The following is a 144,179-nucleotide window of genomic DNA, read 5'->3' as shown; positions in this document are numbered from 1 at the left end:
TATACATGATCTAAAGCATCAAAATGGTGCAAGCTGAGCAAGCCTTATCTCAAAGGCCCTGAAACCCTATTTTCTCAGTCAGCACCTTACGATGAGCGATGAGTCCTGTTAGATCACAAATGTTTCTGCATAAGCAAAAACACTTATGTGTGTTTTATGTGACAGATTCTGTATTTGTGGTTGTGCCTCAGAATCTCTAAGTGAGGGGAAACATCTAGGGGAGAAAAAAGTGGCCACATATTTCTGTACACAAGTACAATTGTATCACCATTTGAATCATCACAATCAGCTGGAATTTAGGCTGAAACTGCTAATATTTATAAGTATGACAAATTTAATGTTTAATAAACCTCTTTTACCTTTAAGAAGGGGCTGTTCCTAATAAGCTAATAAACATTTAGTTTGAGAGAGAGCTATTTAAAAATTCAGACTCAGATTTCAGGGCTTGTAATATCTGATTTACTCACCTTACATATTTTAGCCTGCAGAGAAAATAACTCAAGGTTTCTCTAATCTGGACAAGGCCACTCTTAATTCAAACCACTTAACCAGTCTCTTTAAAATGAGCAGGATAAGGGGGGCTATTATTCTGTTTTTCTGCTCACATTCAACTGACAGAAGTCCCAGGGATAGGGCAACACCTTCTGGGGTTGTGCTACAATGACTGTGAATGCCCAAGGATCCCCCAGGAAAAGTTAGAGGAAGTACCTGAAGAGACAAACAGGGTTTTCTCTATAACCCCATTCAAGATTATTTGAATAGAATTCATGCTGATACAGACCCTCCACAGTTCACAGATGGAGAGGGAGTATTAAACTGGAAATATGAGCAACACTGGTTGCACAAGGAATGAGCTTTGTGTATGAAAAGAAAAGTAGGCAGCTTTTTGATGATTTATTGGAAAAGTTTAGCCTGATTTCTCATACTGTAAAAAAAAAAATTTTGAGTTGTGTGTAACATGCTATGTAAATGGTCCAGTGTGAACAGTACTCCTAAGAAATGTCTGTTCTGTTCATCAGTATGATTAATGCTGTGTTCAATTTACCTCGGAAGTTGGATGTCCGTTTAAGGTTTACTGATGATAAGTTAAATGCCACCATCTTGGATTGTTAAGTTAGGGTTGATGGGGCTACTCTGATATTCCGAGTTGGAAATCTGCCCTGAGGGGCCATTCTTCTTGAACATTCTCATTGAGAACGTCCAACTTCAGCTGGAACACAGTATTAGGTAGAGAATGAAACTAGTTCTTGTGAGATTTAACTCTTCTTAGTTTTTCAATTTTACAGTTTCTCCATGAAATAGAAGTCTGCATAGACAAGTGAAAGATGTTTGTCAATAGGACGCAGCACAGAATCTCTCTGTGTGACTTGTATTTTATTTTGAATCACATTAACTGTTCCCACGAAATCTTTTCATTTTCAAGTGTTGACAGACTGGGAGAGAGCACAAGTTTGGCTGACACTGCATGTCAGCATTTTCAAAATATTCTCTCCAAAAAGCATTTTTAAGATGCTTCCTTGCAGTGCACTTATAATTTAGTGAAAAAACATTCAGTAAAAGAAGTTTGGCTCTGTATTTCTGCCTTTACAGAAAGTGTGAACGCAAGGTTGTGGCTTGAAAACACATAGACAGTGCTACAGCATGGACATGCTGTTCTCCACTTTGGATGTCCCCTGTGACCTGAAACCCTAATGGACAAGTGAACTTTGGGAAGTATATGTGAGCATGTGTCTGTGTATGTGGGGTGAGGGTTAAGGGGCGTGCTGAGTTACACTGTCAGGGTCACCTCTGCAGCCCCTGGTGAACACCCTCCACAATAGGCCACCTTGAGGTAACAATGACTCCATTGTTTGTCCAGACAATGCTGTCTGAAGGACAGGGTTAAAGGGGTGGATGGGAGAGGAGGGCTGACTGGGCCAAGGGGACAGTACGGGGGCTCAGCACCTGGTAAAGCTGTGTGGATGGGAGTTGGAATTGAAGGGGGGAGGCAGGGTGGTCACACTCCGTCAGTCGGCAATGGCGGTTGGTGTTCAGGAGCCTTGGGGGGAAATGTGGCACTGACAAGATTGCTGGATAGGAAATCATGAGGATAAACTCTCTCAGAGCTTCTGTAGGCTTAATATATAATATATATATAATATTCTGTAACTCTGTAACTTCTGTCGGTGCTGTGCTTTTTTGGAAATCGAATTTCCCAGAGGAACCCACCCGAGGGATTAATAAAGTTCTATCTAATCTAATCTAATCTAATCTAATACTGTGGGTCAGCTGTGGTTGGTTGTGAAGAAGATGCTACATTGATATTTTGAACAGCAAATTTTGCTTTCAAGAGTAAATGAAATTAGCTACAAGTATTAGAAACTTGAAAGGGTTTGTGCCAAAAGTATATTGAATTAACTTACCAACTTTTAAAGGGCATTTTACAGCATGGTCTCACAGGTAAACTCAGAAAATGGGAAAAGGAAAATTCTAGCTTTCTTTTACAACAGGTGTTTTGCAACAGCTAAAAACATGTTGCATTTACAAATGAGTCTGAGTTAACCACATTCTGTCTTCATCCTTACAGTTGTTCCATGCTTTCATGGCTCTGAACAAGTGTGTCATGGCTACTGAACGGACCCACGCGCAGACAGTTCTTTCAAGGAAACAAAAGGGGATTTATTTACAATAGGGATCACCTTAGTGCAAAATATATGTACAGTGAGTTGGGAGGGGGTCCAGGGCTCCAGGGAGAGAAGGGGGGGGGGAATCCACACACACGCTTCCTCTTCCACTCAGTCACCGCCACCGCTCCTCCGCACACACGCACTCCTCTTCAGCCGCACTCGCTCCAACACTCCACACACTGCCCCACTTGGACAGGTCCGGTGATTCGGTCCAGAATCTACAGACAGAAGGTCAAAGGTTAGTTCCACAACATAAAACACGTGTAAGCGATTCTTCTTTGAATATGCCACGAGCACGAACTCAGGTGGTTCGACGTTCCAGCGGTGAGCTGCTCTGTGCCACTGCCTTAAATAGCAGCTGGGGAAATCAGCCAGATCAGCCGCAGGTGGACACCATCCACAGGGGTGCGTGGGCCAAGAGTGAGAGCCTGTAATGAGCTCCACCCAGGCAGAGAGGAGGAGGAGAGACAAAAAACTAAAACTAACAACAACAAAACCTGTAGCCAGCGTGGGCCAACCAGAGAGACACGGGGACCGTGACAAAGTGAGTCTCTGATGCAATGTGGGGATCTTGCTAGGGATCTTAATAATATACCAGGAGACCGTTTTGTATTTAGAGTTAAATTACATTTATGTAAGATTCTGTAATCATTCCATCTATCCATCCATTTTCTTAAGCACTTATCAGTTGGGCAGTGGTGCCGGAGCCTGTCCCAGCTGACAATGGGCAAGACATTGGGCAGGTCCCCAATCTGTCACATAGCTAAAGCAGATAGCAGTGACTTTTACAGAAAGGCAAGCATGAACAATGATTGAAGCTTAGCTCAGTTTAAATACTTTAGATTCAGTTAAATTTCCCATAATAGTTTATATTTTGTAAAATGATGTTTGCCTTTGATGTCCTATGAGAATATAGCTTAAAAAATACATTTTTAATTACCTCAGAAAAACAGGCTTACACCTTGATTTTAAAAAATGTATTGAATATATAAATAACAAAAAGAAAATTTAGCTGAATTAAAGGGCCTAACCACTGTGTGATATGGTTAAGTGTCAACGTTGATGACAGGATTAAAATTATTATATTTATTTATTTATTTTACTACCCCATGCAAACACTTTTCAGTGTATAATTAAGCCCAGGTGAGGGTTCAAACACACATTCAGCATAGCCTTCAGCTGACTGCATGATTTATAGGAAGGTCTGAGGATGTTATGTACTGTATGTGACTCACACATACACATGTATACAAACTCACTAAAATCCTACACTCAGGGCTGGAAAACAAATATATCCCATTATTGTTTGGAAATAATAGGCCTATTTTTCTCCCACACAGTGGTCTTTATGAATAGTGTATAAACCTGGCCACGCGTTGGATCCTTGGGGGGGGGTTGACATTGCCACGGGAGGAGGAAAAAGAATTTCTGCTTTTTATCCCCACCCACCCCCTGATGAAGAACTCCCACTTATACAAACATACAGTAAGACACACAGGCGCAATCAACAAATACACTCAAACACACACATGCTGTTTGATTTCTCTTTTTTTCTTCTTCTTTTTGTAGTCAACACAAGACATCCGAGTGCTTAAAAGCTCTGTCTAAACATAGACCCAAGGCCAACAGTGAGTGCTGTGATCCTGAATGGGGCTCCACCATTGGAGCACTCTGCTGCCTGCATGGCAGTAGAATTAGCCACAATAGCTTTCCCGTGTGCTGGGAGAAAAAGCACTTTCTTCCATTTCCTTTGAAATAACACTAATGGCTGAATATGCCTTGAAAGCAGACTCTTAGTTTTATGATATAAAAAAAAATGCCGAAATTCCATCACGTTTTATTGCTCCACTCCTGTTGGCAGTGGCATAGGAAGAGCATGTGGTGGTGAGTGTAAGGATTACTGAAGGTCTCGGTGTCTCTTGCTTTCTCTCTCCTCATCTTGTCCACTGTGTTGTAAAAGAAAAAAGAAGAAAAAAAGCCCCTTGTTGTGCTCTGCACTATAAATCATTTACAGGCTTTGCATAAATTTGTGTAATCTCCTTCGTGGGGGCTGGGTAGCCTATCTGATTCACTTAAAACAAGGGAGGAAGAGTTCATGTTGTGTGCATCACAAATATGCTTTTGGTGTGGAAACTGAAACCTGAGTACAGTTAGTTACAGTTACACCATCATCCTGTTTCTGCGCAACATGTGTGAAGAGATGGTCAAAAACCATTCCAGCAAATTAAAATACAATCATGAAATACATAAAGCATGTGAAGTGTTTGCTTCAGTGTTATATACCACACTAAATATACCATATATCACAATGGTTTTTATAGATCATAGGCTGTATATGAATGTGAGTACATGCTGTGAAAAGTAAAGCCAGCGTGGCTTAAAATTACATACTTTCCAATAGCCAGTAGGGGGAGATTCATGTGTTCACATTGCGTAGAAGTTCATGGGCAAAAATACCTCCTACAGCTTGCTTGATCTATGACCTCAATAAATTATTTCCTGACATCATTATTGTCTCAGTCACTTGTTTCAAGTCATACTCAATGAAACCTAATGTTTGTATTGTAAATTATGGTTCTGTCATGTGAAGGCTGTGTGCAGGCAGGAAAAGGACCCAAAATGCAGACTCACAGAAACCAAAGGTGAACTTAAATACAGCTTTAATGCTGAACTCAAAAAGTAGCAAACATCCAAATAAACGTACGCAGACAGACAGAACACACAACATGAATGAGAGCAGATTGTGACATGGACACAGAGAAACACAGGGCCTAAATACACAGAGGGAAACATAGCTGGGACAAATCAGGGCTGATGAGACAAAGGAAGCAAAACCAGACACATTAACATGAGACACAGACTTTCAAAGTAAAACAGGAAACACAGACTCACCTTTCACGCCTATAGGCGTGACAAATTGTCACGCCTATAGGCATCACATAGTAATCTATGTGATGCCTATAGGCGTGACAAATTGTCGGTATGTTATGTGTTCAAGACACCAAGGTGGTGATCACTAAAAGGGTCAAGATGAAACTTCATGAAACAATTTGTGGTTAGTGTTTGGTTTAAAACTTGCTAGCCTTTGTCAGTGCAAATGTTACACTCAGTTTTTAAATGTATAAATGACAAATTCATAAATAAAAAAAGTAAACAGAGATATGCTTTGTTGAAAAGCACATTTAATGGATCAATTTACAAAGTGCTCATCTGTTGAGCAGGATAGAACCCGATAAAAAAAGACAAATGTTTTACATCCAATAGGTCACAGAGCAAAACAGCAAATACTTCAGCTTAAATAAGTATGAGAAAGTCATCTGTCTTCTCTAAAAAGGTTGACTTTTGTTTTATAATTGAAGGAGTTGTGTGTTTCTGAAATTATGCTGCCAGTGTAAGACTTGTGTATAGGCTTCATCCATGAGGTTCATTACCTGTACCTTTCAGTTCTGCAGGCATTTAGAAGGTAGTGGTGTTGTGGACATAAGAGGACAGTAATACCTAATCATCCAGTAGCTGGATCACCGGGAACATTTCAAACATTGTAAATTTAAACTCTCAGTGCATAGGTTGTGAGGTATTTGCGGTCTGTTCACCAACTTGTGTTTCTTTATGCAATTATATTATTGACCGGTTGCCAGTTACATTCATTCATTCATTCATTGTAAAATCCTCCTGCTGTTTATTTTAGTGCCATTCCATCCTTTTGTTGTCCTTGCATTGATTTTTTTTTTTCATTTTACATAGAAAGCAAACACAAAGATTTTATATTTTTAGTGATATTTAAGTAAATAGCTATTTTATATGAAACTGGTAAAAGATGTGCTATGTAAGGTACATTCACATACATAAAAAAGACGTTAAAAGCAAATGCAGACAAAAAGTGGTGGGGCATTTATGTGATTTGTTGTGAAACTTTGGCAGTAGATCATATATCCTTTAATTTTCCATTTGCTTATTTTTAATTATGGATTGTGTGACATATAATTTTATACTGTAGCTTGTTTAAACCTTTTGAGGGGAAAAAAAACTAATACCGGTAATGAACGAATGAATTGAAGAGTGTTTGAGCTGTGAAAAAGTATTACTGTCTCTGGAAAAATTAAAGTGGGCCTTTACTCTCTGAACCCTGGCTGGTTGATACAGCTCTGCCCTTCCCTCTTTTCCCTTAGCCAATTTTATTTTATTTGAATGGAGGGGATATTCCAGTAGAACCACTATGTCTGCAGTCACAGTGTCCTTGTAATTGTTCCATTATTCACTGTCCACAGAGGAGCTCCTGGATTTTTGTCTCTGGGTGACATCATTGCTACAGCCTGTCCCTCCGTCCTTCAGTCTAATTTCAAATCCATTAATTATACAGTAACATACAAGTTGTACTATATTATGGAAATGAGATGAGAATTTTTTGTTGGGGGTTGGGGGGATGCTTTTAATAGCATGAAATCAAATTAAATTCTAGGGCTGTATGAAGACCGATTTACTTAATTTAGCGAAATAATGCTGTCAACAAATAGATAGTTAATATCGGGGAGAGATTTCAATTAAATTACATTTTTGAGACACTTTTTTTATTATGTTCTCACGTATGTGTTCTCGTACCGTCAGTTTCTTTTGGTGCTGGGAAATACACACTCAAAGAAATGCACACACTCCGTCAGTGCAGTGCCAGGGCTGCTGTACGACAGTAAATCACTGAAAGGCGGAGCGCAGCGCTGAAAGCTCAGTGACAGAAGATAAACCACGCACTCTCAGACTCTCCACAGTGAACTGTGAGCACCTCGACCAGCTCCCTCCCTCTCTCCTCCGGGAAACACTGATGATATTTAACCAAGTAAAAACACCGCCATACTGTGTGACAATTTGAGTCACACATTATTTCCATCATATGTTAAAACAGAAAAGTGTTGACAAACGAATGCAGGATTATAAAATGTGTCCAATTAAGAGAGCCCTGTATTCAGATTAACCAACTCTCTTTAATACCATGAAAGTTCAGTGCATCCTCATCACTGTAAGAGAGAAAAAGGGAAGTTTTTCAAGTCGAGACAGAGAGTATAAGCATCAAAGTACTTACACAAATGGCTTAGCCTCCTGCTACTCTTTTTGACTGCTGTTGCTCTTGCTAATTGGCAGCTCATCACCCTGTTGCCAGTTCTGGTGCTCTCTCTATATTTGGGTCATTTGATATTGGGGGTAATTATCCTGTTGGTCTGTTTCAAGCTAGCTCTGTCCTCAGGTCACTTTCAGATGATGTTTGCATTGCTTTGCCCATTTTAATTAATTTATGCAGTTCGGGCAGGTTTTTCCACAAGCCTGTTTTAAGATCTTGCCCAAAAGTATGGAATAAAGACCTCAAGCCCAGATCAAATGAGATCACTACTGCAGGGTGGCTGAGGGAGCTGCCTCTTCATGTAATCCCACAATGTTGAGAACTGGGCTCTGTGTCGCTAATACCAGGATCATTCCTGTTGATGAAGACAGTTCTTGGACACTCTGACTGTTTGCTGGATTTCATTTCATGATTACTTACGAATTCAGGACCAGTCAGTTGCCTCTCTGGTGGTATCATGTGATAAATGGGAATCTGAACAAATAAAATGCCCTGAAGTTTTGCACAATACCTTATAACGCTGATAGAAAAACATGTACATGGAGATAATATAAGCCAATAATATTTAATAAATTGACTTATTAACAAACTAACCACAGTCTAATCTCTCATCACTCACCCAGACTGACACTTAGCACAGGTACTCCTCAGGGCAGCATTCTAAGCCCACTTCGCTACTCCCTGTCTCTACTACCTGTACACCCACCATTCCACAACACCAACACCAGCCAGTGCCCACAGGAATGAAGTATGCAAACTATCACTTTGGTGCTCCATCAAAAACTTGACACTCAGTACCTGCAAAACAAAAGAGCTGATCTCTCTTCATCTGGACGTATCGTTTTCAGTGGGAGAAACGTTTCGTCAACAGCATTCCGAGGGAGACTGGGGACATTGAGTCCGAATGGACCATGTTCAGCGTCTCCATTGCCGAAGCTGCTGCATTGAGCTGCAGCCGCAAGGTGGTTGGTGCCTGCCGTGGTGGTAATCCCCGAACCAAATGGTGGACACCAGAGGTGAAGGGAGCCACCAGGCTGAAGAAGGAGTCCTATCGGGCTTGGTTAGCCTGTGGGACTCCGGAGGCAGCCGACAGGTATCAACAGGCCAAGCGGAATGCGGCTCGGGCAGTGGCTGAAGCAAAAACTCGGGTGTGGGAGGAGTTCGGAGAGGCCATGGAAAAAGACTTTCGGACTGCCTCGAAGAGATTCTGGCAAACCGTCAGACGTCTCAGGAGGGGAAAGCGGTGCTCTACCTGCACTGTGTATAGTGCTGGCGGAGCGCTGCTGACGTCGACTGAGAAAATTGTCAGGCGGTGGAAGGAATACTTCGAGGACCTCCTTAATCCCACTGACACGTCTTCCGAGGAGGAAGCAGAGTCTGGGGAGGAGGGGAATGACCCGCCAATTTCCGGGGCCGAGGTCACTGAGGCAGTTAAACAACTCCTTGGTGGCAGAGCCCCTGGTGTTGATGAGGTCCGCCCCGAGTTCCTGAAGGCTCTGGACGTTGTAGGGCTGTCCTGGTTGACACGCCTCTGCAATGTTGCGTGGAGATCAGGGGCAGTACCTGTGGACTGGCAGACCGGGGTGGTGGTCCCCATCTTTAATAAGAAAGGGGACCGGAGGGTGTGTTCCAACTACAGGGGGATCACACTCCTCAGCCTCCCTGGGAAAGTCTATGCCAGGGTGCTGGAAAGGAGAGTTCGTCCGTTAGTCGAACCTCGGATACAGGAGGAACAATGCGGTTTTCGTCCTGGTCGCAGAACACTGGACCAGCTCTTTATCCTCTCCAGGGTGCATGAGGGTGCATGGGAGTTTGCCCAACCAGTCTACATGTGTTTTGTGGACTTGGAGAAGGCATTCGACCGTGTCCCTCGGTGTGTCCTGTGGGAGGTGTTGCGGGAATATGGGGTGTCTGGCCCATTGCTACGGGCCATTCGATCCCTATACAACCGTTGCAAGAGCTTGGTTCGCATTGCCGGCAATAAGTCGGACTCGTTCCTGGTGGGTGATGGGCTCCGCCAGGGCTGCCCTTTGTCTCCGGTTCTGTTCATAATTTTTATGGACAGGATTTCTAGGCGCAGCCAAGTGGCGGAGGGCTTTCGCTTTGGTGGCCTCAGAATCTCATCTCTGATTTTTGCAGATGATGTGGTTCTGTTGGCTTCATCGGGTGAGGGCCTCCAGCTCGCACTGGAACGGTTCGCAGCCGAGTGTGAAGCAGCGGGAATGAGGATCAGCACCTCCAAATCTGAGGCCATGGTTCTCAGCCGGAAAAGGGTGGAGTGCCCACTCCGGGTCGGGGATGAGTTCCTGCCCCAAGTGGAGGAGTTCAAGTATCTCGGGGTCTTGTTCGCGAGTGATGGGAGAAGGGAGCCGGAGATCGACAGACGGATTGGGGCTGCAGCTGCAGTAATGCGGACGCTGCACCGGTCCGTCGTGTTGAAGAGGGAGCTGAGTGTAAAAGCGAAGCTCTCAATTTACCGGTCGATCTACGTCCCTACCCTCACCTATGGCCACGAGCTGTGGGTAGTGACCAAAAGAACGAGATCGCGGATACAAGCGGCAGAAATGAGCTTCCTCCGAAGGGTGGCTGGCCTCTCCCTTAGAGATAGGGTGAGAAGTTCGGCCATCCGGGAGGGGCTCAGAGTAGAGCAGCTGCTGCTCCACATCGAAAGGAGCCAGCTGAGGTGGTTTGGGCATCTGACAAGGATGCCCCCTGGGTGCCTCCTGGGTGAGGCATGTCCCACCGGGAGGAGGACCCGGGGCAGACCCAGGACACGCTGGAGAGATTATATCTCTCGGCTGGCCTGGGAACGCCTTGGTATTCCCCCGGATAAGCTGGAGGAGGTGGCTGGGGAGAGGGAGGTCTGGGCCTCTTTGCTTAGGCTGCTGCCCCCGCGACCCGGCCCCGGACAAAGCGGATGAAGATGGATGGATGGATGGATGGATGGATGGATGGATGGATGGAATTTGCCCTTTTGCATCTTAGGTTGACGTGGCTGAGCTCTCTCAACCAGCTCACATATCAGGCAGAGGAAGCACGTCTGACCAGACGAAGGAGAGTTCAGAAAATTGACAGCCACTGAAACGAGTCACACAGCAACAATCAAATAGGTTTCCCATCGGTTGTGAGGTAAAATGAGAGCTACAGCATGACACCTCATCGCCTGGGTTTTCAATCAGACTCACTTCCTATCTTACCTGTTCGCACATAATTGTAACACAGGCACGCACACACACACGCAACACACAATGACTATCAGAATACACCATCAACCCTACCTGTCTTTCTCCCTTCCTTTCTCACACACACGCGCACAATCACACAGAAGCATGCGCAAATCACTTGCCAGGATCATTTTGCACGTCCTCAGTGGGAAACCCCATCAACTTTCACAGCAGGGAACAGCACAATGAAACACATCCCAGGCTGCCGTGACTAGCTCTCTCTCACACACACACGCGCGCGCACACACACTGCAGATGTAGTTACTCAGAGAACTACGGGGAGCCCAACACTGTGGCCGCACTCATGCACATGCACACCACGTAGAGATGTAGCATGCTGTGGGAGGCTCTTGTGAGGTCTGAAACAAGGAATGCCAAATGGCTCCCTCAGGTAACACTCATTCAGTCTGCCTCCAACAGAAATTACTGAACGCACATATGGCTTCAGTGTGCTGTAAAATAAAAATCAGACCTTAAAAATGTGCATGCACTGAGGAAACTTCTCATATGTGATGTTGAGTTGACGCTGTTAAATACCGCTTTCTTTATAAGTAAGCATCTACTGATCAGATTATGACAGAGCCTAATCCCCTTCTAGTATCTTCCTAAAGTCTGAAATCATTATGTGGTGTTAACTGGAACTACACTTTTACCATAAAATGCTGCTTCTGTGCGCAGTTTTTCTACACTGTCAGACAAACTGGAAGCATATGTTCCCTTGATTTAGTGTGTAGTTCAGCATCCTCCAGGAACACATGGCTGTATTAAAGAATAAATCAGTCTTGCATCCACTCTGACACAGAAATGGTGCTACCATGTAGCACCATAACAACAACATCTATAACTCTGTACACTTTAAATGATTTCATCATTTATTTTGTTAAAGTTAACACACATCATATGGCCCAAAATGCTCTTAGCAGCTGACACCCTAGTTGGACTCCTGGTCTGCTTGACCTGGATGTTTACGTGTGGCACATCGTTCTAACATAAAGAGCAATGAATGAACCATTCAGAGACACAGCCATTTAAACAAAGTCTGCTTACAAAAATATGTTTACATACTACTAAATTGGTTTATCTTTTATATTTTGGATGAGATGGATTTGCTATAAGGATTGTATTCAATGTAAACAATATTTCTGCTCTGTATTCTTGCGGCACATTAAAGAGATCGGTGCCCAGCTTCAGAGAGAGGTTTGAACAACAGGTGCAACAACATGTTGGTTATTCCTACCCCATAAATTCAAGAGCACCATCTCTGACTTATTGCCTAAAACTGAAGCAGTAAATATAGCACATGCATTTTTCAAAGGTTTGGTTAAAAACTCAGACCCCATCTCTCCTTACATTCTGCTTACAAAGTATAGGGAATGTAACATTTAACCATAACGTGCGTGTGTGTGTGTGTGTGTGTGTGTGTGTGTGTGTGTGTGTGTGTGTGTGTGTGTGTATTGTATAATCTATGGTTAAAACACAGATATATTTAAAATCCAGGTATCAAGTCCCCAAAGACCTCTTAAATACCCCAAAAAGATGCTCAACTTTTTGGGGTATTTAAGAGGTATTTTTACTGACATGTTCAATATTCAAATTTCTGACAACCTCATAAAAGTTAATTAACAACATTTCCTCGTTACATTAGTAGAAATCATGATCCAGGTGGTGTCCTTCAGCATCTATTCACTGCAGCAAATTAGTTCTATATAAACATAATTTTCAGTAAACGAGGCCGACTGTTGTGTCCATCATCCCCACATGCACATGTGTTTTGTGCCAAACTGCACAGAATAAAAGATGCATTTGCATGTGTAGGATAAATAAAAAACAGCCCTTCTTTCAGTACTATGGACCATATTCTCTTAAGGAGATGCAGCTGGAGCTTTCAGGTGTGAGTGTATGACTGTGCAAGAGAGAACCGATTTCTTTAAATATGACTTTCCTGAAAAAAGGTTTGTTGCAGTTGATGAAATCCCTCTTCATTGGCATGATCCACCTTAAATCCAGCTATTTTAGTTGAGTTCTTTGTGTGACACCTGTGACCCCCAGAAAACTCTGTAACATACATATTAGTTATTGCTCAAAATTCCACTAAATACTCCTTAACCCTTGTTAGAGTCATAGATACTGTCAGTGTGAAAATAGTTATGCGGTGCTACATCTGTTATTGATGATTCATAAGTGCCAGAAATCCTATTTTATTTACACACTGTAGAACAAACTGTTTTTAAATAAAAAATGAGTAACTAAGCATTGCTTTCAGACACAATGCACTTTTAATGATGCAGCCACAACAGAAACACAACTTGATGATCTCAAAACTCCATTACATTCTGCTCCATTCAACATGACCTATTATGCTTTTCCTTACTTGCAATGAATGGTGAGTGTTCATAATAAACATGGCCACAGATTCAAATAATTGAGGTATGTACAAGAAAGCCCCGTGAGCCAAACTCTAAGGCTTCTGGCTGCTCTAAACACTCCGTTTCCTCCTCTTGGATGACATCAAAGTCATACGGCTCCAACTGTAAGCACAGAACATGAATAAGGATTATTGTCTTTGAATTGTGAATCATACAAAGCTACACCAGTGGAGTCCAAGAAAAAAAAACATGGAGCTGGAAACAGGCCTACAGGCATACCCTTTAGGACTAGAGTCTCTGGAAAAGAAAGAAAAGTGGCAGCTGTAGACAGAAGTCCTGTCTAATTGTGCTAATGTCAAACTCTGCAGTGGCTCTAGAAAAATCTAATATACAGCCAACTGATTTTGACCAAGAAAACAACAAAGTAGACCGCAAGATATGCAGGGAAGACAAACTATTTGACTTAAAGCCCACTTGGGTGCCATGTGTGCGGAGTGATGAAATTTGTATTCCCTGGTTGTGTGTGGTTTCTGGAGGGTGCTGGCCGTTGATACTGTAGGTGAAAGAGGGAGCTGTGCTGAAAACGTCCCTGTGATTGCTTTGGCCATTAGCAGATTGCCACAGTTGCTGCACTTTGCATGGAAGACGCCAAGTGGTCTGCAAACACTCACTATCTACTCATGAGCGGTAGTAAAACTTGAGGAAGTATGACGCACACCCAAAGCATCACATTCAAAGTAAAACTTATACCTAATTGGTGCAGCCAGCATGTATCAAAATGTGCAGCTTATACAGTCTGTTTCTGTTTTATGTTGCACTTCTCACAGATTCACAGCCTCTTGGAGAGTAGTTGGCAGCTGTTTGCAGACAAGTGGACATCTCCCACAAAACTATGGGCAGCTGCACTGTAAAACCCAACAAGTTAATTTTACTCAAAACTTTTGGTGAAACTGATTACATAAAATATTTTAAGTAACTAAAACTTAAAAATAAAAGTTAAATAAACACACTTTATTTATTAGCTTTAGATAAATATTTTTAAGTACCATTGATAAATGTTTTTATGTTATATCCACATTTTTGGTTTAGTACTCTCTACTTGATATTTTGAGTTTCAAGTACAAATCTAGCTCAAGTAACTTTAAGGAATTAATTTTTAGTTTCAAAATGTTAACCATTTTAAGCTAATACAACTCAAAAATTTTAAATACAAATGCTTGTAATATCCAAATCTACTGTGTTTTGAATTTGATTTAAAAAAAAAAGTGCCCAAAATAATTACACTTGTAAAAACATAAGACAGAAAATATAAATTCAAGTTACAGATTTATTGAGTTACTTTGACACAAAAAGCCCAAGGTGGCACAAGGTTACAATATTAGAAATAAAGAATTTCACAACATGTTTTAAGAGTATTCAAATTTGATTAACACATGAGTATGGCCTTTTTATTAAAAAAACAAACAAAAGGAAAAGAAAATCCTGCATTATTAGGTGGGAAAACCGAATGAAAGTAATAGTATAGTGCAGCTAATACACTGAAATATAATTGGTAACCTTTTTAATATGCCAGTACTGTGGTTATGCAAAATGCACATTTGTAGAGTGCAATCACAGTCTCAACAACAAAGCAATAAAATTTTAAATAGAAAAATACTTCTTTAGAGACATAAACAAAGTGTTATAAACCTCCTTAGCGCCTTATGTCAGTTATGAGTAGTTCAGGAGGAACGTTCCTTAAGTGACATTCAAGATCCCACCTAGAAGCCAGAAATGAGATTGTCCTTCATTTTCTCTATAGATTTACAGTTATCTGACTAAAAACACAATCAAAATCAACTAAAACACAAGTGATGATGGGGGGAAAAAAATAAATAAAAATAATAAAATCACCCCTTTTACTTTGGATGTGGCTTTTAGATAATGAAGTATGAAACAGAGTCTGCAAAGATTTCTTTATTCTATTCTCTCTTTTTATAAAAAACTTATCCAGACTTGGAAACATGATAAACTGAATTACTTGCTTTAACAGGCACTTGAGGGCTGTGTAGGAATCCTGGACATTATTCTGCTGCCAAAAGATCATTTTTAAGACTCAGCACTTTGGGCTTCAACTTCCCACCCTTCAGACCCATCAAAACTTTCTGAATAAAGTCAAAAATGTTGGCCAAACATTTTGGGTAGCTTAGGTGCAGGACGTCAGTCAGTCCAAATATTACTAGAAATGCATCAGCCAGGATGGTGAAAACAATGATCATGTTACCCTCGACCAAAACTGCAGTCTTCTCAGGGCAGAAGAATGTTGCATCGCTGGAATTGGCTCTGATCAGGAGGAGTCCAAGTGGCACTTCACTAATATCTGGTCTATCAGAATGCATCATCTACAGAAAACAAAATTACTACATGTTAGTGCATTCCTATTTCTCTTAGTTTCATCTATGCAAGTCACATTTCTGGATTATTACTAGCTCAGAAATCAATTGTTTGAACAACAAAAAAGCCACAACACACCAAGATTTGAGAAAACAAACTGACAAAAATAGTACTTTTAGTAAAGCAAAGTCATACCTCTTCGTAGCAATAACAACAGAAAGTCAATAGGAGTTATATATTTTTTTCATTTGTACAGTGATGTATGGTTGGGCTAGGAACATTATAGAAGGTCTACGCACATTAAAAACATGTAGTGTTTCCATTATGTGACATGGACACTGTTGTAGACAGATCCAAGCATGGAGATGCTTCTCAAACTCTCAAAGTGTCATAATGTTTTGAGAAATCTAAACAAGGATGCTACTAAGATATTGTTCACAACTTTGTCCAAAACTTACATCCCATGTTTTGATGAAGGTAGAGGTGTCTTCGTACAAATAGGCAGAGAGGGCATGAAGCACACCAGCACTTTGGGCATGGATATCAGCTTGTTCCTACATCACAAGAAAAGTTTTATTTTAAATTATTGGCTAACCTAGTCAAGAATGGTAATTAAAATTGAAAAATTGATCAAATCAAATGAAGCTCAAAAAACAAGACAAAAACTCACTAACCTGGAGATTATAGCTTCTGAAGAGCTGAGACAGGACATCAGACACGTTCCCTGTGCAAACAGCTTTCTTTCTGAATAAGCTCTGGAGCCGGGGAGCATGTTGGTCAAACAGCATAAAAGTGGTTCTTCAGGTGGAGGTTTGTAATCCTGTGGAATTCTGCACAGATCTGAACACACAGGATACATTTGTGTTTACAAGTTTCAATTAGTCTATAAATCTTTGCAAAATACATCAAAATCCTTACACTCCAAAGGCATAATTTGTTCAGACAGGCCAGATAACAGGGGTTGATATAAAATACATCTTGTTAGATACATCTATATACATTCTTACCTGGGACTGGGATTTCAGAGTAGGCCAGCAATCCAGGATCTGACCTACTGGTAGGTCATCATTGATGATCTCTTTGCATTGCAAGGCCAAAGTTGTGAGCATCAGCTTTGTAATCAGGATTCTTTTCACTTTTCTCGACTTCATCTACAATCTGTAGTCTTAGCTGGTCAAGGTAAACAGCATCTTCACCCCTGAAAATTTACTTCTGCCCTGGCATGGACATAACAGTAAAACACAGAAGACAAGACAGACTACACAGAGAACAGAAAAGACACACAACCAAGGAGACACAGATGAAACATAACCAGCCCAGAGCTCAACTAAACCTTAACTAATAATAACAACAATACAAGAACTTCACCTCATTTCAATATAACATAAGAAAGCAAAACTACAAAATAAACTCAAAATGCTGGTTCACAGACCCAGCCCCTGACAGATAAAAAACTAAGTCTTTCACTAATGAACACTGGGCATCAGAATAAAATAAAACGAAAAAATAACTGTTTGGTAAATATATTATTGATGGATTCACCCTTAAGCTAACCTAAAATAGACCAGGAACAACAATTTTACAGTTCAGAAGATTCTACATTTCAACTTGGTATACATAACTATTTGCAATGTAAACCAAGTTCTACCGCGTAATTATGTAATGATTATTCACTGCTTTTGTAAGTATGTCCTGTGCCTACAATTTTGCTGCCCCAGTTTTAATATGTACAACTCCAGAGAACTAAACGTAAGTTTTAAGTTCCACTAGTTAGCAAATGGGCTAGCCAATATCAATATCCACGTATGCGCTAAGTGTGAAGCAGCGCAGCAGTGCATATTGATTCAACAATTTAACCACAAGGCAGTTTATAATCTGCAAATCCAGAAATGCCTTCTAAAGACTTCTTTTAAAATAGTAAGAGATGAGAAAAGTTATTAACACATTATTAGTCCCAGGGACTAATAATGTGTTATACTAAATATGAGCGTATTAGCATAATTCATGCAAACACTTTGGGGCCAAGCCGACATGGATAAAACGACGCATGCATGTAATTCTTAAATGCCTGCTAGAGTTGTACATTTATGACGATAAAAACCCATATTACAACGGAGAACTATAGTTTCAGAAAAAATAAAACTTACCACAAAGCGCTCCTGAAGATGCCGCGAAGGCGGTAAATGCAGCTAGCCAAGTGCAGAGGGTTAGCTGTTCCAGTTCAAAAGTCCGTAACATACCATAGCATGCCCTCCTTTATCCAGCGTCAAAGACAATGCCGCAAAAAACCCGTTGACAAATGTTTTTATTTCTGTTCGGATATTAACGTTCCACAAGTTTCCTTCGGGGTAATGAGCGGGCATTCGCACTCGAAGCGAGGAATCCAAGATGGTTGCCAGCACTTCATAAAGAAACAGGTGGCGCACGTAGGTACGTACGTAGGCACGTAAGTGACGTCAGTGTTAAAACTCAAATTATTTGAGCGCAATGCTAGAAACTAATCAATATATTCAAGTACTGATAACTTGAAAAAACAAAATTGTTCAAACTACTCAAAAAAATAAAGGTGTATGAACTTATAACAGGTTTTTAAGTAGTTGGAACTCATTTCATTTATCAAACTATTACTATTCGGTCTTACAGTGTGTGGCTTGCGGTTTGCATGGAAGATGTCGAAGGAGGTTTTCACAGCAAAACGCAGAAAGGTACTGTCAGATATTAGAATGGTCCAAAAAATTTTCTTGCCTCCTAGCTGCACACCAGCAGTCAATATGAATAAGCATTTCAACTCAACAACATGTACCTCTTTGCCAACAATTTTAACCCAAACCTGTGCATCAGCACTGGTATGGCAATAGAAGAAGCTGAAACTAGAAGCAAAGAAAAGAAATGTGAGCATCTGGGTTTTTTTCTCCAGAAAGTTTAGTTTTTTTAAGTTGATGCATCATTGAAACGAAGGCAGATGGAACACTGGAGTCTGCAACTCAGCCGTGCCCTCTGCATCAAGAGCTTAGCAAAGCTGAGAGGTGCAAAGCCAGCTGAAACAGAGTATGGTATGCTTCCAGGGATAATTTTAACATTGTTTAAGTGTGCATATTTCCTTTAATCTTATGTTCACAGGAATCATCCTCCTCTCTCTGCTTCTCTCTCTCCCTCTCTGCTGTTTTTGAGTTCATTGGCTTTCATCTGCAGTCTCTGCCCTCTTTCTGTCGCTCTGTTTTCTGGGTGAGTCTCTGCATTTGGAAGATCAGCCCTCACTGTCTGACCAGCTGACCTGCTGACATGCTTTTATCCCGTTGTTATTTGCTCCTTTCCCTCTCACTCGCCTGATCCTTAGAAGCAAGTGTAATGGTGAACCTTTGCACCCACAAATACACACAAGCACACAGAGAAGTGCTGTGTTTTCAACCCTTTTACATACAGCAGACAGAACACTGAAAACAGCATTTCAATATTAGCATTTTATTGTACAACAAGAGCAAAAACAAGTTAAAAGTCTAACCCCTTCCTGCCATTTATCTGCCCAACAAGAGGCTTAAAGTGAATTTCAAAAGAAGGAAGGATAAGTGGCTCTCATGCCAAATGACTGCTGAAAGACATCATAAATATTACTGGAATTTTTTTTAAATCAGTTTGTTCAGGCCATTGAATATGTAATGCACTGTCTGGTTTCCACAATACTAAGTGCGCCACATGCATATACCACACACTGGAATACATCATGTGGACTTACAGGCTTTGACTCATAAAACTGTGCATGGAAAATGCAGTCAGAGGACGGAAACAAAGTTATCACCGTGAAAGACTAAATAGTGGATTAATTGTGAATGTGCCTGCTCAGGTCATCACCTGAGGAGAACAGGAGCCACTTCAGCAGAGCAGCTGAGGACTGAGTGCAGCCCAGTGTTGTCCTCCTCTGAACTTCATCCAGTCAATTAACGTAATTTAATACACGCTCACTCCACGTGGATCACAGCGTGCCTCAGAGTTCTCCTAATTTATACGGTATTGACCATTTTCACACACGTGTGGGGAGAGATGGAGAGATGGAGCGGAGGCACACTGATTGTGTTGAATGGTTGCGAGTAAAGCTGGATCTCAGGGGTGGTGGGGCGGGAAATGAAGTGATTGTTTTATTTTTGCAGTTTACCACTGCTAAAGTTGAAAGGGGCTTGGGAAGAAAGAGACGGAGAGGAGGCAAAAAGAGAGAGACTGACTCACAGAGTCCTCTTGAGTGAGCCTCCGTCTAGCCTTTGGCACAGAAAGTGAGCCTGCATATTACTCAGTCTATCACAACACAGCAGGAGAATGGGAGGGGAATTAATACACTTGGCTTTCATGCCAGTATGCTCTCTCTTTGCCTTTCTTCTGTCCTACACTTCTGCTCCTCGCTTTCTCTTCAAGCTCCACTGGACAAAAGCACTTTATGTGCTAATAAAATTAGCTGGTATGTAGATTTCAGTTCCTCTCCCCTACTTTTTTTTTTTTTTATCAGTCCTATAACACCAGGCTGAGGAAAAGTGAGAAAAAGAAAACTTGAATCTTGAGATAGTATTCATTTTTGTGTGTTCATTTCTAAACACAAGGCTGGTGCCAGAAGAGTGCTGCTGCTGCTGCAGTGGCTCAGGGGCAAACATTTTTTTTGTCTGTGTGCATTTCAATGACATAAACAGTATCTAGCCTGCCATACCCTCAGCAACCATCTATCTGCCTCCCATAAATCTGAATGACATTAACATTTGAAAAACCCCAACTCCTGCCTATGTGTGGATGGGCCTCTCAGACAGACAGGCCTTTCGTTTTATTTATCCGCAAGGTGGGCAGTGAAGACAGACAGTGCCACAGACGGGCATAAATCTGTGCAGGTTAGAGCCGGTGAACCGCCGCGGCCGGTAGGTTAAGTGAATATCACCCTGTGCCTCCCGCAAGAAGCTTGCACTCCTATTTCCTTCTCCCATTAAATATGTGTTCCATTTCTTTTTGCCTTATTTGGATGGAAAGTCATTTTACCCTCTTTTATAGAAGGTCATAAAATATATAGTGTGGGGGTTTTTTTAGCACTCTGCATAACATTTACATTTTCTATTGTATAAATGTGATTGGCGCGGCACGGGGCTGAATAAAACATTCACAGCAAAAGCCATTTCTTTCTCTGACATTTGGTCCCGTATCTATCATCAGTTTTCTATATGCAGTCAGGAGAACAAACGCTGGTCAAATGTTTAAATGTGGCCTCTCCACATAAAATTTAAACCCTGCTTTCACATTAACACCCCCCGGCTAGTAGATGGAAATGCTTTTTTTTTTCTTTTTTTGCGCAGATAAGAGAAAAGTCAAATGGAAATGACTTGCAGGGCTGTTGTGGCAGTGGGGGGATGCGCTGATGGTCCTGGGAAATTGAAGCATGTCAGTAAAATTAGAAAAAAGCCAGCCCTGCCTCAACTGGCAGACATGTAAATGTGGTGGAGCCTTTCAGATGGGCCCATTATGGATAGTCCCACGCAGCCTTTTCTCATCAAAAATCCCATCAGTATATTAAAAGGTATAGCCTTGGCACTAACAAATTAATGCTTTATTATTATATTTTTTTTTTTAGTCTTGAATGCTTTAAATTGCTGTTGAACTCAGTGATAGACAGCAATTGCAAAATAATAATTTCCCTTCATTTTGATTTGCTCTACCTTACGTATAATGATTTTCACCTCAAGATCCTCTGTGGTCACTGAGGTGAGGTGGAGACTGATTCAAAGATTCAGAGAAGGCTGCAAACATGGAGGTCAACCATAATATTTCAAAGAAAGGCTTTATGGGATCAAAGAATAAGCTGCAATAAGCAGTGAAGGAAAGAGGTGGCAGCATTTAAATTATCATCAATTATTTAAAGTTTGTCTGTAGGCAGTTTAACTCATGACCCACAACACACACTCTAGTCTAATAAAGACCAAAGAAAAAATATATAGTGATTTATTGTTTCATCTTTTTAATGTTGCCTAAAGCTGAGACTTTTAATAGCCTTCAATTTGCTATGAAAATGTTCACTTTATCCTCAATACTCTCTTCTTTCTTACAGGCTGTGCAGGTAACTTTTCTGAGTAGATTACATAGTTTGCTGCAAGAGGTTTCCCTTCACAGACACATGATAACTCCGCACTAACGTTAGTTTAATGAGACTATAGCTGAATGACTATGAGTAACACTGAAGGTCTACAATAACAGCGAATTAAGTCAAGGTGAACGGCCAGAAAACGAGACGTGAAGAGAACGTGAACATCGCGTGGCAGCAGCACCCTTACAAACAACAGCTTTAACAATATAATTCAGAACTTTTTTGGGGGGGGTCATTCTGTGCATATGTGGTGTACATGTGGTGCCGAGCTGTGAATATCCTGTAGATGTGATGCATCATTAACTATGATGGAAGTAGTTGGGCACCTCCATTTTTCAGAAGTGGACAATAACTTACAGCTGGCATGTTTACATTATTTGAAATGAGATTGATTGCAAGACAGAAAATGATTAATGCAGTTATCAGTTCACACTGAGTTACCAGTCAAAGCTACAGTCAAACTCAACAGCACAAACCCTTCGTCCATAAAGCTCTGTGCTGCTGCGCCCTGGAGACAGGGCCTCACCTGGAGGAGAAACTTGTAGTAAGGATTGCAAATGAACAATGAACACTTAGCAAACAGTGCAAAACACAGCACGCCATTCATTGTGCTTGAGCAGTGGATGTTTGTTGTAAACATGTCAGTATGTGGAAGCTTGGATTCAACACCACAAATTGCAAAAGACTAAAGGTGCTTTAAGACACTGATCGATTACCACTGTAGAGCGTTCACTGTTTTCTGATTGGGGTGGTTTCAATTGGCAAAATCAGTTTTTCAAAGTTAGTATGGATCATTATCTGGGGACAAAAAATACATTACCTTTCAAACCACTAAGGAAAGATTACAGAGTGATTATAAAATGTGGACCTCACATTGATTGATTTATTAAGCACTGTTTTTTTTATTTTGTTTTGTTTTAAAGCAGGATATGACTAAAGGATACCCTGCAGTGTTGAACATTTGTGTCATCATGTGTCATGATTTATAAACTTTACAGAATATTGTATGAAATAAGATTGATAATACAACTAAATAAGAGAAAAGATCAAATTACACAAGAACCCAACAAAAAAATCAAAGCAACAGGTCTTCAGGAGAGATTAATCTAAATCGAGAGTACAATGCGTTTTTACAAAGAGTCATCTGTAACAACACGGTGGTGGCGCTGTCATGGTTTGGGACTACATTTTAGAGAGTGGTGTATGGGATTTTGTTAAATCTGACAGAATTATAAAAATAGAAATGTACCATCAGATTTTAGAATTGTACAAAATCTGTTCTTGCCTTATCTACTGCGCCTCTGTCAGTGCGCCCCAGGGCAGCTGTGGCTACAATGTAGCTTGCCATTGCCAGTATGTGAATGTGTGTGTGAATGGGTGAATGACTGAATGTAGTGTAAAGCGCTTTGGGGTCCTTAGGGACTGAGTAAAGCGCTATACAAATGCAGGCCATTTACCATTTTACCATTACTGTATTTCCAAAAATACAGTAGATAAAAATATAAAAAATGAGAGGTGACTGAAGACTTTTGCACAGTATTATATGTTAGTTATATGATACAAGAGCAGGGGTGGACATAAGTGGTCCGCAGGTGCGCACGCGCTGTCAAAATAAAAAACACGCACCAGATAAGAAGTTGTCCGCTAAAGTGGGATTTTCATGGCACATTCTGCACCACATCTCCGTGCGTTCATCATTTGTTTGAAGCCAGCTCACCTCCTGCAACCACTTTTCCGAGAATACACGCTTGTTTTGCGGTTCGGACTCCTTCTGACATTTCTTTAGAGGTGGAGGAACACCAAAGTAATTGCTTAAAGGAGCTTGCTTCTTCGACATCTTTAAGAGTTCTAAACAAATGTCTGTCTTCCTCCAGAAAATCTTATGTATGCAAACGCGCGTTGCAACTTCTTATCTGGTGCGGGTCTTTTATTTTGACAGCGCATGCGCACCTGCGGACCACTTATGTGCACCCATGTACAAGAGTATAGTTTGAATAATTGTGTTAATTCCCACTGAGCCAAACTTGATTTTTTTAAGATGGCAGATACCCTGCTTTGCTCAGGTGATGACAATAGAGTCTGTACCATGCACTGAAAAAGAGTATAATTCAAAGCTGATGGCACCCAGACCTTGAGATTAGATTATTTCTCTACACGAATGCGATATCTGATGCTTTATACCTTGAATACTGAAAATGTGACATCAGTTTCATGTGGAAATACATTTTAAACAAACAGATCATAGTAAAGGCTGCACACCATGAGAGAGAAACACACAAAAAAAATCAAGATCAATCAAAAAATTGTGTTTGAAGAAAATCAAGACAAGCCTTTTTCCTAGACTTCACTTATACTTCAGAGAAGTGATAGTCGGTGAGTTAAACCCTGGTGATCAGGAAGCTGCTTTTACAACCAGTCAGCCAAGTTTCAGGATTTTCCCAGTTTGGAAACTGTGCTGCCCCATTTCAGGTTGTGTGATGGACTCCCACAGGTACTCATTAGTATTGTTTACTTGTGTACCCAAAGGGGCCATGCTGTCTTCTAATCATTGATTTTACAACACCTTCTACACTCTGGCACCATTTCCCACACATCTGTGATCTTATGAAAAAAATATTCCAGGTCAACATTTCCACTGATCTATGTTTCAGTGTGAGAATGTGCATGCTAGCTGATGCTCAAATACAAGGAAAGAGTGAGGCATACAGGTATCCAGTTTACCCATAAAAGATAAAGTGCATTCCTCTCAGTACTTTCCTGTCTGTCACTGCCAGGACAATCAGTTAGCTTCAGTATATATGCTTGTTACAAACAAGTTCAAGGTACAGCTACCAAAAGTATTGATTACTGCATATTTCAAGGAATAAAATCAACAACCTTCTTATTAGACCATGCCTGATATCCAAAAGCAAACCTTCCAGTCCACAGCTTTCTTCATGGCCAACTGAAGACACAGAGGGAGAACAGTAAATTTCGGAACCTGGATGGATGCTTCTTAGTATTTCAAGGTTTAGGTTTTCATGTTATGAAATATTCCTCAGATGAGTGTTTGTCATGGTGTTACTCTGTAACTAAAGGCTGTTTGGTAATCTGCCAAGTCTATTGTTAATGTTCTCAAAAGACACTGAATGAACTATTATAGATATTTGGATTTGTCCTCTAGATAATAAAAGACAAAGCATGATAATAGCAGAAGCTATATGTTAAGACAAAAACTTTGATCCAGCTTAATAAGCATGCATTCTATGACTTATAAATCATTAATTAAGTCATTAGGTATACTTACAGACTCTTTGTAATGTTCTTTAAAAAACAAAAAAAGTTCTATTTAATAATTTAGAATTTAGCTTTTTTCCAGGTAACAATCTTCTGTGCCACAAAAATGCATTAATTTAGATTTTAAATATTAATACTATCAGCCAATACTTGGAAACTTATATTTATTAAAAGCTAACTCACTTGACAACTCTTTATAAATAACGTATTTGCTACTACTTGTAATCCCTTTTATAAAGATCACATCATTAGTAAGTTGTAGCATTTATACCAGACATACTTGTTTTCTTCCCCACAGACATGTATTCCCAGCATCTTTTGGTCGCCACATAAACGACTGATCAATCTTCAATAAATCAATTGAATATTACAACATATCACATTTTTGCAGTCTAGGCTCTATAAATACTTATATAGTTTGTAAATTAGCTGGCAGTTTAGAAACATGGGCTTAAAATAATAATTATGTAAATATACATTGTGGTTTAATAAAGTATTATTTATTCCAAAGCAACGTTGTTGTTACCACACACAAAAAAATACTCATCCTGTCTAATCATCTTTACTCATTTCATTCATTTGACAAGACTTGCCATTTCCGAAAGTAAGTGAATGCAGCATAGAGCGGGACTGCGCGAGCACCCTCCTCCTTCCCCGCCCTCCCCTCCACTTCTCCTGCCTCTTGCGTGTGCCCGCCGGTAAGGGCACGCGCACGGGAGGTGGCGGGGGGTTGTGCTTGCTCCTGCTCTCTGACCCCAGTGGCAGCTTCGACTCACTGCACTCCGGCTCCCCCTCCGTCAGACCCAAGCTGTTCTCGCGCTCTCTCTATCTCTCTCTCTCTCTCTTGTCTGTCAGTGTCTCTCGTCCTTCTCTCTGGCTTTTACCCCCTCCGCTCTCTTCTTGTCTGGTTTCTTTCCACAGGAGCCAGCAGAGGTCCCGTCGGGTCGAAGGTTCTGCCCTATCTGCCGCAACCCCCGGACGGTCGTGTACGAACCTGCCCGCTCTACTGCTGCTGCTGCCGCATGGACCCACGTCTCTCCGCCGCCGCTGCCGCCGCCTCCTCCGCCGCCGCTGCGTAGAGGGCGACCCCGACCCGACACTATTTTCTCCGGCCACAAAAAACACGCACAAAAAAAACCCACACGACGAAGGTAGAACAACCTTTCCGCTTTTCTTTGAGAACCGAAAAGGGAAGGGAATAAGGGGGGAAAGAGAGGAGACTAGGAGGGGGAAAAAAGCAACCCCTGACACAAAGCTGTCGGTTATAAGGTGGCTTGTCATTTACGAGGAAGAGCCAGAGGTTAGCGCGACGGTGTTGTGACACTGACCACCTTTGGGTGCTTTTAGTATCTCAGAAGCAGAGTTCAGGATTGCACGGACCTTTCTTTTTGTGTACGTTCCTGCAAGCGGCGGTGTTAATAGCGAGCGGCGCATAGAACGCATCGTTGTGTGAGCGTGTGATCAGAAAGGGTCAATTTATTCGCCTTCAACCCCTCCTCTGCTTACCGGAGTGATTTCTACTCCTGAAGTTAGCTATATGCTGGCGTACGAGCGCGCTACATATCCGAGGACTGCACCGACCATGTGTGCGCGCACCGACGTTACAGAAAAGCAGCTCAACGCGAAGCTACAGCGTGCATAATAATAAAAAAATCTATTGCCAGGGCAGGTTTAGCAGGCTAAGCTAGAGTGCTAGTTGCTACTACTGTAGCCATAAGGTAGAGACAGACAGGCGAGTTTCGGCAGCCCAACACACACATAGAAACACACACACACACAAAATCAGAAGACTGTGGAGCATGCTGCACACAGATTTTCGGCCTACATTTGCAGAGAAAAAGCACATTTTCCGAGTAACTGCAGCAGAAGCAGTACTAGGTTCAGATTTTTTAATGATTGCAGAGGAGGTGAAGTGCAGGACATCCGATAGGGCAGTTTTGTACAGAAGTGCATTTTCTTTTCTTTTTTTAAATTTAAGGCCCAGGAAGATCAATACACTTGTTTCATGTGTAACAAGGATTTTAATGTGACTCTTTTTTTCCACACTTTGAAATGTAAAGAGTTGAGTGTGCAGTGGAGCTGCTTAGATTTTGCTCATGCATTTTTAATTTTTATTTATTTATTTTATTTTAAAAGTCTAGTTTAACCAGCTTTTTCTCGGCTGGCATATATCTTTTTGACTTAAATTTATAACGTGCATAATAGGAAGCAGGATGCAGCCGACCCAGAAAACATAAATCAATGCTTTAGTGAAAATAGGACATTTTCTTTAAAAAACAAACAAACAAACAAAACAAAGTTTAAATTGGAGTCTTGTTTATCCAGCAGCCGCTTTCTTTGTTTTTATCTCACTTCTCCATCCAAGGATTTAACCATCATGTGAACTCTCGAGCTTTGTTGATTTCCCTCCAAAAGATATGACAGACTTGTTAAATTGAGGGCATTTTTTCTCCCTCTTTCTTTTCTTTTCTTCTCTTGCTCATGGCTGCATCAGGAGGTCTGGTATAAAACGGCTGTCAAAGCCCACAGTGGCCACTCTACTATCAGTTAGGGAGGTCAGACAGGAGGGAGGCTCAGGGTGCAAGGAGACTCACAGCGGATCTGGTGAGTGAGCTCCAGGGATGCATCATAGCAGCATTTTCTTTTTTAAGTCTTTGTTGTACAGTGGAGCAGAGATGCCATAGCATCTCATTAATTGCTATTGGATCCTTTCAAAATTGGAGCATGGATATGTTTTTGTGCTTGGCTTACAGTCAGTGGGGAAGGAGACCTCTTTGATGCATGCATGCATTGTGAAGAATTTCTCATTTTATAGAAGCAATTGCAGCAATTCCTCACCAGCAGACATTCTGCCTGCAGCCTTTCTTTTTGTTTTTGTTTTTTTGTTGTTGTTTTTTAATTTGCTTGTAGTGATTGAAATTTTTTATGTAAATTTAATTTTTTTTACATTTAAATATGTTTTCATTGAAGCTAATAAAGTGCTTTCCAGAGTAGAAATTGTTGCTTAAAAAGTCAGAGAAGAGTTTTTTGTAAACTTCACTCTTAAAAAATTCCCTTGCTGCTTTTAAAGGTAGAGTACATCTGCTAATTGTGTTTAAATTGCCTCATTGTATTTTTCTATTGAGGCTTTTATGAGGATGTGTTTGATGAGCTGTTTGAGGATTTTTTTTTCTAGCAAATTTCAGGTGGTTTCTGTTCTCTGAAGCTGAATAAGACTGTACATGCCGTCACTGCATGCATGCGTGCTTTATCTTTAGTCTTTGCATTTACATTCACTTTAAAATGTATAAGTCTAACCTGCGATATTTTTTTTATTTTCTTATGTGAAGCCCTTACTCGTGAGTGTATTCAGAAGAAAGTGCACGTCTTTTTAAAACAGCTGGTGTGTGTGTCTCCTGTCGGTGCAGAGAGCAGTGTGTCGTGGTCGAGTCAGTCAGCTGGGTTGCTGCTGCTGCTGCAGGGAGGCTTCCTGGGCTTCTGGAGAGCAGCTCTGAAGGATGACCGCCGCACGGCTCGCTGCTGAATCTCGGTGAACGAACAGCATCTCATGTCCAAACTGTGGAAGGATGGCTCATGGCAAAGTGACCATCACTGTGGACGAGTACAGCTCCAACCCCACACAGGCCTTCACGCACTACAACATCAACCAGAGCCGCTTCCAGCCCCCACACGTCCACATGTAAGTTCACGCTCACACACGCACACAAATACACACACACAGTTGTTATGAGCTGGCAAAGTTAAATCAGAAAGAAATATTTTCTCTCTCTCCAAATGAATTTTATTTGTGATCTTTATTCCAAACTGAGTTGGTCACGAGGAACATTTAAATAGAATAGAATAGAATATATAAATGACACATTGCAGCAGTGTCATTTATAAACCTGCACTTTCTGTGACATTTTAAACTAATTTCAGAATCATGCATACGCTTTAAGAACAATACAGGAAGCCAGCAGGTTTAATGCAGTCTCTGTTGTTCACTGAGTGTATGGTGGTGCGTGATGTAACGCAGTACAAATCATTCTTTGTGAATAAAAGTTTTAGCGGCAGTGAAGCACTGAACAAAAGCGCAGCAGCTGCAGACTAACACTGATTCTGTGCATCACACATACTTGCGCTGGTTTTTCTAACTTGTGGTGTTGTTTTATTTATTTATTTTTGTAATCTTTCTTGCGTGTGCTGTTGGTGCGTACTGCTCACCGGTGTGTGCTGCGGTCTCGCTGTGAGACGGTTATCATTTGTGCCATGTTGTCATTGCGGTATGTGGATGCTTTGTCTGCATTAAGGCGCTCTCCTTAGTTATTTATTAGACCAGTTACTTAGTGTTGCTCTTGTCTGATGTGGTTATGCTGCTCCTCTCATTAGTGGGTCAGAGCGCTGTGACCCATCAACCCTCGACACACACCCTCACACACAAACACACTTTACAACGCTGTGTTTTAGCTGTGACCAGATATTAACAGAGCTGCAGCTCACTTTGTGTCTTCTTCCAATTAGAGCAGTTGTGAGATTTTTCCAAAAGGTTGTTGACTGCTGGTTTTGTGTACACTGCGTGCTCGTGACATTTATTCTCTGTGTATGTTGTGAAGTTAACCTGCAGCAGGGCCAGGAAGAGATTGAAGAGCCTGTTTGTAGTTTCCATCATCGCTGTAATGGAGTTGTTTGTCATTTCTTTCTTTTCTCCTGTTTTCTTTTTCATTTTTTTGCCTTTACGTGTGCATTTATTTATGGGGAAAAGCACAGCCCATCAATTTATTTTCTTTTTTCTACATCGTGAGCGGAACACACAGGGATAAATGCAATTTATGCCCGAAATAAACATTGTAGAGCAGTGTCGATGGTGACGCTGCTTTGAATTTTTGAAAGTCAAAACACCAAAATGTACAATAATGTGAGAAAATCCAGCCCACGCCAAAACATAAGAGCGCTAACCAAAGCATTCTAATCTTTGTTGTAGACAGCTTTCACAGTGAGGTCTGTACAAATGTGCCGTTCCCAAGTCCTCACATATAATTACGTTGTTGGGGGTAAAATCACAGCAAAGCTCATGGCTTTTTTCCCCTCCCAGCTTTCCTTGTTAGCACAGAAAATGGTAATTATAAAATTGTCAGTTTAGGCAATGTTATGGTAAAAAACAAAAACAAAAAAACAACAACATATGATTGACTTGTGAGAATCCATTCAATCCCTTCAAAATCACATCTTAGAGATCGCTGAGACGCTGTTCCAGAGAGCTGCAGAGCCACGATTACAGATTTGTGCACACATGTTCGATCTTGTTGCGCAGTTACAGCGTTCTTAGATCACACTGAAATCAAAGGTGAAGCTGAAAAATCGGCAAATCAACGTATTAAGTGGAGTAACCACGTCACCTTGGTGTGTATGAAGCCAAATAAGAGGCCGGGAGAAGTCTTTGCTTTGGGCTGCAGATGTGGTGGTGGCACCGGGCTGAACCGAGATGGCAGCTGTTGGGATTGTCGTGTAGGACTGGAGTTTTTTTTAAATTAATTAATTAATTTTGTATGTGAAGTGTGAGAGGCTGAGATAATGCAGATATGTAAACAATCATAAAGGAGATGTTTTTAGTCAGTCCAAGATCTTCAACAAACAGCTGCACTGATTCACTTTAGGGAGCAGCAACATCTGGCAGACAAGTTTTTTTTTTTTTTTTGTTTTTTTTTAAATATCATTTGCCTGAAACACTCAGAGTCCCACAATCCTGTGTGTGTGTGTGTGTGTGTGTGTGTGTGTGTGTGTGTGTGTGTGTGTGTGCGCGCATAATAATCACATTCATGTAAGCAGGATTATTTTTGGGAGATGGAGTATTGTAAACAGCTCAGTGGAGTTTTGCCTTCCTCTTGGTGTTGGCAGTGTTCTCACAATTGTGCCACTGTGTTGATTTGGGATTCCTCAGCTGCAAGTGGGGCTGCCAAGTACAGCAAGTGCCCGTGCTTCCGAGTGTGGTGAAAAGGGAGGCGACCTCACCTATCAGCTTGTGTTACATCAGTCCTGTTTTAATGGATCGCAAAGACAACATTAAAAATCAGAACAAATGCGCCGTCGTGAGTCTGGGTTAACACATGTCGAGCAGCACAGGATTCACCAGAACAGAGTCTGGTTTGATGTTTGGTGAGGCTTCCGCAGTCTTTGAAAAGGCAAATAATAGAACATCCACACAATATTTTTTCTGTCTTTATAAAAATTTAAAAAAAACCAAAGAAAAACAAACACATCCTCTCTGAGGTAACATTTTTTCTGAAATACCATGGTTTATTTTTGGATTTATTATTTTTATGCTTCTTGAATTGACAGGGTTTGTTTTTGGTTCCCTGGGAAGTCTTACTATGGTTTCTCCCTGCCTTTTTATTTGCAGTGCTGCAGCAGTTGTGCATAAGTTGAGTTGTGAAAGCCTTACAAAAAACATTTTTGGAAGAAAATGGAAAGAGGAGGAGGGGAAGAAAGCAAAGTAGGAAAAGGATGGATCTTCCTGATGTTTACAGGGAAACTTAAAAACATTTTCTAAAAGTGGATCATCATCTTCATTCGTCACCTGGAGACTGTTTTACTTTTATTCCAGACGATGACAAACGAGAACAGATGCGGCTGTAAGAAAGTCGTTATAAGGTGTATTTTTGGTGTTATTTTGTGAAAGAGGGTCTACGGTAGGAGTTTCAGTTCAGTGCAAGAGGAACAGAGTGGAAAAAATGTAATAATACAGTGGTTGAAAACTTTGAGAATGTAATCTCAGTATTTATTCCTATAATCACTGTAATCAGGTTTTTTTGTTGTTGTTTTTGTTGTATTTTTTGCTCATTGTGGGGTTGTTTTCTTTTGGGGGGGGGGTGTTTTAAGTCCAGTTTTCAGTGTGATTCTTTTTGGAGGTGAGCCCGTGTAGAAGGGGATGTGTTAAAGCCATGGGGCCTCTCAGCAGATATGTGTTTGGATAAATACATTAGGCTGTTTCCTGGCTTCCACAGAGCCTGCAGTGTTTTACCCTGTCATTCTTAAACTCGGTCTGGGAACCCTGAGATTACACGCGCTCACGCACACACACACAATCCTCCGAGCCCATCCCCCCACCCCCTTCCCTGCTATGTTTAAGTGCTTATAGAATACGAGCTCTGTTCGAGGAAAGTAAAGGTTTGTTTAGATTTGGGAGATAATAATCCGACTTGCTCGCCGTTCTCTCACTGCATCTGCAGTATTTGGACATAAATAAAGTTGTTGCTTCTCTGCAAGCAGAGAGAGGGGTGGAGGCTGGGGGTGGGGGGTTGCCCGCCTTTTGAAATATAATCCTCGCTCTAATGTTTTTTTTCCCCTCCCGTCCTAGACAGAATATTTAGATTTCTCAGATGGAGTACAGCAGTGCCTTTTGTGTGGCGTGGAAGGTATCATTCCCTGACCCGCATATGAAAACATGAATGTAGAGCACGTAGAAAGTCACGCACGCACACAGTGGCGCTCATAAGCTGATGCTGTGGAACGGGACCCCGAAGTCAAAGTGGACTTTCTTCGGAGCATGGGACGCCCCTGCCTCTGTGTGAGTGAGCGACAGGCTCAGTCTGGCCCAGTTTGCGTCTGGTTTATTTTTCTGTGCCGACTGTGTTTCTTTTTTTTTCTTTTCTTTTTTTTTTCTCCTTTTAACTCCCTCTCCTCAGCCCCCTCGTCATCGTCTTGTGAAATGAAATGCTCAGCAACTTGGAACATATGCTTCGAGTTGGGACACTAATGACTTCGTATCCAATTTGGGCAGGATCTGGGCAAGACTGTGGGAAGGCCTGACACACAGGCACATACAGACAGACAGGCAGAGCTGAAACTAAAAGGACTCCTGAAAAGCTCTTGAAAAACATTTACATTTCAGGATTTAATAAGACTTTAAATGATGTTACTGGACTTGGGGGGAAGGTTGGTGGCAAGTCATATCTCTTAACATTTTGACATAGACAGCTGAACTGCTTATCCTTCCTTCGGGATAAGCGGAAGCGAATGGATGGATGGATGGATGGACAGCTGAACTGGATTGCTCTTAACCTTTAATTTCTTCAGGTTCAGGTTCAAAGGGGAATTAAATCCTAGTTGTACTGCAAGAAATGATCATTTTTCCAATCAGTTACATGTTGATAGTGTTTTTTTTATTGTTATTATTAATAACATGAAATTGTCAAAAATGTAAAAAGTGCCCAACAAAAAATCCTTACCTTTGCTTACTTTTATTCCTAAACCTAAGATTTCGTAATCACATTTTAAGCAGTGGAGTGTGCAGGTGAGACATGGAAAAAAAACCACCCAGCATAAAACACTGGAGGGAGAAACGCGATCCAGGCCTGCAATAACGAGGAGTTAATCAAGTGCACCGGATTAGATTGGGCAGAGATGATGTTGTTGGTGGTTGATCTTGATCGCAGATGCGTTGGCATTTCTCGCTCGATGATTTAACTGCATTACGCCATTAACGCCTTTGGAGTGTTAATTTATTTAATTCCCACTGGATGTGCGTGCCATGCAAGCCAGCAAAACAGTGTCAGCGGAGAAAGCTTTCTCAATCACCACCAGGGTCGGTGATGGGAGACGTTTTTGTGTCATTAAAGATATAATCGGATTGAACAACATTATTTATCCATTCTTGAGGAATAGCCGATTTAAATCTCGAATTTTATTCCTTGACTTGTTGGGTCTGAAAGAAGATATCACCTGTAAGCCCCGTTAAATCATGTTTGTCATTACGGAACGAGTTTCCCTGCATGGATTCAGCATCACTAACAAGAATCATGCTGGGATTTTTAATGAAGGCCCAATGGCAGTGCCTCAGGGAGAAGAACCTACGCTGCAAAGTTCTTGTCCATTCCTCACTCTGAGTTTTTTAATGGCACCTGAAAAGGGACTCTGCTGAGTTAAGAGCAGTCGGAGCATTTTTAAAACCTCTGTGAATATGGACAATGGTGTTTTTGCCTTTTCCTCTCTTTTTATTTTCACAGTGAGCCCGTTGTACCCCTCAGCTTTTCTTTGTGTTTCAGGTTTAAAGTGTTCAGTTTTAACTTTTGTCACAAGAACAAGTAAAACAAGCAAATCATTTCCCTTGCTATCCCATGGTTATTAAGTGGCAGATATAAACTTGACTTTCCCCATTACAGCTGGATAATTTTTAAAAATGTATTGTTATCAGCTGATGCACCTAAATAAATAATCAAATAGAAGCATTAGGAGCAGCCTGGAATTTATTCTTGCATGTTATAATTTTTAGCATTTATTAGGATTTAAAGTGTGTGTGTGTGTGTGTGTGTGTGTGTGTGAGTGTGTGTGTGTGAGTGAGTGAGTGAGTGAGTGAGTGAGTGAGAGTGAGAGAGATTGGAAAAAACAAATGTTGTTGCCGTCCAGAACATTTAAGCAATGGAGAGAAAAGATTTTTATATTGCTTTGTAATTCCTCGTGTACTTATATTTATTCAATTTCATCTTAATACAAAGCAGTGGAAATTACCTATGTCGATACTACCAGAAAAAATTATACTTTTAATCTGATAAATGAAAAGCTTTTCCTAAATTAAGGAAAATAAGAATTGCATCCATCTATGTGTATGTTGTAAAATGTGGCAGGATTTTGAAGTGTTTTTCAAAATTTTGAGAAAGCCAAAATTAAAAAAAAAGAATATAGCCAACCGGTACAGCTTCACACCCAAAAATCACTGGTGAATACAGAGATGCTCCACCCTCAAACGATGGTGAGGTTGTAGAGAACAGAGAGTCTTAAAATGTTTTCTTTTCCCTTGTGATGCTGGTGCTTTATTACTGTTTACTGTCTGTTAAAATCAGTTACTGGAGACACCTGAGCTCATTACATTGACTGCAATGCACAGAAATGGAATTTCCCCCGACCCCTCTACATGTGAAAAAATCTTCCACATTTAACAAAGTCCTTCTTCTCCACGTGCCTCGTTAATTATTCCTGCCCTGTGAATAATTGAGGAGATTGTAAGTATGAATCATTTACCGGTGCATCAATACACGTGGATATTCTGACACGAGCTGGTGAGGAAACGCCAAGAGAAGCACACGCACGGCTTTGACACTTTCATTTTCAGCACAGTCCTGGTTTTATTAATGAACTCCTGAAGGATTTTTTTATGTGCCATATTTCCTTTTTCTAGTCTGTTAGAGGAGAGCTGTAAAAGCAGCAGAGGAAATGGCTTTTGGAACTGGATTTGTGCACAGTACCCGTTTCTGAGCCAATGCTGTAGTGTTTGCGTTTGGTGAAATTCAGCTTTTTTTTGTCAGTCTGAGTTGGCTCATTGCAAAGAGGGAGGTTGCTCAGTATGTAGAGTCACGTGACAGAAGAATCCTTTCGAGGTGGCAGGATGATAATTCAACAGGACGTTTCCATCTCCGAGTCAGTAATAGTAGCTTTTCCACCCATGTGACTCCACTTTTAACATGAAATGGACTGTGTCTCCATCCAGGAGATCCTGCTTTTCTTCGATCACATTGTGGATAAACAAGTTAAACCTTGTTTACGCGAACCCTTCAGCAGGGGGGTTGCTTTGAAGATGAAAAGGCTCACATAATTGGTGATATAATTGTTGAATAAATGTGTGATTTGTAAATAGAAAAGTTTTAAAGCTCCCTCCTTTTGTCTGATTTGTCAGTGAGCACAGCACAACAAACACCTTCTCCTCAGAGCTTCAGTTGGTCATTGCAGACCAAAAGTAAAAACAGGAGAAAACAGAATGTTTCTGCTTTTGATTCATGTTTGTTTGAGTTCTTGAGACGAACCAGCCATTTAGAACAACAAGGCTCTGTAGTGTCACCACCATACCAGCACATTAACCTAATATTATAGTCAGGCTGCAGCTTGCAAAAATGTTGGAATGGATAACTGTTTACTATATTTGATTATGTACATAAAGATTTGACAGTATATATGTATATAGATATGCAAAACGTATCAAAAATGTATATACAGCACACTTTAGTTCAGCTGTAGGTAGGGATGGGTATTGATAAGATTTTCACGATTCAGATTCCATTTTCGATTCTGTTTAACGATTCGATTCTTTATTGATTCTCTTATCGATTCTTTTTTAAAAAAGGAGAACACTAAGGTCGATTAGCTTAGAACTTTGTTTTATATCTTCTCTTTGAACAAGATAATTTAGGAGTAACATGGCCTTACAAACCCAACAGTGAGATCTTAAGAGATCCTTAAGAGAGCCTACGGCTCTTAAATGGGGTGTCACAGGGTCCCCAGGAAAAAAAATTGTAAATGTAAAATAATAAAATAAATATTCTTCTGTAGCAATAACAAAGTACAACATAAATTATTCTGTAGCAAATACACAAGAATATCCAGTAATGTCCCTGCCTACAATTAAACACATTCACTTACTGAAAATCGGGGGCATCTGCTGTGGGTGCAAGCCTTTTACCACAAACTTAGTCACTCGGTGACATTCGTCTATCCTGGCCTGAAAAGAGACTCTACCGGTAGACTGCAGCGACAACTGCCAGCATCTGAGCCAGCCAGACTCTGTCTGTCTCATCATGGTCACCTAAATGCACAGTAATGGCAGGTTTTGTAATAAGGCAGATCGCGCTAACATAATATGCACTGTTGTTGATTATTTACCTGCCGCATTAACGGGAGAGGACGTGCAAACGTTACCGCTGCTGTTGGGTTGAGATTCACGAGTCCGGAGCGGAATTAAAAACACGACATTCATTTAAGGTCATCGCGTGTTTTGTGAGCAAATGCTTTTGCATATTCGTAGTGTTTCCTCCCTTAAATGAAATATCTACTTTGGAAGTATTGCAAGTTGCCCTGTTGTCATCCGTTCTCGTAAAGTATAATCAAACTTTTGAGTGTTTGAACCGCCATGTTTCCTGCCAGGTAAGCGACGCTCCGCAACATGGTGACGTCATTCGGGGCGACTGGAATCGATAAGGGAATCGTTTGCAAAAATGGCAAACAATTCCAAGGAATTGAAACAGTGGGAACCGGTTCTCAACAAGAACCGGTTTTCGATACCCATCCCTAGCTGTAGGTACGGTGGATGTTTTAAGTGTTGGGTGGCACGGTATAGTTGTTAAGGAGACCTAATATGCTTTTCCATCCTTTGCCGTATGTTGTTGCAGCGGTGAATTTTCACATTAAATGCATTATGCAGTCATCTTATGTACAAATAACCTGCTGCTCAGTTTCAGGGTTTTTTTTTCTACTCTCAACTCTCTATTACGTCACAGAGCATGGATAGTCGTAATCTATTTAGCTAAGCAACACAATAAAGGCTATGAAGACAGATGCCCCACCCCTTAATTTTTTTCCCATACACTGGATAAATAAATTGGTATTAATAAGGCTGCTCTGTTTAGAAATAATTACTCCTAAAATACACTTGCAAGTGTTCTGGTCAATATTCAGGGTTTTGTTTGTTTTAAACACGAATCACAAATACTCATATTCCTTGGATTAAAGGTAGATTCTGTGGTCTTCATATTGATTTGCATTAATTGTATTTTAACTGAAATAATTAAGAAAACAGTGTGAGCTGAACAGGGTTTTAATAGTTTTGCAATTTTCATTAGTTTTTATTTTTTATTTAGTTTTGACTTCAGATTTTCAATTTTATATCAGTTTTAACTCATTCACTGCCAGCCATTTTCAAATCAGGTAACTCCTCACTGCCAGGGTTTTTGAGCATTTTTACTCATTTTTGAAGAGCCACAGAAAACTGTGTGTTATGATCATATAAACGCTGAACCTACCAAAATGAAGAACAGACTCTCTTCTTTCATCCAAAAAGAAAAGCTTGTTTCTACCATTTTCCATTCTTTAGTAATCAGCTGTAGAAGAGAGGTGGGTTCCACCAAAAATGCCTGTTTTGACCAAAAAAAGGGAGAAAACGAGCTTTTTGTGAAAAATACATTTCAAGCAGAAAAGTGCCTTTGACACTAATATTTCTTGCTTTGTGACACCTCTAACATATAAAATAGTTTTTCACTTCTATAAAACAGAAATAACACTGAGAAAGGTTATGTTTTATCAAAACAATTTATTTACAAATATATGAAAAAATAAAATGTACATAGTGAAACATTTATTCACAATGAATAATTCACTTTTGTGTGGTAATCATTATAACACTCTCCGGGATGCAAGGGCACACAACGAGACTTGCACCACATTTTTGTCTCACTGCGCAATCCCTTACGTGCGCAAACCCTGCACCTCCTTGCAGGTCTACTTTTACTGCTGGTGGGCTTCAGTTTTCACTGACAAGCTGCCCGAGGTTGTATTCTAGCCCCTCCCATTGAAAAACGTAATTGACGTCTATAGACGTCAATGGCAGTCAACGTAAGTTTTTCAATTGACGTCTATAGACGTCAATGGCAGTGAATGAGTTAATTAGTTTTTACCAATTGTTTGCTAGTTTAGTTTAGTTTTTATTTTTTTGAAAATCCTTAGTTTCAGTTTAGTTTTGATTAGTTTCAGTTATAGTTTTAGTTGTGTTTGCAATAATTAAGTGCAACAAAATCCCAGTTTCATCATATCAGTCATGCTCTTCTGCTTAACCTTGGGTATGTTGCTATTCCAGCTACCATACCCTGCACCCTGGACAGGTTGCCTGTCTGTCGCAGGGCTAACACGCAGAGACAGACAACTCACATTCCCACCTATGGGTTCTTTAAATAAATAAATGAATAAAGGCAGATGAACAACCACTGATACCAGGCAACTATAAAATTTATATCTTGGCCCCAATGAGACTATTAACTCTTGCAGCATCGGGTGTTCGTAATTTTGGTTCAAGTGAATTGATAAACTTTTTGAGGGCAATTGACTCACACAGTTATGTCGATATCCCAGTCCTGTTGTCTCGTGATGCATCACGCTAGCTTGCCTGGGGTTAGCTTCTGTTTTCTGGGGATGAGGGTTGAGTGTGCTCCCTTCTCAAGGTAAGCTAGGTTAGCCTTCTTGTGTGAACTTTTCAAGTGCACTTTAAGGTTTGTGGGATTTTTTTCCCCTTTAGAAATGTCCCTCATAATTTGTCTCTTTCCACACTTGCTTTATCCAAAACACAGTCATGTTCAAAGTAATCCCAAATTGGACTCTGGCGCTTTCTCCTGACTTTTCCTGACATGATTCTGCGCGTGGACGGAGCGGTAACACAGACGACTCGACTAACGTACTGCCACCTGCTGGCATAATGAGACAGCAAGAAAAAATCTGGAAACTAAACTTCATTTTCACCCTTGACTATTGTATGACACACACACATCTACCAAAAATAAACACATTTTTGCTATAAATTCAGTTAATTTTAGTTAGTTTTGTGAACACTCATTACAGTTTTAGTTAGTTTTCCTTTTTTGTTTTTATTTTTATTTCCGTTAACGGAAAATGTTTTTTCACTTCCAGTTTTCGTTATTTCGTTAGTTTTCGTTAACGATAATAACCTTGGAGCTGAACTAAGGCTGCCAGCTTGGGTAAAAAAAAACTCTTATTGGACCAAATATGTTTAATTGTAGTGTTTCTTAAAGCAGCAGCTACACAGTCTGCTTTTCACTGGTGACTATTTCACTGCTGTTGTTGTAATGCTGTTATTTTTTATTAGTTTGTAGTTCACCTACACCCTGAAGGTAAACCTCTTTCCAGAGTCTGTTCCTGCTTGTGGTTGTCTGGTTTAACCAAAAGTGTCTCCAGATGACAGATGATGATCCACCGTCAGGAACTAAAATATGTTCAAGATTTTGTTTTGTCTGATGTGAGGCGCTTGGTGTGAGGTTTCCCTGCTGCTTCTTCACCTTTGTTTATTTGGGTCACATGGTTGTGATTTAGATCGGTTGTAATGGCAATGCTAGCCCAGATTTAGATCTCTTTAATCTCTACCCACGCCTTCGATTTATTCATTGATTAGAAAAAACAGCAAAGAGAGTCAGATGTTTGGGTGGTGCAGTCATCTTTCTGATGCACTGGTCCCTTTCTACTTTACTCTAACAAGGAATGGTGACAAGTGAAAATGAGATGGACGTAGCTGTACAGGTTGGTGTCCTCCATCTCCCCTATTCAGTCAGTTTGACCTAGCAGTCTCTGTAGACTAGACTAAAAAAAAACTGTTATTGAAATTATACATCAGGCCCTACTGAGAACAAATGGCTAAAATGAATGCATCAGCCTGAATAATAAGAAAGTGAAGAGCAATTCACTCGCATTATGAGACTATTGATTCGCCATAATCAGACTTTCCCAGAATTGAAAACGCCTCAGTAGCCTGTGTTCACAAGTCAGTGGCATATAAAGAGCTCCCAGCCTCATGTTTACCCCTGACCTCTGCATCCCTTCTTCTGTTTTAACCGCAAACAGTTTGTGGAGGAGCAGCAGTCACAGTCACAGCTCTCCTGAGAACAAAGCGCTAGTCGCGTTCGGTTGCCTTTTGTTTCTGTCGGCCTGCCACTGCTTGCCAGCAGGAGTGGAGGGGCTTTTGTAACAGGAGAACCCTCTGATTAAGTTCCCTCTCTACCCCTGACCTGCTGCTGGGGCCTGGCGGGATGGTGGTGGTGAGGGTTAAGTGACAGTTGACATTGGACAGGTCTCCTTTTCTTTCTTTCTTTTTTTTTTTTTTTTCCTTTTTGATGTCTTTGAGATTTTGGTCTATTCTTGCATGCTGGACCTGGCATCGCAGGGCACAATCGCTTGATAATGTCACGTCATCTTTAACATGAAGCACGCTCAGCCTGCAGCTTCTCAATGTGACAAGTCGTCCGTTTATGCAGTTTAAAGAGTGTTTAGCTTGACTTTAGCAATGACTCATTTGTATAGTCGTTTTATGTCTTTTCGTAACACTTTGTGGAAGTTGATTTTTATGGAAGATGTTCCTTTTCTTTTCACAGAGGTTTTTGTGAATCTGTGAGTGCATCCTACTGTTTTTAAGGGAGATAAATAACACATTTCTCTGTGAAAAATGAGGAAGACTGTTGTTTTTAAAAAGTGATGTAGTGTGTGTGTGTGTGTGTGTGTGTGTGTGTGTGTGTGCGCGCGCGTTATGGTATTTTTCAACTGAACGAAGCTGCAAAAATTCTTAAGGAAGGAAATGATATATGGCTCTTAACTGGGTAAGATAACTGGGTAACTGGGTATGAAGCCAATCAGATCTGCATGGCTAGGCTGTGGTTTTTAATAGTTCTGGTTGGTACCACAGTTGTTTCGGAGATCAAACTCTATCCTATAAATCCTAAAAAATTCTTGGCGCTTTAAATACATACATATGTATTCTAAATGAGACCTTAAAACCAGCTCTGCTCTTAGTCTTTGGAATAATCTTGTTATATTAAAAGTCACTTTTTAATACAGACTTGGTCCCATGTTGTCTGTCCAGGTGAACACGCAGCTCCACTACTTTATTCTCCCCGCAGTCTGCTGGTTGGTGTTTGGCCCCGGGGACCACGTCATGACCGTCTCCTCAGCCTTTTCTCCCATCAGCCCTGCAGCCAGGCAGACTGTCAGCAGCACAATTAAGGGCTGTGCCATAATGAAAGGGGCATTAGCAGAAGCAATTTATTTCTCAGCGCAGTGCCGGAAGGTTTCTCCAGCGCTGATATTCCAGTGCAGGCTTTGTGTGCTCTACTCAGCCATTAAGGGAGGGATAAGGAGGACACACACTAGCTGAACAAATGAAGTAGGGGGGGAGCATCAAAGCATAAGGCCACATTTCACCATTCTTGAAAATCAATTCTGATTTGAATATTTTTACTAATATACTTGTGTGTTTTCATTTTTTTTCTTAACTATTTCATAAATGCACGTTCTGTTTGTGCTTTGCCCCCTCTTGGATTTTTCCCGTTTTCTCGTCTCCCACCTTTGCCTCTCTTCTCTGCTCAGTTGTGCACCCCCCACCACCAGTGCCCCTTTCTCCATTATTCCTGTGTTCATTTTGTTCCTCTGAAGTTTATTGAATTAACGCAGACAGCTGAAACGCAGAAGATAAGAGAGGCGCTCAGTGCTCCTCTCAGAGAAATGGTATTGCAGTGTGGATGAGTGAGCGGTGTGTTTGTGTGCGACTCTTACAGCAGGGGGAGGGGAGCTGATGCAGAGGTTATAGACAGAGGAAATGGGGAGCATTGTGTGTTGATGTTTCTCCTGAAAGGGCGATAAAGGGAGTTTGAGAGTGGTGAAAAAGTAGTCTTGTTGTTGTCTCCAGTTTCATTGTTTGCCTGAGCTTTCCATTTCTTTTTGCAAAGTCGACACGTAATCAAATTTCTCTTTATATTCTAAAAAAAATGAAGTGCATTATCATTTGTCAGCTGCTATGATTTTTTTTCTTATGTCGTTCTACCGCACACTGCTCAGTTTACAATCAAAACAACTTTTGTGACCAACGGCATGATACTCACTAATAAACCAGTGTAAACATCACGTTGTTTTCAGTTGGTTCTTCTTCTTGGAAAGCGTTATGGGCTGCAACAGAAAAAAATTATGTAAAAAAAAAAAAAAAAAAAAGGTAAAAATGTTTTCTTGAAATGACAAATTAATGTTTGAGAAACTGAACCCAATCAGAGCTTTAGCCTTTTGCTTGAGTGGTTAATATAAATTGCTGATACCTTTTCAAATTAACAGCTAGTTGATTATTGGAAACATCTTTTTAGTAGTACCAGAATCGGACATAACATTTTCAGACAGTAATTCAATCCTGCAGTTTCCCCTTTAATGTGGTTCTGTACCGCAAACCTCTGCCCTCTTCCTGTTTCCTACAGATTTCCCCAGCACTTGAAGCAAGATATCCTGAAAAGTCTATTTGCTTATTTTAATTTTGATGTCACATGGGAACATTTTAGCACTGAGTATACACGTTTAATCAGTTAAAACAAATATTAAAATAAATATTTTAGAGTCAAGCGGACATGAGATGCGTCTTTCAGCTGGTCAGTGAATCACTGAGTATACAAGTCGTGATCCTCTGTATCATGTATGGATAGGCTGACAAGTTTCGGTTAATTTGCAGACTATTTCCACATTTTCCTTTTGACCCTGGAGGTTTTAGATAACTCCACTCCACTGGTGGTCTCCATTGATTAATGGGACAACTCCATTAACAACTAAGAAACAGGAAGAGGCTAATCCTTTGGTAGCAGGTGGTAGCAGGTATAAAATATATGGGCAGCTGAGACGGAAACAAGGGGACAGCTCAGATGTCATTAGCTTTGCTGGTGTGGAGCAGATCCCAAATCAAAGCCTATTGCACCATATTGATACCTGTGGTTTTCAGATTTCAGGCATGCTCATTCTTTGCTAGACTAACTTGCTAAGTGAAGTTCATCCATTTATTTATCCATCTTCTTAACTGCTTATCCAACTAAGGGTCACAGTGGAGCTGGAGAATGTCATTGTTAACCCTTTAAAGCCGGTCAGAGCAGCATGCTCCGTTTTGTGTAACTATTTTTTTAAATCCCTGTAGAACCTGAACTGTGTAAGCTAGCGCAATAATTTGTTTTGCATATGAAACCAGAGGAGTTGTACTTACATCTTATGCCATCAGCTTGTCCTCGGTCTCGGTTTCCTTGCATAAAAAGCGCTTGCAGGAACAAAAACATAATATTCCAGAAACACGCTTTGCCGATCCGATCAGCTGTTCGTAACACTTCCCACAGTGAAACAGACGTCAGCGCGAACTGTCGCATGTCCGCCATTTCCTGGCCGAAACCGGAAGTGATGTCATTTTCGCGGAAATTGTAGTTTTTTACTTGTAGGCCTTGAAAGCCTATACTGGTCATGTTTGACTTTTCTGAATAGTTTCTGGGATGCTTAGAACTCGAATTGCACTGCTGGAAATAGTTTATTTTGATGCACCTGCTGTTTTCTTTGCAAATTTGCATCATAGGATTGTTTTTTCGTTTTTCCTGCAGTATATAAAAATTGCTGTATCTCCAAAATAAAACTATGAAGACAATCAAAATAAATTTCCTGTTGTTGTAAACTATTTTTTGCAACTTTTTTGTATTTAAAGCTTTGAGGGATAAACCTCTTAAATTTCTCCAAGTAGAAATATATGTAAAAAATACAAAAAACGATTTTCAATTTTTTTGTAGTTTATTGCACTTTTTTGCAATTAATGTAGTTACTATGGACTTAATGCATACATATTATTAAAATATGGGCTATAACAGTTGTATAGCAACTTGAAATGCTCCCACAAATGGCACTACAGCATGTAAAAATATAATATAAGCTCTGGCGGACTTGGTTCTATAGTAGGTCTTAAAGGGTTAAATAAATATCGTCAAATAATCGAGATCTCAATTTCAGTGAAAATAATCATGATTATCATTTTTGCCATAATCGAGCAGCCCTACATAATGTTTATTCTTGTATACAAGTCCAAAATCATAAAATCTCAGTAGATTAAAACTGATTAGTCACAACAGTCACTGATGGTGTTAAAAATACATTAAAAATGTTGAAAAGACTGACAAAATTCCCTGCAGTGCTTCTGTCTACTCGCGTCTTTCTGTAGCTGCGCCTGCGTAGTGGCATCTGGAAGACTGCTGCTAACTTCAGTGGAGCTTGGAGAGCGATTACCGTGACTTATTAGAAGCGTGACAGTCAAACATGGTTTTAATGATGATTAAAATTCGAAACGGTAACGCCTAGCAATTGGGAATTTAACCACGGTAACTATGGTAACTGTGTTAACCGGTAAGTGTGTGACAAAGAAAAACAGAAGCTCAGTTGTTATGATTTTGAATATCTTGCATAGATGTTTTTCTTCTTTCTAGTGAGAAATCAGCTTAATTCTGTGTATTTATGTTTAATCACATTGCATTATCCCTAAAAATGGCATAAAGTTTATTTCAAATGTCGGAGCACTCCTATTGGAAGAGGATAATTACAGATTTTCTAAACTACTAAAACACTCTCTTCTATTCTCCGAAGCCCATTATCAGTGTCCACAGCCAGTTTATTGAATCAGTCACTCTTCTGGCAAAATCTTTAACAGTTTTCACCACGTTAGAAATAATTTGCAGAATTTATTTGGCCTTTTTTTTTTCTTTTTTTAAAACAATAACAGTGAGAAAGAAGTTAAAAACAACTAAAGCACAGATGTCATTTCCAAAGCACACTTTGTTCACTCTTGCTGTTAATGATGTCAGTTGACCATTATACACCAGTGAGGGTGAGCTGAAGGTCAATAGGTGGGAGCAATTTGAGAAGCAGAGGAGGAAGATGAGGAAGAGCCAGATCAAGAACAGTAATAACAGATGAAATTTGAGCACCTGTGATAGACCATGTTTTTGTATATGAATGATGAACCACATGAAAAGAAAGAGGGGAAAAATATATTCTGGGAAACTTGGACGATGAGTGCCTCCTTTCACATTTTTCACCTACAACATAATGTTTACTTGATTCATACTAAAAGTAAGGACGGTAAATAGTCCTACTTCATGTTTCATAAGTCTTGTCGGATATCCAGTATGTATTAAATATAAACATTTACTGTGTGCTTTATTGTGATTGGTCTGTAAATAAAGGAAGTAGAGCAAAATGAACAACCTGGCCTAAACAGGTCATCTGTAGCGTCCATAGTAGTCTTTACTGTATTCTGATGTTTCAATGCAACACTTATAATAAGAATAAAAAGCAAAATTTGAGATGGGGGTGGCAGTGGTGGGTCCTGTTTCTGTTTTTGCATCCCATTTTTGTAGCTTTTGCAGAATTACACAAGAGCCACATGTGGTTGGAAAGATCTGGGTTTTGTGTTCTGAACACTGTACTGTTATTATTTTGACTGGCTCTGTGTGATCTAAAACACTACTGTGTGGTTTTGAGCATGGATAACACTGTTTTCATGCCATTCGTGCGGTTTTTGCCAGAAGGGTCAGGGGTTTTTGTTCAAACCCAAATTGGAAGTTGGACTTTGTGATTAGGAATTTTGAAGAAAGGGGTCTAAGGTTTCAAAAACATGAATGAACATTTGTGACAAACTGTAACTAAATGGCTTATAAAGACGACCGCAAAAACATTTGGACAAGCTTTTAAAACTTAGGCTACAAAAAAACATTTACAAGCAGATCAGTCAGAGCGCAAATGATTGCTCAGACTTTACCCATCTTTGATCTCTGACTTCATATTAATGCCATTCTTACTCAGAACTGCCTTTGTGTCACTTGCTATAGTAGGTGTATCCTATTAGGAACACATTTTGTCATCATTACGAACACGCACAGATTTCCAGAGTAAAACAATACAATCCCTGCTGTCAGAGCTCAGACATTTGAGAAAGAGGCAATAAACTCTCAGACTATGGTGTCTCTAAGAGTCTTGGGATCTTCAGGCTCACCTATCTCTCTTTTGTCTTTGTACTCTAGTTTCTTTGATAAAATAATGACTTTCACGGTGGCAATATTTGGGAGGTTACAGTTCTGCAGTGACTCCTGGTTTTTTTTTGTTTTCTCCTTTAGGTTGTATACATGAAGTCATCTGTTTGTGTTGGACAGCAGGATTTAAATGTAACCGGCTCTTTGTGCTGTGCAGCACACACTAGAGATCTGTGGGGGGTTTTTTTTTCTCCACTAAGAAAAAATGAAAATGGAAGAAATGCAATCAATCATAATGATTATGTGGACTCCTTAAAGAGCTCAGCGAGCCAGGAGAGTGACAGAGATGGCGACCTTCTTATCTCCACCGAGTTAAGAGGAGCGAGCTCAGGCAGCACTTTGACCCCGTTTGCTTGTGTGTTTTTTCAAAAGGCCACGGAGCCAAGTGCGCTCAGTCAAACGAATGTCCTCCTACAGACATCAGAGAGCACTTCTCCTTTCCTCCTTTGCTCTCTCCCACACAGTTGTTTTTCCTCACAGTTGCACTCTTCTGCAATGACACATGTGAGCAAGAACTGTATAAGGTCCACGCTTTAGCTGCGCTTCACATTTACTTTGTTCAGTTTTCCTCTCTGCAAAGCACCTCCAGCTTGTGACTTTAATGCTGCTATTGTGAGCGCGGTATTTATGTGAGGGTTTTATATTACTCCAGACTCTAATGTTAATAATCACATCATGATATTGAAGTGATTAATTTACAAAGTCCTTGTCAAATTTCAATCTGCTGCATTGTGTGACATGAATAAATGACTTTAGAAGAGATACTTAACTTTTTTTTATTTATTTTTTTTAAATAAAGCAGGGAAGAAAGAAAAAACAAGCTGTTGTTTTGTTAGAGAGAAGAGCTTTTCAGTTCCAAAATGTAGATTATTTATAGTCATCTGCAAATTTTGTAATTAAAGACACAATAAGGGCATGACAGTAAGAATAAAAACTGTTGCAGCAGTGTAGTTGGATTTCTTTAAATTGACATTAGTAATGTGTTGCAGCCATAGGTGAACAGAGTTAATGCCCTTCGGTTTCCCAGCTGAAGGATCACAGGCATTTCTTCATTGCCGAGATATTTCTGCAGCCGCAAAGCTCGGTTTTGTGTCAGCTCCAGTGTCATGGCGGATTTCAAAGTGTGCTCCTGCCCTCCCCAAGTGCATTAGCATTTCTCCTCTCCCCCCACCACTCTTTTTTTTTCTTTTTCTTCCCCCCCCCCCCCCCCCCCCCCCCCCCCCTTCCACAGTCTTCCCTCTGATGTCACACCGAAGCTCAGACATGTTAACACAAACCTTCATGCTAACACAGTTCAGTCTGTCACTGGAGAATATTCTTTTACCTGCTTCTGGAGCACAGGAAGACTTTTTCATTTTCGCTGTCTCCGTTTACAATAGATCAGAGGCCTCTGCTGCACCGCTGAACTCCTGAACTCCTGTATACATTACTAATGAACCTCTGGATTGTTATACAGTCATATGTTAACAAGAAAGACAGGGGCGCACTCTCTCTCTCTTTCGGTGTGCGTGTGTATGTGAGACCAATGCATTACTGTCATGAAGGTTTCTTGGCCTGGGCCTGCTCTAATTGATAGGGGCTGCTGGTATTTACTTACATTCTCTGGGCGGATTAAATCTCAAAGGAAAGGGGAGGTTGTTTTTCTTCTGGCTTTGTTTTAATATCAATGCTTTTGAGTGTGTGTGTGTGTGTGTGTGTGTGTGTGTGTATTTTTGTCATCCCATGTGGTTCTGCATTTGTCCTTTCTCCATGACGAGAACTGTCCAATCCTGTAAAGCTGCATGCCGCCCAGGTACCACAGAGCACCAAATCTAATCAGCTGCTACAGTCAAATGTACACGCTACTTTGCTGGTTTTGTTTGTTTTTTGTTTGTGTGTGTGTGTGTGTGTGTGTGTGTGTGTGTGTGTTAGGAGTAGAGAGACTCATTTACTGCACACAGTCAATAGTAAATATCATTAACTCTGTGGCTACTTTTTAATTTGTTCAGTGTGTTTAATATGCAGTCGAGGTCTGCCTGGATAACTGAGGCACTTCATATGCTACAGTGTATCAGAGCAAAGCTGAGGTCTCCCAGCTGAGGCAGTGGAAGAAGGGACAGAAGCAACAAATAGCAAATGCTGACTGAGTGCAAAGGACATGCAAGAAAATGTAAGTCGAAGGCTAGATTCAGATTTCTGGTTGAATACTGCGGACACAAGCAACTGGTCAGACTGTAGTCAGTAGACCAGAATCAGGCACTGGGATAGGACTGATAGGACTCGATATTTTTTTAGCTGGATGGCGATACACAATATATATCTCGATATTTTTTTTAAAGCCATAAAGTAAAAACAAAAAGAGAGTTCTTAGTCAAAGCTGTGTCCCAGATGTCACACAGGCACTTTTATTAACATACGGGATAGATGTACATGAAAACATTACTCAAAAATAAATTATGAGCATTTATTAAATAATAATGCTCCATAAATAAAAGAAAACAATGTTGTTTTTGTGCATAACAAAGAGCTCACAATTGTGCTGTCAAAATGTAAACTAAAAGGTGCTGAGCATGATAACAAAGACAGACAGATTTTACAGCTGCTCTGTTCCCAAGTTCTACTGCGTCATTGACAGCCTGGAGTTTGAAATCCTCTTTGTAACCACGTCGCTGAACAGGCGCCATTTATGGTTCTTATACACACACAGTACGGTAATATTACGTTGAAGCACAGTACGTATTACTCCGCGAGGCTCCTCGGCAGCCGTAATGCTCCGACAATCCATCAAGCGGTGCAGCTCCGTCGTACCAAAACATTTTTTGACAGAGTTCTGAGCGCCGTCTACCACATAAAATCGGTTCGCGGTCATCAAGCACAACCAGAATTCATACATAAGGCGCACTGTCAACTTTTGAGAAAATGAAATGATTTTAGGCCGTGCAGCCAGTGTTGCCAACTTAGTGACTTTGTCGCTATATTTAGCGAGTTTTCAGACCCCGAGTTTTCTAAAAAAAAAAAAGTCGCTAAAAAAAGACGTGAACGTGCGTATCGCTTTTACTCGCAACAAGCAGCGGGTGCTGTAACGCAGTCAGTTCTTCTTTTACTCTTTTACTCTTATGCTGTTTTGTGGATCACAAGGTTTAAAACTACTTATAAACACACACACAAAGTAACTCCACCAGAGTGCCTATTTCGGGTCACTTTTGCCGGTCCAAGCCCGGGTAAAGGAGCAGGGTTGGAATTGTGACATTAAAAAAAACCAATAATTGCTAAAAGAAATTTAATTTGTAGTTCTAAATAAACTCTAAATGCATTTAGGACGTTTTTTACTCACTTTATGTCTCTTCCACGATGTTATTTCTCTCTCCAACAACGCGTAGATTAGATTAGATTTGGTCATGCTAATCTGTTTATGCAAATTAGGCGATGATGTCATTTAGCGACTTCTAGTGACTTTTAGGACAACCAATAGCGATTTTCCTTGCTGAGGAGTTGGCAACACTGCGTACAAACCCTGAAGCACGTAAAAACTCTGAAGCACGCACAAACTCCAAAACACGCACAAACTCCAAAACATGTGAAAACACGTAAAAACTCCAAAACACGTACAAACTCTGAAGCACGTACAAAAGATAACATAAATGCTCCAGGATGTTAGGGGCAGTGTTGAACTTTTGTTACCTAGTGGCTACACAAGCCAGCAAGTACCAACGACCGGATTTGGTGTGTGGTAGTAACAGGTAAATGAACATTTTTTTTTTTATTTGACTATATATGAATGCTTGTGTATAAATACACAAACAATACACATATGCTTTCATGCTTTCAATTGTGTAATTTAAGTGATCTAGGTAGCTCTGTTTTGGAAGTTCAGTTCATGCTAGAAATGTGTTTTGGAGTTTGTACGTGCTTTTTGGAGTTTGTACGTGTTTTGTCTCTAGGGGCCACCGCATATATTTATATATAAACATATATAAATAAAACCACTTTTTTTTTTTTTTACATTAGTAATTCCTTTTGTGCATAATTTTATATTATTGTTAATAATAAATTAATTAAAGCAACAAAACAACCTGAAGAGCCGGTTCAGAGCCGAAAGAGCCGGCTCTTTTTAGTGAGCCGAACAGAAAGAGCCAGTTCTTTAAAAAGAGCCGGAAATCCCATCACTATGGGGAAGGGGGAGGCGAGGCCAAATAACGTTGCGTAGAGACAAAAGTGGATGAAAGACAGGCAAACTTGCGGCTCCACGAGTATAATTACGTAACTTATACTATATCGATATAAACGATATTGTCACATCTCATATCTCGTATAAAAATATATCAATTTTTTTTTTAAACTCGATATATCGCCCAGCCCTACACTGCAATGTACATTAAAGATCTAAAAATTAAAAAGGAACAATATAATAACTGAAGAGGTCTTTTCTCAAAGTTGCTCTTAGATTATTGGTATTGGGTGTGAATGGCATAGCTCTGCCTTTGTATTTAAGAACAAAAGAGAAGGTAAGTGAAGGGAAAGTTTGTTTCAGGTATTGTTAGTTTTGTAAGAGTCACAGATCCATGATTTTAGAGCTTTATCAGATGAAATACTGCACAGTGGTTTACTTGTAAAAGTATTTATTATTCTGCTAAAGTATGCGTGCCTTCATTTATCTAACACGTTCAAACAATGCAGCGCTATGGTTACCAGTGTCGTCTTGGATTTCAGGACCCATTTCATTTTCTGCTTTTTCTGTTAGTTTTGTTTGTTTGTTTGTTTGTTTGTTTGTTTGTTTTTGGGGGGGGGCTGTTGGCTGGGGTCTGCAAACCTCACAACCTGTAAACAGCTGATAAATGGTGGGAATCTGTAAGCTTTCCTGTCTGAAAATCGAGGGGTTTTTTATGTAGTGCACAGTAGGGATGGGTATTGATAAGATTTTCACGATTCCGATTCCATTTTCGATTCTGTTTAACGATTCGATTCTTTATCGATTCTCTTATCGATTCTTTTTAAAAAAGGAGAACACTAAGGTCGAATAGCTTAGAACTTTGTTTTATATCTTCTCTTTGAACAAGATAGAAATTTAGGAGTAACGTGGCCTTACAAACCCAACAGTGAGATCTTAAGAGATCCAGAGCCTACGGCTCTTCAATGGGGTGTCACAGGGTCCCCAGGAAAAAAATTGTAAATGTACAATAATAAAATAAATATTCTTCTGTAACAATAACAAAGTATAACATAAATTATTCTGTAGCAATTACACAAGAATATCCAGTAATGTCCCTGCCTACAATTAAACACATTCACTCAAAATAGGGGCATCTGCTGTGGCAAATGGGTGCAAGCCTTTTACCACAAACTTAGTCACTGCTCGTGACATTCGTCTATCCTGGCCTGAAAGGAGACGCTACCGGTAGACTGCAGCGACAACTGCCAGCATCTGAGCCAGCCAGACTCTGTCTGTCTCTCTCATCATGGTCACCTAAATGCACAGTAATGGCAGGTTTTGTAATAAGGCAGATCGCGCTAACATAATATGCACTGTTGTTGATTATTTACCTGCCGCATTAACGGGAGAGGACGTGCAAACGTTACCGCTGCTGCTGGGTTTCACGAGTCCGGAGCGGAATTAAAAACACGACATTCATTTAAGGTCATCGTGTGTTTTTTGCATATTTGTAGTGTTTCCTCCCTTAAATGAAATATCTACTTTGGAAGTTGCCCCGTTGTCATCCGTTCTCGTAAAGTATAGCCAAACTTTTGAGCCTTTGAGCCGCTTAGGTACCATGTTTCCTGCCAGGTAAATGACGCTCCGCAACGTGGTGACGTCATTCGGGGCGACTGAAATCGATAAGGGAATCGTTTGCAAAAGTGGCAAACAATTCCAAGGAATTGAAACAGATACCCATCCCTAGTGCACAGCGACGTTGGCATGTCAGTCAGTGTTTAAGCATATTTTTTGCAGTACATTGAGTTCATGTAGTTTTGTAGAGTCAACAACAACAAACAGTTGTTCTACATGGAGATGCAGACATGTTGAGATGATAAAAGTTTGTCAGCTGGATTTAACTTTTCTGTTTCTATCAAAGCATTTCTGAATGTGCGAGGCCTTTTATGGTCAGTGCTACAAAGCAATGAATATGACTTTTGAATGATTTTTGCTATTCAGTGAGTTAGTCATTCTTTCATGTATTGATTTTTTTAAATCATATTGGTGAAAATATATTTGCACCTTTTTTCTTTGGCTTTTGATTAAAAAAATTATACTCTAAATCACAACATAGCACTTCTATGTAGGGGTCACTGATGGGTATGATCAAGCCACTAAATGAAGTCGCGTCTTTTTGAAGAGTGGTATTTGTAATGTTTTGGAGGTTGAATGCTGTGCATACGTAAGGTTTTCCTTTGAGGGTGAGAATTGACATTGACGGAGGCTAAGAGAGGGTTTCTGGAATCAGACCGACAGCAGACTGCACACTAGAGATGTTTGTCACAGACAGTGACCAGCTTGTTCACCATTGTCTTACTATTAACACAATCCTGCGACATTTTAACTCAACAAAAAGTGTTTTAAAAAGGGAGCAGCACCAGTATCCAGGCTGTCTGTTGGCTGGCCACGTCTAATATTCTGATCTGTGTGGCACAGAAAAAAAACGTGAAAATGTGAACACACAAGTACAGCCGCACACACACACAGACCAGATAAGATGTTCTTTTGTGCAAAAGTGCCTATTTTCTCCATCTCCTTTAATGGCGTTTCCTCCAGTCTGAAACCTTTTGATTTCATCTGCTTCTCTGGCTGTTTCCACGCCACGTTTGTGCACACATGCAAGTTTAACTCTGTGTGTGTGTTTGTGTGTGTGTGCACATGCATACTTGTCAGGTTGGAGATTGCAGTGTTGATTATGTGTCTGATGTTGTCGACGGAGTGACATCCCTTCTAATGAAATAATGGTCTAGTGCCAGAGTGGTGGAGGATTGCACATTGTAGACCTCAATTATAGACAAGATTTTTTTTCCCTCCTGTCAGGAAAAAAATACAGGTTTTTCTTTCCTTTTAACACAAGTGCTTATAACAAACAAAATGCTAAATAAAGGAGTTACTTTTCAGCCAGACTTGGGTCTAAGTGATTTTTCTTTAGATAATGGATAGAAAGGACACAGAAATGCCTTAATTCACCATCTCTTTAGCCAATCTGATGCCACAAAACAGCTATTGCCCTCACTATGTGCCGAAATCAGCCACAGCAAACTGGTTGTTTTCCAGTCCACACTACACTTTTTTTGTTTTTTTTTTCTTTGTTTTTTTCGGTGCTCTTGTGATGTCCCCTCTTTTCTTTGAGATGGATTTTACTCTGCTACATGCATTATCCTGTGAGCCGTGTAATTTATTTTGCACAACAAATGATCTTTTTAAGCGTCCTATTTTCTGCTGTGTCCCTTCTAAAAGCTGCTGTGAAATTAGTATATATTTTCTTCTTTTAAAAAAATCAAAAGTCTTGTTTTGAGGATACTTTATATTTTATCACAAATGGGGAGAAGATTTTCAGATGGTCATTTTCAAAATTGGAAATTGAATAAATAAAAATCAGGTTTGACTACTTTCAATTTCATTATTTTTAATTTTTTGTTAATGACACGGTAAATAGAAATTTCTTGAGAAAGTCGAAGCTCAGGTCCTACAGACAATTCAATTATTATTATTTTTTTAATAGACGGTAAAGTGTCTTCAAACAATCTCAGTATGTAGCTATTGTCACAAATGGTGGCAAAATGTATCAAATCACCATTTGTGACAACAGCCACACACTGAGATTGTACTGCGATCAATATACTGACTCTAATTAATCACTAAATAGTCTTTGGTAATTAATTCAGTTACTGAAAAAGAGCTAGTCAGGTCCCAGTCAGTCATGTAATGCAGCTTTAGTGACGACAACTTTCTCTCTGTCTTTTTCAGGGTGGACCCTATTCCGTATGACACTCCCAAGCCAGCGGGACACACCAGGTTTGTGTGTGTTTCAGACACACACTCGCGTACAGATGGCATCCAGATGCCCTATGGCGATGTGCTGTTGCACATGGGTGACTTCACTGAGCTGGGCCTGCCCTCTGAAGTTAAGAAGTTCAACGACTGGCTAGGTACTGAACTACTTAACCCACATGCTCAGTACAGCTGTTCTAGATCCATGCATTGTTTTTCTCTCTCACACAAACACGTACAAATGCAAAGTCTCTAAAGAGCAGGAGGCAGGGCCTGAAGCATGTTTAACTGTTAACCAGACAACACAATGAACCCCTCCGCCTCCCCTCTGTTTAGCCCCAACTGCTGTGCTAAAGTGTCCAGTTTAACCCCTTTGACCTAACACCCTGGATCAGTTAACCTTTCACCTCTCCCTCTGGCCCCATGCTGTAGGTAAATCTTTAGCTTTCATGTGTGTATGTGTTTTCCAAGTTGTGTGGTTTCAGAACCGTTAGCCAGTGCTTTGTTTGTGGACCCATGAAACCATTTTTGGCCCCATGTTATAGACATGTTTCACTCAGTAGAAGCACACATGCTCCATGCCTGTGCCTCTCACACTCTAAATCAGTAGGTACCACTAACTAGACTGGGCTATAGTACTTCAGGATTTTGAATTATTTTTTTCTTTAGTTTTAACTGTTTGCATTTGTCTGTTGATCAGCCAGAACAGTGTCCTGAAATTACATTTAACCTTTAAGCTTTATGACTGTGTGGCTTACACGTTCACACACCCCCTGGTCTCCCTGGTTCAAGACCAGGAGGGGGCTCAAGCTGAGCAGCTGAAAGAATCTTTAAACTTTGATTGCAGTCCCTGAGCATGTAGAGTGAAGACTGCTGAAGGAAATTGTTTGACGAATTGGAGTCCCTCACAAGCTCTTATGTTCTGAACTGTCGCACAGAGACAATTCACGATGTTGTCAAGCCCTACATAATATTTCTGGCCGGAGGGGTTTAATAAACATGGCCTGCAAAATCAGTTCATCAGCAAAAAAAAAACAACTCACTTTGTGTTCAATCAGCGCATATCGTTGATTTCAGTAGTTTGATCTGTGTGCTGAAAAGTGGACGGAAAATGGAAAATGTTGAACATGTGGCATTGGTGGTGGTGTTATTTAACTGTAACGAAAACAACGTTTAATTTTAGAGAATAAACATTGATTTTTTTTTTTTAAAGTTGATTTATGAACCTGTCACGACTTATTTTCATATTTTCAGAGTGGAAACCTTTAGCTTGTAAACCTTTTGAAGTAGTACTCCTCGAAATCTGTGTTTTGAGTTTCAAACACTTTGCCCCCCTGTAGAGTTGAAAGGTGGCTGTCAAAGTTGTGCCTCTCCAAAGATGACAGGGGCTGCAGTCAGTCTGCTTTCACTGCATTTACAGTGGATTCTAGCACTGACCCAATTTTCACAGCCAAATAAAAATCTAGTTTACAGAAACTTCTCAGCCCTTTCCTGCAGCATGATCCACTTCTCCAACACTCTGTATCCACTTTTTAATTCATTTTTAATAGAGTTTGGCTGAAAAGGCATTTTCATTTCACTCCTAATACACAGTCTTGTTGAGTTCACAGCCTACTGCTCTTATACTCCATGTAACATGTAACACATGACTGCAGATACATTGCAAATATTTTTATGGACCAGGGTTACTTTCCTGTCACTGTGTCAGTCCACACTAAGATTTTTTTTTTACCTTGGTGTGTATATATATATATATATATATATATATATACATACATACATACATACATAAAATATTGCTAGACATGATGAAGAGTAGAGGAGAGAGGACTTTCTACACTGAGACGCATCTTAAACAGTTCAAACTACAATGTGAAAGGCTGAATGTGAGTGTTGAAAGTTCAAAACCTGCTGCAAACGTTAAAAGTTGGTCAGAGCTGATAGAACACATTTAAACCTTTAAAGTCTGCATTTTCAGCTTTATGAATTCTGAATGTGATTGGTTGTCAGTCACAGTAGTACGCCCACTTTGCCAGCTTGACTCTTTAAAGTACTCTCAGGTGCTTTGCCCATGCGCGCGCGCGCACACACACACACACACACACACACACACACGCGCACACACACATCATACATGCACTCATACCAAAAAAAAGAACACACACACACACACACACACACACACACACACACACACACACACACATCATACATGCACTCATACCAAAAAAAAGAACACACACACACACACACACACACACACACACACACACACATCATACATGCACTCATACCAAAAAAAAGAACAAACACTAATGCTGGCTTTTACACGTCCCTTTTCTTTCCCCCTTAAACAGCACCTGGCCCCACCAGGAGGTTGTCCATCAACGCAGACAGTCAGTGCGTGTGTGTCTGCGTGTGTGTCTGCGTGTGCAGACGTGGTTGTGCGCTTTGTTCATCCAGAGTGAAAACAGAGATATTGGCCATAATGGGGAATCGATGCAGAGCAAAGTGGAAAATGACTTTGTGTAGTTGGGAGCACCCTGCCTGCTAATGCCTCATAGAAGACTGTGTGTCTGCAGACTATACACCTGGTCCTCCAACTCAAATGACTGATGTAGAGTGGAAGAGGTAGAAAATGGCAATGGGGTAGTCTAGCTGCTTGTTGGAAAAAACCTTTAAATAAATGAATTTAGTTTTCGGCATCGTTACACTTTTACATAATTAAATTTAAAATGGAAACTATTTGATTGTGCTGTATTATTTTTTCTTTTTTTAATCATATTTATCATTTGCTCTTCAGATGACACACAGGTCTCTGCAGCCTCCACAATGAGAGAAATGTAGTTTATTTATCTTGTGGCTCTTTCATTTCTGCTGTTAGCTTTACATGGCTAACAGCTTCGAATGAATGTGAACCAAGTACTTGTCAAAGGTTTGATATTGGCTTAAAGGTCACCTTTGGACCTTGTTGATGTAGCAGAGTTTCAGAGAGTGAAAGTGAGACCAGGAGACTAGACCGTCTTTTACATTTGTCAGGCACAGCAGTTCAGTAATTGTTTTCAGTGTTTCTCAGGGTGAACGATCCAGATTAAAATGTATGGAATGTTTGCCAGGTCAACACAGTTGCGTAACACAGTTTAATTATTGGGCAGAAGCGGCGTCCTGCAGGTAGGTATCTTAATGGTACAAAGCATTATTGAAGCTGAAACTGGGGAAAAACAGAGGTCTCATCAGATAAATCTGAACAGATTTTCTGTGATGGAGGAGGAATTTGTTGTAGGTGTGCAGCTTTTTTTTTTTTTTTTTTTTTTTTGGAAAAGTCTGTGCCGCCTCATCTATCTGCTCCTCTCACACTACAGAGGAGACAGCAGTTTGTCCGGGCCATCGACTGCTGTTTGGCCTCTTGGAGGAGATCATTGGAGATCGATGCTGAGAAGCAAGATCTCCCTGACCCGGACTGTCTGATGGCTGAGCATTGACTCTGATCTCCTACTTTAAGCTGCTCCCAAGCTGCTCTGTAGTGTGTGTGTGTGTGTGTGTGTGTGTGTGTGTGTGTGTGTGTGCGCGCGCATTTGTGTGGGTAAAGAATAAATCATTTGGCCCAACTTAAAAACGTACAATCACCTCAATTACCTAATCAAGCTGCAAATAAACAAACAAAAAAACCGAAACCTCTCCAGTTTTTCTCAGTTGTGCTTTTTCCCCCCTGCTAAACAGCATTTGAGGTCATCATCTTAGAGATGTAAAATATCCACATTTTACGCCTCCAGCACACACATAGCATCATTAGCATTCATTAATGTTTTTTTCCCTCCAACGATCACAGGATAAATGCTTTCATTTGTTTGTTTTTTTGTGTTTGGTTTCTTTGCTCTGTTTTGTTCTCTACCAATGGTGGAGATTCAAAGAGAACCCAGTGAAAATCAATAAGGAATCGAATTGATAAGTCATATTGCTGATGCAATTCGAATCGCTAAATTCTTCTTCATTCCCATCCCTACTCATGCACCTCTTTATTTTATTTTATTATTATTATTTTTTTTTTTTAATTTGTAGGAATTTCAAAGACACTTCTTTCACCTTGTCATTATAGGATATTGTGTGTAGGATTTTGTGGTGAAAACTGAATTTAATCCATTTTGGAATAAGGTTGTAACATGACGCTGTGTGGAACGAGTGAACCACAGTGAATTCTTTCCATATAGACTGTATCTACGAGTAGGTCAGCGAGGCTATAGTTAGGACAAGCTCCACTGCAATCAGACACTGGGGTTCAATGATGTCAGTCCATTGTTTGTTTTCTAGTAATTAACAGTTGCTGGGAAGCTTTTGATGCTGGATTGTCATCATCTCTATTCACTATTTTCTCTTCTCCATGTCTTACCTCACTGACTACACACTGCTCTACCCTCCAGCTCACACACACACACACACACACACGGTGACAGTTGAAGAGACAAACTATGAAAGGGACTAGCATGATCAAAAATGACTAAATTCATCTCAAAATATATGGAAGTAAGTAGGTAAATAATGTTAATGAGGTCGGTGGGTTTTATATATCTTTTTCCTTTGGCTTCTTAGTAGGAAGGCAGAACACTGGAGTGTATTCTTGCCGGTCATGTTTACTGACATAGGCCAACTCTGAGCTGAAACCCTGATATTTAAATATCTAGATACTGACTAATGAGTGAATGTTTGTTTTGTTAAATAGGGGTATATTTTTTGTTTCGGCTCTAATTAAAATAGGTTTTTAAATAAAATTGCATAGCTTGATTACTCTGCATGTCTTAAGGGATGAATTTATAGAAACAGACAAAAGGATGATTTATTAAACTCCTATTCAACCCTGGCAAAGTGTGTATTTTTAGTGTTGCACTGTGGAAAACACTTTCTAAATGAAATGTTTTTAATGTGCAGATGTCGTCTTAAATGTCTCGTCTGCCTCTTTGAGAGGTATGACAAAACATTTCAGTGCTTCGTTTTCTTCAGAGTTTTGTTTTGATCTTTGTACTCTCCTTCATACCTCTGGCTGTTGGTGAAGAATGAAAAATAAATCCAGGTGTATCACAGCATCAGGACTCTGTTAGATGTATCACGGTAGCAATAAAAAGCAGTAGAAATTCCCAGTGGAGTAATGGAGACGGAGTTTGGTGGTAATTATGTTTTCCCCAGATTTTCCCTGCCTGGTGTCGGATGATTCGCTTTGGGTTTTGTGTGAGCGTACAAATGGATGCGTGATCCAGTTAGAGTGCTGGGGGACTGAGAGACGGCGCTCTCATTTAAGTTTACACTGGAATTTATGATCCCGAGATGCATTGAGAGCTAATTTAGAGCAGCGGGAATGAAACCTATAGACCGGGGAGCCATGATTCTTTCATTTCCAGTATTAGAGAACACACACACTCTTTTCCAGACATGCACGCACGCACGCACGCACGCACACACACACACACACACACACACACACACACACACACACACACACAGACACTTGAGCTGGATGTGGCAGACTTTTTGTTTGTCTTGAGCTGATGTCTTTTGATTGAATTTTTATTCTCTTGCATTCACTTTCTATTAGTTTTAGTTCCAGTTTTGGTCTTTGCCTCTGCAGAAATTGAGCAATATGCTCAATTTTTTTTTCTTCCACTTTCCGTTATGAATCCAAACCAATTTTAGTCAATAAATACTCTTTATTGGACTTTTTATTCAGCATTTTATTCAATTTATCCTCTTCGCTTGCATCACAGCATTCTTCTATAAATGGCAACACTTAAAACAAAGCACAGAAAAGCATTTTACACAAAACCGGGATCACCTACCTTCCTGTCAAACTCCATTTTTATAGATGGATATAGACATCTCACTTATAAAACTGTAATAGCACTGTAGTGTTACACACACTGAATTTCTACCATTTTTGTTACTGAGCATGTTTAGCAGATCTCCTAAAGTCAGCTTAAACCTGCTTGAATACAAACCTCTGTCTTCATCTGGACAACCAAGGGATGCTGGCTGCACAATTATCCGTTTAGTGTCATTTTTGTGTGTGTTTCATCTCATATTTAGACTGTGTAACATCTGCAATTACACAACTCCTTTTCTTTTGAAGTTCCATATATTAACGTTCACAGCTTGTTAAATTGTGTATGCATTATGAAACAAAAACCAGACTCGTACCTTGTTGCAGAAGGCCACTACAGTACCAGGTATGAACAGTCACTCTTTGATAGAACTATATGGCATGACAGCCAGCAAGTGTGGCAGCGTGTGTTAAGAAATGTACTTAAGTAATCAGGATGAATTCATTAGCATACCAACAAGTCAGTATTCATTTTATCCAAACCTTCCCACTAAAGTAGATCCAATACCTGACAGAATGCGCTTGGAAATGATTGAAAATTAATCTGGAAGGATGTTAATAATTGATTTATAATTTGTATAATTTGTTAAGCAGAAATGCCAAACATGCATTAGCTTAGACTCGCACGTCTGCTTTTTTTTTTATTTGATACTGAGCATAAAATGTTTGGATTTTGGAGGTTGGTGTAACTAAACAATGAAACTTGTTGAAAGACTTTTTGGCTAAAGAAACATTGTCTAACATTTTGTAGACCAAACAGTTTTTAGATAATTCAAGAAAATCCCAGGAGGTTAATCTGTTATTTTAAAACAAAAATCATTAGCTGTGGTCAGATTGTGTGTTTTAACAGTTGTGTTTGGGGGCGGCAGAGTACTACCGCTCCCTCAGAGCTCATTCTTCTCATGGCTTTTTCTCAACTGACTATACAAAATGAGCCTGCATATTAGTCTATACATATTCCGCAGGGCATTCAAGAAGACAAAGGAAGGAGGACTGGAGCAAGAGCACCAGGAAGCCTAAAACACAGAATCCAGGAGGGGGGGGGGGAAGAGAAATATAGAGAGTGAGTCGAAGGGTGATGAAGGCCAGGCCCTTTTGTTGAGTGCTCAGTCGGCTGGAATAAAGTAGTAAGTCAGTTTCTTGATGGCGAAGGGGTACCAGGACAAATCACCTCGACAGAGGAGAGCGAAAAGGGCACAGCAGAAGTTGAAAGATGAGGGGATGAGAATTGTAATAGATGTTCTTCGCTATTTAGTTCAGGTTCATGCCTTTTCCAGCTGCCTGGCATCTACAGAGATAGACGGTAGTCTGTTGGGGTCAAACTGAGCCGTCAGCTGTGGTTGTAACCTCTTTGACTGTCTGAATTGAGGGTATTTTTCCCTCCAATTATCTGAGTTTCTTTCCAGCCCTGATCTGTACTCAGGGTTAGGTATACAGGGAGCGATTGAGGGAGTGTATTCTTTATATACAAACTATTGGGATAAACTGCTGTTTCTGTAGAGAGGGAGTAGGTGGAAAATACATACAGCTACTGTGTGATTTTTATAAAATGCTGTTCAGCCTTAAACTGCTCGATATAGATAAATTAACAGCCTTTAAAAAAACTGCTAAATCTGATTTGACTCAGAACACCTTATTCGATCTAGGGACTGGAGGGCAAACTCTAAGGCAGGGTACACAAATAACGTGCCAAGCCTTGGTGTATGCCATGTTTGTATAACTCCCATGAATTAAAAAAAAAATTTGGTCAAAAGAAAAAAGGTTTAAACTTTTCTCAGTTTAAGTGAACTTTTTTTAATGTTTCTTTCATTTCTCATTGATTTAATATTGCAGAGGGGCACTAGGAGAGCAGCAAAGCTAGTTTTAAAGAAAGTGATCCAGATCAGCATCAAAAGTTAATGAGTTCTCGCTTTGTTTGGCCTCCACCTCTCCTGCAAGTTTCTCGAAACTTGGTTTAGTGGTTTGTGTATAAACCTTGATGTTTCTCAGCCTCTGCTTTGGCAGAAGAATAATATTAAGGCTGAATCACGTATTGTGCTCATAACAGATCTGCAACTGAAGGACAGGATATTAAAGCCTTTGACAAAGATCTGTACAGAAACGCACAACAAATCAATTTCAAAGGATCAGATCAATTTAAATGTTATCCATACTCTGACCTTTAGGTCTCTTTAAGTTTTTACTTTTGACACTATAATGCTGTCAACCAGTGATGTTAGAGGATGAGAGGCTCTCTTTAGATTGCATCTACAGGAATAAAAAGACTAAGGTCATTATTAGAGTTTTAGCTCTAACGTCCAACTTGCTATAATAAGCAAAACTCTGAGAGATCTATCTCACTATTTCTTAATTTTTTTGGTCAAAAATATACCACAAAAGTCCCATATCACTACACTTAGTGTTTCGGAAGTGTTAAAAATGTCTGAGGAAGGCAGTCTTGCCTATCGAGCCCCCGAAAACAATTCCAACCAGAGCTTAGTGTGTAGATTTATGTGTGGATTTGGGACTTCAGCTCACCATCCTCTCCCTGGCTTCTCTTCTATCTTCTAGGTGGCCTACCGTATGAGTTTAAGGTAGTAATCGCGGGGAACCATGAGCTGACCTTCGATAAGGACTTTATGGCTGAGCTGGTCAAGCAGGATTACTACCGATTCCCCTCAGTGTCGAAGCTCAAACCAGAGGACTTTGACAATGTCCAGTCGCTGCTCACAAACTGTGTGTACCTGCAGGACTCAGACGTCACCATAAAGGGATTCCGGATATACGGGACACCATGGTAAGAGTGCCACCTGTTTACTTGTTTTTTTTTTTTAATGACTAAAACTGCTCTCCTCACTGTCTGCCCAGCATAACCGCTGAGTCACGTTTCTGTCTCATCGTGCTGTGGATCCCTGAGGTGACAGTATGCCTTCTCCAAGTCTGTCAGTTTCTGGCTGCTTTCCAGCTACTCGCTGCAGTAACTCTGTAGTCTGCTGCACGCTCACAGCAAGGGACCTCTCGTACATGCAGAGCGTTATTCCCAGAACGCACATTCCTTTATGAGCTCAGGACCTTCGCCTGCACCTCGTGCTTATGTTACACCGGTGTTTTGACACAGGGTTAAGTGATACGTGTGGTACCAGGACGCTGTGAATAGCCTCTCAGGTGTGGGAGTAATGCTGGAAGGGGAGCACGTTGGGTACGGAGATGGTGTGAGAGGCGTTCATTCAGCAGACGACTGCAGAGGGGAGTTCTTCTTACAGTGAGAAGTGTGTGCGCAAAGAGTTGAGGATGAAGAAAACTCTCCTGAGATTACTGCTGAATCTACTGTTGTACTTAGTAGTAGCATTACACTGTCCCGTATTTTTTTTTTTATAAATATTCATATAAAGCATGGATTTTTGCACCATGGAAGTAGAAATCCACACCAGATAAGGATTTGTTATGTGCGTGTTTTATTTTAATACTTATATTTCATATTTTTAAAGAATGCTATCATCCATTCGCTAATTGATTTTAAGAATTTATAGTTCTCTGGAGGAGATCTTTTAGGAAGGTGAAACTTAAAACACACACACCATACATAAAACCTGATTAAGCCGAATGGTAAAGCAAATATATTTAATATATGCTATATTAAATGTACATCTATATGAAAGCAGCCCCATAACGTACAACCTGCAGTAAATCTAACCATCGGTCATCTCTGCTTAAAACATCGCCACACTCATCCACCCTTGAGTTATTTTTTCAGTGATTCACTCCATAGAAATGTCCATATGTGTCTGTATCTGTTAATCTGATAATTAACTAATTATTTTAGTCTTAAATTAAAACAAATTATCAAATTAAATCTAATGAATCCCAGAAGCTGCAGTTTTGTCCTGGTGATCTTGGACCACTGCTCCTTCTTTGCCAGTATCCAGTGTCTTAAGGTCCTTTTTATTGAGCTATCTGATCCATTTGCCTTTGCTTGATAAGCCAAATAGAAAGAAACCTCTGTAGCTCAGTGTGAGCTGCTGTCATCTCCCAGTATCTGAACAGTCTTGCAGTCTGACCTTGGCCCGCCTGCACTGCAGCTGTGTGTCTTGCTGTGTGACAGTTTAGGCTGGAGCTTTCCCCGTCCTGCTGTGACTGTCTCTGCTCTCTTTGCACAGCAGACCTAAAATAACTATTGAGGTCACACGTTCATCCTTTAGCGGCTATAATTAGCAGGTTTGCAGCCTGGCTTCAGAAGTGGCAGAGGAGAGTGGCAGGGAAGAGGCGGGGGCAAAACGCAGCATTCCTCAGACATCACAGGAGCAGGAAGATGAGATTACACTCTTTTTTTTTCTCCCCTCCGTCCTTCCTCTATTCCATCCCTCTGTTTGAAAGGGGAAGGATGCTACCCCTCCCCTTCTCCCTGGTGGGTGTTTAGTGTGAGGCCTGGTAAATGTCTGTTGTGACAGCTGGGGGTCTCGTGAGAGGCCGAGTGGACAGCTTGGCCTCCCCCCCCACACCTACTCCTGCTCAGCTTCCTCAACTCCTTCACACCCATATGCCACCGTGGCCTGAGGTCTGGACTCCTTGTCCAGTGTGAGGTCTCACTTAGCCCTGCAGTGACCCCTCACTTCATCAACAGCTCGCCATCTCGCCGCCTGGGTGGCCGAGCCCCTCCGAGCCTTCAGCGGTCTGCTGCTACAGGCCGGGCCCCGACAGCATCACTCAGGAAATGTAGCGTGTAACAACCACCTGATAAATGCGGCTCGGGGTTCAGTCGTCCTCTAAGCTGCTGCTACTGCTTTAAAAGCAAGTTGATTATGTTTACGTGAGTGAAAACCTGATGTGAAATGAATATTCAAACCTGAACATCCATCAAAGCAGTCAGAGCCACAATAAAGATCTTTGCAAAGAAAATGGGTTTTTTTTTCTAAATGTCCTGTTCAGGTTGTTACAGAGTAAAAAGCTGAAGGTGCACAAGCAATTTGAAAGTACTCACTGTAAAGAAATTAACACTGTGCTTCTGGCTCTCTTCCGCAACCTTCCTTCACACCCAACCATTTTCAGCAGCTAGCTGCCCTCCCTAAACCACCTCCTGCTTTAACGGGTTTCTTCTTGTTAAAAGGGAGTTTTTCCTTCCCACTGTTGCCAAGTGGGTTGTCTCGATTGTTGGTTTTTCTCTGTATTATTCCAATCTTTAATTTGCATAAAAAAGGTCCTTTAGGCAACTGTTGTTGTAGTTTGGCCCTATACAAATAAAACAGAATTGAATTGAAGTGCTATTTATCAATCTTTATTTGTCACTATTTTCCAGATTTTAGATAATTACATGTCTGAGCAGTGAACATTTTCTACCACTGCAGGTTGTCCTTGTATTGTCTGAACTAACCTCTCCAGTTTTGGGTGGTTTAACCAGAGAAATTGTTTTAATGAGCATCTGTTTTCATTCATTTTCTTAACTCATTCACTGCCATTGACGTCTATAGCCGTCAATTGCAGTGAATGAGTCAATGGGTTTAACTCATTCACTGCCAATGGCTGGCAGTGAATGAGTTAAATGTCCCTGAAAATACAGTTTGTGGTGTGTGTGTGTGTGTGTGTGTGTGTGTGTGTGTGTGTGTGTGTGTGTGTGTGGCAACTTTTAGTCTCATGATAAATGCCACTAGCCTTTTTCAGAAAATCATGCCTTTTAGATATTGCAGTTTTCCCATATATGTTAATAAATAGTTCATTTGTTCATATCCCCAGTGACCTATTTTAAAAACACGTGAAATGTAATAATAATTATTATTATTATTATTGCTGCAGCAGCCTTGTCTAGTTAAAATATATGTATTGTTAACGACGGGTACAAAAAATGATCGAAAGGCAGTCTGGATGTTTCTTGTGATTTGAACTTCTGTTTTCAAAAGCTTGTTTGCTCCGAGAAGAAAAACCTGATTTTTAGTTTTTGAGTCCACTTACCACTCTCTGCATGTAAGATGAAAGAGCTGATTGTTTTCACTTTGAAGGCCTGGCCTGAAAGGAGACGCTACCGGTAGACTGCAGCGACAACTGCCAGCGAGCGCCAGCCAGACTCTGTCTTTCTCTCTCATCATGGTCACCTAAATGCACAGTAATGGCAGGTTTTGTAATAAGGCTGGGTTGAGATTCACAAGTCCGGAGCGGAATTAAAAACACGACATTCATTTAAGGTTATCGTGTGTTTTGTGAGCAAATGCTTTTGCATATTCGTAGTGTTTCCTCCCTTAAATGAAATATCTACTTTACAGTATTGCAAGTTGCCCTGTTGTCATCCGTTCTCGTAAAGTATAGCCAAACTTTTGAGCGTTTGAGCCGCCATGTTTCCTGCCAGGTAAATGACGCTCTGCAACATGGTGACGTCATTCGGGGCGACTGGAATCGATAAGGGAATCGTTTGCAAAAATGGCAAACAATTCCAAGGAATTGAAACAGTGGGAACCGGTTCTCAACAAGAACTGGGTTTTGATACCCATCCCTACTTAATATTTACTATACAGTAATGGACTTCTATACATTTTACATCAGATTAAAACTTTCAGTGTAAGATTCAGATAATTATTTATTAAAAGCTAGACATTTTAAATGAGAATAAGAAAGAAAAGTATGTCTTTGTGCCCCCTTTTCCTGTTAATGCCCCCCTGGCTAAACTTTGCTAGAGCCGCCCCTGCACAGTTACCAGCCATGGTAACTGTGCAGGTCTTATTCATGAAAATGAGATTCTACGACAGCATAATCCGTTTTCTATTTGTCTGCAGCAGGTCATTAGGTTTCCATTTGCAGTGAAAATATTTGGATCAATGACTGAAGAGCAGCTATCTGTTTTTTAATTAAGTAATATTCCCACACAAATGGATTCAAGTTTCTAATCTCCTTAAACTGAGAAGTAAAGTTTGTTCTGAACTCAGCTCTTCAGGGATAAAGGTGGATTTGAAAAAGGTCGAGCTTCACCACTGACATAGCTTTGTGGTTGCTTAATTATGGGGTAAATTTTTGCTGGCAACTTGGATCGGTCAATTAATTCCACTAGAGTATCTGAAAACCAGCTATGAAGGAAAAAATGCCCCAGATTTTTGATGTGTCTCCCGTGCTGCTCGTTTTATTAGTGAGGGGGGAAAAAATGTATTGAGAGATGAGCAGAGATGCAAACTCCTCGCTATCATGCAGCTCCAAAGAGAAGTGAACTCTCTGTGAACTGTTATTTTTCCCACTGATATTCTGAGATCACCCCCCTCACTCTGCCTCTGATTGACTCTGACATCAAGTTTTTTTGTTTTTTTTTTACTTTTACCATCTCACGTACTCCTAACCCCTACAGGTGAAAATCATTATTAATAGTTATAGTTGATGTGTGTTGGTTAACTAGCTGTAGGAGTTTGGGAGGTAAATTTGTAACATAAGTCTGTGCTTTACTGAGAGGCTATAACATCTTGGCCTTCTGCAAGCTCTGTGATTTTTAGAACCACTGTACAGGTTTTATGTACTTCATAGTATTTACAAGTCAGCATGTAAAGCAGAGGTATTTAAATTCTGCCCTTAGACCCTGTCGGCCTTTTTCTAGCCACAAACCTTTCTTAGCTTTTCTTCCTCACTTCGGTTTCTTTACCGGACTTATTTTAGAATGAAAGATTTAAAGATTGAGCTATGAATTATTTTTATTTCATTTTATCAGTATTTAGTTATAAAATTAAGTTTCTCTTCCCTTCTTGACACCATTTCAGTAAAGTCAAAAGAAACTGGCTGGCCTTCATAAAGTTGAATTGATCCTTAATCTAAGAACTCCTTCCTGCCATTCTCCTCCCCTAAACAAAACTCTGTAGTATTTGCTGCACATGTCTTTTATGCGAGAGAGAAAAAAAAGTTGACCAGAAAAATCTACAAAATAAATTCTTTGGGTTTTTTTGCTGTCCTGAACTATTTCCACTTGTGGCTGAATTAAGGGTTTGAATTACAGTAACCTCCTTGAGAACAACGAAATGCAGCTCCTGAAACATGAAAAGGAAGATGGTGAATAAATGTTGTACAAATGTCTTCTATAAGAAAAGATCCTTGAGCTTTCAATGGCAAAGAAAAAGGGGGTGATGTATGGAAGCGATTAGCAAGAGGTTACACAAAACATTTCTTGTGAAAGTGCTCTTTCTTTGTCGTTTGAGCTCCTGATTATTATTTTGTAAATTGGCCTTTGAAATGATCACACCTGCACTTTCCTGGGTGACATCTACTTGCTGATTGTTCGGTTCAGCTGGAAATCAAAGCAGCAGCTCCTCGCAGTGGAGAAGCTGAAACCAGGAACAGTTTGAATTGTTTGATTAAAAGATTAGCTTTGGTGATTCTTTAGTCGTCAACGTCCTTTCTGTTATTTTTTGTCAACCATTTGCATTTTGATATCCGCTCTATGAATGCAACTTCTGTGTTACAAAGGACAAAATGTTGTCAGCGGATGCCCACGTGTCCGTTACAGTGTGTTCTAAAACAAACATGTTCCACCTCTTTCCTGTCGTTATCAGAAGCTAATTTTATTTGACTTGGTAAACACTCTAATGCCTCGTGGCTGCCGGTGCTGCGTTTGGAACATTTTGAGTAAAGCCGTGCTCGGGCCCGGTTCACTCCTGTTTGGAAAAGAGAGGTGATTGGAGTGAAAGCAGTGTACTGTGAAAGACACACAACTCGCACTGTTTAATGACAGATGCTTAACAGACCGAATAGCTAAGCCTCCCCTCCTCGTATGTGCACACTGTGGAAGGATGAGCGGGCTTCTGCACCTTGTCAATCAAAACTCTTTAAGAGCAGCTGAAGGTCTCGTGGAGCTGGACAGTTTGGGATTTTCTTCAGATGAGGTGTTTATGCTCCGGGAAAAAAATATTTTAACTAAACAGAAAGTTGTTGAGTTTCAGAATTTGCTTTATATTAATCTACTTTTTAAATACCAACATCATTTCCATTTTTCTGGCCTCTCTAAACGGTATAAAAGTAAAGTCCCGTTCCTGCAGTCTTGCGGATTTTGCTTTAGGTTTAAAAACTTGAAATGCTAAGATCTGCGCTGAGACACTGAAGAGCAAAGACTTTGATTCTGCCTTTTACCAACTACAGATCAGGCGTTATATTTGGACAGCTTTTAAAGTATGAACAGGGTCTTTTCTCTGTGTGAGATATAATTGAATAATTTAGCGCCATTAAAATACGTGGCTCTGAAATCTTGGCGACATTGTAGCTACTTACAAACTAAGCCTTCTTGTCGGACGCTCTGTTCCTTCAGAGGTCAGCACTGTCATCAAATGGAGCTTTTCAGCTGCTATAAAATGTCCTTGCTCACTCTGAAATATTCCGAGTGACTTGTTTTTTCCAGGTTTTTTTTTTTGACTGTTTGCTGTATTGTTTTGGGTTCTGTCAGTGTTTGTCAGGCTAAACAAGCTGTTTAAACATAATGTTGTAGCGGTAGTTTTTGTTTTAAATTAGAAATGGATCGTCTTCATGCACCGCGTGATCAGCGCACACATTGGTAGAGGGGTGGGTCGTGCATTCAGACTCTGATAAGCTCTGCTCGCTGTAGAGACAGGCCTGTTTTGTGATTCTGGACTTGACCACAACTTAACTCTTTGGCTGAAGGTTAAACTGTTAGTTATCCTTGTGTTCTCTCTCCTTTATCCTCCCAGCCCTCCTCCTTCTGCCATCCACTTTAGAGTGACTAGGTTTCTCCTACTTTTCAAATCTGCCCCCCACCCCCCCCCGTTTTTTTTCTTTTTCTCTTAATCTTGTTCCTTTTTTTCATTTCTCCTCTGTTCTATTTCATTTTCCCTTTTCTTCATTCTCCCATTGTCGGTCTTCTCAGCACTTATTCTGTTAACCAGCGAAATCGCAATCAAGGTTTGCTTGGTATGTTCAGTAGCAAATCAGTGTGTGCCAAGTGTGTGCCTCCCAGAGGTGGCAGATTAAATCCGACTGCCCTCATTTGACTCTCTGATGCACACCTCAGGGAAACCTGGAGGGCCAAATGCAGATTTGTCATTTGCAGATTTTAGCTGTATTCATGTATTCATTTTTCACTGTAAAGGTCAGCCGTGTGTGTGTGCGCGTGCATGTTCCTCTGAAGTCATTTTTGCCTCCTCTCCCCATCTCCCCAGATAGATACTCTATACAAACACCCTGACCACATACTTTTGTCTGCATTTGATCCAAAGCTTTTTACTTTTTACTGCAAATCGTTATGCTACAGATTACATGTTAAACAATACTGTGTTACTTGACTTTGTTTTAAGAGAGAGCCTTTCTAACAACAGTTTGGTTTCTATCCACCTCTTTTTATGCACACCATGATCCGTCCTCATCTGCTTATCTAATGCAAGGCCACAGAGGGGCTGGAGCCTGTCCCAGCTGTCGTAGGGCAAGAGGCAGGTTATTACAATCTTTAATTGGTCCTTAAACCAAAAAGAAGGCTGAAAATCTGAAAATAAAAATGCATGTTAGCTTAATTCGGTGATTCTAAATTGGCTGTAGTTGTGAATGTGTGTGCACATGGGTTGTCTGTCTTGTCTGTGTTAGCCCTGAGATAGATTAGCGGCCTGTGCAGGATGTGCTTGGTAGCTAGGATAGGTTACAGCCCTGCCAGGTTACAGTATAGCAAAACTGCACAGTGGATTTATTTATATCAACTAAATAACTACAGCACATCAACCGAAATGTGTCAGCAGTATCAACTTTACTTTGGACTTTGATCCTAAAGTCCTACATATACCACAGTTCCCTCGCAGTGTGACGCTGAATTCTCCATTTAACTTTTATGTCTTCTTTTTGTCGAAATAGCTTTTCCTTCTTAGGCCCAAATCCATCCTTATCGGTTGGGGAGGTCGTTATGGGCCAAATATGCAATGTTAAGGATTTCATCATTTCTATTAACAGCATACACTAATTGGCACTTAAAAAACTAGAGTCATGTTTCTCTTTTCTCTCTTTACAACAATTTCCTCACAGTTACGCAGTTATTTCCAAACTTTAGTAAGGTGAGTGGAGGCAGTTTTAACTTGCGCTATTTTCATTTGTCCACGTCAACAAGATCTGGCATTTGTGTTGGCTGCTTTTAGCTTAATCACCCCTAAGTCACCTCTCTGTTGGCGCCAGCCTCTGTTAGTTTTTGTTGGCCGTCTGCCCACCACATACACACAAAAAAACACGCACGCACACACATGTGGTGACACACTATTTTACCTGTCAGAGTGAGAACACATCTCCAATGAGGCAATGGGCCCTGATAAATGTCCGTCACCAAAAAGTCAAGGGCTTCACAGCCGTTCTGCCCTCTTTCTTTTACTCTGCAGAGACCTCACTCAGTGAAACTTTCTGAACCTGACGCGTCACATTATGCTCAAACCACGCAGTGGTAACAGCAATTTAAACACTTCATCTCTGTGTAAATGCATGCCAATGGCTTTGGTAATTTTTTATCCAGAAATTCTTGTAATGTCATAGAAAACAAATGGATGGAAGCAATATGTCTTAGAAAATTAATGTACAGCTGTTTGATAAACTACCTCATAAATTAAAATGCAAATCATTCTCTTCTCAGATTTCCATGAAAAAAAAATAACTTAGCTACTAATCTCAGTAGCTAACCCCTCTCACAATGGGTTAAAACAAGTAATGTGAATATAGAATAAGACTGTCGGAACCAGCAACCTATGAACATAAACTCACGGTAACAGTCTAATACTTACCAGGGTTTAAAGACATTTTATCTTTAATTTTAAAGAGTTTAACCCATTCAATCCCTGTTGCAAAAGCCCTCTTTGTCTTTTTAGCATCTAAAGCAATTCATCAGATTTGACTTCAGTCTCAAGACTCTGATTCTTATAGTCATGCTCTTAGTTTCCCTTTTACTGAAGTGGAGCGATTCATTTATTCTTTTTTTTTTAATTATTATTATATTAAAGCCTATACATTCTGTTAGTACTAAATTCCTTCTGAAGTTTACATTTAGTGTAGTGCAAAAAGTTTACATAGAGTTAAAAATTAGGTGACCATCTGAAACTGAACTATACCGACAACTTTTATATCTAAGGATCTAAAAAATCATAAATTTTTACCCAGACTACAGACTTCCAAGTGTCCCATTAATTACTGCAATATTTCAGCTCATTAATGAGCTAATGATTTATTGATGTTCAAATGGTGCCACCTTAGCTTAATGGCGCATAAAACAGAAATCATCAAGCATCTGTTAGCTGGGCTCTATTGTGGTGGATGCGCCTGCTGTATGTGCGCACCCATGGGTGCTACTACAGCTGCAGAGTTACAGAGATGCAGACTGTGTGGAGCCTCCTGCAGCTGGTGTTGGAGGCAGGATGGGGGCATCCAGGTTAGCAGCTGTGTAAAGTGTTTCCAGTGTGTGCGTCAGAAGAGTGAGTGAGAGGGTCACTCTCCACATTATAATGGCTTCTAGTGTTTCCTTCCAAATCACTCACAATATACATACACATGCAGGCACGTATATTTGTCAAATGGGCATTATGCAACAAGAACATCAAAAGTAAAATGTGTAGTGTACTAGGGGAAAAAAGTACAACTGTAGTGCACATCCTCACAGCGGTGTGTTAATACAGGCCGACTAAGTGTTTTACGTCTCTCTGACTGCTTCTGGTTGCACCTCCCATCCCCAGCCCAAGGTGAGCCCCCAATATGTCAGAAGGAGAGTGATGGGTCTTTGCAGTCGTTTAATAAAGCTCTCCTCCATGGCCTCATTCGTATCAGTCACCGGCTGGCCAGGCAGAGGTCTTCCACGCAGCGGCCGGCCGCTCCATCATACACTCGCAGGCCTGGATAAAGGCTGACACAGCCAAAATCCTGCTCTGGATCTCTGGGCTAAAGTGCAAGATTCACTTGGAAAAAGAAAAGATAATCCATTTACTCTGGCTTTCAATCTTGTCAGCTTGTTAAGTTTCAAGTTTGCAGAAATAAGATCAAGTTTTTGTTTGCAGTGAAATCACAATGAATTTCATTCCAGGTGACAGCTGTTTTACTTTAACATGGCATAACTTAAATCTGCTCCATGAAAACGCTGGCACGGCTGCCAGATTCGGTGTAGAGGTTTACAGTTTTTCAAGAAGAAACACTTAGACATTTATCTAGTGTCATATCAGAATCTCCCAACGGGGACAACAAGAAGCCCGGCTGTCTCCATCTGCTTTGATCCAGCCCATTTCGTATCCAGACGCTGTGGGAATTGTGGTGACGTTTTCTTGACACTTGTGGTGGATCCAATAAAAGACACATTAGTCATTTAGTTTGGTATCGATTTAGAAGCCTCTCCGGACATCAGGTTTTGGTTTGTATTGACTGATTGTTTTTGTTATTTTGGATTGAAGCTGTTCTGTGTGTCTCTGGTTGTAGGATTTCTGTTTTCATCAGAAAATCAGTTCTGTTAGAAATGAAAAAATATAAAGTTAATGCATAATAAACCAAAGTTGCCCTTGATTTTGATATTTAGTGTCACATTTTCCCTCCTTTTCTCCAAGGATGATGAATAATTTCAAACGTTTGCTCTGTTTATGTTAGCGGTACAGTCATGAGTTAGCTGTAAAGCGGGCAAAAAAAAAAGTGTTCTGTGTATGAAACTAATAATTTTATATTTTGCTGAGCCAAAGCTGTGTTTCGTCTCTCATGGTGTAGCAGACTGTTGGTGCTTGTGTGTGTGTTTTTTCAGAAAGTGTGATAGCTCGGTCCACACTATCCGAGATGGCAGTGACCTCATCCCTGGGATAGAAACTTCCTCCTCTTCTTAAATTTGTGAAGCCAAACTTAAGGAAAATAATGCATCTAAAATGTACCTGAAATATAGAACACAGTCTCTACTTAAAAAAATGACATCAATCCGCAGAACTGCCTGCTATGAGTCACCTGGCTCTTTTCACCTAATATGGTTTCCATCTTTTATGTGGAAGCCCTTGATTTTTTGCACAAGGGTGAGAAATGCCATCCATCTGTGGCTGTGAGACACTTAACAGGAGGTGAAGAGGAGATGCATCTCATCTTAAGCTAAATTTGGTTGCGTTGACAGAGATTGATGTGTTTCTTGGACTCATTTTCATTTTGTCTGTCTTTCTGATCTTTAATAAAAATATAACCTACCAAAAGAAAAGTTTGCATCCTATATAAATATATCCATTTTTTGAGAACGTGTTTTTCTGGCTTTCTGTGTCTCTCGTTGTGAAAGAGTAGTAACCTACTCAAGATGTGCCCAATATTCCACCACATGACATCTGTGACCTTAAGTGGGGTAAATGATTGAGAAAATGGAAGACTGGATTGTGTTCACTTATTTCTTCTGTTCCACAAATATTTATTTGCTATAAATTTAATAAAAAAAAATGTGTAATAATCTGATGTATTATCTGGATTCATGCTGATAAATATGTCCCATGTCCCATCCACCCAGCGATGGGTGGTAACTGTAACATCTGATGCAATACATTGTAATTTTGCATTCAGGTTGTCAGTGTGTTTGCATGTGTCTCCATATCAGATAAACCACCAAACTAGACGAGACTAGAATAGGATTGAACACGTAAATTCACGTAAAAGAAAACTACATTTAAAAAAAGAAAACAAAGAAAACAACACAATAGTTTCTGGGTAGGAAAGTGTTAAGCTGGATGTTAACAACCAGCAGCTGATCTTGGTTTGGAAAGCTAAAAGGCAAAAAGAAGTAGCAGTGATTACTCCTCTGCAGCCTGTCGTGTCTGACCTCCAGGGTCGGCCTGTTGCTACAACTCTGACCAGTAAACAAGAGATCTCTGAGTCCGTGTGACTTGTGTTTACAGCTCAGGTTAGTTTTCGCTGGACCGAATTCATCAAGGAACTTTCACGCTGCATTTGAAGCAGTTTCTGTCCTCCCTCCCTCACTCTTTTTTTGCATATATATATATATATATATATATATATATATATATGATTGTGATTGTGATTAAATGGACCTCTTTGATGCAGTTGTTCTCCTTAGCTCAGCATCCCCAAAGAATTTTTCACTGTATTTCAAGAAGGTCCTGTTCCACTTGTCTCTTACAGAACAGATATGTAGAGGTCAACATTGTTCCTTTGTTCTGATGAACACACTGGATCATTCACATGAGAGGAGCGTGCAGCAGTTAACTGCTTCACCTACAGTATATTTATTTTTCTTCAGACATGTTTAGCCCTCTGCTGATGGCCTTCAGAGAGATGGTTCCCACACGTTCATACCTAAAAGGCCTCTGAAGTGCGAGTTTCCTATAGATGTTCAGTCATTGTTTAAAAGCTCTTCCGCTTCCTCCCCTTGCTCTTTTCCTTTTCTCCTTTCTACTTTTTCTCCTATGTCAGGACGAGATAAATGCATGAAGGCAGGCTTCCCCCCCACCCCCCACCCTTTTTTAAAGACAAAACTCTGAGAAGCAGTAGAGGAAATTGAAGGAAAAGCAAAGGAGAAGCAAGGACCAGGGAAAGTGTCGAGCTAAATAAATGGGGGAAGGGAGACTGTTGGCGGGGGTTGCCTTTCAGCCTGTTTCACAGTGGCTGAGTACCTGCTTGTATCAGGGGTTGGGTGGTGACCTTTGACCCTGGGATTGGCAGGCTTCAGTTGGAGCGTCAGGTTTAATTAGAAAGGCACACCACGCAATGCTCTGCAGAGCCTCTGATCCTAGACTGCTAACCCTCAGATTCAGGCCTGATCGGGCAGAAGGGACAACAGATGCATGTAATGAGTAAAAAATACACACAGAGCACGTGAGGTCATCTGCTATCAAAGGCCCAAGAGAACAACTGGGCAGCAATTACATTTTATCAATATTTAATCAAAATGTATCTGGTTCTCATTCTTGAAACCAGTATATGTAGAACAATATAACCACTACATCATAGAAAAAAATTATCTTGTTATATTCCTGTTATTGTCTTTCCACATTTTTAGCCTTTACAGTGAACAGTGCTTTCTTCACATGCTTTATGCAAAGCACACTCTGCTAAATTTACTCATTTTGTCTTTAGGGTTTCGCTTGTTTGGCAGCATGGCTTCTTCACCTGTCCCTTACGCAGTTTCCCACTCAGTGTGTCAGATGTTGAGCTCCTCCTCGGCCTTCTATAGTAATTACAATACTTGTACGAAATGTAGCCCGTTTACAGCTCTGGAAGCCATGCTCAGTGAATTGGAGACCCAGCTCTGCATGCACGCTTGAATATCTAGCAGTGGCTGCTCAAAGGAGGTCATCTGATGGTTGTGGTTTTGTCTGTATTATTATAAAAGCTTTACCTCACAATATAAAGCACCATAAGGCAGCTGTTATTGTGAGTTGGCACTATATAAATAAAAGTAAACTGAATTGAACTGAGATGGAAAGAAAATGCAGAAGGGAAAAGGGATGATGGAAAAACTGTGGCGGTTGAGAACAGACAGTATAGTATTCTTATGGTGCTAGCAGAAAGCCCTATTATGACCTGTTTTGTCCAGCAAGCTAACGTGTTGAATTGTCTTCTGTATGCTCCACTTGGCTGGGGTCACAAGGACTTGGCTCTTGCTTTTAGCACTGAGTTCCTCTAACCTGAAGCCAAAGAGTGTCCGTTCTGATTTAATGTTCGTACATGATTGCTGGTTTGTGAGCTGTAACATAACGACTGTTCGCCTTCTCCACTCTTTACTTAATGATGATGGAGTAGAGATGAGTAGACCATGTTTTTATTGTCTTGCTGCATTTCAGCTTAGGTCCAGCATGCAGCTGCAGATCGCCGGTCCTGTTTGCATCAGGAATTGGTTTGTGCTCGTGACAAAAAGTCCTTGGTTGTTCTCAGGGCCATGCAGGCCCACGGCACAAGTACCAGCAGTAAATGCACTCAGGCTTACTACAAAGCTGTTTGCCTTCATTATTAGGTAATTCTTTTGTTTTGTGACAGCAAATGTTCAAACATTCATTCAAAATGGATGACACATAAGCAAACCCCTTAAAATGTACTTCTCCACCCTTCCTGTGTGTTTTTGTTTTGTGTTTCATGGAAAATTGTACTTTATTGTGCATCTGCGTCATTCTTAGGTTTGTGATCTGTATCTGCCTCAGCTGTTAAGCGACTGTCGCTGTTACTGGTGTCTGACCCACAAACTTTTCCTTTTTCCTGCAGCAGCTGTATGGTGCACTGAATTTCCAAGAGGATTATTTCAATTAAATAGGCTGTTTGCTGTGTTTGTTTTCTCCTGCAGGAAAGTGTGGCAGTGGTTTGGGTTTTTGTTTTGTTTTCTTGTCTTTTCCTAGAGAGAATAGTGAGAATCAGCCACATTAAGGAATAATGAATGGGTTGGTTGGCGATTTGGAGCCTATGAGACAAGATGGTTGTTTGTGGCTCCAGCATGCAATCATGCAGTGTTGATTTACAGAGTGTGCACGCATGTTAAACGTGCACCCACCTGGTCAATCTATTAGATGATTTGTTTTTGTTTGTTTGTTTGCTCTAGAAGCACCTTAAAAGAGAAGAGGACTGTACCCCAGTGCAAGTAGAATATAGAGATACAAGACACAGAAGAGAAGCTTACTGAAATAACAAACTAAAAAACCCAAGACATTTGTCATATCTAGCCTGTAATAATTTTGCAACTCAGGTATGAGTTAAAGTGCCCAGGTCACTCTAAAATACATGAAAAGCTGTTGAGAGCTTGTGTGTTTAACCAGCTTTTGCAGTACTTGCATCTGTCACGACAAAGTCTGGCTTGCACACAGGTTTACTGGGAGGGATGGCCAAGTCGGAATGTCTTAATACTTTTCCCGCCATGCCTTATGCACCATCTGCAATATCAGCACGTAATATTAAACAAGTAGTTATATCCATTGTCAGAACATTGTTTGCAGTGCAAGTGTTGTTAGGGAAAAGGATATAAAAGGCTCCAAAAATAGTGATACTAGCTATAAACTAGAATCAGAATCTTGCCGAGAATCTTCATTGTCACAGGTACAATGAAATTAAAAATGGTCCCCGATCATTGCATCATCCCTAACGATATCAAAATATAAATAAAGCAATAAAATTCAATAATAAAATAAATAGAATACTTAAAGTGTTAATAAGCGGTATCAACAAACATTCACATACATCCCCACATACATGCTTCAGTTAGCGCATAGATTAATACAAGAGTGGCGTGATGGACATTTTTTTTGTAGCAGTATTCAGACGTGTTATTGCAGTTTTTTATGATGTTTTGGGCCTTTTTAAGACAGCGGGTGTTGTGTAGATCTTCCAGTGTGGGGAGAGGGCAGCAGGTGATCTTTTGGGCGGTGTTAGTGATCCCTTGTAGTGCTTTCCTCTGAGCCACTGTGCAGCTAGTGTACCAGATGCATATGCAATAGGTTAGAACACTCTCAGTGGTGGCTTTGTAAAAGGACTAAACACGTATGTTAACAAACGATGTGGGAGATGTGATATGTTAATTGTTATATTTTGACAGTAGGAATATGAGAGTAATGAGCAAAAACATAAGAATAAATTATTTGGCTGAAGGAGGGGGGGGAAAGTAATTTCTTCATGTTTTTGTGTTAGTTACTAAAAATTCCCATCTTTTCCCAGTTCCATCATGTCTGTTAGTCCCTAATGACTTTTCACAATGTGTGTTGGATTTTGTCTTTCATTTTGACCTCCAGTCTCAGCTAGCTTGCTACACAGTGACTTTGGCTTGTTCACAGTGGAAGTGGAATTAGCAGCAGTTAAGCGTGAGCGGGGCTCACCTTCTCCTTGTCAGTTTTGGCTACCAAGGTGAAACTGGCACAGTTCACAGCAGCACAGGTAGAAGAATTGCTTCACTGTAGGGTGCAGTTTTTCTAAAACATAAACCTTTATTCTACACTAAAATATTTGTTGAGGCATTTATTTAAAATTGTTCTTTTAGCCCTGCAGTCAGAGGTTTAAAGATACGGTCAGAATAAGAAAGAAAGACAGGAAACCTGGAAGCATTGGCAGTGTCTTTTTAATTAAACCAGGGAGAGATTGTTGTCAAGCAAATGCAGCGAGAAGGGGTGAGGGATGAAAAGAGAGCCAGTGTTGGGGATACAGCGGGGGATTAAAGACAGTGAGCGAGTGTTACAGACCCCTGGCCAGCTTGCTGCTGTAATGAACATTAGGGCTGCGGCATAAATTTAATGACCTGTGAAACAAACAGCGTGGCTGAGACCAGTGCCTCTGAATGCTAAGTGGCTCTATTATTAATACCAGCTCAGAGATGCCACTGTGTAAACACACTGTTAGTCTGTTTCCCCTGTGAGGCCCGTTAACCACACGGCGGTCATGTGATGGCACCGCACCCAGCTCACCATGGCTTTCTGAAATGGGGTCACGTCTCTTTGTACCTGCAGAATTAATGGCACGTCGCCCATTAACAGCATACCTTCACTAACTAACAGGATATGAATAGCACTGCAGCTAATGGCTGTGCGGGTTAGTCACCTTGATAATAAATAGCTTAGCGATGGGGCAGGTGAGGATGCGGTAATAAATGGGTTCCATGAGGCTCACAGTTTAACAGGTTAGAAAATGCAAATGAATAACACAATTTGACTCCCGGTGTGTTAAAAGATAAGTGATTCCCCCAGCAAGCAGTCTGCCAAAGTTGAGTTTTTTTTTTGTGATCAACATTTTATTGATTTAAAACGGGGTTGGGGGGGTACAGACATATACAGCACAACTGTAAACTGCAGTAGCAAAGCAAACATTAGCAAACAAGGCATAGGGACAGCAAAGAAAAGACACAAATACACAAAGTTAAAACCAATTATTGCCTCTTCCAGGAGATAACTCTGGATGAGAAGATTTTCCAAGCGTCAACAGTCGTGGGTCGAGCTTTCAAAGTTGAGTTTTAAAGATCAATCAAAATCTTTTTCTTTTTTTTGAGGGGGGGGGGGGGCAGTGTTAAAATAAAAAAAACTTTTAAAAAACTTGACAGATGTTTTGCAGTAAAAAGGAGAAATAGCTCAAGAAGTGTTAATTCATTACTTCTTGCTTGCTATAAAAAAAACAAACAAACAATATCAATAATGTGGAATTTACGTATAATAAAAGACATAAAAAAATCAGAAACGTTTTATGCATTCTGAAGGAGGACAGTGTAAAGAGCAAAAGGCTTTCCATTACATGTTCACACTGACAAAATAACCAGATCAATATCTTCCTTTTTTTGTAACCTGTAAATAAGATTAACATTTGAACAGAAATATTAGATTTAAAGAATTTCTATCTGATACACTAGACACAAAACATGTTGGGGATAAAAAGTCATGGTGGCAGTTTTCTTAGATATCAAACCTCTAACCTCTCAGACTAGAAGGGACCTGCTGCAGTGGTTTCATTTGTTATTCCTTTTGTTGGGGTCAGGAAGTTGGGAAGCAGGTCTGGAGATATGGGGTAGAGGTTGGAAGAAGTTCTGAGTCTGATTACAGGCGATGCAGGCTTAATCAAACGATCCAGCACAGCAGGGAGCATAGAAGTGACTAGAAGAGCCCAGATGTCTAATACATGATGAGGGATACATAACATGAGGAGGCTGCTCAAGGCTATAAAATGCAATCAGAATTGCCTGGATGGAAGCCCGAGATGGCTCAACAACCGGCAAGGGAATAAAGGCAATCTGTCAGCAGACGGTCCTCTGGTCACCCCCTGAACGCGACCTCGGGCTACCTGTTCATACGACAGAACTGGCTGCTACTTCATAGCAGCTGCCATCATTATCAGCGCTGTAATCCTGGTTAAAAACTGGGTGCATGTATGTGTCCGGATCTGCCCATCTGTTTGTTTTTTCGCTGCCGTGTTTGTCCTGGTGTATATGTGTGTGTACAGTGGCAGTTCCTGGGCCCAGCAGGACTCCATCTTGTTTTCTGTCCCATGCTGTGCCTCGCGCTATGAGGGGATAAATATTTGAAAAGCAGAGGAAACCCTGTGTCCCCAGCTGCCGAGGCCCGAGGAGTGGCAGACCTGCATTAGCTGCACTTTTTACCACAGTGTCTTATTTTTTTCCCACCTGAGCATAGACTTCAGCTCAAAGTGTACCTTACTGTCCTTGCCATTATTGTCTGCAGAGCTTGGTGTGAAAGGTCACAAATCTAAGTGGCAGCGCAGCTGAATTCAACAGCCATAAAAAGCTGAAATAAATAATAAATACCATCAATGACAACAAGTCTGGACACGGCCCTGCAGATGCTAAGTGCTGCAAGGTTTTTGATAGAGTGAAAAAAGGTGCACTGAGTTTTCTTGCAAGTTGTAAAGGAAAGAAAACATGAATCATTTAAGATGGAGCGAAATGTGAAAGGATGAAGCAAAGGCTCAGCCAGTATGTTACTTTTTCACAGTAGCTAGTCTCTAAAAGTACACCACCATCAGGTTCGGTCCTTTGTATGAAAGTTCACATTAGTGTGTGAAGATTACACCTCAGTCTTCTCACTAAAGATAATTAAGCTAAGTTCTGGTGTCTGGACAAAAATCTACTCACTTTTTGAAATGGAGTTGGTTTTAATTTGTTTGGGTTTCTTAGTGCTAAAGAAACGACTTTCAGTAACTTATTTATGCACAAGGGGGCGCCATAGTGGGCGACTCTGAAAGTGCTTTTTTGTGTGCGTAGTTCCAGTTGAGGGAAAATTTCCACTTACACGAACAACGATATTTTAGACAATAGTGCTTCCATTTTTGTTGAGGCTGTTTTTTAAAGCCTCTTTCGTGTTTGAACACAAAGCTAGGCCCATAAATAAAAAAATGCCATAAAAATAAAACAGTTTACTGGCTTGCACAGATACTGACCTGAACCACATCAAACACATTTGGGATGAACTTCTCCCTGATCTCCCACCATCAGAAACATGCTAGGTTAATCCTCTTATTCCTATGGCCTTGACCTAAGGAACTGGCTTTAATCTAAATTTAGCCCATGAGCTTTTTATGGTGACTTCCCACTTCCTCTAATTCTTATTAGATGAAATTAATATTCCACTGTCCATATAATTTTAGCCATCTAATTTTTTGGATTACTGTGTAAACATTTTTATGTATTTTCTTTTTTAATTTATTTTTAAAAGTTTAGGATTCAATTAGGAAATTATTCTTAAAGTGATATATAGATAATTAAAGCTGGCCTCACTAGACACGCAAATGTAATATCGTTAGCTAATTTTAACATACAAAAAAATGAAAGAATAAAATTCATCAAATTTGTTATTTCACTCTTTCACACACTTTGGCTTTTCCCATTTGGTCTCCCACCGTGTGGCCCATGAGGGCGATGTGGATTGTCTGTAGTGAGCCATCAATCACAGCAGTAACGACAGCTCTGTAAACAGAAGGGCAGCCTACCGACTGGTCTCTGCTCGGCTGTGATAGCATTCACTTTGTCCCGCATTCACTTCCCTTCCTTCCTGCTGACCTCTGCACAGCTTCAGTAGCAAGGACAGGACTCTGCTTATCTCCACTTGCTGAATTTAGACCCCCAATGGTGGTGGTAGGAACACACAGGTGTCAACAAGGATGTAATGTCGTAAATAAAAAGGTGAGAAAAGTGTGACCTCTGTTTAGTTATCAGGGTCAGGCAAACAAGTAATAATGGAAGGAGAAGTTAAATTAAGGTGGAGTATTTGCTAAATTAGTGGCAGAATTTAGGCTACGTCCACACAATAGATTTGAAAACGGCGTTTTCATGTGAAAACGCTCCGCATTCACGCTATCGTTTTCAGTTGTTTTCACAGAGTTGTGCATCCACATTGAAACAGCCGGAAACGCTTACGTTCCAGTACTGCGCATGTGTAAAATGCACGACGATTTGACCTGCCTCATTTCTGTCTGCTGTTTATTCACTTTCCGGCTCTTTGAAACGTCGCAGCAATGGGTCGAGGAAAAGCACCGAGTTTTTTAAATGGACTAACAATGAAGTGGAGTTGTTGCTGTGAGTAACACAAAAGTACAAAGTTGCAAAAGCGAGTGAGAATTAAAGAATTTGAAGAAAAGCTATCTGGAGCATGTACAAACTGATATTAATCTTTAATAGGGCTGTCAAAATTGAGAGCAAACAAAACAACTGCTGTATAATACCCTCCGCTATCTTAGTTTAATTGGTCACTTGACTGCATCACATGACTAAAATGTGTCATCATTTTCAAAAAGTCTCAGTTTTCACTGTCCACACTGCGACGCAAAAGCACCGTTTACAAAACGCTGCTTTTTCCTTCAGCGAAAACGCCATCTCAGTGTAGACGGGAGGCCAAAACGGAGAGAAAACAATGCCTTTTTGAAACAAAAATGCATTAGTGTGGACGTAGCCTTAGTGGCTCTGAGGTCAGTGGGCTGCCTATCGAGTTGTAACCAGTAATTTTTAAGTTTAAAGCAGAAAATCTTCCCAGTTTTGCTTGATAGGTTACTTATTAATCAAATATCAAAAATGTTTTCCAAGGAAGTTTACCTGCTCCCTGATATCTAGATATCTAATAAATAGGATTTGTCCCCCAAAAAGTCTGTATTTACACAAACTTGCTATTTTGCGGTTTATATTTTATGGGTGCATCTGCATAACTCCTACGCTCCGTTGCACTGGCTGCCCTTTTCAGCCTTGTGTTTTATTTTGTCTCTGTTCTGGCTCTCTGTATACAAACCCATGAGAGTAACAATGCCAGTTTGTGTGCTTTCCGGTGCCTATTGTTGCCGCTATGTTTCTGTGCCCTTGGTAACATCCACTCGTTGTAAGGTCGAGACAATAGCTGCAGACAGAGTGCCATGTATCTGCACCGGCTTGACCTCGTGCCCCTTCCTGTTGCCTTTAACACCATCCCTCGTCCTCCTCCCTTGGCCTTTAACTTCTGCAGCAAATACTGGTCGGCCTGTCATGTCACGACAAGGCAGGTTTTGCTCCAGGCCTTTTGACAGGACTGTGTGAAAATGTGCTTCCTTCTTTCCCATTAGTCTCTGAGTCTCATTCTACCCTATGGGACAAACAAATAGCAAAAATAATCAAAGCGGGTAATTTGATCATAAACTAGATTATCATCATGTTAAATGAAGATTTAAAAAAAAGAATTAATTAGCGTCCACCCCCTTGGCATTTCTCCATTTACAGGATTTTTAACCGTAGCATATTTGATAAAGGTGATCTGAAATGTTTAAAGTTTAACTGACTGCTGTGTGGAACTGACCTATATATGTTACTTATCCTTTTCCGTTTTGTTAGTGGGTCCAAATTACATCATTTACCCATTTTTGGCCAAGCAAGCAATTTCATGTAATATTCCGAGTTTCTAGTAGCAGCCTTTGATGGCTTACCACACTCCAATGGACCAATATAATGAAACAATTTTGACATAGGTTTGATCTTAAGGATCTAATAGTTTGTGTTTGTGCATGACATTGCAGCACAAACATGTTGATAGACTGGAATAAATAATGACGCATCAAACATTACATAGGCTGCAGTGAATTTCTGTGGATGCAGGCTATTGAGCTTTGAGGTTCCCAGTCAAATTTAGCTTTGAAGCACATGTTAAAAGCACTTTTACTCTTGTATTTTTCATAAAAAGATACCACAACCAAAATATTAACTCTAGAAAAAAAAACAAAACCCAATCACAGGACATTTTGCAGAGTTCAAACCTGCAGCGCAAACAACAACAAACACTGTTTGTAAACGTGTCCTGGAGTTTATGCAGGTGCAGACAGTGCTACTGCTGTAAGTAAGCCTAACAGCTTCCAGATCATTTATTCTAGCGATATAGCAAGAAGGTCATCACTGCTTCAAGCACTGCCTATATGATCTGGTCAGAGAGCAAGGACAGCAGCAGTCCTCTCCCCTTGAAGAAAAGACATCTGCCCAAGATGAAGAAACTTCCTCTCCAGAAAATGAGGGGACAATCTCCAAAGAGGCTGACTGCATCACCACTGATGTTGAGTACTAGCCAGTGCCTGAATCCTCTTCTTTGGGTAGGATTAGGGTTGGGGGCATGGAGGTGGAGGCCGAGCAGCTGATGGAAAAGAACATAGGAGCACTTTCTGAGACCGATCTGCTGTGCACCCTTACAAACCTGCACGGGAGGCGAAGGTTTGAGGATTGGAGGATTATAGATGAAGTGGAGATGTGAGCCTAAACCAGAATAAAGCAATACATAGCATGTTGGATGACAACACTGGAAGTTCTCAGGAAGTAAAAAAGGGAAAGGGGTTCAGACTCCAACTGACGGAGGAGCTCCAAGGACAACGTCTTTCCTTCGGTCACCTTGGCAGAGGAACCCCTCAGATGAAAACTGGCACAGGGGCAACAACCCAGAGCTTCCTCCCCAGCTCCTCCAGTTGCAACAGAGGAAGATTTTGTTGTCTGTCTTTGGCTTCACCAAAACTACCACGGCGATATCCCACATGCCAAAGCAACGTGGGAATGTGCTTCTTTTGACAGCAACACACAAGGAACCAGTCAGTGATGGGGAATAAAGGAGCAATCCTGCAAGAAGCAATCCTGAACTACAATAGGCACAAATATTGCTTGGATAACTTAGAGCGTGTTGGCACCTCGAGTTGTAGGAGGAAAACTAACTGATGGCTGATGGCTCTTTTCTCCAATCTCCTGGATGTCTTGGGATACAATGCCTTTGTCCCGCCGGAAACAACTTCACTGAAGTGGGGGAGTCCTCTACAACTTACAAATGAAGAGTGATCCTGGGAGAGCTGGGACACATGCTGGTGACCTCAACAACTGCAAGACACTCTTCTCCTTAATTCTCAGCCACTTCTGCCATTGATCTCACGATACAGTAGTCTGAACCAGAGTGTGACCCACACCCCACCAACAAAATGAGAAGAAGGTGCAAAAGGTGCACCTCCTGGATTGGAACAGCAGCCCCTTGCTCCAGGTGTAGAAAGTGTGCCTACAAAAACCACTCTACTGTGGTTAGTACATCTTGCTGCTAATAAGGATGCACACAGAGGCACACACTGGAATATAAATTTTGATCATTTTATTGGTCATTTCAGTGGTTATATGGTCATTAAATTGCCTTTCTGGCCACTAACACACCATTTGTGATTTTCTTTGTGGCCATTCATTCACAACCCCCCCCCCCCCTAAAAAAAAAAAAGTAAAAATAAATCATTGTTACTGTTACTGACCTGCCATGATGATAAAAAGAAATATTAGGTTTCATCATTCATATGCTAAAAAATGTGAACTTTATTACTATTACTATACTTTATTACTATTTTTACTATGATAGTACATAATCTGACTTATATTCAAAGGGTATAATATCTGAATTTGAATTATTTTGGTTTTCATGACTAGGACTGGTGCTAATTTAAAAAATCAAGTCAATGAAAGTAGAAAAATGTTTTAATATATATTAGTTTTATAGTATTTTGTAAACATATACAGGGGGTGGCCATTTTTGGCCACAAACAAGCTGAGAGGGAGTTTTCTTGTTTTTCTGTCACTGTACAAAAGAACAAAGATGCATAAAACTCATTGATACTGTTAATTATTGCTATACATCTAACCTTTACCATGGTTAGAAAATAAATCAGATGGCATGTTTTATTTGGAAAAAAATCGGAGTTTTATGATTTTTTCCATTTATGAGTTCCTAGGATTATGTGATCTAACTGGTATTTAAAGGGTTAAAATTCTGAATTTGAATTTTTTCTTAATATATATGAATTTTATAGCATTTTGTAAACGTAAACAAGGGGTGGCCATTTTTGGCCACGAACAAGCTGAGAGGGAGTTTTTATGTTTTTGCTCTCCCTGCACAAAAATAACAATGCATTATAATCAATGTTGATGTGAATCAATTACATGTCCCAGACTCTACTATTAATAATACAAGAAATTTCAGTAGCAATGCAATTATATAAAATTGCGAGATTTGGGGTTGTCTTCCAGCTAGTGCAGTGGACAAACTGGTGTTTAAAGCGCTAAAAATTTAAAAAGTAATAACTATTTTATATTTTTGAAAAGAACTGAAGTTAGTCAAAAGCTTTATGCAGAAAAAATGGCAAAAAAACCCCATAAAAATAATAAAAATTACAGACCTAATCTTTTGGTGGCCACTTTTGGCCACGAACAAGCTGAAAGGGTAGTGATTTTGAACAAGCCCAGAGGGTTAAACAAGCAGCTGTTTTTTATGTGCATTAAAGCTATATAAAAATTTAACAGTGCAAATGCAAATTTCTTGCTGACAGTTTAACCAAAAAAGATTTCCAGTAGAAATGGGCTGACATATCCTGAGCATAACCATGTATAATATCCAATAAAGTTAAAAAGAGGTGCTTTGCAACATTAAACTGCAGTGTGCCAAATAAAAAAGTCAAATACGTATTTTTCGGACCGTAAGGTGCACGGGATTATAAGGTACATTAAGCAAAACAAAGCAGTCAGATAAATCAAACTTTATTCAACTCACACTTCTGCTCTATTCCCATGTTGTTGCAGTGTATTAACAATAACCTCGTATTGTGGATGAATTATCTCAGTTGTTCTCCTGACTGAAGTTTGGTTCGTTTACAGCATCCTGCCATGCGATTGCATTTGTCTCTAACCATCAGGAACTCTCGCGTTAACTTTTATTGAGTGGAAAAGTGTTAGCGTTCATCCTGCAGCTTCACTGTTTATGTTAAGCTAACATAGCTGTGTCGCTAGCGGTCACGTAGCACATCATTACATACCAGCTAGCCTAACTTCAGTAACCCTACAAACATCACTGCTGTTTAGTTTTCTGTCTTCATTTATGTTGGAAGTGATAGCAGAGCTGTATGTTTAAATTTTTTCAGTAATCTCAGAACAGAACATGGTATATCATGCTTAGGTAACTAGTGAAATTAACAAGCTAACTTCCGCTAACTTCTTGCTAACTTCTAACTCTGTTAAATGTAATAAATTCTGTTTTCATGGATGCCTGGATATTAAACTTAATTGTTACACCTGGTAAAGTGGCAATGCTGATCGTTTTATTAAAGATGAAAGAATTTAGACAGTTTTTAACTCAGTGATGCCGCAGTGTTCGTTTAACTTTGGGACCCTAAGTGGATGGAGTTTTGGACCCAGATTACTGCCATTTTACGAGCACCTTAGTCCAACAAATATGGCAATAACAACGGCCCGCTTGCATGTTCTACAAAAAAATGTGCTTTGGTGGGTATCTGACAGACAAACACCAAACCAGTTCCACATCACTGAAGTTGCACCATTTTTTACAAACCAATTCTGGTTCATCCGTTTCACTCAACAATCCGCTTTTCCCCTTCTTATTCTCCGTTGCCACCATGCTTTTTCGGCCATGTGCGTATGAAAACAAAGACACTGCACATGCCCGCTTTACCCATATTCTATCGCGATATTTAATTTATTTATTGTTGCCTAACATTGTATCAGTATTACCGTGAACGGTATAATATCGCCCAGCCCTAGTTGTATGTACAGGTCGAGTAGCAGTCACCATTAACTTTTGAGCTTAGAAATTAGTGAAGATGGTTGGAGTAGGGGACAAAAAGAAGAAGAAAAAATTCACTTTGAAGTGGCACTTGACGTCAGTCACCAGAATCTGACATTACCCTGACCGTGAAGCTTCCGTAAAGGTAGAGGCCATTCAGAAAAGTGTCCTTAAATGCAGGGCATAAAAACTAGCATTGCAAAGTGCCTAGTAAAAGAATGCACAGGGACCTGGGCAGATAATACAGACCTGACGTTTTGAAAAGTGATTTATTTTGAACACCGTGTGTCTTTTTCATAAAGAAACAAGGATTTGAAGTCCAAATTCTTCTTAAGTTATAACTTTTCCATGTCAGACAACTCAATTTATTTTTCATTATTCTTTGACTCTGTTTAAATTCTGTTCATGTCTGATGTGCAGCAGACCTTCAGCTTTAGGCCTGAATTGGTACAACAACTGGCAGAGGCCAAAACGCACAATGGCTGTCTTTAATAATTTCCTTTCATGTCTTATCTGCTGTCAGTATTGTATGTCAGAAATGAAAGTTCAACTGTTCAAAACAGCTTTTTCAGTTCTTTTTTTTCAATTAACTTGTAGACCCGGAGCTGTCGTCTTTGTGCCGAGGAAGAAAAGCAGTAAGACTTTGTAATTGTCTGAAAGACACACCTGTGCGACTGCGTGCATTCATTCCATTTTCACCTTGTCCCGTTTTGAAATGCGTAGAAAAAACGCTGCAGCCATGGTCCTTGGAGCAGAGCTGGGTAATGAAACCTTGCCTGTCAGTTATTGTCACAGAAGAAAACTCACTAATTTCCCAGAGATATTATCCTCTCCCCTTACTCCTTTCCCTCCCGCCGCCCCTCCCCCCCTTCATACATTGTTCTCCAGGATCAAGTTCGGTGAGGCCGGGGCTGGAGGAGGGTAATGGACCCTTGTCCCTGTGTCTCAGGGAAGGTTGAATGGGTCTTGGCCCCTGCCCCCAGCTCCCATACAGCCTCTGAATAGGACCCAGATTCCCTCTCTTTATTAGTCTGGGCTACAGTTTCTCAGACCAGCCTTCCTTCCTGGCGGATCCATATTTCAAAGTGTTTGGACTCCGTGTTCCATGTAGTCGTGTCTATGTTCCCATAACACCTAACTGCTCACTCCAACCCCACCTGAGCTGTCCGCAAGCAGCTCTTATACCTTTTCTCATCTTGCTACTACAGCTGCTTCACACAAAGCCTTGTAATAAGCATTTCACAGGCACCAAAACAGATTTAAGTTGAGATCTGTTGGAAATGTAACTTTACTGCATTGTTACATTAAACTTCAGTGGGACCAATGAAGGCAAATGATGGTCTAGAAAACAAAGTCACTACAACTAACAAACATGTTTGCATTCATGCCTCAGAAGAGTAACGCTGAGTAGAAACTGGTCCTGTGAACTGGACTTGAAAGGAAATTGGTAAGATTAATAAATCTGAAAAGAAATGTAGAAAATGTTAAAACTGAAGCAAAAATGATTATTAAGTTATTTTACAACAGTTTAACAATCAGTTAATAAGCATTTTTAAGGCGAAATTAAAAAAATAGTTTTTGCCATTTTTCATTTTATTTTGATTATCAGTCTGAAAATCAAGTAAACTACGGTGGACATTTTCTCCGTTTTTGAGATAAAAAAAAAAAGAGAGAGAGAGAGAGAGAGAGATGTGTCTGTTTCACCCCTAATATTGGGGCAGAATTATCACCCAGTGCCACACCAGTTAATACTGACACTGAGGTCGATCTATGGTTAGAGTGGGACAAAAAATGATTGGTTAATTTACCATAATGCAGTGTAATGCATTATTGATACAATTGTCCTACAGTGTATTGTTTGTGCAGAATTGGTGTTTTGGGAACCAGAATTGGTGTTTTTGATTATACTTATTTATTTTATTTATTTATTTTTAGAAAGAGGGGCAATACATATTAATGAACATTTTAACAAATGTAAATATGCCAGATTATAGCCTTGGGCTAATTTCCATCTGCAGACCCTCTGGCAGGTTGGTGTTAAACACAAGTTAGTAAAAACATACAGAGACACTATTTACAGGTCATGTGACAAGGACAAAAACAGTGATCACATTATACTAGAACAAACAATGACAAGGAGAGTGGACACAGAGGACAGTATAGATAACAATAACGGAAACACATCAATTATATTGCACAAACCCCAATATTGTACATGCCCTGACCGTCGTGATATTGTGTTCACCCATTGAACTAACAGTTGTTCCCTTTTTGTAATACACTAACTCTTTTTCCCGTCCAATATAAAACATGATTATTAAACATGATTACATGTTTGTGTGTCCCTCAGCCGCCCTTTTAAGTGACTCTTAAAGATGGGTAGACTTGTACTTTCCCTCACTGACAGTGGAAGACTATTCCAGAAGCTTACACCCTGATATGACAGAGCATTCTGTGAAAAGGTGGTCCGCCTGAATGCCATTTCACAATCACCTCTAACAGTGGCTCGAGTCAGTCGAGACCCGGCAACACTGCTAGACTTTTGTTTAATAAAATCACTCATTGGTGGAGGCGCCAGACCATGTATAGCTTTGACAGGCAGATTTAAATAATTTGAAATTAGTAAAATTCAAAAACTTGTATTTTTCTAAAATTTGACAATGGTGATATGAAAAAGGTTTTTTATCTAATATTTTCAATGCTCTTTTGTAGCATACTTCAATTGGCCCAGTAGCAGCAGAGCTCGTATAGGACCAACTTGTAATACAATATTCAATATGAGCCAGTATCATAGAACGCAGGAATGTAATCGCTGCTGTGTCTGTTAATGATGTGCGGATATGTCTAAAGTTCTGTATATTAACATTTACAGTTTTTACTACTTTTTAATGTGTTTTTTAAAGGATAATTTAGAGTCTAGTAGCACTCCCAAATATTTAAATTCCTCAACATTAATTAATTCTTGTGCACCCAAGCAGACTTTTACTGCAGCCACGGTTGTTTTAGGTTTACTAAAAAACATTGATACGGTCTTTTTAAAATTAAGGCACAAGCCTTCTTACATTGTAATCAAAATACAGAAGTCAGAAGTGTCTGAGGCGTTTATACCAGCAAAAAAAAGGCAAATTGTGTTTTGATTTTGTTTTTCTATTTTTGTTGAATAGTTGTAAGTCACCATTTTTCTGTGGGTTGGATGTAAATCGTTTTAGCACTCTTGGTTCCATTATATTAACAACTTAATGACTAGTTCTTACATAAAAGCCACAGCTTTCCACATTCTACATTCAGTTCTTGGCAAAACAGACAACATATACACACACAGACACACAGATGCATTGCATGTATTTTCATAGACGGGCACTTTCAGGTTCAGTTAGTGGAGTCTGTGGAGTCTTTGATTTCTGTGCTAATCCATTGTACCTACGGCTGCTGTTAGGCTGTGAGTTTGTGCTGCAGAGCGAGGCGGGGGGGTGTTAGGTGTTTATTGAGGAAGTCTCTTAGATGTAATAATGGCAGGGGATACACTCTGACCCTCTCTACTCTTATTTGATTTCCTGTTACATCGTTGGGCACTGGCCCTTTGCCGTTTCTTTTCCTCTGTTTCTCGTGCTGGGAGCTGCCGGGTCGTCAAGAGCAGCTGTGTTTGCTGTGAGGTGTCTGCAGTGCTTGTTTTACATTAGCAGCCCGCAGGTCAAACTGCAGCTGGCTGCATCTCGGTGTGGAGACGAACCCCTGGGAGACAGTGTGTGTGTGTGTGTGTGTGTGTGTGTGTGTGTGTATAAAACAGCCGGTCCCCATGGTTATAGCCTTTCCTAAGTGAGCTAAGTCTGGTGGCTAACCCTTAGCGCCTCTGTGTTTGGCAGCATGACTGCAGCAAGATTAATCCATTCCACACTCCATCAGTCACCAGGCACAGGTTATTAGTGCTGGAGCAGAGCTCAAACACGCACACACTCTCCCACTCTCTCTCTCACACACACACTCACACACACACACACACACACACACACACACACACACACACACACACACAACAACATGGCCCCTTCACCCTTGTGACTTCGCCTTCTACCTTGTCCCCAAAGTTTGCAAAGGTGGCCTTGGTGTTGAGAGGCCATTTGTCAAAACCCAGCCAGTCTCCACTTGGCTCCTTTTAATAAGGCTACCTGGGCTCTGGGATTGTGCACACACACACACACACACGCACACACACAGGGAATGAACTCTGCTTTGCACATACTCATACGGCTTTCAGTGTCAGGCGGTGCGTCCCGCGGGGCTTATAAAAGTCCCATTAACATGGCCCTCCTCATTGGTTCTGACAGGTTGATCAATTAGACCCCTCCCCCTGCTGACCCCAGGGCTGCTCTGACTCAGAGGTCAGACACGATGGATCGCTGGACTTGCACACACACTCTTAACTCTCCCTCCTTGTTTCTGCTGTTATCTCTGAGCTGGTCACAGGCACCTTGTTGGTCCCTGTTTTGTGTTCAGCACCCAGCTGATATCCCAGTGTGCAGCTGTGCTCCTGCTTTTAGCCAGAGTATCATACTTTACCTGTGACATGTTTCGAGCTTATCTCTGCTCTCAACATGACCAAAACACGCACACGTGTATGCACAATTTTTCATCCTGCTGGAACATTCCTTAGGGGTCTAGTTGAGTGTCAAGCCCTTATTAAGTATGGAAAAGAAGCAGAAATCCTCTAAATGAAACACACTCTTGGTTACTGGGTAACATGGGTACGGTCACACACTGACCTGATTTTAGAAAAGGGGACAATACTGTTCGATACATTGAGAGTTTGCAGTATTTTCACCTGTGATTTTGGCAGTGTTGCTCAGAAAGAGTGTGATAACAGGCAATAACTTAATCTGAGCCCCTTAAACTTGATTTTGTTTGCAGCTTCATTGCATGCTGGTCAGTTTCCTACTTCTCTGCTTTCACAAATGATTGTCTATTTCTGCTTGTGAGACTTTCTGTGAGTGCTGAATGCAAATGCCAACTAAAAAGAAGCATGTCCTTTGCTTCTGACATCAGAAGTCTCTTTATGTCAGTGTTTGTGTGTTTTTTAAAACAAATGTTAGTGGATGCTCATGTATATGAGATGGCAGCCATTGATCGGTCTACCTAGCAATAAATACTGGCCAGATTTCCATATAATTAGGTAAAGAAACATAGAATCAGGTTAGAATTTTTGCGGTCTCAAAGTGACCAGTTTTTAATGTTGTTTATGGCGGCTAGCTGCCCTTCTCGTTGATAAATCCATTGGTGTGTTGGCTTGTCTTGTACACAGGAAATATATAAAAATGATAGGTGCTTATCATCATTTGTTGTCCTTAGATTACAAATGAACACTTGGTATGAACATAAAACAGGTGCACCAAAGCCTTTTAGGGCCTGATGCAGTGTGTGAGGAGCCAGTCTTTGTTCGGTCTTTGAGCTCAAAGAATAAACAAGGTGTAGTGATACAGTAGCACAGTGTCAGTGTTTGCCTAATGTTTCAAGCATCATCATGTTTGTTGTTAGGTCTGTAGCGCCGACTCAGATGTATGTCGAGTGAGATATGACAAGAAGTGGCTGTGAGTCTGTACTGTGTTTGGTAAACAATCTCTTTGCACACGGTAAATGCAGGTGTGTGTGTGTGTGTGTGTGTGTGTGTGTGTGTGTGTGTGTGTGTGAGATTTAGGAACATAATGGAAGAGTTTGACCTTAGTTTAGACTGGGTGGATTTACAGTCATCTTACTGCATTATTCTTTGTGATCTATATTATGAAGGCCAAAAAATATGTTAGACTGCACTAAACAAAGAAGCTCATCCGTAAGAAAAGAAGCTGGTGTCGAGCAACAGTGTCAGTTAGTCAACATGCTGCTATAAGATAAGTGTTGTAAGATCAAAAACCTGAGTAGATGTCTTTGGTTAAAACAGAAGGTGCACATTCAAATATGGACTAGCAGTGATTGGTTCTTTAGGTACAGTTTTTGTCTGATATGAAAACCGAACGATTGAGACTTCTTTTGGCTCCCCTTACTGTGACTTGTTCTCTCCTTCAATAGAGTCTTTTTTTTTCCCTTCTTCTTGCTGTCTGTACATTTTTTGTCATGGAAGCAGATTAGAAACCAGGTTATGTGTAAACACGGCACAGAAATCAACAAGAGGGTGTCGTGTAGAGCAGGGCGATATGACCAAAAATATTTATCACGATATACATTTGAAAATTTGCGATAACGATATAACTGACGATATAATTGACACTAGACAAAATACTTTACAACTCCACAACTTTATTAGTGCAAAAAAACCCATCAATGTATTTTCACTTAAACAAGCAGCTGTTTTTTGCATTTTGTGCACTAAAGTTATATAAAAACGTAACAATGCAAATTCCTTGCTGACAGTTTAACCAAAAGGCATTTCCAGTGGAAATTGGCCGACATATCCTCAGCATAACCATGTATGATATCCACAAAACTTAAAAAGAGGTTATACACACACAATACCATAATATTATGTTGAAGCACAGTACGTATCACTCCGCGAGGCTCCTGCCTACTTCGGCTTCGTAGCTTAGCAAAGTCAAACATAAACATTTGACAGATTTTCGAGCGCCGTGTACGACATAAAATCGTTTCGAGGTCAGTAAACACAACCAGAATTCATACATAAGGCACACGGGATTATAAGGGGCACTGTTGACTTTCAGAAAAATCAAAGGATTGATTTTAAGTGTGCCGTATTTTCCAAACAACACGGTAATAAAGACGGCCCGCTAGCATGCTCTACCAAAAATAGTGCTTTGTTGTGTATCTGACGGACAAATGCCAAACCAGTTCCACACCACCGAAGTTGCAGCATTTTTACAAACCAATTCTGGTTCATCCGTTTCATTTAACAATCCGCTTTCGCTCTTCTCATTCTGCGTCGCCGCCATGTGCGTATGTAAACATAGGCACTGCGCATGCGCGTTTTACCCATATTCTATCGCGATATTTCATTTTCCTATCGTTGCCCAAAATTACACCGGTATTACCGTGAACGGGATGATATAGCCCAGCCCTAGTGTCGTGTTTCTCTAATCTCCTCCCCTGAGCGCATGATGTTTCTTGTTTACAGGACGCTAACAAATAAGCTTACCGCACTAACCTGATCACTTATCTGTTAATTAATACTTTTTTGTAATGGTGATAATCACTGAAAGTCTGATATCAGCTGTACTGTCACAAAATCACAGTTTATTTCAAACTATTAACATAAACACCAACAACACGTGTTGGCTCATCATGATGTTACTGAATAATGTGGACCTTTACCATTACCTCTGTCAGTGCACCCCAGGGCGGCTGTGGCTGCACTGTAGCTTGCCATCACCAGTGTGTGAATGGGTGGATGATTGTGTATAGTGTAAAGCGCTATACAAATACAGACCATTTACCATTTACCATTAAAAACAGCTGATCCGATGAGATGTGGTGAGAAGGAAAATGCTTAAAATGATCCATTTAGGAAGGGAGGAGTCAGAATAAAAGATGTAATGAGAAGAATCAAGCATTGTGTTTTTGTGTGTGTGTGGGGGGGGGGGGGTCCTGTAGCTTATCACAGGACCCAGAAAGAACAGCTCGGGGGAGTACAGGGGGTTAAGAGTGGTGTCACGCCCATAGAGGCTCCGTGCTGCCGTCCTAATGATGTCCACCGGCCTAATTGAATATTGGCGTTCTGCACACGAGGGCTAAATGGCTTCTGTCTGGTTTACCTCTTACTGCCAGCTAAGGCTGCAGATTTTTAACCCATTGGCACTGTTTGATTCCCTTGGGGGTTGGGGGGGGGGGGGGGGGGGGTCGGTTAATGTTCCTGTTACTATGGTTACCCATTTCTTGTGCATTTAATGCAGCGTTTCTTTTTGTTTTGCGTGTTGGTGTTTGAAACCAGTGGTGTTCGAGTTAAAGACGGTTCACCTTTCCTGATGATTTCGTGACGTTTGATTATCCTCCCGCTGAACTTAAACACTCGCTTTTCCCAAGTTTGCACAAAAGCAACCTGACAACATCTGACAGGTGAACTTTTTCATTCACTCTCCACGTTATCTGCACAACTACTCCTCCACTTTCTCTCCCATCTTTGCGGTGTTTGCACATCCTTCCTCACTTCCTTCTCCTTTTCTTTTACTTCTGCTTCTATTTCTGTGGCTGTGTTTTACTTCCCACTGCGCTTGCCTCCAGACGCTTCTCCTTTGTTGCCACGGTGACGCTCTCCAGATGGCGAGTGTCAAGGCAAGACTGGGCTCAGAATGTACACACATACACATGCATTGGCCTGCATATATGCAGTCAGGAAGGAGACTGGTAGCAGTACATTTTGTTTGCTCACATCCTACTCGGAAGCTTCTTGGATGCGCACTCTGCCCACTACACACGCACACATACACTCAACAGTACAGTATAATAAAACCTGTGTCACAGCCACGCAGGAAACAGTCTCTCCTTTATGCGACTGGGATGTCATTAATCTTGGCAGAGGTTAACAAATGCACTTGCATAGAAGGTATATTTCATAGGCAGACAGCCGACAATGGGGGCATTGTGGTGTCGATCTGTAGCAGCCAGTACTGCATTCAGTCAGGACCTTTCAGTTTGGCTCTGGATCCACAGCTCATGTCGGGAGTTATGTTTCATCTCTCAGATGAATGTGTTTATGTGAGAGAAAACATGTGAAACACAGAGCAAAATCAAGGGTCCAGATGTTTATTTATTTCTGCTGCAAGAAACCATGATTTATTTTACTGGAGGGGGGAGGGGGGGGGACCAATGTGTCTGGCTATTTTTCAAAGTTTGGCCTTGTCGCTATTAGTCAAAACCTGAGGCAGACAAATGCTCTGCTGGTGCGTTCTGTGTGCAGCAAGCCGACCAGGCCAGCTCTGCTCTGATTCACCAGCTTTCTAAGTTTGTCCACACCGCAGCGGCAGCACTGTTTCCATCGGAGAAGTGGCGAGTCTTCCCAGTAATCCATTAGACTTCCATTAGCTCCGATTTGTGTGATTAGTTCTAATTAATCAGTTCAGTCTGTGGCCTTCACTCCCCTGCGCACTCCTCACATTTCATTTTTAACCTCATTTCTCAGCTCTCCACTGAGCGAGAGAACGAGGCAACGATTGAGTGAGCAAATCAAAGAGCAAGCTTCTGCCGCCGCCACTGGCTTTTCTTTTTTTTTTTCTTTCCAAGCACATAAGAACACTCGATACAACAAACAGGTTGAGCTGGAGCTTAGACTGCATTATAATGCTTGTTTCTCTCACCACAGTGAATTAATAGGATTTTTTTTTTTTAAGGCTCTTATTTTCAGCAGTGTAGTTTTGTTGCTCAGTTGTGTTTTAGAATGATCCGGGGGGATTGTGATCTTATGTTTTACACATCTCAAGTCTGTGCTAGCTCTGTTTAGCCCCTCTTGGCCCTCCTCTGGAACAGTAGGTATTGATCTGCGCTGGAGCGTCCATCTTTCACTGTAACAAAGCCTATTGATGTTTGTGGAGCCCTGATTTCCCCTCGGTCAAATGCCATACCCAGCACCACTGCTAAGTGACAGGAAGCTGGTCTAAACTCTGCAGTCTGTCCCAAAGTAACCTGGGAATGGTGTCATCTTTTCATCAGTGACTCTGCTGCACTGAACTAAAACCCTAAAATTAAAATCAAAAGATTTTTTCTTTCTTTCTGGGTTTCTAGCAGTAGGTCAGCTTATATACTGAGGTATTATGTGATGATAATCTATCTTCCTTTCCTGTGTTGTCAGCCTTCTTCAGCTATTACCACTATTGTGATAAATGAAGGCTCAATTTATCAACCAGCCTCTCCTCGATTTCTGTTTCTCCCTTTGGTTTCCACAGCTCTGCTTCTATATCTAACCCCTGTGCAGTTCACTTTATTTCTTCATCTGTTTCTACCCCCTCCATCCATCCATCCAATCCATCCATCTATTCCTCATTCCCACTCAGCCAGATCGAGGCTCTTTGTGTCTGCTGGGGAAGGCTGAGATGCTGCCTGTCACCCCAGAGAGGCAGACTCCCATCCAGGCTGCTGGAGGTGGCCCGGCTGCTGTCAATCAATCTGTAGAAAGGAAGCAGAGGGAGTGGGGGTTGACATGTGATGTGGATCCCTGCTGTTTAGAAATTCACTTTTTTTTTCTTCCTCCTACCAGGCCTGCACAGTCAGTCATTTATTTTGGCTTCTAACATGAACAAATCAACGATTGTGACCCTTTGAATTTAAAGCTTCTCCAGTCCTCCAAACTAATCACTCCCATGTTCACGGGTAAACAGTAGGGGTGCAACAATATCGATATTGAACCGTTCGATACAGTGCTTTCAGTTCGGTACGCATATGTATCGAACAATACAAAATTTTTAATTTATTTTATCAGCTTTCCTTCTGACGATGCTGTCTGTGTTGAGCGCTCAGTGGATCTGCGCTCGACAGTGCAGCCTAGGCGGAGTAGTCGAACGCAGATTCACTGAGCGCAGGGCAAGCTAGCGAGACAGAAGTTAAGCTCTCCTTGCAACATGGCAAATTGAACCTCCCCCACCCTCATTCAGATCTGGCGTTTGGAACTATTTTGGTTTTCATGTGACGTATGACCCTGCGAGTCATGGACTAAAGTAAAACAGTATGTTGGATGTGCCACGCAATGCTCAATTACATGCGTGGGAGCTAGTGTGTTAGCGCAGTTAGCTCATTAACGTGTTGGCCGTCCAGCCCCATGCACGGGGTGGTCCGCGGTAACTCGTTAACGGAGATTTGCCGTGTTGTGGCGTTAACGTCATTTCAACGAGATTTATGCTGACAGCACTAGTGGGAACACAACGAATATGACTGCACATTTACGCCGACATCATCCTAGTGCAAAGACAAGTGGAAGCAGACAAAAACAACAAGCACGCATGCTACAAACTTTACCGAGTCATTTAGACAGCCGTTAGCACATGATTCTCCTTATGGGGACCTGATATGTTTAATATGCTGCTGAGAATATAGCCCAGAAGAAGTATTTTGGAAAGAGCCATTTCTCTGTAATAAACTCTCTTTTCCAAAGATGAGTGATTCCTCAATCAGATACAGGGTTCGCAAAATCGCTAGCCCGACGTCCCGGGGCTAGCGATTTTTCCAGTCGGGCTACCAAAATCCAAAAATTGTGTGTGTGTGTATATATATATTTATTTATTTATATTTCTTCATACATTCTTATATAGTTCTATACTGTGTATTGTGTATTTTGTTGTACAGTAATTTTATTTTTAACTTTAATTTATATATTTTATCTTATTCTTTCCCAGTTAAATTTACCCTTCATTCTAATTTGTGTTGTACAGTTATTTCATTCTTTATATTTTATATTCTTATATTTTATTCCTTCCTAGTTAAATTTACACTTTTTAATTTTTCATATTTATTTCCTATCTTATTCATAGCCCTTTCCTTTTTTTTTCTTTAGGTCACGAGCAGTTGTCTAAGCATTTCACTGCATATCGTACTGTGTATGACTGTGTACGTGACAAATAAAAATTTGAATTTGAATTTGAATTTGAAATCTATCTCTGCCCTGCCCGTCGGCCTATTGTAGGAAGGAAACATATATGTCAATGCTTTTGCATTCTTTCGGAAATGTAGCTGGGTAATTATGTCATTGGCATCGGTGAGCCACTGTCAATATGTGACATATTGAAATCGCGTTTGAATTTGCGCTTGTTTTTTGCTTTCACTTTGCAATCGCGCAAACTGTGTATAGAGAGCGACAGCACTGATTGGTGAGTGATGATAATTTGCACACCAATTCCTCTGACATCGTCTTATCAATCGATAGCTTACTATGCAAACATGACAAGTGAAATCTCCTGCAGCAAGCTTAAACATGTGAGAGGTTGATCGCGCAGAGAATCGCTGAGCATTATGTGAGTGCGTGTGTAAAAGCAGCAGGATATATATTTTAGTTCTGCTGAGCCAAATAAGACAGGTCAGGGTGAAGAAGTGACAGCCAAAGAAAAGCTTACCACAAAACGTAATGACAAATCAGACTATAAGGCAAAAAGAAAGTGCAGCTTTATGGTTTCATGGACAAAAGAATTTCTGTGGCTGCAATATGACGAGCTAAATAACCAGGGCTGCACATAAGTGGTCTGCAGGTGCGCATTCGCTGTCAAAATAAAAAACGCGCACAAGATAAGAAGTTGCAACGCGTGTTTGCGTACATAAGATTTTCAGGAGGAGGTCAGACATTTGTTTAGAACTCTTAAAGATGTCGAAGAAGCTCCTTTAAGCAATTACTGTGATGTTCCTCCACCTCCAAAGAAATGTCAGGAGTCCGAACCACAAAAGAAGCACGTATTCTCGGAAAAGTAGTTGCAGGAGGTGAGCTGGCTTCAAACAAATGATGAACGCACAGAGATGTGGTGCAGAATGTGCCGTGAAAATTTAATAAATGACAAATTAAAAAGGCATGAACATTTTTTTTTGTATCGAAAAAATATCGAACCGTGACACCAAAGTATCGAACCGAACCGTGAATTTTGTGTATCGTTGCACCCCTAGTAAACAGCAAAACTGGTGTCTCACTGCTGAAACCACCACATTTCAAAAGGGGAAACTTTTACTTTGAAGGCAAATGGTCTCACTCTTTGGACTCTTCAGTTTTTGCCTAGCGACCAGTCATTGCTAGGGGCGCCGACCAGTCTATAGGCCTATGTGATTGAGGCCTTAATGGGACAAATTGAACTGTAGTTATGTGTTGCACAACTTCCTGGAGTCGTCTTATAAGAAAAACCCTATCCTATTCTGTAGTTTGGAAACATTTTAGACTTAAGTTTGCATTATCGTTGTATGAGCCTTTTTGCCAGTTGTTATTACTACTATGTTACCTTTTTCTAATCTTTGGTTTGGTTTTTAACTGGTTAAAATGTAGCATTTACATAATATATTAGTCAGTGGAATAAACCGGGACACAAGATGAGATGTGCTTTTATTAAACAGCCATTTATCTGCTACACTGACTTGGTAATGTTGCACAGAGGTGCATACATTTTGTGGTATTTATTGCCTTCTGATATCATCTTTGCTTTGCGTAATCATGGTGCAGTTGCTCTCCCGAGTGATGTTAATATGATCTCTTCCCCTCTGCCTCTGCAGGACTCCGTGGTTTAACGGATGGGGGTTCAACCTGCCTCGAGGACAGTCTCTGCTGGATAAATGGAACCTCATCCCCGAGGGCATCGACATCCTGATGACCCACGGACCTCCACTCGGTGAGTCCAATTAACCAATCACAGCCCCTGCATTGCAGTTTCTAATGAAGTCGGGGCTCTTTCTTCAAAATGCATGTGAAGTCACTGGTGGCTTGACAGTAGGTCGTCTTTGAGCAGATCTCCGCATGTCTTACATTATAATCAATGTTGTTTCCATCTAAATCCAACAGTAACTAAAGTGAACACTCCGACATGCTTCATAATTCAATGTTTGTGTTTGACTTCATGAAAAACAAAGTGAATATATATATATTAGTTTTCCTTCTGGTTGTTTGGGTCCTGTTTTTGTTTTTTGTTGTTTTTTGCTATGTGTTTGTGTTGTTTTTTGTGTTTTTCTCCTTGTGCTTTCCATCTGGCTTTATTGAGTGATTTCCTTTCCTCTCGCCTACGGAGGGTTGCTGCTGCTGCTGTTGTTGCGGCAGCCACTGTGGCTGTTTGATTGCATGGAAACTCGATTTCACAGCAGTGTGACAGATGCTGCGAACAACTGGAGAGAGACCGTAGGATAGGAAAGCAGCACTGGAGGAAGGGGGCAGCTTAAGATGAAAATTTAGGATGATTCTCCAAAGATGGAAGATCCAAAACAATGAGATGGGAAAAGAGGGGTGTTGCACAAGTGTGGAGAAAAAATATGGATTCATCATAGGGCTGGGCGATATATCGAGTTTTTTAAAAATATCGATATATTTTCATACGAGATATAAGATGTGACAATATCGTTTATATCGATATAGTCTATGTTACGTTATAATTATACTTGTGGAGCCGCAGGTTTGCCTCTCTTTCGTCCACTTTTGTCTCTACGCAACGTTACTCGGCCTCGCCTCTCCTTCACTGAACACAACTCCCCCTCCCCCATAGCTTCACCTGCAGGCAATGACAAGATGAAAGCGGAAAATCTCCGTTAGCGAGTTACCATGTGTGGGGCTGGACGGCGTCAACGTGTTAGCGAGCTAACCGCGCTAACGACATGCAGCCCGGAAGGGCTGCACGGCCTAAAATCCTTTCATTTTCTCAAAAATCGACAGTGCGCAATATGTATGAATTCTGGTTGTGCTTACTGACCGCGAACCGATTTTATGTGGTACACAGCGCTCAGCAATCTGTCAAAAAATGTTTTAATATGACTTTGCTAAGCTACGGAGCTGCACCGCTTGATGGATTGTCGGAGGATTACGGCTACCGGGGAGGAGCCTCGCGGAGTGATACGTACTGTGCTTCAACGTAATATTACCGTACTGTGTGTGTATAAGGACCACAAATGGCACCTGTTCAGAGACGTGGTGCAGCTGTGAAATCTGTCTTTGTTATTATGCTCAGCGTCTTCTAGTTTACATTTTGACTGCACAATTGTGAGCTTTTTGTTATGCACAAAAACAACATTGTTTTCTTTTATTTATGGACCATGATTATTTAATAAATGCTGATAATTTATTTTTGAGTAATTTCTTCATGTACATCTACGCTGTATGTAAATAAAAGTGCCCGTGTGACATCTGGGACACAGTGTGACTAAGAACTCTCTTTTTGTTCTTAACTTATGGCTTTAAAAAAAAAAATCGAGATATATATCTTATATCGCCATGCAGCTAAAAAATATCGAGATATGAATTTTGGGTCATATCGCACAGCCCTAATTCATCAGACACATTTTAAAGCTATGAAATTCAGATATGAACCCAGTAAATGAACAGTTGTTTTATTTCTGCTATTACATAATTCTTCTGAAATAAGACTTCTCTATTGTGGTCAAACAGTGCCAAAAGTGAGCCTCAACTGGTAGTTTGAGTTAATAAAAGCTGTGCGTGAATTGGTAGTGATTCACCGAAATTTTAATATCTGCTGAAAAAGTTTTGGGGGGAAAAAGGTCCACTCCCGATTTGACCTGTAGTAGTCATAATGCTCTGAACTGCTGACTCAAGTAATTCAAACTATAAGGGAAAGTTTATTTGACCTTGTGCATGGAGACTATCTCAGCACTCGTGATAAATGGCTGCTAATGTCAGCATGAATCTGCTCAACATAAAAACCCATTGTATGTTCAGAACATGATAGATGGAGATATACGTATATTCACAGATATTTTTACTGTAGAGCTTAGTGTTGGCCATATGGAGTCGTCCAGTTAATAGTACTGAGTGATATGTGTGTGCGCACATGTATGTTGGTGGTGATTGTGTTTTTTGTTTGTTTCCACATTTACATTCACGCTTGAGACATTTTGTTTTTCAGCTGTTCTTGTTGGGGTTTCACGTCATTAATGCTAACTTACATCTTTCTGCTGCTTATTTTAAGGTGATGTGTTACAGGTAACAGTTGTTTTGATCAAATGGAAGCAAAGACAGTAACACCAGGACTGTTTTGACAGCTGTGAAATCTTTCTGCAGGTTTCCGAGACTGGGTTCCTAAGGAGCTACAGCGGGTTGGCTGTGTAGAGCTGCTCAACACGGTCCAGAAAAGGGTGCGACCCAAGCTTCATGCCTTTGGAGGCATACACGAAGGTACTGGGAATAAAACCCAAACTGTTAACTGTCCTTGACTCTGGGGACCTCAGAGGAGAATACGTTCTGATTGCATGATGGGGAGGTGGCCTTTGGCAAGTGCAAGTGTAGAAAAAGGATCTTTTACACACGTGCACATGCTCACAATCAACAAATTGTGCTCTGTTGATTTTAAAATGTGTCAAGACAAAGGAAGATGAATCTAATGTTTCTTACCTTTCTAGGGATGCACAGATTCAGGGCCCATGAATTTCAGGAAAAAAAATAATAATTTGGACAGTAATCATTTACTTATTTAATAACCACTATTTTTTTCTGTTGGTCTATTTTGGTGCCAGGGAACACACAATACAAACACATTAGCGCTTTTTGCAGACCATAGTCTACAAGGTGAAGCTTTTCAGGGTGAAGACCTGCAGCCAGTTGGCTGTTGTGCTGTTGTTTTGTGGAGAACTGCGCACACATGCAGCTGTGTTGGTTGAATAGCCAAAGTCCTTCATTGTGTGAAGACAAATACACAAACAAGCACAAATGAGCTACTGTGATTTCCACTTGACCAAAAACCAAACAGAACTAATCACATAACTTCCTTGGCAATGCGAATGATCAGTTAACTGAGAACACAATAAGTAACGTTGATTGACTCATACCAACCCCACGGGCCAAGTGCTGTGACATATTAAACAATCACTTACTGCAGTCTAGGTTTTGGTTGCAGGAGCAGTGGGTCACAGAACTTCATCTCCCAAACACTGATGCTTGTGTGGTGCTCCCCCACAGCATTAGTGAGCACGAGCTGCCTGTGGTCCAAGGAAGTAACACAGCAAAAAAGCAGGCATAGCTGGAGGGATGTGCTTGAACAAGCCTGATCCACTGCCGGTCTCACTCGCAGCTTATAGGACTTAAAGGATCTGCTGCTAACGTCTTGCTGTTTGATGCAACATGCAAAGAACCTGCAGCGTATTCTGACCACGTGTGTATGTGTGTGGTCTAAAGTGTTTAACCGCTGCATATTAACTGTACCCAAATCAAACAGTTCACAGCAATTAGTGGCAAGATGAGAAGTAGAATAAAGCTGAAAAATGAACCTTGTGAATTCATGGAAACACTCAAAGTAAATTCAAGCATACAAATTGCTAAACTGAGTGTGTGAAATTGGTATATTGAGTGAACAAAGGACTGATTTGGTAAAAACAGTGTATTACAAACTCTGTTACATGATCGAATGTTACCTATTTCTGGCACTCATTTTCCCCTTCCCGCCTCCCCAGGGTACGGGATCATGACAGACGGCTACACGACATTCATCAACGCTTCAACCTGCACCGTCAGCTTCCAGCCCACCAACCCCCCTATCGTGTTCGACCTGCCCAACCCTTCCAGCTCCTGAGATCAGAGGATGGGGGGGCGGGGAGGGTCAAGGGCTGGAAAAACAATTTCTTTTCAAAAAATATGTCAAGTTTAAAAAAAATAAAAAATAAAAAAATAAAGTTATAAGTGGTTCTTTGGCAACTTTGAATCTTCTCCAACCTGTTGTGAGACGGAGAGGATTTAAAGACAGGGTGGGGGTGGGAGCGTGTGTGGGAGTGTTAAAGGAGAATACCATTGCTTTTTATTTAGGTTTTCTGTTTTGTTTTGTTTTTGAGCTTGTGCCAGCAGTCCCGGTCTGTTTTTTTTATTCTTGTTGTTGTTCATCTGCACACAGTCAGAACAGTTGGAGATATCAGGGCCCGTTTTCCTCCAGAATGCTTTCCAGCTTTGTTCGATATGAGAAACGGCTTTGACAAAGCAAAGATAATCCCTGAAGAAACTTTCTTTTGTCCTGATTTTGACTGTGTAGGGTCGAGTGTTTATTATGTCGGCGCAGCTTCATTTCACACTCCGCTTCCTGTCAGCCACAGGAAGAATTAATCCCTCAAAAAGATGTTGCCTTAGTGCAGAACGGCAGATGAGAACAATGCTTTCAACTTGCACGCTCTTAAAACACTACTTGGCCACAGGGAAGAAATCTGTGATCTCAAATTGAATTTTATCTTCTTCTTTTTTAACTAAATTAAATGTACGGTATATTCTCTTTCAAGGCTTCCATACCACCACATGGTTTGTTACAACAGAAATTTGGAATGTTTGAATTAAAAATATAAAAATGTTTTAAAGTCTAAATGTGTGCAGATTTGGAGGGACTGCTGAGCTATGAGCCTGGCTGATACTGGTATTCTCCTTTTTAGGGGGATTTTTGTGATTAAACAATCTTGCTCTTGATAAATAATGGTCAGATCTGTAAGATAAATGATGCTATGTGAATTTGTATAATTTTTTTTTTTTTTAACGTTTGGTTTGTGTTAGCCAGATAATGCATACCATGGATGTGTCATCACGATATTTCATATTTGGGTTCTTCTTGTTTGTTTCGAACCTCTTGTCAGTTCCTCTTTTTTCTTATTGGCTGACAGGGACGCTGCCTTAAACTAGCTTTAATGTTCTCAGCTAGAGCCCCCCTTCTCTGCAAGCTCAGAGAAAAAAGTCCTTATTTATTACCCATCATCCCCGCAAAACAACACCTAACCAACGCAGGGACAGAAGACTATCCAGTTACAGCCGGAAAAATTCCCTTTGTATTGCCCCGTTATGGATTTCTGATCTGGAAAATGTAATGTATAAAAATATATATATTATATATTCATGTTGTAAAACATCTGTACTAAAAGTTGTTTGACAAAAAAAGTGCATTTTTTTCTGTATGCACCTGTATGTTTGCCATGTTTCTTTAATTCTCTCGTTAAAAATCTCTTGAGACGTTTCTTTAATGATTTTTGTATCAATTCTCCCAGTAGGGTAGATGTTTATTTTGGATGAGAGAGGAAAAATTTGTCACAATCCAACAGGTGCTGATTGTTCCCAACAACACACCTGCCTAAACATGGTTAAGTTGTCCTTTAAAGTGTAAATTTGATAGTATTTGTGTTTTATTGCTTTTTTTCTAATTTTGCACTGTGTGTAAATGCAATCTTGCTAGCACAAAAAAAAAAGTTGCCAATAGTTGTCTCAACTTTGCCGCTGTAAATGCTCTTTTCGTGCTCTGTTCCTCTCTCGCTCTTTCTCTGATTGTATCCCTCTTCATGGAAATGTTAGTTCTCTCTTTCAGTTCATTGTGATATATTTAGCTGCCTTTATATGCAAATAAAATTGCAAGATTTTTACTTATGAAACTCCATCTTTGTTTTTATTCCAAAAATGGTTAGCCACCACCAGTTTGTCCGTCTGTATCTGGAAGTCCAACAGGCTCGACCATTCTCCACCCCATTGGTGTCTCCCATTTTGACCTGGGGACTTCCAGGCCATACTCAGCACAGATGCTTCTGTATATTATGGCACTTAGTTATGGCGTTCCATGTATTCCCTGATGTTATGTGCCATATGTATATCCACTTTTACTGTGGCAACAATCCACTTTATGCAAAACCAACCAAGAGTTTTGCTTTTTTTTAAAAAAAAAAGGAAGCTGAAGTTGTATGAAAAACGATCTTGGTTTGTATCAGCCAGTCAACACAGCTGCGAGCAGGCTTGGCCTACTTTCTAATACTTATTTGAATACTTATTTACAAAGTAAATGTATGCTTATCTGTACAGCCTAACCTCACAGCAGGTGTTTTGCCTCAACAGGCAGCACACCTGCCAGCCCTCTCTGTGGTGAGGCCAGAACAAAACACTTAGAAGTCTTGACCCCACAGTTGTAAATAAAGTGAAGCGGATTTTTATTCCTGCTGTGACTGTTTAGATTTAAAAAAACTGCTAAAGCGAAATTATCAATTTGTTTGCACCCTGAACTCATCAGCTTGCTATTTGAAATTGACTTCATGACTACAGGTAAAATATTGGATTAGTCTTACGGTTTATTAGTGAAAGGTAAGATCTGTTACTGACGGTTATATGCTTTGAATATCCACAGCACTCAATCAATATGCTGACATTTCAGGTGCCAGATTTTAAAAGAATACATACATTTAAAAATAAAAATAAAAATACTTTTTTTAGTTGTATCACAAACGATGCTTGGTAAAAACAGAGATCAACAGTTGACTCTAGATGCCACAGTAAAGTGACAGAGAATTCAAATATGGCTCGCGTTTCTCCCACACTCATCTGAATATTCACAGTGTTTCAGCTGCAGATCTGCACATTGGTTTCATCAGGTTTCATTCCTTTTTACCACTTGCCAGCACAGATCCCTCATAGGCCAAAAATAAAATGGGCTCGAGTTGTAGAGCGCCTTTGCCAGCCTTTCCCACCAACCCCATTCTCTCATCACCACAACATCAAAGCAGCCCAACCAATTAACTATTCCCCGAAACGAGAGCAGCAAGGCATCGCCCCACACCCACCAGATCCCCCAGCACATTACCATAATCCAGTCTAATCATATTAACATAGGCCACAGATGAGCAGGAGGAGACATGGCTGCTCTGGCTCTGCTGTTCGGTCTCTTAGAGCGGGTGTGAATGCATGTGGGCACTTTTATTCAAATCGTGTGTAGGCACATGTTGTGGATCTGCAGTGTTCAGTCCTTTGATCCAGACCCTCATATAGTGTCAGTATATATGAAGGCAATATGATTGTTACAGAGCAGTACAATTTGAATTAGCTTTAACATGTTGCCTGTTATCTAGCCAACTGCACCTGTGTTAATATGTTGGAACTCCAGTGTTAATGTTAAACACTGAACAGTCAATGCTAATTTGATGAACAACATGCTCAGCTAACAAAGGTAAATGTCCGAACGTGGACATTTGCACATTTATAACATCAGTTTTAAGTCATCCACATATAAAGCAATGAGCTTGTCATGCACCACTTTGTAACACAGTCGGTGGTAATGTACAGTAGGGGAAATGTTTTTTTGATCACTTGAAAAGTTAAAAATTGATTTGCATGTCATTGAGTGAAATAAATATGTTCGAAGCGAAGCATAGCTGAGTAGTTACTCAAACTTGTAGTTGGTCACCAGATTTCAGGAGGGATTCTGGCCCACTCATCTTCACAGAAACTCTGTAAATCCTTTAGGTTTACTGGCGGCTGCTTGGCAACTTAAAGCTTTAGCTCCTTCAACAGTTTTTCAGTAGGTTTGAGGTCTAAAGAATGGTTAGCCCGACTCATGATCTTAATGTTCTTTTTTTAGCCACTCCTTTGTAACTTTGGTGGTATGTTTGTGCTCTTCAGTGTTCTGGCTGAGGGATGAAGATCCATTGAAGATCCATTGGCCCCTCAATGCAGTGAAGTCATCCTGTACCCTTACCAGAAAAACAACCCCAAAGCATAATGTTTTCACCTCCGTGCTCGACTGTGTGTTTGTTGTTCTTTGGTTGATTCAAACTTAAGAGGGGCTTTTAAATGTGCCCTCTTGAGTAGGGGGATCGTGCAGGCGCTGCAAGATTCCAATCCATTACGCCGTTCTGTGGTCGTTCCACCACCTTTGTTATGATCATCCTCACCCCATGAGTCAAGATCTTGTATGAGTGCGATTTATGATCAGATTTATATTTCTTCAATCATACCAACAGTTGTCACCTTCTCACTAAGCTTCTTGCTGGTGTTTTTGGTGTGTGCAACTCTATCTTGTCCCTGCTGTCCTTTGACATTTTTGGTCTTGTCCATGGTGGTGGAGAGGCTGGAATGAAATGAAATGGTTCTATGAACGTGGGCTTTATACACAAAATGAGTTGAGATCTATAATTAATTGATTGTAATTTGTGGCAGGCACACAATATGTGGGAATCTGAATTCTGGGTGGTTGATACTTTTTCACTCCATGGCGTCAGTCAGCTTATATGGTTTTTGTTTTGTTTTTGGCTGATAGTCTTTCTGCATTAAAATGAAACAAACACGATGATTATTACTTGTTTATTACTTTGTAAATGAGCAAACTTACAAATTCAGCGTGGAATCAAATAATTATTTGAGCCACTGTAAACTCCATGTTCTGGCTGGGGAGGTAAGACCTCCCATTCTGGTAATAATTTCAATTGTACACCTCTAAGTTTAGATAAATTCAACCTGTTACCCACCCAGCATTGGAGCCATATGCCACACAACCACATCTCTACTACTGGTATTTGCTATAATAGACCGTCTAAATTGCCAACTGTTAGTTTGCCTGGCATTTCTGCAAGTCTGTGAATTTCATTTCCATTCCACTTATCTCTGTGTCTCTTCCTGGCAGTCCTACGTAGGCAACACTCATTAGCGCCATTACCATGAAGAAAATGCCAGTCAGGCAGCGTATGTGAAGAGAATTATTGCTAAAATTACATTTAGGAGTCAGTACTTTAGATTTTTTTTTTATTATTAAAACCAAATTGTGCTGCTGAATTTACCTGATTTTATTTTATTTATTTCCTTGGTAAAGTTACTCAGCATGAAGAGTTTACATATATCAGCCTTGGAAGTGCTCCAAACAGTCAGTCAGCTAACATCAACTATGCAGGAAATGAACAAAGGATTGTCTTTAAAGTGGATTTATCCTTTGACAGTGATAATTACGTTTGGTTTTCTTAGTGTGTCGCAGACAGATCTGTTCTGTTTCCTGGATTATCGTTGCTTCTCCCTCTTCCTTTCTTTGTCTCCCTCCTGCCCTCTCTGTTAATGATAGTTTCTCTGTCAGTCAGCCCTTGATGTCTCAGCGTCAGGACATTTATAGCTCCGCCAAATTGCCGGCTGTATTAATTATCCTTGCCTAGGCAGCTGCTGGTAATATTGGATGTTTGTCAGGTTAGCCTTCATCTGCTCCTGACGGATTCGAAGGAAGACAGGGTGAAGGCTCCGAGCGCCCACATCAACCTGTGGGAACGTGTGTGGCTTATCCTGGTGCCAGCGCTCTGCATGCGCTGTTTATATGGACTTAATTGCCCGCTGGTGGTATTATTGTAATCTGGAGCTCATTTGGCGTGAGTGGGGTTGCTGTGAAATAATTCTCTAAATCAGAGGCATGCAGGCTCATGCTTTCCATTTGCTCATCTTTCCCACATGGTCTTACATCTTTCATACCAAATGTTTTATTATAACAGTTTACATTATTTGGGGTTTATTTGAAGAAGCTAATTGAAAATGGGGATTAAAAAGAGAAAAAAAGAGTTTTGTGACGTTTAAAAGAGAACAAAAAAGCCTTTTCGCATTTCCTAAGCGAAAAGTGAAAAATGGCGTGCATTTAAAATGTCACCCACAGCTTTGTGCAAACCAGACACAGGCACTGCTTCAGTTTTAATTTAGCCAGTTCCAAGTGTAAAACTTGATTGAATTAAATCAAATTGAAAGTTCACTGGGTGATTATTTTCCCAAGTTAATTATTTCCCCCGCAGGACTGGATTTGTGCAGCTATTTCTCTTCGCACTCAGAGTTTCAAAAGAATCTCTGAGAGCTGATTGAACTGGAAGAGATTTGACCCCCCGCGACCCCGATACAATGCGTGATTATCACAAGTGGATCTGCTGACTGACTGGAGATGATTAGCGCCTCCACAGTTTCTTTACATCGCCGCAGAGACAAAGGCTAGATTTGTCTAATGGTATATAATTTACCTCCTTCTTGATTTTCACCGTCTCGCTCGTGTTCTCCTTTCTTGCTGCCGTTTTGTAGGCGCCTCATTGAATAATTGTGTGGGGTTTAGTGAATTACCGTAATTACAGTTATTGGCCACCGTTGTCCCATTACTCACTAATCAAGAACATTGCAAATGGACAATCAGAATTCGTGACAGTCAAATGCATCAGTGTAGCTTTCCCATCTGACGGTAAATGTTTTGATTTTGCCAAACAGGTAACAGACAAATTGTTGCCAGCAGCAATAGTGAAGCTGTTTTCACTTGGTGAGCTTGTGTATGCATGTGTGCGTGTCATCATAGGAAATGGCAGTACTTGTAACACATGCTATAGGATGGATGACCAGAAATTACTCTGAGAAAAATCTTCAGGTGCTGAGCATGTGTTTTCAGTGGCCACCCCTGTGGGAGGTTGGTGCAAAGCATCACTTGCAGTGATGTAAAGCAATGAGTCTGGGTTTTCCGGTTGCCACGAGAACGGTACTTGTCTCGATCGCATTGTGCAAAGTGTAATGTTTGTTGAGGGAGAATTACCTACCCCCTGGAGTCTACCCCCTTAGCCCCCCCCCCCCCCCCCCCCAAAAAAAAAAAAAACATTTGCAGAGACTGTATAATGAAGTCCAATACACAAACATTGAAATGCAAGAGTAGAAGCAAAGACAGGAAAAAATACATAAAGACATCCGGTGTACGCTTCACAATCTGCAGAGGAAACATCAAGAGTTACTCGCCATCCATGACAAAGTACAACAAACAACAATAACATGCACGAGGAAAAGAAAGTTCAAGAAGAAAAATATAAAGAACTGCAGGAGAAAAACAAAGAACTCCAAGAAAAGAATAAAGAAAAGCAACCAAAATTAGAAGAACTGGAGAAACTTTGTAAGAAACTTGAGCTGCAGCATGATGACAAACCTCATAGCACAGAACAAAGATCTGCAACAACTGCACCTGAAAATGAAGAAAAAACACTTCAGGTTTTTTGGAAGAAGAACTCTGCTGCTTCTTCAGTTAAGCCTGGATAAGAGTAGCCCCATATTCCTCCAACAGGGGCAAATTATACAATAAATTTACTGTGCTTTAGGATCTTATTCAGTGTTAATGTTGTTTAGAAACATTACTGATGGTACTTAAGAAAATCTGAATAACTTAAACAGAGGTGGCCCAGGAGGTAATAACGAAGAGAGTCGACCGCCCACTGGATGGCCAGGCACTCGTTCTCCACCATACCACCTGGCCTCCCACTCACACAGTTTCCTGCTGATGTACACAATTGGGCGGTCAACCGCCCCACTTACCTGCTGGGACAAAACTGCCTCCAGCCCTCTGTTCAAGGCGTCAGTCAGCAGAATAAAAGGGAGGGAAAAGTTTAGAGCAAAGGTTCCCCATAGAGAGACTTCCTCACCTGCACGAACGCCACCTGGCACTGTTCTGTCCACCGAACCAGATCTGGGGCACCCTTTTTGGTGAAAGGGCTTGTCAGCTCTGCAAAGCTAGGTACGGACCGGCGGTAGTAACCCGCCAGCCCCAAGAATCGTCTCACCTCTTTTTTGGTCTTGGGACATGAGCAGGATGCAATGGCTGCTCTTTTATCCATCTGAGGGCACACATGCAACCTCCCAAGTGGTACCACAAATACTGTACCTCCCTCCATTCAGCAGCACACTTCTTTGGGTTGGCCGTGAAGCCCTGCCTGCTTCAGGGACACCAGGACCACGGACCATCCGCTGCACTTACTCCTTTCAGGTGGCACTGTTCCATACTTTAAGGAGGTTGAGGTGATATATCTATGCAGCTCCTTCCCTGTCCAACTGTACTACTTCACAGTCAGCGTCACCCCTTATTACATCTTTGTATCTGTGACACCAAAACTCAACTGTTTCCTTTTTCCAGTGGAAACTTTCCAGCTTTTCAATACATTTCAAATGCATATCAATTATCGAATGCAATCATATTAAAAAATATAATATGAGGAAAAATGACAAAATAGATGACAAAATAATGTTGTTTTTCATACTATTACACCAACGGCCAAGACTAAACCACACCACCGCACCACACCTGCTGCACCACATTTCCATTTTATTAAAAAATGAAAAATGTCTTTTCCATTGTGGATGATGTGGATAATTTATTTTGCCTTCTCAAATACAAAACTTAGCCACAAAGTCAGCTTTCATGTCAGCACCATAAAAAGCAGATCTTGAACTATCAGCCTTCCAAGGAACAGAGCAGCAGGTCGATGTGAGTGGAGATGTAAACAGGCAGGCAGACACCGCGAACAGCAGTGCAGTGCAGAGGTTAATACTTCGTTAATGTCTGATTAATGTCTTCAAGCTGATTAATTCAATTGAACCCTTTATTACAGTGTGTGTATTAATAGAAATCAAGGAGTCCCTCAGCAGGAGATGTTGTCTGCCATATGGAGAGCATTATGGCTGTGCTGGCTGATGAGGGTGCCAACCACAGCACTGGGAGGGTCAAGAGGGCACTCTGGGAAAGGCTTGTGCCTTGGCAAAAACTTGATTTAAAAAAACAAAATTGTTTTCAAACCTGCACCACAAACTGGCTGAGGAGCCAAAACTGGAAGATGCAAGCTCACACTAAATAAAGCAAGGAGTCAGACATACTACAAAGAAATGTATTCTTTTCTGTTTTGGGTTGAGGGTAATTTCAGGGTAAAACTGCCTCTTAAAGCCTTACAATATCATAAGACAAATGACAAGACTTTTAAATCCTGGAAAGTAATGGGAGAATTTTATGTGTGGGGAAAAAAGGTCAAATAAGCAAAGTGACCACACCAAAAGACAAGTAGGTGTCATTTGTGATGGCACAAAACATTTGAAGACTTTCCTTGTTGTCTTTTAAAATATAGTGAGTCATTTAATCGTTTATGAATGTCAGAACCATGCTGAGAAACAAGAAAGAAACAAAAGAGAAAAGCTCCCAAGGACTTCCAAGACATTTAGCATTAACGAAACATTTCAATTTCTGCTGCAGCAGTTCAGTCACATGCAAACAGCAAACAGAATTAGAGACTGATGAGACTTAAGATGGTCAGAGAATCTGAAGAGGATTTTTCTTCTCGTAATCCTGAAGAATTTCTCCTTCTGTCCTGTGAAACCCTCCGTTGGCGCCAGAGTTTCTTCTTTTTCCCTGATGACGCAAATCTCTGGCACACTCTCTCTCACACACACAGACACACACACTGAGACTCACTCAGACGCACTACAGCTGTTATAGTTGGCACACAGTGTCAATTGTGTTTGCCCTGAGAGTTAACAGCAGCCACTCGACATGAGACACCGCCTCGCCCTCGGCCCCTCTGCCTTCTCATGACAAAAGATCTGTTTCTCAGCTATGGCGGCTTAATTGAGTATGATAACCTCGGTGTCACAGTTGTTTATCCAGCAGCTCTCCTTTCTGCACTGCCACGCAGTGAAATTCAAAAGGATTCGGCAGAGAATGTGAAAGCATTTGATGTCTTTTGTTAGATGAATTAAACACTGTTTCTTTGGCAAATGCTGCATAAATACAAACAAGGTCTTTAAGGATACATGGCACATAATTAAGGCAACATTTGCACTTCATTAAAACTAAACCCTTAATAGAAAACACGTCTCGTTTGTGACTGAGAGCAAATTCAATGAATTCTGCAGCAACAAACACCATGAAGTTCTAATTATTTCTTTGCAATTTCTTTGCAATTTCCTCAGACTTTCTTTTGAAAGTGAAAGCTAAAATGAATTCAGTTTAATTCAATATATATACTGTAACAAAAAATAATTTCCCCCAGGGATCAATAAAGTATTCTGATTCTGATTCTGATTCTGAATTAAGCTGAATTCCTATAGCACTCCATATTGTAAGATAAGCATTTGTAAGGTAAGGTATTGTAAGCCTATATAATGTCTTACTTATTGATGTACTGTTAAAACGCATAAAACATGTTTCTCTGTCCCAAGTTGTCACTTCTGATCACTTCTTGCTGATGCATAATATTTTTTCTTACAAATAAAAAACATAAACGTTTCCTGTAACCTATTACTATTTAGTACAGGCAAACATCTTCCCACTTGGAAATATCTGACCCTTTACACACCGGACACATGAAATTCATGCAAATATATTGTGACTTGAAAAATCATTTTCAGACTCATCTATTCTTAATGAATCCTTTCACACCGCCCATGTAAATAAACAAATCTGACCAATCACGCCACTGCATTTGGCAACTACAGCTCTCGTAGCTCAAATTGAACACAAGTACTGAATGTACAACAATGTGGAAACAGTAAAATACTGTTTTACCTCAGACACCCCACACTGTGATCTGATGATTTTTCTGCCTCCTCAGATGTGGTCCCAAATCTACCAGCCTGGCATATGTGCAAAAGCGGTTATGATAAAGCTTCAACTCTGGGATCAAACCATGAAATGGTTAGAAATTCCAAAAGCAAGTGTTTCAGGAAAGGTAACTTGAGTTACTTTACATTGTTTTCTATTACTGTCACGAGGAAACATTGTTTGCTTCAAGTCTCTCCAGTCTTGCAGTACAGATATCCCCTTGCAGTGAGACGAGCATCATTGTACTTTTTATGTTTGTCGGTGTATGGTTAGAGTTCAGGAAAGACCATTGTCTGCTATACGGTAACAATATTGACGTTTCCCTTTAAAATAGCACCTTTAAAATCATTTGGAACATACACCTGGAATAGTGTGGAATACATTTTCTTTTAGTTGATTAAACAGAACTTTAAGCAAATATCAGAAAATCTCTTACCAGCAGAAACTTATTAATGCTTTTTTCCCTTTATTTATTCACTTATTTTGACTGTTGTGTTCCTCCGGTGTTGATCAGAGGATTCAGCCGAGGGACGTCTCTCATCTCTCTTTTTCTCAGTGCGGTGGCCTTGAGTCAAGGTTTAAATCATTTAATTAACGATTCTGCTTTCTTTTTCTTTTTTTCGTAACTAGCCGTGTAGGTGCATGGCCTCCTTTAATTGAATGGCCTTTTGTGTAATTACTGTCTTTGTGAGCGCTGGGTAGATAACAAGGATATCCTTCTCTCTCTCTCCTGTGGAACTCAGTGAAGATGAGCAAACCTGTGGCACCCAGAAACACACAATGTCATTTTATCGATGTCATCTCGGTAAACAAGCTGGATGTGAGTTTCCATCAAGGTGTCTGTGTGTTAGGAATCAAAAACCGAGTGTATTTAAGGAAAAACACTAGCCTGAGGAAAATAGGAAGTGTGTGCTCACCATGTGATGCACACAAATATTTTGAACCTGCAGAGAGAAGGTCAAGCTGTCTTTGTTCTCTGACTAATTAAATCCTCAATTACTGCGTTTGAGAGGACGTCACAGGAAAGCAGATGAAGAAAAAACATTTGTGCGGAATATAGATCTACAGCATCTGTCATGGTCCCTGTGCCCTGCTGGTCAATCCTCTATTGGGCAATATGTTTGTGGTTTGTTTGCTCTCTCGCCCTCTCTCTCTCACTCTCTCTCTCTCTCTCGCCACGGCGATGCTCACTGCGGGCTCCCGCTGCTGGCCCACACACCTGCTCATCACCACACCGGCCGCTGATCCCAGCTGATTACTGCACTACTTAGATGGCGAGTCTGCACTAGTCTTCGCTGGATCGTTGAGCTATCAGTGTCAGTTAGACTTGTGTTTCGGCTAACCTTCACCTTGAGAATTTCTTATTATTATCCTGCTAACCCGACGTTTTTTGTGTAGGTCGTTTTTGGAACCCGATGCGGAGAGGAGTGATTGAAGGGGGAACCTTTTGTACAGAAAGTGTGGAACACCCTTCTCCCAACCCTGTTTCCCACGGACCCTGGCGACCCGGACCCGTTTCCCCTGCACGTTGTATATAGCCACTTGGTGTATGTGCTCACTGTAAATAAACGCACTGTCCTTCGCTTAAAGGAAAACCCTGGCCTGCGCCTGAGTCTCTTTCGGAACCCTTAACAGCATCTGCAGACAACGTTCATCAGGTTTTATTACAGAGCCGTTGTTATGACCGTCATCACGGCTGCAATTTGATCCAGGGTTTTTTTTCCAGCTCATTTACAAAGCTCAGCTGTTAGGTTCACTAGCAACAGAGAGAACAGGAGCTCAAAGGGCTGAAGGAGCATTCATTATTGTTCTTGTTGCTATGCAACTCACTAATTAGCCTTAGCTAGCTAACCTGAAGCAACAAAGGGGACCAGGTAGATAAAAAAATAAAAATGGAAGAGGTAATAAAATAATTGCCCTTCTTGCTCCTGACATGGAGGTTGAAGAGCTCCCCCTGGTTCGAGATTATTATTGGGTTTTTACAGCATCTGCATGAAATTCTACTTCTCTGTAAATTACTTTCAGTGAAATTGGTTGCAATTTCATCTCCAGTGGCAGTCAGGGAAGAAGGACAGCTCCACAAAAATCTCTCTCTCTCATGTGTGAAGTGGAGTTCATCAGTGAACTCCACCTACTCTGCATTTACAGCACCCGGAAGCCTACCTCCACACTCCCTGGCCTACTTCCATCTATAAAACATCCAAGATCTCCCTCCCATCAACATGGCATTCACTCTCTGTTCCACTACATCAATGTAATCGCAATGACACTCTCACAGACAGCCGCATCTATTGCACCAGAGACTCTCCTAAATCTGCATGCATAAAATTTCTGTCCCCTTGTTCTGTCCCAGAATTCGTCATCTTTACATAACAAGCCATAAACCCAGAGTGTGGGCTCTGGAGTTCGAAACAGTTAAAATCATCAAAAACTTCAGTCATTTACATTGACATTGTTTCCTTCAAATTGTGTGTCCTACAAGAAAGTAGACAAAGGGAGTCATCTTTGTCAAAGTTAATGATGAACACATGCAGAAAACCAAAGGCCAGCTTGTGTGTGTTACAGGTGTTAAATCAGTCAAGATAGATGCGGTATGATGTTGTGGAATGATTTTCAGCCTCCCAAGCTGAAAAAAATGAAGCCAACTTGGAATTAACAGAAACTTATGTCCACTTGAGGCTGGCTCCAAAACCGAGTCAGTCTCCATACATTCCCATGTTAAAATGGTAAACTTAACAGCATTCAAAATCAGGTTTACAGCCTGGTAGAAATGATGCTTTTGAACTTTGAGGATAGTTTATCCCTTCATAACAACCCTGAGTAGGGGCAATTTTTAGAACTCTTCCTCGATAATGGAGCAATGTGCAAACGCGTGTCCCAACTAGAGATGGCACGATACCACTTTTTTATGTCCGATACCGATATCATAAATTTGGATATCTGCCGATACCGATATGAATCCGATATAGTGTGTTTCAACAAAACTGTTTTTTTTAAATATCTTGCTGCATTTTGTATAAGTTCATACTCAAGTTTAAAACAACAACTACACTAAAGCTATTCTGTTATACCTGTATGCAAAAAAAAATATTTCATAGTTCAGCAATATTGATCAATCTAATAAACTTAAACCTACACCATCCTCCCTATTCTGGTATTTTAAAGAGTACTTAGCGTAAATATTAAGCAACCTAACTAATAGGGTTCCAACTCCCAGCAACAACAAAAATAAATAAATAAAAAATAGGGAACCACCCCTCACGCTCCACCTCATGATGCTTAATCGACGTAATCAACCTTAATTTGATGCAGTGTGGAAAAAAAATGCACAGAAATCAATTATTTTTCAATGTATTAAAATATTAAATAGATTCAACATCTTTCTTCAACAAAATTGCAGACTGCACAGATGGTGCCTTCCCAAAGGAAAAAGTACTATAGCTTACTAGGGTATATTAGACTTAATAGTTACTATATACAGTAATTGACTTCTATTCATTTTGCATCAAATTAAAACTTTGGGTGTCAGATAATTATTTATTAAAAGCTAGACATTTTAAATGAGAATAAGAAAGAAAAGTATGTCTTTCTGCTCCGCTCCGCTCAGCTGATCATTAAGCAGTTTCATGATTGAAGTAGCAGCAAGAAGAGGCAGTCGCTCCATATATCGGTTGTTAAGCTTAACGCAGGAATGCTTTACAAACATTCAGAGATGGACTTACACACTTGCTTTACTTCTCTCGGGGATAACTTTGTCGGAGATGAAATGCCGGGTTGCTAGCGAAGCTCCAAATGCTATCCAGACCACCGACAGGTCCCGCATGCCACAGCTGCTCTATCACGTGATGCATACTGCTCCGACGTGCTAACGTTCTGAGGCGAGTTACGGCGTGTTGCAAGTTTTGTGAGGTGCTTTCGTGATATTTAATGGATCGGATTACATTTTTTATTTTTCTCCGATATCCGATCCAGTAATTTAGGTCAGTATCGGACCGATACCGATACGTAATATCGGATCGGTCCATCTCTAGTCCCAACACAGACAGCTGTAGTTGATTGGAGTTTAACTAGGCCTCATCCACTACTTGAAGTTGTTAAACTGGACCTTGTTGCTCTAGTATTTTATTAGACCATTACTTCACACTAGTTCAAAAACAGTGGGTGATGTCACCTACTTGATATTTTGAAACTTTGAAAGGCTTTCAAAGATTTTCCTCAACAACTTTCTCAAGACTTTAAAAATGTTGGAAGCAAAACATTTGCACATTATTATATATCTAAATACAATTTAAAGCTAAAACCAGTAGCTCTTCATAACATAGCCTTCAGCCAGGCTAAATGTTTCCTCTGTTTTTGGTCTTTATGCTAAAAGATTTTTGTGAATGCAAAAACGTCATCTTTGGTCATAAAGTGATTGGGTAAACTTTTAGACAGTCAGTACTTGGATATATTCTTGGTGTTTCAATGTCTTACTGTGAGAGCTCACACATATTGATGTGCAGCCCAGTGTGATGTTTAATGCCAGCCCATCAAAGACATTACACAACTCTTCTCCTGTGTGCTATGCTTTATTCATCAGGGTGGTGACACACTGTTCAAATCGTCCTTACTTTCTCACCGCTACATATGTGGCATGGAGTTTGAAACACGAGAATTTTTTGACAAACACAACAACAAGCTATCAAAAAGAACCAAAGTTGTTCCCATGATGATGTGAAAGCAGCGTAATCTGTTAAAATCCACCGGAAAACAATCTCTGTATTTTAACTTTTTTGCAGACACAGGTTGTTGTTGCTTCATTTTTGTGTTTTGAACAGAACATTGTCTCAGAAAAGCATTTGTTTCAATCTTTGCCTTAGTATTTAAAACAAAATTGTTGGTCAAACTGAGCTCAGTTCTTTTTACTTTCTTGCCATTTAAAAGTACCTAACTAAAGGGATGAATCTAAGCTTTGTCAACATATGAAATTCTTTTTGGTTGGAAATGCCAAAGATGACACCGTTTGACAGGCATTAAATAGCCGTTTTATACATTAAGGTATTCCCAACGAGTTTGTAGCCAGAAACTTGCCATATCTTGGTGTGGTTGTCATAGATGCCAGGTAGGACTTCAAATCTTACAATTAGAAGTGTATTTATTTACAGTCCAGTCACCAGGTGCTATATACAACATTGCTGGGAAAACGGGACTCCAGAAATCCAGGGAAAAGTAACTCACGTCTAGGCTCCACACTCTTCACCGACAGCCACTCACCGCGGGAGGGGAAGGACATGTTAGAACACAGAAGCATGACAATGGAAGCAAGAGTAGGTGCGAGAGCATTTCAGCTTTGCTTCTGAGCAACCTGTATTTCCATGTTTGTTTCCATGTTTCAATAATGCACTTATTTCCAAGTTTTCTTGCAAACTGTAAAAGAAAATAGGGCTAACTCAAGACTTTTGCACAGTACTATAAATTATAGTTTTGATTAAGCTCTCGGAAAGTAAGAAAGAGTATTTGAAAAAATGTTAAACTACTCCTTTAATCCTCTAGCAAAGGTTTTGTTGTGTTCGTAAATTCATGACATTACAAAAAGGCTGTGAGAGATTACTGGTCCTCTTTTGAACATTTTTTTGAGACCATGATTTGTAAAAATAACAAATTGCTAGTCAGGGCAGGGGCACAGAGTTGGAAGTGATCACGTGTCTGCATGCGTGTTAGGAGTTAGCAGCAGCAATCCCAAAATTTGGCTTTCCTATCATTAAGAATGAGACTCACATACCCAAGGCCAGTTGGACCAATCTGTGATTGGTTGGCAGTCTTTGTTACCCACAGCAGTCCTTTCCAAAGGCACAAAAGGTCAGGCTTGAAAGCTCTTATTGGAAGGGGGAAAAAAACACAGAAATGATGAAAGATGGGCAACAGGGAGAAGCTACAGATTGATGGTCTCCAGTACGGAGCGGAGAAGAGGAATCGTGTCCTGGAGAAAGAGACAAATGTTGAAAGAGTTGTTTGTTGCACTGATTGAAAGGACTGTGGAGTTCACAGAACATTTGGTGCACAAGGCCTCCTTGCTGCTTTTCTGCCTCCTGCAACTGGTTTGCTGCTTTAATGCCTCCTTCCTGTGTGTATTGATTCAAATTATGTGCAAACACAAGAATATGCACGCACGCTGGAAAACACGGGCACGCGGACATACACAGCAGCTCTTCTCCCTGAATTTGACATGTGTTTTTATTAAAGTAAGCAGCTGCTCGATAGTGCTAAGGAGTAATGGGGATTGACTCTGGCATAATTATACAAACCCCTGCATGAATTTGGTCCTAATGGAAGCTGAACACTTAACCCAGACTAAATGCAGAAGGGCAGATCAATGCTGAGGGGTTTTTTTTATCCTCTACTCGCTTGAACAACTGCCAGCTCGCTCCAAAACAGGACATTTACATATGCAATGCATCTCCTTTAAGATAATCACAGCGAGGCGGAATCCCTGGTGCCTCGGGACCCGTCAGGTGGTGATACCTTACAGGGCTTAGGAAATGAAGATGCATGTCTGAAAAACCTGCTTATGAGAGAAATATACTCTGGCACAAAAACATTCCAATGTGTTCATGCATGAATAAACTGACTGCATTCTGGGTAGACTCTATATCAAACACACTATGGAATCAATTGAAGTCGCATTACTCCAAGAGTGCAGAAACCCTTCTTGTGTTTAAGGTTCAGGGACAACTCACGCCCCTGCTTATATTCAACCAGCAATCAATATCTCTAATCCCTGTCTTGTCCCACATAACCCATATGGTGCCCCCAGTGAAAGAAAAAAAGAAAAAAGAAAAAAAGAAAGATTTGTTTTATTTGTTTTTCTTGTGCAATATCAGGTTTTATACGCTGCAGACAAACACAGTCAAACATTGTCTACAATGTGCTTTATTTTATTGCTTAGCGTGCTTAAATAACATACTGACAGCTCTGTTCAGTATTGGAAAAGTAAATAGAGCTTTATCCAAGTTATCCAGGTTTCTGCAGAAGTATACAAACCCAATACCGTAAATGTTGGGACGCTGTGTAGAATGTAAATATAAACAGAACGCAATGATCTGCAAAACTTGGAAACAGAGGAGCATAGAAAATGTTAAACTGAGTAAATGTAAATTTAAAAAAATATATATATTAGCATATTTTGAATTTGATGACAGCAACAAGTCCAATGTTTGCACTGTGTAGCATCTCCTTGTCTTTTAACAATAGTTCGTGCATGCCTGGGAGACTGAGGAAGACCAGCTGATATAGATAATATTCTAGCTGCTGCACAGTCCTCGGTCTCCTTTGTCATACTTTTAGTTTCATTAAAGAGTGGAGCTACAGCAAGATGGAGGAAAAAGTGATCACTATCACTAACTGATAGTGATCAGAATCTGGCTGACGATCCAAACAGGATTTTTTTTCTACAGATTTGACAGTTGCACACCACCCCAGCAACACAAGGAACCCTTTTGGCCCCATTGCTGTTCACCATCTATATGGCAGCTTGCCAGCACAACACTGACAGCTGCTTCCTTCCAAATTTTCCTGACGCTACAGCAGTTGTCGGCTTAATCAAAGGAGGTGAAGATGTGGAATACAGAGGAGAAATTAAGGACTTTCTAGATTGGAGTGCAATCATCTCCATCTTACCATTGCAAAAACCCTCTTGGGTTGTGGAATTCAAGAGGGGTAGGAGAAAGATACAACAAACACCAATAAACCATTTGGTGCACTGAGAAGGAAGTGGTCTTTAACCACTGGTGTCTTGGTCTGCAACTCGATAGTAAGTTGGACTGGAAAGCCATATGTGTGCGGTAAGGGACAAAGACGAATTTATTTATTCCCTGATGAATATCTGCTAACCCTTTCTTTTTAGGGTCTACCATACAGTGGTGGCTAGTGTGCTGCTTTTTTGTTGTTTGCTGTTAGAAGAAGGTGGCATAGCAGACAGGAATAGGAAGAAGAAAAACTTATCAAGAAGGCTGTGTCGTCAGGTCTGAACTTGAGACAGTCCAGCAAGTGGCAGAGAGAAAAAATCTGTGTGTGCACTGCTAATAATAATTTGACTTAATCCACATGTTTGCATATGTTTCTTATTGGCTGTAATTAGGAGTTAATATTGTTTTCCTGTTTTGTTTCCTTCATCCATTTTAAATGAGCTTTGGCTCAGAGTAGACAGCAATGTTTCCGGATCATGTTTGTGTATGGGTCTTTTGCATGAACGAGCTTTAACTTGCATTTGTGGATGACACGGTGAACTGTGTGACTTCTTTTAGTGTTCCTGAGTGCATGCATTTCTAGGACAAAATCATGGTTGTTTTTAATGCAATGCCACCTAAGGGTCAGAAGATCGCGAGCATCCAGTATTGATTATCAGTCTCATCCCTCGCACGCAGAGATTTCTCCAGGTTTTTTTTTAAATTTTTGGTTAAATTATGTACTGTAGGTGACGAATGAGTCTTCACAACTGATGAACATTGAAGAACAGTCTTCTGAAATAGTTCAACAATTTGTAGACACTGTTCTTTTTTATACCCAGTCTTGTTCCTCCAGCTGATTTTTGTCCAAATTTTTTGAGACGTGTTGCTGCAATCAAATTCAAAATGAAACATGATTTTTCATGAAATAGTAAAATACATTCTAGTGTGAATAAAATATGGCTTTATGAAATTTGCAAATTATTTTCAGATCACCTTTTTCAGAATTGGTTTTGGAACTTGTGACTTGTTCACTTTGTGCACAACCTGATGCAACACTGCAGATTACGTTAGTTAGAAGTATTAAAAGCGTATGTTCAATTTTTAATAGAGGTTTCTATCAACCGAGTTGTTTGTCATCTTTTGTTTTTTAATTCTACATGGCTTCCTAATTTTTTTTGTCCACTTGAACTAACCAATGGTATCTGAGAAAGCTCTGGTTGCATGCAGGTAATCATGTGGAGAGCAATAGAAATAAGGGATTTTCTGAAATTCACTGGATAAACACCCTTTGTGACGGCCATGCTCATGAAATTTTTTTTTATTTATACACATTTGCAAACATTGACTGGTGGCTTGTGGACATAAATGGCCTGGACATTTTCTGGCTACATGGGGGAGGGGGGGGGGGGGGGGGGGGGGGGAATGGCAGACTCGCTGATCGGTTCACGGATTGAAGATCAACTGTCTGATCTGAAAATCCAGGATTTTGCCTCACAGATCAGAGGGGGTTGTGGCACATTTTGTAAAGCCACAAGAAAATGCTGATGATACCTTATCCTTGGCAAAGAGTTTCTTTATATATTAATAATCCATTTTAAATATCCAGAGGGACCCAGCACACAAAGCCTCTTCGTCACCACAAATTCAGTGTTACAGCCACTGTCTTCAGAACAGGAGCAGGCACACTCTGCCTCCTTTTTTTTGTCTGGCCCATTGACATGTAAATGTCCTCCTGCTATAAGGCATCAGCAGAGAGCAGTAGGAGAAAAAAACCCCACTGAATTGAAATGTCAATAGTAATTTTTGGCATGCGAGGGACATCTGAGAGTCAGGGGCTGCCTCCCAGGAGAAATGTAAAAAAGGAAGAGAGTGAGGGACGTACTGAGAATCTAGAGGGAGGATGGTGTGTGTAGTGTGTGTGGTGTGTGTGGTGTGTGTGGTGTGTGCAGTGAGAGATGGAGAATTGGAGAGGGATGGAAGATGTAATAGAGGGGGCAGATAAAGTGGAAGTCGAGGTGATGGAGGAGAGGAAGAAGGGGGAGTAATAGTAGTCACAAGGTGAGCCGTCAGAGGAGAAGCAGAGTGGGAACAGCCGGGGGGGGGGGGGGGGGGTATGGGTGAGTGGGTGAGGCAGCCGAGCACTGGTCCTCCTTTGGGAATCTCTCCCCATCCTCCTCTTCCTCCACTGATGGACAGCCTGAAATACCGCAGGAGCCACCTCCCGTAATGACTTGATGAATGAGCTTCTCCAACCAAACCCCGCACCCCCATCCCAGTAACACCTTTGCACCTCCTCTCGGCGTTCACATGCCCTCTCTCTCTCTTTCTCTCTCTCTGTCTCCCATTATAATATCACACCAGGATGCAGCAGTGTCTGCATTTACTCTAAAACATATTTACATACAGCCCTCAGTATGAAGTGCTGCACCTGTAATTCTGTCCCCCGGTTTAATTCAGTACTATCGAAGTGATACCATGAGTAAACTAGTGGAGTCAGATTTTATTATTTTCATATGCATATTAGATCGTATTGATACTGAAAGTAATTCAAAGCAAACAGTGTTTACTTTGGTCTGATTTGATTCCTCGGGTGATTCTGCTGCAATAACACTGTGTACTGTGCTGAGCAAAGTCATTAATACTGGATTTTCTAATCAATTGCTCTGGCTCTGTCTTGTTTGTCAAATCAATGTTGTATGTACTTTGATGCTGCTTTTATTTTATCTGGTGTCCCCGTGTGTCCCCTTCTGTTTGTTTCTATACTCACACAAAGCAAAGAGAAAATGTTTCTGAACACCTCTGTTCATCTACTAGTATCATACTATAATGATGTATGCGTTTATGTATGTTCCCTGTCTCCTTGTAAACAAGTGGACCCTATAGGAAACTGTGAGCGCCAATCAGGCATCGTGTATTTCAAACATTTATGTATTTATTTATACACTAGTATGCAATGCGTATTACATAAATATATGTGCACTTTTTGACAGGATTAGGTGAGAACAGCTGATGTTAAGATTTCTAATCTAAAAATTATGTCACATTTTTAATGATCCACTGCAGGACTGGCCAAACCTGCCTGTATGAAACATAATTCTATTTTATTTTATTTATACACCACGAAATCACAACAGCAGTCACCTGAAGGTGCTTTACATTATAAGGTAAAGACCCTACAATAAGACAAAGAAATACCCAACAATCAGACAGCCCCCTATAAGCAAGCACTGGGCGACAGTGGGAAGGAAAAACTCCCTTTTAAGAGGAAGAAACCGCCAGCCTCCAGCAGAACCAGGCTTGGGAAGATAGACTGAATATATATAAATACACTGACATAAAATGAAAATCTGTGAAATCTTTTATGTAATGACAATATTAAAAAATTAATCATGATTTTCTTGATAGTTATTGTTGGCCAAGCTAGCACCAAAGCAAAAATAACATTAGTTAAGAACATTAATTCCAGTACATAAATATGGAAGCGTGAAACATATGAAAATGGACATCACATCACAAGCAGAAAAGGCCAACCTAAAGTGTAAATGGTTATGAAATGAATATAAAAAAATATTGTCCGTAGCATCTGTCCAATCCATATGTCCATCACAGCATACATTTTATAGCTTCTTGCTCAGTGTCCAAAAATCCTCCCGGTATCAATACAAAAATGTTTGCAACTGGAAAAACACTGAGTTCAAAAGTCAAACATTTACCATTGTCTCTGTCCTTCTCCACAACAAAGGTTACATTTCCAAAGGCCAAAAAACTTTAAAGGTAATTGAAATGAAATGAAATGAAATGAAATGCTGAGAATCAACTCTAAAACAGTGCAGCATGAGACAAATCCAGGAAACAGCTTATTGATTTCTCCTCTTTAATCTATATTGAAACCACAGAAGGAGGCGGAGGAGGAGAAGCAGGGAGAGAGTTGTAGTCTTGAGAGAACAGATTGCATAGATAGATGCCACAAGAAGTTCCTGACAGTAAATGCTCTTTAGTAAATATCCTGCAGTGTTGCTCAGGTGCTTGGCTATGTTCAGTTATGTTTGTGTATGCTTTGTTTAAATAACCTTTTACACTGACTGGCCACTTTATTAGGTACACCATCAGTCTGTTCTTCCACTCATTGATGCAAATATCCAATCAGCCAATCACATGAAGGCAAATGGCAATCACATTTAGGCATGCAGACATGGTTAAGATGTTTAAACCGAACTCCAGAATGGCAAAGAAAGGTAGAAAGGTGATTTAATGGACTTTAAGCATGGCATAGTTGTAGTTGTGTAGTTTTCAGCAGCACTTGTGTGATGCTATCATGTACCAGACAAGGACCAAAATCTCCAAAGAATGTTTCTAGTTTCTTGTTGACAGTTCTGAAGGCAAAAGGGTCCAACTCAATTAGCTAGCACAGTACTAGCAAGGTATAGCTAATAAAGTATGTAGCACTTTATTAGCTACACCTTGCTAACTAATAATGGCTGATGCAACAGAGCAGAAGTTGCATCACCCTCATTCACGTTCGACATTTCACACAAGGATGCCGTCTAGGACAGAACACAGGATGACCACTCACTCACAGAGAATTCAAATCTGCACAAATCTGTGCACTCTGGCAGAGGCTTCATAATATGGAGCTGGCAGGTAAAGACTGGCTAACAGTTGCTTTCTTGCATGCATCTAACTCTGGTAAATGACTACAAAAGTTCAGGGCTGCAGTCTAATGTGTGATTAATGCCTGAATTGTACTTAGCAGGAAATCAATGTAGTTACTTACAATGTTACCAGAAACCCCTCTTAACCCTATGCCGTAATCTTCCACATGAGCAGACTTGTTGTGGGCTACATCAACCTGACATGTAGCTACATTTCTCAGGAGGTGCACATTAGGTTACATGGAAGGTGATGACAAAGGGTTAATACTAGAGGGGTAAGTCTTGCTTTTCTCTTTTGCTACTGCGTTAGAGTTACAGAAGCTTCTTGGCCAAAGTTATCCAGCTTCTGCCTACAAGAGTTACACAGTAATGGTGGAACTGGAGTGTATGGATAACCCTGCAGTACATCAGCTGGTGTGGGTTCGTGTGAAGAGAACTGGTGCTGGTATGTGTTTTCATAGCACTGTTTTCTTTAGCCTGCTATTGATATGCCAGTTTCATCCATTATCATGCAAGCACAGGGAAGATTGGAAATGTTGCTTGGGATAAAATCAGAAACAGATGATTAAAGGTGAAAAAAATAATAATTGGAAATGATTTTTTTTTCTTAGTTGTTGATGGCAAAAAGGACACATAGTGAGCCACAGATTCATTATTAGCTGCCTAGAAATAATTATTTTTCATTCCACAATCTGAACAGCAGCAGGTTGCTCCCTTTGAGGCATTTGTCCCATTCCCTTCGAGCAAAAAGAAAACACACACGCACACACACGACCCATGGGGTTAGCAATCTAATCCTAAAGGCTGCAACCTGACAGAGGGCAAGGTAATCTCCAGGACAGGCCACTTCAGGGCATTATAACAGAGTGCACTGTGTCTGTATGGAGCAGCTGGTGCTTGGGCAGATTGGGAAAAGACTGAAGATGAGCGTGGAGAAGAGATGAGGGGGAGAAGGAAAAAAAGAAGAAAATGAGAGCGAGCAAGAAAAATATGCAGTGGAGGGAGTGTTTTAGCGGGAGGGAATTACAAAAATAGATATGAATGAAGAGGAGAGGAGTGGAGGGAAAGTGGAAGAAAAGGTGAACGTGAGAGTGAGTAGGGCTGTGTGAGCGTATGCATGGTGTTATCTCCTGCAGAAGCAGATGTGCTTTATCTGCCAGGAAACAGGAGGCAGCTTCTACAAAAGCCTCTTTTTCACAGGTGAAACCCCCGTCTTTACTTACAAGACTCTTATTGCCAGTTTGGCCTTTTTGAGATTGAACCTGAAACAGAGATTTTGCACACATACGTACACACACGTGCACGCATACACATCAGCTATAAGGCATGCCAGTGAAAGGGACACTCGTCCACCTGACAGACGTTGTGTCCACTCTGGTTATATTTGCACACCATCCCTGCAGGCGGGAGCAGCTGAAAGTGGAGAGGCATTCTCTGTGATACACGGGTGGAAATTTGTCATTTTAAAGTGTGGGTCAAACGGCCTCTCGGGCTATTGATTGGGTTGTCCTCCTCTATTACCCCTGTGTTATGTATTGCACCCTTTGTCAGAGCCGCGACAGCCACAAACACATTAAAGTCAAGCAGCTTCGATCCGCCATAAAGTGCCACAGCCTACCGGCCGGTGAGCAGCTCTCTGTGGAGATGAGCTACCAATCAAGGACGTGGTTGTAATGTTCTCTGCTCTTTTCTGCTTTCTCGAGTTACGATCCCAAGTCACAGAGGCTTGGCCAGAGAGAGAATCTACTGCTCCCCTGGCTCCACATGCCATCATGGCATCAAGGTCACTCACTGCTCAAGAGAAACCGCCTGCACATGAGAAAGACAACCTGTATTAGGTGCTGTGTAGAGCATCCAAATACTGGGCAGGAAGGTACCACAACCCTTTAGTCAGAGGGGAAAAGGTTATATGTGATTATGGAAGCAGGTACAGAGCTTATGGTTTCTGGATTTTTCCATTTTTTTTCCAAACATTCCTTTGGGAAAAGAAGCAATAAAACACCAAAAACACCTTACGACACATAAAACTGTATTATTGGAAAATTGTGGATAAAGATAAGATAAGATAAGATAAGATAAGATAACCTTTATTAGTCCCACACGTGGGAAATTTGTTTTGTCACAGCAGGAAGTGGACAGTGCAAAAGTTATGAGGCAAAAATTAGAATACAATAAGAATAAATACAGTACACAACTGTACAGAATAGAATAAAATACTATATACAGTAGAATAAAATAAATATACAATAAGATAAAAATAGAATACAAATACAAATACTATATACAACTGAGTAAAAATACAACGATGACAGAAAGGATTATTGCACTTAGTATTATTGCATATGTATGGATGTGTGTGCTTGATCAGTTAAAGTCTTTATTATGGAGTCTGACAGCAGTGGGGAGGAAAGACCTGCGAAATCTCTCCGTCCCACACCGTGGGTGCCGCAGTCTCCCACTGAAGGAGCTGCTCAGTGCTGTCACAGTCTGCTGCATGGGGTGGGAGATGTTGTCCAACAGGGATGACAGCTTAGCCGCCGTTCTCCTGTCACTCACCACCTCCACTGGGTCCAGAGGGCATCCTAGAACAGAGCTGGCCCTTCGGATCACCCTGTTCAGTCTCTTCCTGTCCCCAGCAGAGATGCTGCCGCCCCAGCAGACCACACCATAAAAGATAGCAGAAGCCACAACAGAGTCATAGAAGGTCTTCAGGAGTGGGCCCTCCACTCCAAACGACCTGAGTCTCCGCAGCAGGTACAGCCTGCTCTGCCCTTTCCTGTAGAGGGCGTCTGAGTTATGAGTCCAGTCCAGTCTATTGTTCAGATGAACACCAAGGTACCTGTAGCTGTCCACAGCCTCAATGTCCATACCTTGGATGTTCAGTGGTTGCAGTGGAGAATGCTTGTGCCTGCGGAAGTCTACCACCAGTTCCTTGGTTTTACTGGCGTTGATCTGGAGGTAGTTCTGCTGGCACCAGTCCACAAAGTCTTGGGTCAGACCTCTGTACTCCTTGTCGTCCCCATCAGTGATGAGGCCGACTATTGCAGAGTCATCAGAGAACTTCTGCAGGAAGCACTGGGTGGAATTGTGGGAGAAGTCTGCAGTGTAGATGGTGAAGAGGAACGGAGCCAGAACCGTTCCCTGTGGGGCCCCCGTACTGCAGACGACCCTGTCCGACACACAGCCCTGAGTCCTCACATACTGTGGTCGGTCGGTGAGGTAGTCCAGGATCCAGGTAGTGAGGTGATGGTCCACTCCAGAGTTCACCAGCTTGTCCTTTAGAACCGAGGGAAGAATGGTGTTGAAGGCACTGGAGAAATCAAAGAACATGATTCTCACAGTGCTTCCAGCGGTCTCCAGGTGAGCGAGGGAACGATGTAGGAGGTGAATGACGGCATCATCCGCTCCAATGCCAGGCTGGTAGGCAAACTGAAGTGGGTCCAGTGATGAGCTTATTAGGCGCCGAAGCTGAGCCAGGACCAACCGCTCCAGGGTCTTCATCAGGTGGGATGTCAGAGCCACCGGCCTGTAGCTGTTGAGGTCCTTGGGGCGTGAAGTCTTTGGCACTGGTACAACACAGGAGGTTTTCCAGAGCTGTGGGACTCTTCCCAACCTCAGGCTCAGGTTGAAGAGGTGCTCCATCACCCCACACAGTTGGTCCGCGCAGGACCTGACGACCCTCGAGCTGATGCCATCTGGACCCGCTGCCTTCTTGCCATTAATCCTCCTCAGTTCCCTCCTAACCTGGGTGGTTGAGAGAGACAGGCTGGAGCCTTGTGTTGAGTGTGTATTGGATGCTGCAGTTGGGGGTGGGGGGGAGTGAGCAGGGTGAATAGAGGAGGTGTGAAGTGTCTGAGGTGGAACAGCAGCAGTGGGGGTGGGTGAGTCTGCAGCCGATGTTGCAGACTGCCTCATGGCTGAATCAAATCTGTTGAAGAAATGATTCAGTTCATTTGCCCATCTCACATCCCTCCCAGGCAGAGAGTTCTGCTGTTTGTGGCCCGAGATGGTTCTGAGGCCTCTCCAGACTTCACCAACGTTGTTTTGTTGAAGCTGGTTCTCCATCTTCTGCCTGTAGCTCTCCTTCCCATTCCTTATCAGTCCCCTCAGCTCTCTCTGCACCCTTTTCAACTCCTCTTTGTCTCTGGATTTGAAGGCCCTCCTCTTCTGCTTGAGGACGGTTTTAATTTCTGGGGTAATCCAAGGTTTGTTGTTGGAGAAACACCGTACAGTCCTGGTAGGTACAGTGTTATCCACACAGAAGTTTATATAGTCAGTAATGCATGTAGTAAGGCTGTCGATGTCCTCTCCGTGGTCATCACAAATCACCTCCCACACAGTCGACTCAAAACAATCCTTAAGAGCCTCCTCGCTCTCCTCTGACCATCTCTGTACTGTGCGGGTGGCTGGTGGCTCCCTGCGTACTAAGGGCTCATACACAGGGACAAGGTGCACCAGGTTGTGATCAGATCTGCCCAGGGGAGGGAGAGGTGATGAACTGTATGCCTCTTCTGCATTGGCATACAGTAAGTCCAGTGTTTTATTGACTCTGGTTGGGCAGGTCACATACTGGGTGAAGGTGGGCAGTGTGGAGTCCAGTGAGGCATGATTGAAGTCCCCTGATATTATGAGAAGGGCTCTCGGTGATTGTGTTTGCAGTCTGCTGACCACAGAGTGGAGAGAGTCACAGGCTGCATCCGCGTTGGCCGAGGGGGGGACATACGCTGTTATCGCGATAACATGCGAGAACTCCCGGGGCAGGTAGTACGGACGCATGCTAACGGCTAACAGCTCAATGTCTCTGCTGCAGAGTTGCTCTTTTACAGTGATGTGCCCAGGGTTACACCATCTGTCGTTCACAAAAACTGCCAGTCCCCCTCCTTTCCTCTTACCGCTGTCTCTGGTCCTGTCCGCTCGCAGCAGCTGGAATCCCGGTAGTGTCACGATAAAGTATCAAAAGTAAAAATAATTATTCTGCAGAAAAATGTTCCCCATCAATATTATCAGGATTAACATTACTGATATTATGACCTCATTTTAAATACTTTATATTTTGTCATCATATGTTTGCAGTGGCTGTCCTGTGAGGACGCAGACCTACATCTCAACTTTTAAAAAGTATGTTAAAATATTAATAACAAAATAATCAGCTGACTTAAAGGTTTGACCAGTCTGTGACATGGTTAGTTGTCAATATCTTTGGGGGGATTAAAAATGTGAATGAAAAATAAATAAATGTGGACGGTTGGCAAAGCAGCTGGTTAAACATATTACATTCCAACATTCTCATAGATGCTAATCTGAACCTTGTCAACTTCCTGGTCTGTTTTATAAGAATAGACATAGAACTGCTGCCCCCTCTAAATCATGGTCTGAGCTGTCCTTGGTAATGTACTAGAGAAGTCATTAACAACTTTTTGTGTACATCACACATGTTGGCTAAGACGGTTAGCAAGAGGAACCTCCTCTCTTACGATGATAAATCGGTGAAGGTCGTTTAACTTGTAACTGCTGATGTCAGAGCAGTGAAAGCTGAACCAGCAACCGCTTGCCTCGCACGCTGGTCTGATCAGTTTACCATGAAAGACCAGAGGTTTATCCATAATCTACCAGAAAAAGCTTCCAGCGTCGTAGCTTGCTCAGCTAAGTCATTGTTAGTCTCTGTCTCTGTATTACAAACACTTTGTGTCACGGTCCCCGTGTCTCTCTGGTTGGCCCACGCTGGCTACAGGTTTTGTTGTTGTTAGTTTTAGTTTTTTGTCTCTCCTCCTCCTCTCTGCCTGGGTGGAGCTCATTACAGGCTCTCATTCTTGGCCCACGCACCCCTGTGGATGGTGTCCACCTGCGGTTGATCTGGCTGATTTCCCCAGCTGCTATTTAAGGCAGTGGCACAGAGCAGCTCACCGCTGGAACGTCGAACCACCTGAGTTCGTGCTCGCGGCATATTCAAAGAAGAATCGCTTACACGTGTTTTATGTTGTGGAACTAACCTTTGACCTTCTGTCTGTAGATTCTGGACCGAATCACCGGACCTGTCCAAGTGGGGCAGTGTGTGGAGTGTTGGAGCGAGTGCGGCTGAAGAGGAGTGCGTGTGTGCGGAGGAGCGGTGGCGGTGACTGAGTGGAAGAGGAAGCGTGTGTGTGGATTTCCCCCCCCCTTCTCTCCCTGGAGCCCTGGACCCCCTCCCAACTCACTGTACATATATTTTGCACTAAGGTGATCCCTATTGTAAATAAATCCCCTTTTGTTTCCTTGAAAGAACTGTCTGCGCGTGGGTCCGTTCAGTAGCCATGACACTTTGTAAAGTATGAAACAAGCGCATCTTTCAATGGCTGACATACGGCCACAAGATGGCAGTAACATAAAGGCTGGATACACATATTAATTGTCATTAATATGCCAGCACTGTCTGAGATGCTTGTCCTGACCATATTCCATAGACTGAATAAAAAGGCTGTGCCATCAATTTGTCTATAGACTAGCGTTTTGGGTTTTTGCAATGCTTCTGTCAGCATCTTGGTGACCATCTTGGGATGAGAGGGTGGAATCCTAAGCTATCCAGTAAAACTAAGTAACTAGGTCATCGAGGTGCTTTCATATACTGTGTCACTGTATTGCATAAAGACAGATTCCTACAATTCAAAAGTAAAACAGAAAATACTGCGTACAAAAACCTACACAATTAACCGCTCAGCGTATTATTTGTCAGGAAATTTCAGTAAAAATGCTCCAGAAGGCAACAGCTAACATGGTAGACAGGGCCAATTCAGTGGTGTGAAATAGCTGAGGTGTGCCTAACAGAATGCTAGCAGCTATAGGCACCCACCTGTCACTTAAAACAGACAATCAAAAATATGGATGTTTATGCATAACTTTAGGTTGTAACACTTAATTAATTTACATTAAATGTAAGAAATGTGATTTTTACAACTTTAAGTAATCTATGGATCTTGCGGATCTTCCACTCTAGCTAATGTAAAAACACAATGCCATTAGAGTAACCTTCTCATTAATGAGTTTTTAAAAAACACTTGCTCTGAGAATTATATTCATTGGCAGATGGCTTTCCTCTGAGATTTGAGATAGAGCCCCACATGATGAAATTAATTTATTTAGAATTATTTTAAACATGTTTCTCATGTCACAAAAAAACTCTGACAGAAGAATAATGGAGGGTCTTACAGTGACATGTCAGGGTGAAATGAAAAACCCAATTCACCTCAATTGAATAAGCACAGGGATGCCATAAAGACAGAAGACAATCCAAATGAACTTGTATGCTGTGAAATTACCTGTGTTGATGAGAAAGATAATAAAGTATAAAGTAAATAATTTACAGAATGGCAATAGTGTGCTGCTTTTGTAGCTGGGAGCAGATGGGCACGGCAGCAGAGTTCACATGAGCAGATTAAGTGCAACTTGAACACTGTCTAGCGAAGACTGTTGCCAACCCTTCACTCAGATCCCTTAGCTCAAAATTCCTTTATCTCACACAAGGCGTTTAAAACCCTTGAGCTAAGCTCACCTCATTTGTCAGCTCGCTGCGCTGCAGCAAATTTACATATCCACCAAAATGTGTTTTTATTAAAGCAGATGAGCTAGCAATGTGACAACAATCCCATGTGGTGAAGTGGTTTTAATAAAGGTTACCTGTGAAGTTCATCTCTGACTGCTTCATGTGCTAATGTGAATCATTACTATGCTGAGAGAGTTCATGTCCTCTGGGCTTAATATGAGCAGTTTATCAACACGTACATGTAACAATTGTCAGATTTTTTAAAAGGGTGAAATTTACTTTAAAATTCTGTCTGGCACTGTCAGTTTGTTGTCTGGTAGATCATTTGGGAGCTGTTTCGCTTACACTGGTACCTTCATTTCCAAGAATGTCCGTTAATAATTATTTAAATTGACTGGAGCTGATTGGATTCATTAGGTGATTCTGGACATCTAATTAGGCTGCCTCCTGGTGAGGTTTTTCCAGGCAAGCCCAGCTGAAAGAAGACCTAGGGCAGACTCAGGATTTGCTGAAAAGATCATTTCAATTATCTGGGTTGGAATGGGAAAATGTTGCTGGGGAAAAGGACATCTAGGATATCCTTCTTATCCTATTGCGATCACCACCCAAATACAATGCTCAAAAAATGAAAGGAACACTTTGAAAACACATCAAATCTCAATGGGAAAAAATCATGCTGAATGTCTATACTGATATGGGCTGGGTAATGTGTTAGAAATAAAAGGATACTACATCATTCAGTGGAAATGAAAATTATCAACTTACAGAGGGCTGAGTTTAAAGACAACCTAAATATCAAAGTGGAACAATGATGTGGCAGGCTACTCCATTTTGCCGTAATTTCATTGCAGCAACTTAGCAGTTTGTATAGCCCTCATGTGCTTGTATGCATACCTGACAATGTCAGAAACATATCGTGTCCTGGGGGGGGAGGGGTTATAAATTTCTTTTTATTTTGAATTTAGGTCAGGTGAGCACGAGGACCAGTCAGTAGTATCAATTTCCTTAATTCTCCAGGAGCTGCCTGCATACTCTCACCACATGAGACCAGACATTGTTGTGCACCAGGAGAAACTCAAGATCCACTGCACCAGTGGGCTCTGACAATGTGTCCAAGGGTTTCATCCCAATACCTGACGGGATATGAAAGGTGCTTCTCCGGACCCTTTCACCCTGAGCACGCGTGACACATGCTCAGGGTGAACCTACTCTCATCTCTGAAAAGCAAAGGGTGCCATGGGTGGACCTGCTAGTTCTCTTATCCTATGGCAAATGCCATTCGGGCTCCACGGTGGCAGGCAGTGAGCACAGGTCCCAGAAGGGGCCTCAGGCCATCCTCATGAAATCTGTTTCTGATTGCTTGGTCAGAGACATTCACACCAGTGGTGTGCTGGAGGTCATTTTGTAAGGCTCTAGTGGTGCTCATCCTGTTCCTCCTTGCACAAAGAATCAGATACCCTCCTGCTGAAGGATTAAAGAGTAACTGCCTGTCTCCTGGAGTCTCTTCCCTGTTCTTCAGACTGTGCTGGGAGACACAGCAAACCTTATGGAAATGACACGTACTAATGTGCCGTCCAGGAGGAGTTGGACTGCCTGTGCAACTTCTGTAATTATTTTGAGTACTGCAAATGTGAAAAAGAATTGAAAACTCTTCCTTTCTTGTAGTGTTTACATAAGAGTAGAAAGCCTGGAGTGCTGAGCAGAATTGCATTTTGGACAGAATGTTTTTTCAACCTAAGGGATCAATGATTCTGAACACTGGGCTACGCTTTCACTCCAGCCTCATCCCTGCCTGACCCCACTGTCGTGTCAAAGAGCATCCCAGTCTGTGAACGTCCTGTTCAGCCAGCGCAGGGCTTGTTACATAAATCATGACCAGAGACGACACGGCAGTCCGAACTCTGCTGAATCAGCAGCCGCTTCTACTTCTGCTGCTGCTCCGAATGAACCAGGGCCCACAGCGTCTGCTGAAGACAGCCGGCCTGAGCTGCCCCTCACCCCCACCCCTGAGAAGAGCACTTGATCACCAAAGTAACCTTTTGCATGAGTGCACTCAATCTGCCACTCACCAGAGAGCCACCGCAGACTTGGGGCAGACAGCGGGCATTAGGTGGGATTATCGCCCCCGCTGCCCTTTGTTGTTTGGATGTCCCCCTCCGCCCAGTTCACACTCCCCTCCTCAGAAATCCCCACCATCCCCCTGACCACACCCCCCATACCAATCCTGCTCTGGCACTGCTACAGACAGTTCAATGGCAAGCCGAAAGCAGGAAAAACAACCTCCTCTTAGTAGCCCTCTTTCTGTGCAACATGCAAACACGCTCTCAGACAAATGAAACCAAACACAAACACACACTGTGGATTTATAAGCGACTTTGGGAGCTTTCTCTTTTTAATGAAGGACATAATGGAGTGAATCCAGGGTAAAAATCATCATTGCTCATCGATTCCCTTTATTTTATCAAAACTGGGTGAGATGTCGAGAAAAAGACGGGTTTTCAACAGAAGGAAAAGATAGCGAGTCTGCATGTCTAGCTAAAACTTAATCGAAACCTTATAGTTGTTGTTGCAAAGCAGATTTTTTTAGCAGGTAGATTGGCCTGCTGTAGTCAGAATATTAAAGACAATGAAATCATTGCAGATCCTTCATTTTCACACTGGACGTTTTGAGCGAGTCGATTACTCGAATCTACAAACATCGTTGTCAAGATTCACAGCCAAATCTGTTTAATGTTACTTTCACCATTGTGGCAGAAATAACAGGTGCACAATCAAATTCGCTGTTTGCTGGCAGGAGGCCAACCTGCCTGCCAAAATATCCTGGAAATCTGAGCTGTTTGAGCTAATCTCTGTTTCCAGAGACGAACGTGTACGGCAACATCATTAGTGGAGCGAAAAGTAAAGAACTTCAAGACAGATTCGCAAATTTTCTTATGTCTTCTCACAGATGGCGTGGCGATCGCCGCGTAGCTTTCAGAATGCAAACATTTGGAAGGAAGTGAAAATACAACTAATGAACAAGACAAACAAGCTCAGGTCTGTTTAGCAGCTGCTCTTGGGCTTCAGTCGCGTCACGTGATCTTCGTCGGCAGATGGAGTCTAACATGAACAAGACGCTCTTCAGATGCTCGCAAAAAATTCTCTACAATTCATGACAACTGAGCAAACAATATTAATATCCTCGTAAAGAGCAATATGGGTGAAAGTTCTACAAAGCCCTGCTTTGTATGACTTTTAAGGTCAAGCTAAGCCAGAGTTCAGTCTAAAGAATACAGGTACATGCACTGTGAATTTTCCAAACTCTCCTCACATCTGTGTTCCTGCCTTGCTTAAACCAATCAGATTTTTTCCACAATCTCTTAATCTGAGACAGGCATTTGACTGTTTTTAAAATTGTCTACCTCATATAACCCCAAGAGTCCATTGATCTCATCCATACCAGACCAGCCACCTCACTCCTGTGGACCATCTCGTCCCCTCCAGTGATGTGACCGATCACTGTAGTGTCATCTGCGAACTTCAGTATGATGTTGTCTTTGTTGGAGGCGACACAGTCGTGTAAATGTTTTATTTGTCCTTCTGTACAAGCCCATATTTACGGTGCACGGTGTCTTTCATTTTACCTTTTATTTGCATTTCATAGGTTTTAGTGGGTCCCCTTAGTTGTGTTTTGGTGAGGCAATGCTAAAGATCAATTACCCATTAAACAAGATCACAGCATGTACTTTTATTTGTTGTTGCATATGAACCTCTGCGTATTTGCTAGCATTTGTATTATTTAACGCTGATTCGGTCCCCAAACTCAAAAACAAAGGGCAAAAACAAATGGCAAAACAAAGCTCACGCAGGCCCTGACTGAATCTCGGCTGGCAGCCTCAGTGTCTTTCATTCACTGTCATTCTTAAGTGTCTCTGTATTTTAGCTTCATTTATGAGCTCCAGCCTTGTAAATGCCCCACTCCACGCAGACACAACTGCGCGTCGTCAAACTGATTTACATCTGCGTGTGTCTGTAACAGTCTTTTAAAACAGAATCATTTTAAACATTACAATCCCCCCTTCCCACTCTCTCCTGCTTGCTATCAGTATTAACATACAACATGCTAAAACAAAGAAGAAGAAAAAAGGTCACACAGGGTTTTAGTTAAAGACCTTTGTTCTTTTGGTCAGCAGTGTATGAGGCCGACCTTTGACCCCTAACGGCTTTGGACCTCGAGTTCAAATGCAGACCGTAACCCTGCCATTGAACTCCCAATGGCAGTGAGGAGGAGTAGGATCAGCATGACAGGAACATCCTACAATATCTACTGCTTCTGGGGCTTTTTCCCCCCCTCGTGTTTTTTAGACTCGGAGAGTCAGACTCAGTCCGATTATTTGGATATAATGGCCTTGATTTTTTTTTCTCTTTTTGTGTTTAATTAAGAGGTGCGAGTATTTGACAGGATAGCCGGGAATAAAGTGGAGTTGCTTTGTTGCAGAGAAGAAGACTTCTCCAGCACAGTCAGTATTCTTTTTAGTGTCTGACATTTAAATGAAAATCCCGTGCTTTTAATGGCTGCAAACCATTTTTCAGACTATTCTGTTCAATTTATTTCAGGTGTCTCTTGTAAAACAGGTCACTTGTTATATTTATCTATGAATTTCTTCCCATCTGCTTCAGTCTACGGATCCCTACATTTCCCAGAATCCCCTGAGAAGGACTGGGTATTGGTTACTCTCATCAGAGGCAATGAAAAGACACATTCATAAACACTTACACAGCAAGGTACTTTTATTCTTATGTTTTTTGTTCTTTCCCGCAAACCAAATTCATAATAGACAGCACAGTCATGATGCAACTTCCTGTCTGACCTTGGTCATTAAGCATTTGCTACAGTCTTCCTGAAAAGGTTTCCTTAGACAAATAATTATCTAATATGGCCTTTATAAATTATTAAATTTAAATTATAAAGCATGCTAACCACACCTCTGACGAAGGTTGTATCCCATGGCTATGATTACATACTTACAAATGTCATTGGGCTTTTAAATGGAGTCTTCTTACATGTAGAGGAAAACAAAGAAGTTCCAGCTTTACTTTTTCCCGTCTTTTGTCATTTTTATTTTTAAATTTTTTAATCATGTTACTCCCTGTAAAAGTTGCTGTCTGAAATTAGCAATCACCCAGTGTTATCTGTGCCACTGTAATGATGTTACTAGATCAAGGACAAGACAGTAAGAGTTTGGCCTAGTTTCAGAACCTGCCAAGCCTACATCTTATTATGGGAATTATCTGAGTCAGCAACACAGGCATCAGAAAAAATTCATTGACAGGAACAGGAAGGAGACTTCTTTAACCTAAATTCGACCGACAAAATAATTAAACCTCAAGTGCCACCCTCTTGTAACCTTAATGACAGAGCCCAATGCACTCTTTTTCAGTTTTGTGAAACAGCAGTAAAAAGCAGGACAGTCGGTAGGGCTGGGAAACTGCAAACAAGATGCAAAAATCAAACTTTGTTTCAATTTAGTTTTAGAGTTACAGTGCATTTTTTGTCTCTTTTCTGGGGCAAAGAACAGCCTCAGTCTGAACTGTATGCAACAGAAACATATTTTATGCATTAGTGAATGTGTTTTGGCAAAATGTGCAAGGCTTATCAGTAGCAACCAACACAGTTAACCATTTTGGATTAATCACTCACAAAAGATTCTGTTTTTATTTAAATATGCACAGTAAATTTTGCATCATCCGTTTCTTCCCAGCTCATCGTAATGCAGTGGATGTGTTGTGTTGCTCACGCCCTACCTATTTTTAAGTTCCTTGATGATCTTCTAAATTAATATTTTTCATACCGACCTATATCTGTTATATAGTAATCGTAGCAATTGCATTACTTCTTTGTTCTTCCCAGGGTTGAGGAGACGCCAGTACTGATGGTGCGTGCTGTAGCGGGCTAGATTCTAATTGCTTAACCAAGCTTAATTTAACACTGCGAATCTGTCAGGGCAGTTTGGGCCAACATTGACATTTGAAATCAATTAGTTGATGCACGGTGGCATTGCACAGTATTAGATGTTGCTCAAAGTGATGCAGAAAAACATGAAGTTTTAAATTGCTGACACATTTGCTGCTGCTATGGGGCTCCATCTGGATGCTTCAAATATCTCCCTTCATTTGCAGCCAATGGCTGTTTTTAGCTGCTATTCTCAAGTGGGTTCCCTTTAGGATAAGATGAGTAAGGATAAAGTTTATTGACTCATTTCAGAGACGGAGAGATGCATAGAGTAAAATTATCCTGATTTCCCAGTGTTCAGTTTATCTCTGATTGTCATATTGTTCAAGATAAAGCATTTACATCACAGCACTTCTTCTTTTGTTTTATGAAACGGCCAGCAGAGAGTACAACAATCGCAGCAGACTCAGTTCAGTCCCACACGCCACCGCTCACTTTATTACCGTAATTAACTTCCACCAGTCGGGGTCTTCTCACTTCCATATCTGCGAGTGTCTCTGGAGAGCAGCTCTCACTGAAAACACGGCAGGGTTCTCAGCATATTACTCACTTATTCATTCTCAGTGCAACTACGCTGAGATGCGTTGTGGGGATTAAATGTGTTTTTCAGGTAATCGTGATAGTTCTTGAATACTTGCAAATCCTTTTAATGTTTGTCTCATAAGAGTTGACTCTCACTGAACTAATTCAAAGCGTCAGAGTCACAGAGATTTATCGCTAACTCTCCTGCCCCCCTTAGCTTTACCGAGCATTGTTCAGGTTACTTTTCATTACATTAAAAAGAGTTAAAGCCAGAGCTGTGATTCAGGCAAGGGCTTGCATTTTTCAGCAAGACAATCTCAAAATTAAAACTACACTTCTTACATTAGCGTGGCTCTGCACAGCAGGAGTCTGGCCTGCTTGCAATCCAGCGCTGTCATCCACCGAAAAGTTTTGACTTACTCTAAAATAAAAATATGACAAAAGCAGGCAGTGAAATTTGCTCTCAAGCTCCACTAGTGAAATACTAAGATTTCAAAACTACAGTGAGTTACCAAAGACTTAAAGACTCGTGTGGAAAGATGAGGTAGTTTGACAAATTAAAAAATTGAAACACAATCATGTCCTATTCTCAGAAACATTCCCTTTGGATACACAGAGAACAGGTAGTGGTAAGTGGGCTGATTCTTATAAAGTGCTTTTCTACTCTACTGGCGATTCACAACATTCACCCATTCATGCAAGCACAATTTCTCAGAACAACACCGACTAACATTCACACACATTCATGCAGATGCAGCAGCCACAAATCAAACCACCAATCTTATGCTTAATAGGTCACCTGTGCTACCTCCTGAGCTACAGCCTTCCCCTTTGTACTACTTCCAATTAAACACGGGTTTCATCTGATTTTCAAATCAATGAGTGTTTTTTTGTATATATATTTCAGGGAGTTTCCCAGCTTTTTGGAACCGTAGTTGTGTGTTATATGTTTGTGATAGACCAATGAAACAGTAAAGAAGTTCCTTTAGCAAAGCAGCCTTAAACAAAAACATCTGTTAGTAGCAAGGTGGCTGTTGTGCATTGTTGATATGAAACTGAAGCCAATCTTTAACTCTAATGAGCTGATTTTCCCATGACAATGAAAACTGAACAAAATCAAACAATCAGTTTTAGCGACTGTTGCTGGGGACTGTGTTGTTCTTGTGCTTTTAGATTTGACAGCTGCGTTTGATACCGTGGATTATGCCATTTTATTCTCTCGTTTGGAGCACTGGGTGGGCATTAGGGGCACAGAACTGGAGTGGTTCAGGTCCTACTTGACGGGGCGAACTTTTTGTGTCAGCCTTGGTGACTATGTGTCGTCCTCCGCTCCCCTCTTGTGTGGTGTCCCACAGGGCTCAGT

At 40.9% G+C, this 144,179-nt stretch overlaps 1 protein-coding gene across 2 annotated transcripts; it reads left to right on the top strand.

Annotated features, from left to right (window-relative positions):
* Window positions 1-25,849: 25,849 nt before the first annotated feature.
* mpped2a (metallophosphoesterase domain containing 2a) lies at window positions 25,850-106,024 on the top strand. Of its 2 annotated transcripts, XM_085357830.1 has the most exons (8): window positions 25,850-26,272; window positions 27,616-27,725; window positions 28,529-28,800; window positions 54,411-54,592; window positions 62,851-63,076; window positions 101,874-101,989; window positions 104,377-104,490; window positions 105,762-106,024. In XM_085357830.1, exons 3-8 carry the CDS (start codon window positions 28,688-28,690, stop codon window positions 105,878-105,880), a joined length of 870 nt encoding a protein of 289 aa, XP_085213956.1. In that variant the 5' UTR covers window positions 25,850-26,272; window positions 27,616-27,725; window positions 28,529-28,687; the 3' UTR covers window positions 105,881-106,024. The 2 variants fall into 2 exon arrangements, with proteins under 2 accessions (XP_085213956.1, XP_085213948.1); XM_085357822.1 differs by lacking the exon at window positions 27,616-27,725.
* Window positions 106,025-144,179: the final 38,155 nt, after the last annotated feature.

This window comes from Diplotaxodon limnothrissa, linkage group LG1 (genome assembly GCF_057381915.1).
Source record: "Diplotaxodon limnothrissa isolate DT_005_m linkage group LG1, D_limnothrissa_male_GT1.1, whole genome shotgun sequence".
Taxonomy (NCBI): Eukaryota; Metazoa; Chordata; class Actinopteri; order Cichliformes; family Cichlidae; genus Diplotaxodon; species Diplotaxodon limnothrissa.
Note: the sequence above shows the minus strand (reverse complement) of the source record. Positions and strands in the feature narration are given on the sequence as shown.

Excerpts from the sequence above, each read along its gene's own strand:
- mpped2a (XM_085357822.1), top strand. The coding sequence starts at position 28,688 with ATGGCTCATGGCAAAGTGACCATCACTGTGGACGAGTACAGCTCCAAC. Across the intron at positions 54,593-62,850 it reads GAAGTTCAACGACTGGCTAG|GTGGCCTACCGTATGAGTTT; the intron begins GTACTGAACTAC and ends TCTATCTTCTAG. Across the intron at positions 63,077-101,873 it reads CGGATATACGGGACACCATG|GACTCCGTGGTTTAACGGAT; the intron begins GTAAGAGTGCCA and ends CTGCCTCTGCAG.